Source organism: Dermacentor andersoni, chromosome 5 (assembly GCF_023375885.2).
Source record: "Dermacentor andersoni chromosome 5, qqDerAnde1_hic_scaffold, whole genome shotgun sequence".
NCBI classification, from domain to species: domain Eukaryota; kingdom Metazoa; phylum Arthropoda; class Arachnida; order Ixodida; family Ixodidae; genus Dermacentor; species Dermacentor andersoni.
Genome location: NC_092818.1, coordinates 106,437,955 through 106,582,133, shown reverse-complemented (window position 1 = coordinate 106,582,133; position 144,179 = coordinate 106,437,955). Strand labels below are relative to the sequence as shown.

The 144,179-nt window shown below is 44.5% G+C and overlaps 1 pseudogene; it reads right to left on the bottom strand.

Moving 5' to 3' along the window:
• Positions 1 to 142,466: 142,466 nt before the first annotated feature.
• Positions 142,467 to 142,645, bottom strand: LOC126532586 (U2 spliceosomal RNA; annotated as a pseudogene).
• Positions 142,646 to 144,179: the final 1,534 nt, after the last annotated feature.

Here is a 144,179-nt window from a genome sequence, read left to right as displayed (position 1 = left end):
CGGCAAGCACACTCCTCTTTTTATGTTTTGGATCTACAAATGAGGCTTCTCTTTCTTGACGGTATAAGAACGGCATTCAAAACCAGCTTCGTGCTTGAAACGTTACATTACTCTTGGGTCAGGGAAAGGCATCCGAGGGTCAGCAATTGAACAGTTCTTAAAGTACCTGCTTACATTTGCATACAATGTGTTTTTAAACTCGTATAATAACCAAACGTGGCAAAATAATTGCATAGTAGTAACATTTTTGCTATAGTTCATTTCTGTGAAGTTATAACACTGCATTAGGTATTTTCAAGATGACAAGGCTTGCCTTTTTAAATAAAAAATTTTGGTTCTCACGTAAGTGTCATAATACATTATGAAAGGCTGGACTGCAGCCAAATCTACCTGAAAACTATGACATTTGAGTACACGGACAACAAGCTGGCAAATACACTGCTGCAGTTCTTACAGAATGCAGAGTTGCAAGCTTTTATTTAACTTTCTTTTATTTTTGTGCCTCGGGGCGAGTCCTGGGGAATAAAAAGAATGTAGCTATCTCTGAAGCGTGGCAGTGCAAACACGTCAGTGCTTTCTTTTGACCTGGCTTGATGTTGAGTATCTTGCTTTTCTTTGCCTTTTAGCAAACGAAATTACATCGTTTGGCTTTTCACACGCAGGAAACTTGAAAACTCTAATGAGGATAACACATATCGTGTGCTTTAAATATCGGGGCAACCAATGCCCGATGTCAGGGTTATGGTTACTGCACGTCACTACACAAATGTAGCAGCGAGTCAACGTTTCACATATAGAAGCAGCAATACGAACATTTATAAAGTTGCATGCAGCAGCTACACAGGGAATAAAAGTGTTATAATGAAAGGTCACTTCCTTTTTGCTTTTAGAGGTTTCCAACTTTTGTACGCTATTCCGGAGTATCGCAATTTCGTATGGTGTTTAAAAACAGTGGGCAAGTAAGTGAACAATGTACAAACAGCCAGTCCTCGTTGCCGCCCTTTAAGACGATAACACAAAGCAAACGCTGAAGTTATACACACTTCGGAGTTTGCTCAAGGTCACCATCACACAAACTGCCACTTATATTTTTGTAGACCCGTATACCTAGTGCACACTTAGGTTAAAATGTAATAATATCAGAGAAAAACATAACACAACGGTTTGCAAAAAAGTAATGAATGACACATTCAGTACTTCGTGTGACCATAGTTATTAATACATTTCGTTGAAGTATCACTGCGTGGGCGCACATAAATGAGGCATATCGAAGTCAACCATAATTGCTTGCTAGAAGAGGAGCCGAAAGAAAGGTTTTAGTAACTCATAAAAGATGTCCTGCGTATTATTTCGAAATGATTGCAGCAATGACACTTTAGCCGCGAACAGCATTTATAAGCAAAGAAATGGGCCGATCTTGTTAGTTTGTTCTTCGACCGTCGGTTCAAGCACGGCAAGTAAAAAATATTGCTTGGCCTTCGGGCTTCGAAACAGCACAGTGAAAAACACTGAATGAATTTGAACATTTCTTTGAAGAGGCATACTACGCGTGTAGTAATTGGCGCATTGGGTAGACTTATTTCAGCGCAGCCAACTTCCAGTGGTTACTGTATTTGAGCATTCGGTGTCTATAGTGTATGTCGTATTCATCCCTGGGAATTTCGTAGGATGAATCCGCTTTGTGCCGCTCCGCTTGTAATGTCTAATATTTTTATTTTCCTTGTTTGCCAGTCCGTTGATGTTCAACCGCATCGCATATAGATGTACGTGTTCGGGGCTCAGTATACACCCGAGCTGGTTGCTGGAGGAGGAAAACATAATGGAGCAAATATTTACAACGAAATAAGGCATGTGTCTGATGCAGCAAAAGTTCGACACAACTGAGCCCATTCTAATGGAATGCTCAGGCGAAAATTATTTGCTTTTGTGTGCCAAATCAACGATTTGATTATGAGGCATGCCGTAATGAGGTAGTCCAGATTAAGTTTAAATTACTTAGTTACTCAGCGATACCCTTATGTAACTTGCACCTTCCAGAAGCGTTTGGATTCAAATTGGATGGAAGCATTAACTGATCAGCATTCGAGAGAAGGAACAGACCTTTAGAGTGGTAGTGGGGAGGAAAGCAGAAACGGGGTGGAGCGGGATCCAATACACGCATAGTATTAGAGCATTAACAGATTTGTTTCGTTATGAAAGTATATAACACAAAGAAAGGCAAATCAATAGTAACATCTGACAACCTCGACCAGGATTTTTGACTCTCAGGAATGTCATTAGAAATCATCCTTATTGTCAAAAAGCAGTCATAATAAATCGCAACGATATAAGCTATAAAGCTGTAAGCGTTGTAAGCTTTAAAGATTGCTCAATATGTGACTCTAATGTGAACGCATATAAGGTGCACTGATCAGGTATCATTGTGCGCACGCATTTACGCAGATTTTATACAACACTAGACACCTCAGCTCTTTTATATGCACGAGCCCAGTAGACTTCATTTCTTTTTTTATTATTTCAGTTTCGTGTTAGGGCTACAAGATCTCCGGTTTTGTGCCCCCGTTAAAGCAGTTACTGAAGTTATACAACACCGCTGAGAACTTCCTAGCAACAAATTTTATGAGTTCTTTAAGGAATTATACAGAAACCCGCCCACTCAAAAAGGGAAGGCGGGTAGAGATCTCCAAGCCATAGCAGTTGGCACATGCCACCCGCGAGTGACAGCTTGTATATAAGGATGCATGACAGGTGCTCCAGCCGGCTAACCGAATGTCGCCAAAAGATACGTTGCTTACAGCTAACATGTTGTCAACGCCTCCAGCGAACTGTTGCAGCGCTTCTAGCAATCGCGTATATGTGAAAGCCAGCGCTGCCCTTTAGAATGCGCGGGAAAGTTCTGTGCGAGGATGCCCGTTTCTCAACATGCAAAAAATTGAAGCAATGGCGCAGGAAAGTTTTGGACGAGAGACGCAGGTGGCTTTGACTTGGTGTCGGCACGAATCCGTTGTGCAGAGCCGAAGGCACTGCCTCGAGATTAGAAAGCGACACACGAGAGCGGAAGTTCTCAAATAAATCTTTTCTTCACCAATCGAACTGTTTATCTTTTCCAGAGAGAATTGTCGGCGACTTCCAGCTTAGCCGGTTTCCGAACCTTGTAGGCATTCTATAAGGCGATATGTGCACTAAAGGATTCCAAGTGGCTTCACAAACGGTAACAGATTTTCAAACTTTACACCGTACCAAACAATGTAACAATGATTCCGTGACATGTCGACATAGGTGTAGTGCTAGACAACGCTTCCAAATGATGCAATGCCAATGTGAGAGAAATAGGTATTTCGTTCACACGTATGAAAAAACAATATTATTTTTCTTAAAATAAAAGTTGTAATTACGCCCGAAATGCGAACCGTGGATTGCGATAGCAAATTAGCGGACAGTTAAACCTATATTAGGGATAGCTTTATCGGCCACATAAACTTGTAAACATAGTCGTACTATACTCGTGGACGGCCTTATGTGGCTGTGAAATGAAAGCTACGGGCGCGTGGCTGCTGCACATGTGTTAAAGCGCCAAGTAGTCCCACAGCGTTTGACAGTGCTTTTGGCTGCTGGGAGCCAAGTTTTAAAGCCTCTATGCTCGGAACAGGCGCTGAATCGACGCAGCTTTCACATGCGACGGTTTTCGCGTTTCCCCAGACGTGGAAGAGAAAAAGACATAAAATAATTAAGCCGTTACACTGAGTGGTACCTTCTGTTTTATTTAACTGTAGCTAATAAGGTGTTTATATTTTCTCTTAGCCAGCCTAAACTAACGCGGATTAAAATGCAAAACTGCTTTCACAAGCACTCTCGCTTTTGCGCGCTTTGCCTCCGTAGCTTTCCCTTCACAGTCACAGAAAGTTGTACATGATTTCCTCGAGTCAAAACTCTTTCTGTTTGTGTTGTGGAGCAGCATGCTTGAGTAGGCGCAGATCGGCGTGCTCATCACTGCTGCACTAACGGCAGCATCTGATTTCACAATATTTACGAGTGTTTTCGGAGAGCAAAAAAAAAAACGCGCATTCTATTCAGTGCCCTTCGATGACAACGTGTGCGTTTTGCGAACAGACCAGTGATGTAATTGCGCTCTGCTACCGAACCACTTAAGTGATTGGTGGAATTGAGTCCGAGTTATAGCATTTCGCCATGGAGACATACAAACTGAGATCCACAACTTAAGATAAAATCTCAGTGCCTTTCCCCTCTGTGAAGAAGGATGACCATTGAAGCCGTGTATGTGGGCCCCTCCTTAATGATGAACTGCACCTCTGCCGCGAGTCGGCCCGGCATTTCACTATCTTCGATATCGGCCCACGTATGGGGAGTGCTTAATGCCTGCTTCACCTCCGCCGCGGGTCGTCCCGGCATTGCACTATCTCCGGGATAGGGCCACGTATGTGGAGTTTCTTGCTTACAGCGACACGAAAATTTCCTTGGATGGTAGAGGTATACAGCTTCACTGTAAAATTTGGAGAGTGGAACGCGATGCGGTTATTGGGCCCCGTTGATGCCTATACTGCATATTCTGTGACAGGAGGCCCGATAGAAAACAATGGCGGGCCGATCCCGGCGGCAGTGCGGTGCAGATCAGTGGCTCATACCTCCACAAGACCGCGGCTACAAGCAGTGACTCATCAATGACTCCTACCCCGTAAGCAAATAAAAATAAGTTTGCGTTTCAGTTTCCGCCCAACAGTAGTATGTTTTCGTGTATATTAAAAATTATTTTCTCGTATATTCAAATTACAATCCGACGCTATCTTGTCTGTAGTTTCTGTGTAAGTCGGACCATACGAATTTTCTTAGGCATACTTTTTTGGAGAAATGAGTTCAGTAACGCCTCTGAGCCACGCGGAGGGCCTACGTAGTTGTGGTTCGGGATGATTTTTGCTGGCGGACAATGCCGCCGACGCAGACATCGGGTTTTCTGCGACATGGGTCCTTTAACGCTATGGCGTTGAAAACGTTAACTAACCAAAACCGCAACTGTTCTCCGAAGAGTTATGGCTCCACTGACGGCTCTTCGAGTTGCCTTTAGCTTTTGTTCACGATCAGGCGCTAGTGATCCTTGTAATGTATGCTTGCTTCGTCACTCACAAGCAGTTGCTTCTTGACGCTTCTTCGGGAGACTGCTTTAATTGTCCGCAATGCAGACCCCTAATAAATACTTTGAAACCGGCAATGCGTGTTACGGTGTCGTATCAGATATTTTGATGCTGCATACGAATTTCCGGTCGTTTCCGTATACACGTACACTTTGAAACCGTTTCATCTATTTAAAATACTAAATGCTGCATATGTGTGCTTCTGCTCAAACGTGAGGGAGAATATACGTTCAGCAGCGAACTTGGATGACAATGAAAGGCAAGCGATGCTGGTGGCTCATTTGTATAACACAAGTGACGTCAGAAAGGGGCTCTACGTGTTCAATGCGTTTATAGATGAGAATGTTAGAGGAGCTATGAGCTTAGCGTTTAGCTAATCCCATAGTCTCATAATAAAGTAGCAGCTTTAAAAGCATGAAATTTTTACCTACTAATCGGCTGTAGTTTCTTACAAGCATATAAGAGTGCGGGAATAAGCTTTCTTAGATGAAATAATAGCGAAATAAGCTTTCTTAGATGACACTGCCTTCAAAAGCATCACCGCTTCAAGGCCCCACTTGAAGCATACGAAACTGCTTCTGTGGAAAGAAAATGTTGACAGTGTTATTGGTGTTGCCCAGTAGGCGCTTGTGATATTTCAGCAGTGAATAAACATTTCTATATGTAGTAAAAAAAATAATCTTTATGTTATTCTTAGAGATTCTGAAAAAAAAAACAATTAATTTCGTTAAACAAGCGAAATGCCAAGACTTTAGTTCTATCTTTTTTTTCTGAGCCCGAAAGTTGAACTTGCCTAAGGCTGTCTGTGCGTTTTTCTCGGCGCTGTTTTCTGAGATAAACAATGCGGCTGCATCCGCTTACTAAGAAACAGTTCCTGCTTGGCCCTCATATATTTGAGAAAGCAACCCCGGAGCTGTTCGCACGAAGTTTTGGCATAAAAAGATCGCGCTGAGTAAACGTTAGCTCAGGGATATGGAATTCATTGGACGAGCAAAAAGAATTTCGAAGTCGATCAAAGTCTGCAAAGAATTTTCCTACTATACTCACTACACAGCCAGAGGGGTTTGCTAACTATAAACCTTCTGACCTCTTCAAGAACACAGTGAAGGAGGCTGTCTTTCAAACTAACGTAAGTGTTTTCTGTCAACTCTCTATACTGAAATAGTGGACTGGACTTGTGCTGAATTTTCGTATCAATGATCGTGAAGACAAAGATAATGATTCTATGCAAGATTGAGAACCCCGTGTGCCTGACCTATGTTGTCCAATGTAAAGCTAACAAGATTTTTTGCAAATATCTGCTATGGGCGCACTTTGTGATATAAGATGACCTCACGCTGCGTAAAAAGTTCGGCAGCATGTTACACTCCTGTAACACGCGAAGGCCAAAGTCTGATGCACACTTGGTCATGGATGAATTTATATGATCGGAGGGGTCAGACTTCTTGCAAGACATAAGCAGTCGCATTGTGAAGTAAATGGGATGCAAGCCGTTGTCTGCGAGCTTCGGCCTCCTCTCTACGTTGCCGTCTCCCATCGTCGCGTTGCTGCTTTCGCAGTTCGGCTTCTTCGGCTCGTTTTCGACGCTAAGCTGTGGCTTACCACGCTCGTATAGCGGGCTCAGACTCGTGCCAGCGACGTTTCTCTTCGACTTTATGTTGCAGTCTCTCAGTAGGGGAAAGTAGCACTAGCGGTTGAACGCCCTGCCGCCGCCATTTTCTGTGTATTTGATGCCAAAATAGACCGCCAAGATTAAGTGCCTACTAAGTAGGAATTTTATACCTTAGTTAGATTATACCTAACTAAGGTATAATCTAACTAACACACTGGGGAAATGGCTCAAGTTACCAGATTAGACCCGAAGGTGCAGAAGTCTGTTCCGGGTCACGTTCAGCTGGAGGCAGAAGCCAGGGACCTGGACTAGGGACCCCACCCATCACGCTCCTAATCCCCTACCCTCACTTTGCCCAATTCAATAAAGTTATTCTCTCTCTCTCTCTCTCTCTCTGTGTGCGTGCATGAGCCATTTCTGATGATGATATTTTTTGTACCACTCGACCAAGCGTCGCATTTTTTAGGTATGAACTGTTACAACGAGCCACTTAACGCTTTTACCTTAAAAGAGAAATTGGTGGGAACACTTCACTCAGTGTCTCCTTTTGGGCCTTTATGCTTCATGGTATGAAGGTGAATATTGCTTTTCGACTGCGTTTCCTTCCTCTAAAATCAGAGAATCGGCGTACCGCAATACATGGTAACCTATGTATCGTGTTTCAAATTAACTAATTTTTTCAACTACAGTTACGCCTAAGAGACAGACTGCTATTACTGTGAAAATGAATTGTCCCTCGTGAAATGAAATTGATTGCTATCAACCGTGAACAAATGCGGAGCTCAAAAGCATCTTATGAGTTCGGAGAGGAGCTGAACGGCATGGTTTAATTACATCTAATCTTACCAATATGAACATACATTCGTCTCCTGTAAGTGCGTTATTAACAATCGCAATACAACTAAGTTTTACTTAAGAGCATCTGAAGTTTTGCGTGATGACAGGACAATCGTTAAAATTTAACATTTCCTTTGTTATCACTGTATGGTAATGAATTATATTCACGAGCTCTAAAGAGGTATAAGTCTATAGGTGCAGATGACAAAATACCTGTATAAACTACGTGTGTGACGTATTTCAGGAAATAATTAAGACTTTATCAACAGCGTCGGTATTTCTGACAAGAATATGTAGTTGGTTCGAACTTCTTTGCATTGCTTTTGTTACAGCGGTTTCCTAAAACTGGTCAAAAAAAAAAACAACAGCCTTCAGTTTCATTACTTGACTGAATTCGGAATCAATAATGATTTTATGCTCATATGGTTAAGTTCTTTCTCTTGGCCAATCATTTCACGATATAGGCATTTGACAAGTTTGGAGTACTATGTGACTGTTGGTCTCCTTCTCAGTAAAAGGCTTCATACACATTAGCGCAGTAAGTTTTTACAGTAGCAATTACAGCACTATACTCAGGATTGCCTGGCCGAAAAAGTTCACAGCCAATCACTCTCGGGTCGCGCAGGCCTTCTGGGAGAAAGAAAATGTATTAATTATATGTGGGGTCAAATGTCCGTGTGAACAGAAAGCTCGGCCTTCCCGACTCTATCACTTTACAGAACTTGAATGGAGTGAAGTTAACTCTACCAACTGAAGCTACTCGGCAATGGTTATTATTGAATTTAAGGTTTCTCGCACTTGATAGTTTCTACTTTCCAAATAAACTTAATCCCACAAATGGCGCCTCATCACTGCCCACGCCAACTTATCATTCTCGCAGATAAGATTAGGCCAATAACGTTTGTTTCCCACCGAAGGCAAGCAACAGTTTCCAGATTCAAGGACGTGACAACCTCCAAGTCGCAGTGACCAGCGCGTAACGCCACAAAGACTGAATACGGATGCATCTCGTGTACCAGACTGGAATTGCTACTTTGAAATAAATGTAACAGATTGGCGACTGAGTGGTTGACGAAGGCGCTGGTAACGCCGAGGTCGATATAATGAGTATGTAACTCTTTGTGATGTGGAAGCGACGCGGTCCCTCAGTCCACGCCAGCAGGCCCACGTCCAAGCCGGCCACAACCCAGAGCGTCTAGCCGAGCCTCGAACCACCATTCGAACTGACGTGTCACTTTGTCCTCCACTTCGACTGCTAGCTCCGATGCCGGAGTTCCCGTAATTGTCACCCCAAGTAGTGTCCGCAAATACCTTGCACATAATTTAATTTACGGCTATGATGACACTCTTAGTTTTGTCTTTTAATATAGTGATATGAATGTTAATTTGGTCCTAACAAAACACGATTATTCTATCTCATTTGCGTTCTGAATTTCTGGGCTCTCTTCCTTCCATCATTTCGTCGTGGTAATCTCATCACGACAATTTTGCTGACGTATCTTGCTTGCGGCCTCCTTGCTCCCGAGAAATATATATCTTGACGGTGCCGCTCTTCTGACGGCGTCGTCTCCCCTTGGTGATTATATTGTTGCCCTCCCGCACGAGTCGACCAGGACTTGTTAGGCATTACATCGAACTCGAACTTCGCAATGTAAGAACTTGCGAGGCGCATACTGTGCTAAATAATGGTCACGCCTTCTACTAATGATATTGTCAAGATAACAGAGGTTGCGGGATAGAATGCTGACACGCATTGAAAAAGGAGAGTCTATAAATGAATTCAGCAGCAATAATGAGACAGCAGTGGTGGTAATAGAGCTAATACGCATAACGTAAAGGCAGCGCTGTTGTAATGACGAATGACCACTCGGGACGACGTTACAGAAGAAGAAAAAAGGACGCTGTGATAAACGAAACCTAGCAGGAATTTCTGTGGTAAACTCTTCCGGCTGTGTGGTACGCAAATAAATTTGCACATTTACAGTGCGCCACGTTCTCTAGCAGCTACATTTGAATGGAACACAAGCATGGCCAGGACAAGAATGCAAATACAACAGCAGCAGTACCGTTTGCTTAGCAACCTTCCTCAGATATCCAGCTTGCGAAAATACTGTCTCATGGAAAGAACGCTGCATTTATACGAAATATGGGACGAATTCTGGAATTTCTGACGGAAGCAGTTTGGCACTTGGTATTACTGGATGCGAGCTGTTATTGTAATTGTTCGACTTTCATTGGCACCTGTGTCCCTACGATCTCGACATTTTTCTTTGCTGATCTTGTCTAGACGCTTTATTTTATACTGGTTGTTGCGCAGATATACTCGTGTGCTATATTGTCTACAGCTCACGCCGCTGCTCAACGACACCCAAGAGAATGCATAGCAATATCAAATAGTTCACTGTAGTGCCTTGCGGTTTTGAGGAGGACGGGCGGCTCAATATTATCTTCTTCCGCCCAACGGAAGCAACCTGCTTTCTTAGCAAGCATAAGCCGAAATAGGCAGCCATATTTTGGCACATCATTTCATGATGGAGACGTTTTTTGTTTCGTAAAAGATTGATATCTGACACTTGCTTATCTCAATCATCATCATAATGACATCAATGCCAATTGAAACCGCTTCCCCTAATTGTGCACGGCAGTTCGAAGAATATTTAACTTCATTCAGTGCATTTCTGCGAGTTTTGGCTTTTGTGAAAATTGCCAATCTTTTTTTTCCTGCAGAAAGGGGACATATCAGAAAAGCAGGGTAGAGAAAGAACGTGAACACTTATTTCGTTTCAGAATGGTTCGTCGCGAACGATCAATCTGTAACTCGATACACTGGACTTGTGTACACACATATTTCAGTCTGCCTTTCCGCAATTTCATGGCATTTCTCTGTAACACCAACTTATAATTTCTTCTAAACGATTGCGAACAGAAGAAACGGCAAGTGTGTACCACGTAGGTTTCTCTTCACAGCAGCTGAAACTTGAGAAGAATAATTGGAAGCGCGGTAGCCTAAGAAGGCTTTGCGAAGCACTTGGACCGTCTAGCTGGTAGTTGAAGGCGCAGGGCCATCGGGTGCGGACATCACTAAGCACTTGCTATTTGGCCACTCTGTTCAGAGCAGCCACCGGAGGTCACGAGAGAAGAAGAGCTTTCTGATAATAAAAAGAAGATTGCGAACGCATTCTCTAGTTCATGGAATGTATCGACTGAAGGAGACCTTTGTTCCGTCGCCCCTCACTGCAGGGAGCTATTGTATATGTCACAACAAGAAACAAAAAAAAATAAGTTTTGAAATGCAGTGACAGACTTTGCACCGCTTTAAAGAAAAACAGCGGGTTGTGTAATGTTCATCCCCCTTTTTATTTTGTGAAACAATGTGCCATGTTTACTTACGACAAGAAAACACATTTTATTTGTTCTTCCTTAGGCAAGTTTGTAGAAAGTGTTGTTCACACGAAAAGACTCGAGGCAACGTGAGAGGGACATAGTCCAGAGAAATATAATCAAAAGAAACCTGCCTGAAAAATATTCTCAACACACTGCGCTGTAAAGACTAAATTTTTGTGTGAAACGTTCTTCTCATTCGAATTCAGCTGCTACTAACAAGTTACTCTGCCGTCGTAGAACACTGCAGCACTTTAACCTTGCCGCGCTCAATCGCTCGAGATAAGGCGACACTGCCTCGCTTCGGATCCTCATATGACATTTGACATTCAACTTGCAGCTGTGCTAGTTGCGTCCATTTATCTCCTTCATCGTCTTCACATTTCTTGTGTTTTTGATGCTGTTGTAGCAAGAACCAGCTTCTTTCGTGTTGTTTTATTGGCCCTCATTCCACTTCTGGGATCCAAGATTTCAAAACACCATGTGACACGACGCTGGAAGAGAATGTGGCTCCTATTATCATTTGTTTTGTATAACGAAAGTTCTGCTCTTTTCTTTTCCTTCAACATTGTGCTGGTTTTTTCTATATTGCAGAAATATTACCGGAAAAGCACGTGCGGTCGTTTCTTAAACAGCACGTTTTATATTTGTATAAGTCAGTTACTGTCAAATTATATGCGCAATAATTATGCTTGAGATAGCAATTCTCGGGAAGTTTCACTCTGCGTATGTGACTCCTACATATCTAATCGTTAACATAACTATTGCTGTAGCAAGTTATACCATTTACGTTCGTTCGCCATCTCATATGAAGCCTTCCAATAGTCTTCTGAAGCAAAAAAAAAAACCAAAACCAAAAACTTGCAGACCTAAAGTAATGTTGTGAAGAGGATCCCGGAAAGCTTATTTTCGTTAGCGAGAGAAAGAGAGACATAAAGAGAGAGAGCGAAATAATGCATACAAAGGCTTGGAGGTTAAGGAGAAGTAGTTCCGGTTGGCTACTCTGCAGAGGGGAAAGGGTTAAGAGTTAGCGAGGTATCAGCAGCGGTTAACAACACGAGCGACTACAGCCTAGTCGACTGTAGCAGCCAGCGTCACGGGAATGAAGGCGAGGTATTATACTTGTCGACGGAAGAACGTTGATGAAAGTTGTATTTATAGAAGTATGGCATATATAAAATCTATTTAAGGCTTCACGCCTCTTGGGTAAGAGTGCCGTACCCATATTGTGGGATTGGGCACAAATTCACACATACACAGCTGAGCATACCCAGTGACCCAAGTTTTGCGCTATAGGCCAGACAGCAGCCAGCAGCACGTTCTCTATTCTGGCATGTACACGGTACCCCAATTTGTCTGTTCAGCAAGAAAATAGCGAGAACACGCCCAGTGGTCTAAGTTGTCAATCTACGATATATCCACAAATATATCCGGTGAGAAAACGACGACGAAAGCCAACCCACTGGGAAGCGGCGAGGAAAGTATTGGTATAAAAATGCAAGAAGCGACGCAAAGGCGCGTACCAAATTCTAATTATCCACCGTCATTTTCTGAGTTTAGACTTCATGGGGCGCCACAATACCGCTCAGAAGTAGATACGGAGACATCGTCGCCAAGGGCCCTTGTAGCAGCACTTTGCTAGCGCAAATTCATAATGTGCCCCGGAAGCCATCTTTTCTCTCCAAGAACACGTACGTCTAAGAGACGGTGTACAATATTAGCAAGCACTAGATATTGCCATTCCTTTAACACATTGCTTTATGCAAAGACCGCCTGCATTCTTGGGAATGCAAAATGTTTTAAGTGTTTCTTGCTTTTTGTGTCAGAAGCGTCAAGGCGTGGAAGAGTGTGTACCTCCAACTTGAAGGCGTTCACACCAAATAGATGCTTCGGGAGGCCAGATGGGAAAAGTTACCGCCACGGGAGCGGCAAAGACCCCCTCTAACAGGGTTCTGCTGTGCGGGCAGGTTTCGACATGATTTGCATGGCGCGGGCTCCATTCCCAGGGCAGTTCCCCCTAAAAAATGCTACAGAAGTTCTTATAATTGTCAAGTAATGCGTAATAATCTTGGGCTCGGCTGTTACTTCGTTTCGCTTACTTGCTTTTACTAGCGTACACATGCCTACCCATCGCTTTCCCGGTGCCAAAGAAATAAAACCCGTGTACTGAACGGTGTGGAGATTAATTAACAGGAAGCTGCATGGCTCCTTCAAAGCGACGCTATCAACTGAGCTGGAAACGCCGTCACAACCGGTTTCACCATAGCAGTTTTCCCTTTTCTTTATTATTTTTTTCTTTCTGTTTTGTTTACGACCTTCACGCTGTTACTGTGACGTCACCAGTTTGTTTTAACACCACCAGTCATTTATAATTGTTTTAGACTACTGTAACAAATTATTATTATTATTATTATTATTATTATTATTATTATTATTATTATTATTATTATTATTATTATTATTATTATTATTCAATCAGCCCTATTTTGATACTCAGCATCCTCACAGCAGGCTTCTCTGCCGAGAGAACAAGAAATGTGAAAAAGCAAGCTTTCAAGGCGACCTGACGTAAACGGTTTTCTTTCTGACCAGTTTTATTTACCTTTTTGGGGTTTCCATTTTTTCATATCGCTTATAAAGCTATCCACAACCTACATTTACGCTATTATGACGACTAAACGTCTTAACTTCGCAAATTACGCATTTTTGCGCAGATACAAGGCATTACACTGTTTGTGTGACAGACAGATTTTGTGGGGTGCTTACGCATTAAAAAGCCGACTGTTGGATCGTGGGACGCCTTTGCACATTTGTATAGCCAGTGGGTAAATGGTCACAGCGTGGTTTTCAACGCACGTCTTGTCGCAGCTGAGGCAGACTCTGAACCACGCTGCCACAGCTGCGCTAATGCGAATGATGCAGATTCGGCTCCCATCGACACAAGTTGGTTATTCCGTCTAATTTCATTTCTATTCACCTTAATATTCCTGCGATAAAACAAAACATTTTGCTTACGCTTTCCATGGCTTCACGTGGTTATGATTGTAATAAAAATGCGGTTCCTTAGTTTCATCTCAGCTGGTTCATTGCATTGTGATATATATATATATATATATATATATATATATATATATATATATATATATATTATATATATATATACTACGCAGCACTCGCGTTTAGTGCACACCAAGCACGCGACGATCAATGGCTCGTGGGCACAGGATCCACAAAAAGCGATATGCACTACGGGCAATGCTTCACGAAATCCTGGCCACAGCATATCTCCGAGTATAAGCCCCGAGAAGTTTGAGTTGCGCCCTGTCTCATGTGGCGTCAGCGGGGGGACGCCGTGGCCACGGAGCCGTCACCTTCGGTGGTAAGCTACACTCGTGGACAACTTTCCTTCGCTATGACGCGAAGGCTACGGCACCAAATCACGCATCTTGCACCGCAACTGCAAGTAGCCCCTCAGTTCACGTTTTCTTAGGCGCCACACAGATAGCAATATTGTGACGTTCGCTTACAATTCCTCACGCCACGACACACCGGCCTAGTCACCATTCTATCTCCTACTGGGCCGTGAGCCGACTTTGCCTTTCGAGACTCTCCTTTCCACCACACTCGTTTCACCGACAGAGTACACTGGTAATGTCATAGCCACAGCGACTCAAGCAAGCCAGATTGCCCGCATTCGTCTTTCTGCTTCATAGACACACCAGAAGTGCCATTACGACCAGTGCCACCACGACATGGAGTAGGAACCAGGTGTTCTTGTGTTAGTTTGGTAGTTTGGTATATAACCCGGCTTACTGGTCTTTCGGAGAAATTCCTCTCGCGATACTACGGTCCTTACCGCCTCCTCCACCAGGTGACCCCTGTCACATACGAAGTGTCTCCACTGGATGCCACCATGCCTTCACCTCTCTCTGAGGTCATCCATGTCAGCCGCCTCAAATCGTACCTTTCTCGGAAGAATGAGCCGCACCAATAAGGTGCTTTTTCCGCCGGAGGTGATCTCACAGTTTGTTGTGGGAAGAAGAGGCCACTGAATGTGGCCTTGGAGATGACGAAGAAGATTTTGGGTTTTTTTGCTGTTCTAGCATGTTGGCTCCGCCATTGAAATATATTTGTGAATAGACGTACGCTTCTTCCTTGCCGTAACCACATTGTTTAATTTTTTTACTGTACATCTGCTATATTAAACGATATGTAACGTTCCGCGGTCAGCTGCTGATATTTTATTGTATATTTAGTAGACCATTTTCAGTTTACGCAGACGCGAGATCATTGCCCGTTTTAGACTTCCCTCAAAAGCAAAGTGGCTTGCGGGATGAGCATTCGTCGCTGGGTGTCCCGCCTGACCGTTTCCCCGAGAGACCAATGACCAACTTTAGCAAAATAAAGAAAAGAAAACTGCCTAAGCACACAAAGCAAGTGTTTGCAGCGTTTACGCAGGAACTGAGCGAACGCATCTGGACATTACAAACGTCGGCATGCAAAAGCGACTGAGCCAGCCAACTTATGCTGCCCGGACACTACTGCCGCCGGCGTCGTTGACGCATCCTAGTCCCAACTGACGCTGAGGCGATACGGCCGCTTCGGGGCTTCGACGCAGGCCGCCGCCCAATGCTTGCGCTCTTCAAAACTCTATAAATGTTTAAATGTATCAATGTGTAAACATCGAGTAAATCCCCAATATAATGCTGACTTAATTATTTATGTTTTTACTCATGTAAAGGAGATATGCAAGGTCGGAGAAATCGAAATCGAGAGCGGCCCCAAACTTGGCCGAACTACATTGCGTACGAATATATGTGCAGAAGCTCCAACCCCTTAGCTTTCGCTCCATAGCCAAGGAAAGTTGTCCACGAACATAGCTATCAGTGTGTACACGCACGTGTAGAGCGTGGGTTTCTTATCCGATGGCCATGTGGCTCTAACGAACTCATAACGGCTTGTCAGCCATTTCTTTAACAATGAAATGCAGCAGAACTTAGCCTTCGGCTGCCGTGACTGCGCTGTAATACATTGTTTGTCTGCGTGCAGCATGCGCTGCGCGATCGGTCGCACTCTCTGTTGGCGATAGAAATTTCATTTGTGCTGCCATTCAGCGCCAAAGCGTATTACGTAAGAAATTTGATGCTGTTCCCAAAATATAAGGTGTTCGCTGGTTTGGGTTAAGCACCCAGTGCTTTAGCTGCAAAATCCCCTATCTCTCTACAGTCTTGCACTGGGTAATTAAATGACAAATCGTCAGCTTTAAGTGGTTCAGCATGACACAAGGCAAGCCGGCTCAGAAAAGTGAACACAACTGTGAGAGCAAAAATGGCGTGGCTGATTGTCAGATACAAAATTTGCCTGACGCTTCGTGCATGTCTCATTTGCAACAGAAATCCACTTTTCATCAAAGAGAGAGAAAGAGAGAGACAGAGAGAGAAAGAAACGTGTATTATATGAAACAGTGTCCCGAGCGAGGCCCGGTATCACCCTAAGGTGGGAAGGCACCTTAGTCCAGGGACCCTCTGGCTTCGACTGCCCTCTTTGCCCTGGCGACGAGTTGTTGTTGGTCTTCCAGGTCCCCGAGGGTGAGCTTTGCCTCCCACGTTTCGAATAGGTGGTTTGCTTCTTGTGCTAGTTTCGCGTACGTTTCTGGTTGCATTTCGCTGCCTTCCTGCCACGGGCATTCCAAGCGCAAGTGTGTCAGAGTGTCGGGTACGTTGCAGAGTAGAAAAAAAAAACTTCTACGAGTAAAGCATATTATTATTTCATTCAAATGAACGACTTCGCTTCAATAACAAAAGCTAAACCAAAATGGTACCAAAGCGCTGTTATCATTTCAATGCATACCGCTGAGTTCCAATGCATACCGGTTATGAATTGCCTAGACTGTCTGGTAGAAGGGTAGTAAAAATAAGTGGGCGAAGTAGAAAAGTTACGTGGGCTTGTGAAGCAGTGGTTATGTGCACAATATGACAATTCTTTATTACTTTTGTCAAGACTCAGCTCGGATTTCGCGTTAGTATACTCAGCGTTATCCAGTTGTTTTATTTGTCCTGCCATGGGCAAGGAGCACCACTCGGAGGCTAGATTGGTCCCACGGTGCCAATTTGAGCTATTATGATACGACGACAGGTGATAAATTTTGTTAAACATACTGAGATCAACGTTTTCAATCTATTTTGCTATGGAAGCGCGTCATATATACGTGTTTGAAACTAGGGCAGAAAAACTGTGAAGTGCATTTTCTCTTACACGACCGAATAAACAGCTGGAGGGCTAAACAGACGAGAATTTCTCTGGTAAGGAGGCGCATAGAAACGCATTAAAATGTTCATCCCATCATGACTGCTTTAAGTGCATGGTTTTGTAGTTTTCATAACAGATTATTTTTATTCTTACACTGAAGAAGTGTTGCTTTCCGAATAATTTCAGGTAGCGCAAAAGCGCGTTGATGTGAAAAGCGCGTTGATGTGTTGATGTGAACACGAAGGCGAAACGTGTCTCCACGGGAGCTGTTGCGTGCTTGCTTGGTGAATTGACGGTCCGCTGCAGCGAAGGGTGCGCGATTTGCGTGCTGGCAATCGTGTTGCAGTTCTGCTTCGCGCGTGGCGTCCTATTGGCGAACGGCGCCCTCTTGCTTAGCCGCTTCGGCGTAGGTACGAGCATTTTGGCCCGGCCCCGTGGTGTTTTGGGTAGCCAGCTGAGTTGCCGTACGCTCAGCTTGAAGAACGCGAGCGGCAGAGTTCGTAGCCTGCGTCGCGAACGCGCGAAGGCATTCTGCTTCACGCTGGCATGTCTCTCGCCAGACCAAAGGGAGGCTCGCCCGTCGATGTTGTTGCCCTTCTGCGCCGCTTAGTGCAGAAGTTTTCTTAGTCGATGCCATCTCAAGCGAAGCAGTAGGCGGCGTGAGAGAACTGATGATGCATGTTGAAGCGGTCCGCCGTAGGCGACGAGGTGTCACAGGCTAAACGGGTGCGAAAGACAAGCCATGTGCGGAAACTTCGCCGTCACCTCAACAGAAGGCCTACACCACCTAGACCAGGCTACACCGCATTGGAGCCTCCTCTGCGATTAGACTACCGAGACCACAGATCACTGTCGGTGCTCGTTGGTGTCATGATGCAGTACTTCGCTTCACCTCTCCTGGACGGCGGTGCCATTCCTGTCAAGAGCTCATATTCAACGCGTTTGCGCTGCCGTCAGATCCTTTACAGGAAGCTGATGGTAGAGCCCGGCATTAAACACTTTTGTGTTAATATACTGTAATCATGCTAAACCAAATAAACAAGATTTTCCCATTGAAGAGTGCTAATAAGGTGTATTTGCAAGCGAGAGAGAGAGAGAGACAAGAATATAGAAAGGCAGGGATGTTAACCAGGCAAGAATCTGGTTGGCTACCGTAGGCTGGTGAAAGGGCAAGAGTGAGACGGGAGAGAGAAAAGGAGTAGAGATGTGCACGGATAGTACTTGAGTTAAAGCCGTTCGCGCAAACCAGACGTACTGAGTTTAATTGCAAGGAAATAGTGCAAAGCATGCTCGACGATTGCGAGCATAGTGCAGTGATGTTGAAAATTGAAAACGGTGTTTGGAAAATTATGTAATTTTTCTTATCAGCAACGCCATTAGATGTGCAACAGAAACGATTACAATACAATATTGCAACACACACACATACACATACAACACACACACACACATATATGTATACATACATTATACCATATTTACTCGCGTAATCCTCGCACTTTTTTTCCCTGAAAATCAACGCGAAGTCTGGGGGTGCGATAATTATGCGGGGAAAATTTTCAAGCAAATGTTTCGGAGTGTTAAATGCAAAGATGAATGGGTGCAAGATCAGGATTGTCAGGTCCACAATTGTAAATATAACGAAAACATTACTTTCAAGCGTAACTTACCTTCGTTATGAAAGTACAGGGTGAACGTAAGCTCAAGCTGCTAAAGCACTTTACTTGCCGCGCGCAACCTCCCCGTCACTACTCGCGTTGCGTACGTCCTGCAGGCAATTGTACTCTCCGCTCGTCGGCAATTGTATCCGCTCGTCGAGCCTTGATATATTCCAGTAAAGAGGATTCGACGGCAGGAAATTTCCGTCTTCGGTTCACGGAAGGCCCGGCGCGTCTTACCAGTCGTCTTGAGTTCGTCGTGCTGCCGTCTCCAATACCGGACGCAAAACTCGCTGACGCCGAAGTGTCTGCTGGCGGCGCGGTTGCCATGTTCTAACGCATACTCATTAGCTTTTAGCTTAAAAACAGCTGTGTAGCTTGCGTAGCGTCCCATGGCGAAGTGGCACAAAGAGCACGGTGCAACACGCGAACAAGGCAAACGAGACCTACGAGACACCGGAGAGCTGGAGACACCTTCGCAAAATGGCGTAGCGGTGGTGAGTGGATGAGCGGTAGCGGCGGTGGCAGCGGATGATACCACAGTACCGCCGCCTAGTAGCACGCGCGCCCAACCATGGCGATCGCTAGGACAAGCAGACGGCTCGCGGCAGTAATTTTGGGGGTGCGATGATTATGCGGGGAAAAAAAAAATTCCAATTTTTGATAGCCAATGGGGGGGGGGGGGGGTGCGAGCATTACGTGAGTGCGAGCATTATGCGAGTAAATACGGTATATATATAGTACAGAGCACCGTGCGGCAGGGTCGGGAATTCAGAACTCATGCAAACGAATGAAGATGCAGCGCTTCTAGCCACAATATACCACACCACAAAGACAAGTATCCGAGCTGAGGTCACCGGAGTGCCGTTCGCAGCGCCTGTAATCACTCACGAGGCCTATAATAATGGGTGCTGGGTAAATGTATGGGCCAGTCTTTCGTTTCGTCACACGGTGAGCCTGAATACTAGATATAGCTTGCACTCCGCAAGGTCTATACGTTGCAGCACCCACAAGCCTCATAAAATTATTCAATAAACATAAGCACTCAGTGTCCCCAAGCATATTAGCAGGTTTGTTGTGCAGGTCTCAGCAGAATTATTGAGTTCGTGTTTTCTGTCATCTTAAGTTTCCCTTACCAACTTACCCCAGCCTAAGGTATAGTCAGCTGGTCTACCACCAAGGAGATCATAACCTCTCCGTCTGTCCTTCTCTCCCTTCCTCAGCTCTCCCTAAGCAGATATATCGGGCAGCGCACGTTCTCATCGAAGCGGACTCCTGTAAACACGGATAACTGAATCACACCTTCTAAATCTATCAACAGTAATGCTTGCGTTGTATATTACGCTTTATTGAAATCAAATTCACTGACAATTCTATGCATATAAACTATCAAAATGTTGGGTTAGCACGACTGCTGGGCGGATCGATACATGTGCAAATAAAGTGCATCGAGCACCCCCCCCCCCCCCCCGAAAAAAAAAAAGAACATTAGGAGAAATCACCATAGAAGAAAGGTGAAAATGAATGTAAACATGTTAGGGAGTCTCAGCTTGATTGTTTGGCAGGACGGACAAAAGCTGCACTGTGTAACGGATCAATATCTCAAAGTATCGGATCTTAACTGCACTGAGAGACGAGAGATTTTGTAAATTCATTTGACAATGTGTAATATGTTCCATTGGTATATCATGAAGGACAACTACTACTACATTAGATTGTATAGAGTGAAGATTGTGGGGCGCAATGCCGCCCCTGCAATCATGTAGTCGCACTCCTCTACTATCATCAACCTTACATTTTGATTATATTAAGGCAATCCTCTTCAAACGGGAATGATTTTTTCTTCAATTGCGAAGCTTTCTTTCTTTATGAATGCCTTCAACTATTCGTAAGCAGTATAGTTATAATTTTTCCACCAATAAGTACCCCAACTGTGCAACCCATATAGATATTTTCTCACATACTTATATATCTTCCATTGACATCTTGTCTGTGAAACACCTTCATGACTGCTGGCACCTGTACTAAATCGGACGCTTTCTGGCAATGAAATGCAATGAGCGGTGTAATAATGGAATTGGAGGCTTTTTTCAGCCCTGTGAGTTAGAAATATATTGTTTACAATATCTTTGTAGGTAAGCTTTCATTTTAAAAACAGAAGCACGAAGCCGCACTTCGAGGTTTTCGCTAATACAAAAAAGACTTCATGAGCCTGTTTACTAGTGTTTGCGCTCCGAGAATCCTCGGGCGATGTTCTTCTTTTTCAACAGTTGCGGTTATAGCGGTTTAAACCCTCAAACAGGTGGACACGTTTGTAAGGCGTTTATCAGCGAGGATCGGTTTGTGCTCTCAAAGCGAATGTAAACCCTCGATGGGTAGAAGAAACTGAAACCACAATTTCTGCAGCGCAGCCGTCTGTATCATAGCCGCGCCTTATAAATTTACTTTACGCACGTTTCAAAGCAGGCTCTGTAGCTACAAAACGATACTCCGTCTCACGAACTCCGCGTGGTGCAGCGCAGGCAAGCGCTCTTGTCAGCCGATCAGTAGAGCTTTAGGTTAGGGGACGCAAGCGGCTTGCTTAAGTAAGCATTAGGGGCGACGGTTCTGCGCATGCGCACACCAGGACGTGGGTGTCCGCGCATGCGCAGTACCTGGGCCCCTAGTTCTTGCGTACGCAAGCCGCTTGCGTCCCCTAACCTAAAACTCTCTAATAACGGAAAAGGACCGCGCTTTCCAGAGAAAGGGAACATGGCTCCCACATTGGGAGGCACTGACCCTTCCGTGAAACTTCTTTTCACTCGGCACGCCGGAAAGGGCCACCAGACGGAAAACGGAGTAGGGCTTCTAAGTGTTTATACCGTCTGGCTGGCCGACGCGACAGGTATACTTTTCACTTTAGTCTGTGTAGGCGGTAAGTGGGAGTTTATGTCCAGGGTGTAAAGTGCTCCAGCAGATGAACGGCGGATATAGCGGACGTCTAAAAAACCAGTAAAACATAAAAAAGTTCATACACGAGGAAACCAACATTTTACCACCATAACAAGTCGTGAAACATGTCAGCACACGTGTGTTTGTAGAGATACAAGAGTGTACCACTCAGCAGATCTCAGCTGATTGTCGAAAAAGAAGGAAAGTTAAGAAAAATTTGTGCGTCGTGACAGTTGTGTGCCTGCAGGCGGAAAGATGTCAACAGTGGTGCGATCTTGTACGCGTTCGAAAATCGAACGGAAGCAGTCCATTCTTTACGTCACGAAATAGGCTGTCCGTTCTGTTGCGTTCGTCTGATAGCAGATGACACGGACTGATTGACAGCAGATATCACGTCACAATTGACGTCATGGTTTTCGTCACGGTTCAAACTGACCAATCGTGTGCGGCTCCATGGAACGGACCGCCTCCGTTCTATTTTGGAACGCGTACAAAATAGCCCCCCAGAGCACTGCACGCTCACAACTAGCTGGCAGCGCGAAGTATCCGGACGTTTACAGCAATGACTTTAATTAGGTTTTACACGACATCTCAACGTACTTGTTCTTTAGTGAGCAGTGGGCTTCCAAAGCCGTCGTTTCTTGGGAACTTAGGCATTGCGCAGATAGTACTGTGAAACAGAAGTATTTCTTTTTCCTTCACGGCCAGAGGCATTCCTGAGATGATAGAAGAACATTTCGCATTAAGAGGTTTTGCCGGTGGAAAATTTACGCGTTACTCATTGTCACAATGTGCCTCGGCTATGAAAGCAAGTCCGTATTTTGTCTGCTGCGTGAATCCAGGTTTAGTTAATAAGTAGTAGCCTGAATCTATTAGCTAGTGAATAAAAATAAGCAAAAAGGCTCCTGTTCACCTCTAGAAAAAAAACTACTCTAGCTGACCTGATAAGGCGCACTGATAGTGACGCCATCGATGGAAGAGCACGCGGCTATGGGAGTACATAAGCTTGTGTATGCCTTCGAATAAAGTTAGTTGTGAGTTCAGCGCTGTCCTGTGTGTTCCTGCTTTCTGTATTCGTCGTCTTGCGCTGCCCCTTCAAGGTGTTCGACCTTCAGTGCTTTCATCTGATGCAACACAGCAATTGTTTAAGGTGTTGCCAAAACACCCGTGTACTTAGATTTAGGTACACGTTAAAGAACCTCAGGTGGTCCAAATTTCCAGAGTCCCCCACTACGGCGGGGGACTCAGATCGTACCTTTGGCACGTAAAACTTCAAAATTTAATTTAATTTTTTGACAGAAATTGTGTGTACTACGTTTTGATGCCTAAAAGCGGTGTAGACAAGACCGACGTAATTTTAAATTGTTAAAAGAATATCAGCACGTATTTTCCATTCACCATCATTTATCAAATTTGTTTGATCCTCAGAAATAGAGCCCAGCTAGGAACGAAGTCGGAACTTTACAATGCACCTATGCGTAAGTTTTTAGGGTTAAAATTTAGTATTAACATACTTTGCAACTATAGCAGACACTTGTGGTCAGCAATATTTATTCCCTAATACAATATTGGACGGCACTTTATGGTATAAAATAAATTCAATAATGCATTTTGGGTTCTTTTGGATATAAGTGACAATGCTATGCACGCTATACATCCGCATACATGCAATTCATTTTTAACGCAGTGTACGTTGACATGCTGACGTTAATAAAAGAGCATACAAAGCGATAGCTAGCAGCTTGCAACCTTCCTCTTTCTTTATTGAGTTCAGCATAGCAAGAAGGGACTCGCGGTGGTTTTTATTCCCAGAATGATAAGCCCAAGAACCTGAAAAAACAACATAATGTTGTTACAAGCTCGTTCTCCTTGTGAGAAAAACTGCCAAAGCGCACCATATTTTCGTGTCATCGCAAGCGATCACTCACAAATAGTACAAACAAAGAGAAGCAGATATTGCAGGCCCCTAGCCGTGACCATTCAACCGGGTAATTGAGAACTCCGTGGCCAGAAACTCAGTGTCAATCCCCTGTGGTTACTCCTGGACAGAGTAAATAAAGTTCGCAGTCTCAGGTGCATCGGTAATGGCAGCCAATCTCGCATCTTTGCTTTGCTGTGTCAGGTCATTCCTTGCGCAGCCCAGAATTACAAAAAAAACAATGATAGAGTAGTCTGCCGCTGCCTGAAGCGAGCAACGGCGGTTAATTGTAAAAAGCAAATTATCTATATAAGCATGCCTGCCTGAACTATGACACTCCCTTACATCTAAGTACTGCCCTCTCTTTAAGGTCTGATGCAGTTTGTTTTGATCGTAGTACAGTCTTCCCTAATGCTGGGGTGCAAGTGCCTATGGGCCACCGAAACAACAACTAGTGTCGGGGAATTACGAAGTCCCTCCTCCATTGGTTTATAGACAGTACTTAAGAAAGGGCACACAACTTTTGAAATACAATGTCGCTGAATACTCAAAATGAAACAAAAAAAACGAAATATGCTCAAGAAATTCTGAGAATTGTCTACTAATGCCTAAGGACTCTTTGGCTTGGTTGTTATTTTTGCATTTCCTTATTTGCTTTACCTTGCTTGTGCATGTCGGCCCATCGCTTTTCCGGTACCAAAGAAATGAAATACGTGTACTGAACGCTGTAGAGATGAGTTGCCAGTAAGCTGCAGGGCTCCTACAAAGCGATCGTATCAACTATGCCGTAACGCTGCCACAAACGGTTTAACGACAGCTATTTTGTCTTTTTTTTATTTTATTTTCTCTTTGTTCTTGTTTTGTTACGACCTGGACGCGGTGACTGTGACATCAATAGTTTTCGTTTTCTTTTAATGCCACCAATCATTTATTGTTATTATTATTATTATCATCATCATCATCATCATCGGCAACTCCACAGCAGGCTTCTCTGCACACCATCAGGAATGCGGGAACGTAAGCTTTCAAGGCAGCCTCACGGGAGCGGTTTTCTATCGGATATATTTTTATAGAGCGCGGGTTTTAGGCGCCCGTTCCTGCGGCGATCGTCGGCGTCGGCACCCTGTTTCGTAACCGAACGAACGAGCACAGCGAAAGATGAGAGCGAACCTGGAGCGCAGCGGGAGATGAAAAAAGTGGTGACAGGGAAGAGAGCGCGAGGAGGAAAGCGGAGGAGGAGGGTATGGCGAAAGCGTGAGAAGGAAAACGTAGTGCCGCGTACATGGGACTTTGCGGTGGTGATGGCTACGAGATGGCTCCAAAGTAGCATGCATCGTTTGTATGGAAACGACAACGCTGCATAAAAAATTAGATTATGGGGTTTTACGTGCCAAAACCACTTTCTGATTATGAGGCACGCCGTAGTGGAGGACACCGGAAATTTTGACCACCTGGGTTTCTTTAACGAGCCCCTAAATTTAAGTACACGGGTGTTTTCGCATTTCGCCCCCATCGAAATGCGGCCGCCGTGGCCGGGATTCGATCCCGCGACCTCGTGCTCAGCAGCCTAACACCAAAGGAAAGCGCTGCATGAGCAGAGGTTGTCTGCGGCAGCTGCTGTGAGTCGCGCCCACGCGTGACCCACGTGATTCCCGTCGCGATCTCCCTATTAGCGAGGCAGTCGCGCCACACTTCGCTCCGTTTGCAACGTGCCACACGAGACAGATTGTCCGCGCCAGTCAATGGATCGCAAAACGAAAACATATATACAACTGCGCTAAAATTTCGCATTAGGAAATATCGCAGTCGTCGAGGAATTATGTTCTTTTTTTCGAAAGGGGGGGGGGGGAGGCAATTGCTCCTTATAGCTTATAAAGCTACTAAACATCTACATTTGCACTATTATAACAAATAAAAGCCGTAACTTTGGACATTGCACATTTTTGTACAGATACAAGATACTTTTCGCGTGACACAGATTTTTCTAAAGTACTCGCCAAGGAATGTTGACGCGTTAAGAGCAACAAAGATTTCTTAGAGTTCCCGAAACGTTTCTGTTTCTCTACAGAGGTATTGAGTCTGTTCAACGTTGTCGCAGTGTTCCAGACACTACGGTATCACTGTCAGACAAATAGGAGCGTCACAACAGGCTGTATTTTACTGAACGATGACGCAGGTGTCCATTATTATATGCGTCATTGATCGCGCGGTGTGGAAAGCGCTTACCCTGCTCTGAATTGATTTCTTTTATGACAGTTGGTGCTCGTGTGGTCATGTGGCTCAACACGATTCTATGCGAAGTTATTGTGGCTGTGCAGATCAAGTGGACCACTCTATGTTAAGTACAGGTTTTCCACAGCAGCGTGATTTCTTTCATTTTTACAGTTGTAGGGTGTATATAGCAAAATCTAGGCTCCCGTGAGCAAGAAATAACAGGGATGGGAACATCCTATGAATCGGTTTTTAACTAGTTCGAGTACGTACACCAACCTGTCAAACTAACGAGCATTATCTGTAGCTCGAAATTTGCTAACACTTCTTTGGAGCGCGCCAGTTATATGCATTAAATGAGTGTAAATGGTTCTTATTTTCGCAGCGTACAAAGGCCTGACCTGAGAAAACGTTCAGCGTACAACTAGACGAGGACTGTGAAAGAAGGCAGGAGACACACGAGCGCTCGTGTGTGCTTATGTATCCCCTGTCGTCTTTCACTGCCCTCGTCTGGTAGTGCGCTTAAAGTTTTTGTCATGTCTTACTAACACGCCCAAAGAACAACATTGTTGGATGACCCCTATTGAACAGCTCAATCAAAATTTCTGTTACTATTGTATGGTCATTATTGCAGCTCTTCTGGGATTTTTGTTTGGAGTATTTCAGTGCACTTGTATTCAATCTGTTCCTTTCATATTTCACTGACGCCGATTGAAAGAATCTGATATTGCATGGGAAAGAATAGGTACACGTTACAGACATTGGTTACGAGCGCAGAAATGAAGTGCTTCTTAAGCATTCGTGAAGTTTAATAGCCCTTTCGAAGGATGATGACTACCACGGGGAGAATCATAGTTGGTATCACAGAGTGCAGACCATATACATCTTAATTCTATTCTGTAGAAGTACAATGGTTGAGCGTTTTAAACAGCATACAAATAGAAAGTGATGTTATATGAGTAATATAAGGAGGATAATTGAGCAGGAGCTCCCTCAGGAGGAGCAAACAAACAATGGTGCTCACTAAAGGCACTAACCGCAAAACCTGCCAATATGGGTAAAAGTGCTAAACTTTACATAAAATGTACCATTAAGAAAGCATAGAGCAATGGCATAACGCACCCAGTACAAGACAGCAAAGAAAGCGGAAAGTCAGGCAACCAAGGTCATTAGACGAGTAAATATTTTGTGCCAGTAACAAGAGAGAGATTGCATGGATGGACGAAGACTTAATAAATCCTGATCCTTGTTCATATCCCGCACCCTCTTCTTTTCATCCAGTGGGAGTGAGTGAGTGAGAGTGAAAAATGTGACTCAGTACGAATTATCCCGCACGAACGTACAAACTAAATTAAACTTTTAAGGCTTTTGAGGCGTGATACCATGTGTTGACAAGCAGAAAATTGTCCAGCATTTATTAAAAGGGCAAGATCTTGGTACCTAAATTTCGGGCTTGAGTTAGGGTGAGAAAGAAAAGAAAAGCACTGCTGCCTACCAAGCCCTTTTTTTATCGATCACATCCCGTCTAGCTCTCCTCCAATCCTGCAGCTTTCCTCCAGCAAGACCAGATAAATGAGGACAGCGAGAGAAACAGGCGCTCGGGGACGAAGCCTGATAAATGCACTCTCTATCTACGTTCACAGCCAATGTCTACGGAGCTTCGGTTCTTGCGTAGCCATGGCATTTCTCAGGAGGCTGTCGCACCCGACTCCCGAAGTAACGAAGTGATGCCCTGATGCTGTGCAACGACGTAAGGTCTATGCATGCACAAAATTCGAAGGGCGCCATAGCTTCCGAGTTACGGTGCACGTTTTTTTTTTTGCATGTGCGGGTAGCAAACGCAGCCTATGTCAGCAAGCGAGCTGGCGCGTGGATGGACGATCACTTACATCTATCACTAAAGCATTCCCGAGGGCGTCGTACTACTTGTTACTTTATTTGGTCTCTTTCACTGGCTTCTTTATGCTACGATGTGGCTTCTCGACCTTCCCCTTCCGTTATGTTTTGAGGGTGTCTCCGTTTCTCGAGCAACACTGAAACTTTACTCGACCGAAAAATGTTAATTTTTTTATGTCTTGAAGGCATTCAAGTAAGGTTCCTCTAACAAGCTCTTGTGCATTAAGCTTGATTGAATTGTCGATCGCAAACACCCTTTTATGGAGCCACGTAACTATAGACCATGGAAGACTACCTAGAATGCAAGCGTGGGCGCAACCTTTGTTCAAACTATTCGGAAACACAGTGGAAAGCTGAAAAGCAGAACGTTGTTTATGGCGCACTAACGCCGCTTTTAGGGGAGGACAACTGCTGTTCCTCTAATAGATGTAGGAAACAAGCGTGAAGAAGGGTTTCGTAATTCGGCTACTACCCAAAAGAAACAATGAGCACACCATTCCAATGACCATCCAAATTCCTGGTGAATTCAATGAGTGAGGGTGGTAATTTTATTTGGTTATTTTTTCTTGTTTGAAAGCAGATAATCAATCAATCAATCAATCAATCAATCAATCAATCAATCAATCAATCAATCAATCAATCAATCAATCAATCAATCAATCAATCAATCAATCAATCAATGAATCAATCAATCAATCAATCAATCAATCAATTAGAAGAATGTTTATTACTATAGAAAGATGGTAGATATAAAGAAGCAAGTCCCAGAGCTTAAAACTACAAGGAGACATCCTGTTTTGAAGTGCATGAAGAGAAGTGAGTGAGCAGCAATCAATATATATTATAGCAACACCTAGTAGGTAACAAATATTATAGATAATTTGCATACAACAAAACGGCACGAGGATGATCAACAAAACACGAGAATGATCAACTCAACTTACTATTTGAAACAGGATTAGCTTTTATCTTAAATTTAAGAATGGACGCACATTAGGCAAGTTATCTGCAAAATGCTGAAGCTGCAAATTGGGCCATGTCTTTTTTATGCTTACTGCGTACTTTGGTTGCTAAAAAGTTGTTATTCAAGGCCAACCTGGTGTTATTGGAATTAAAAAGGCTTCAAAACAATTAATTGTAATCAGGTTGTATATAGTCTAGAATAGCTTGATATGTAAGTGATAGTTAACCATGAGCGTTAACAGAAAGATTTTATTTATATTTGTTAAGGGGTGCAAGGGCGTTGGCGCGGAAACGTCTGAATGTGTGTAACCGGATGACCTGGTCCTGTAAATGCTGTTAATGGGAGTAAATGTGCGGTATGCTATTATCCCAAGATGATCTACAGCAAGTAAAATGGTCGTGAATCAAGCCGTAGTAAACTCATTTTAATGTTAGACGGACGGCTAAAGTATCGTCGAACTTTTATTATTCGTCTTATTCCACACACCATTGTTTTGTTTTCCACACACCATTGTTTTGTTTTATGTGCGAAATGTGTTTAGAATACTTTAGTTTAGAGTCAGAAATAACGGTTAGGGAAGATCGTTGCTTAACAGTATATAATTTAGGAGATATAAAAGCAATTTATGGAGAGAAGCTTGAAGATTGAGAAGGAGATGAAGATCATAATGGTAGTTTTAGACAGAATAATCTGGGGAGAGTTGAGTTCGCACCATTGTTTTAAGTTCTTATTGGTCATTGCTAAGCTTTGTATAGTTAAACAATGAATTATGAATCTATTGCTACTACTGTCATGCAGTCTGCGTAGAGCTATACAGAGAGTTAGCGGTATCGTTAATCCATATAAGAAATTCAAGCGGCCAACTTATAGATCTTTGTGGAATGCCTTCTGTCGTAACTTTGAAGTTATCAATTCGATGAGTAACCTTTTATTTCCTAAAGCGATTAGTTTAGTTTCAAGGATTTCATGACTAATTATGATTATGACTAAAAGCATAATCCTGTCCTGATTATGCTTCGAGATGCGTCTGGAGTGCCGTCTGCGAAAACAATTTCGGCCACATTCAGACATCGGATGTCTACAACAGCGGTGGAGCTTCCTGCAATTCGTGCAGTTTTCTGCTAGATTACGAACCAGCCGGTGCTTTCGACCGCCTATCGGACAGCAGTTTTCTCATTGAAGTCACAACAAGGAAAAAAGAAGCAGCGAAAATAATACTCGTTCAGAACATCACTTCTGGAACACCCCAAGGGATGTTGTCTGAACACCCAAGATGTGTCTCAGAAGGTGCAGGTCCGCGCTACTAGAGCAGAGGGCGGCGACGCGTTTCAGCTCGTGGTACCCTTTTCTATGTGGACGGGTCTACTGTCATGAGTTCCATCCTTTAACGCTCTGAGTGTGCGATTTGTACTGACGCGGAGCGACAACGTCCGCCTATTGGCTAGATCCTCTCCAAATGACGCTGTAACGTGTTTGAATACCTTACAATACGTGGCCTTAAGCGTTTAAACCACATTCGGTGAAACAACGTTTACTCAAACTACTTCTTCCGCAAACTGCAATTCGCGCACTTGCCGCACTGCAATGTTCCCCATTACTGAAATCGTGTTTTATGCATTTGCACGCTCTATGTGGCTTCAAAGCCTGTTATATTACATACTTTAAGTTTACATGGCAGCTTCTTGCTGCTGAACGATGTAAGTAGGTTGATGTTATGATCATGGTACTGATTTGCGTGCAAAGAAGGTGCTTTTAGCTTTGAAGATACTGGCCGGAACCAGACAATGCAGTTACTTGTTACTGTATGCTAGTTGACGCTGTGTAGGTACGAGAATAAAACTACACCATTTCATATGTCAGCTAGATTATATTCAGTAGGATGCTAGGTGTATCACGAGGTAAACGTCTTCAGGATCCATTAAATTGTGGAGTTCAGCTTCCCCAAAGTCCACAGTGCATTATGAACGACACCGCACTATGCAGGGTTGTAGATTAATTTTTATCACTAGCCTGAGGCTCTGTAATATTCACCAAAATATAAGTACACAAACAACCTTGCATTCTGGACAAACTCTGCATTCCTTAGAGGATGCTGCTCTTTCGCCTCTCGCCTTCCTAACTTTGTCTTTTCTAACGGCTGGTAAAAGCTAGCGGGATTTGAATAATTGAAATCAGCTTTTCCTAGCTCATTTTAAAGGCTCTGTGCTCGAGCATCCCATGAAGATTGCCAGACGTGAAAGAGTTTTGTTGCAGGGCCTAGTAACATGAATTTTATGGCGGACTAGCCGTCGCCAAGTCAAGAGCGTTCATTAAGCTGGAGGCTTTCTAAAACGAGGTCTTGAAACAGAAGTTCAAGAATTCACTGAGGTAAGGGATAAGATTTTATTACAGGTGAGGCTCGGCGACAAGTGAGGCAGATGTCGCAATGAGGTGGAAAAAGGCACTGTCGAAATTACTTTCCGGGCTGAAAGGAGCGAAATTTGCGGCCGAAAGAACGTTTCGAAACGTGCCCTCGGTGGTTTTGCGACACTTCACAAGTGCCGTTCTCACTGTCGTTCTCAACGTACCGGCGTCCATTCCGCTTTAAAATTTATGAACTCGCTAACGCCCGCCCACGTTTACTGTTATACCTTCTTTAACGACGTCAATAGAAATCTTTGGAAATATGATTTCATCACCACTGTCATCCTTGCAAGCTTTTTATGGGGGATGAGCGCAAAGCTTTCAGAATGTGCAATTTCATTATCACCACATTGATCAGTTTTGTGCCTTCATTGATGCCTATTTACTAGCGCTTTTACCTGGAGGGTTTAGTGAGTCGGCTCAACAAATTTGTCTAAAGAGGTGAATGATGATGGACATGAATTTCGAATTTTGCCCTGGTAACCCTCTTCGTGTGCACGGCCCACCATTTGTAATAAAATTACCGTAAAGGGCGTGCGCCATGCGTGCAAGAATGGACGCAAATGTCTCGGTAGTATTCCGTAGTATCTCACGACCCAATCTACCTGTAACGTCATTACCATCATGTGAGTAAAATAATTTGGTTAATTAAGTCACTGAGGTCGCCAATCGTCAGATTTTTTTTTTTTTTTTTTGCTGTTTGCAGGAATGTGTTTTGAAACGTGCCACGCGCGAGCACTACAACTGCTTCGAGAATAATTATTTGCGCAGGAGATAGCGATAAGTTGCAGTGGAGCTTCGTAAGTGCTTTCGCTGCTAAGCCGTCGCTGAGGAAGCAGCATGGCCTTTAATGAAGGATGACTGCGCATGCGCCGCTTTATGATAATTTGTGACGACATCAGTGCTTCTACATTACATTGCGCCGGAAGCAGAGATTAAGTGTTTACCATCTTGACTGCAGATACATTTTCACTAGGTTAGTGACGGGCTTAACAGTCAATGGTGAAGCAATGAATTTACCCAGCTCTATTCACTCTTATGTAGCAAATATCGAATTACTTGCAGCGATCATTTCTTACGGATATATGTACCCTTGTACAAAAAACGTCGCGCAAGCACTTGTACACTGCTACGCAATAAGTTGTCGCAAATTTTACTACCTTGCCTTCGGCAAATCAGTTCTACTTGCGCAAAGATTTTCAGCATTAGGACAAAAGGTACAGTGCTAAGCCGACGAGGACGAAGTGAGGCACAAACGACAGATACGACCTCCAGCACAAGAAAGTCATCCACATATCCATAAATCCAAACTCCATTACAATTTCTGATTTTGGCACTGATTCGCTTGTCAACAGATAAAAGAAAAATGTCGCACAAAACCAGAGCTACAGAAGATCCAATGCATATACCGTCTTCTTGAACGTAATAAGAACCACTAAACACATGATTGTGGGCTGTAAGTAGAATTGTAAAATCTCTAGAAACTGATCAAAACTGGTGACACCATTGTTAGGGAAGTCGACTACCCCCAATGCTTCGACTGTTTCCCGAACTGCGTTAAAGAAGCCACGATGGGGTACCTAATAAAACGTTAAATGCACACTCATTTGCTCGCGCGTCGACGCTTGCTGGAATGAACACATATCAGCGATACCATTTCTGAGAGGTTCAGAATGCGCTAGAATTGCGTTGCACGATGCCTATGTGTGCATTATGAGCAAAGCCCATTGTCTCAACTGAATTCGTCAGGATTGCTTGATGAACTTTGGGTTTTGTATAGATATCTGGTAGCTCACTAACATATTTTCACTTATTCCCTGTTCTATTAATAACCATCGCAGGAAGCGCAACAGCGTAAAAGGCAACACTTGAGGTTTTGTGCCGGAAGCCTTTTGCGTTCAACGCGGCCCTGACTACCGAATACTGTTATATCACCTACGTCCATAACCTGCTAGCTGAGGCAGCTGTCTTTCAGAGTAGTACTCTTCAAGGAGCGAAGGTCTCCTCTTCAAACTCCACTGATGAGCACTCTTCTACGAAGTTATTACAGCCAGTCACGCGGAGTTTATCGTGTTTCCTTTGTCTGGTATTGCGTTCGGCTCAAGTAAAGTTCTCGCGTCCGGTTCAAAGGCATTCTTAGAAGCTTGGAGCCAAAATACATGCGCTGGATGTAAAATTGATACTTATTGATCGAATATGTCGGGGTCTGTGTCAAGATGTCGTTTTACCATGCCTTCGCGCAATCAAATAAGCCATACAAAGGCGTAGACGACGCTATATTTTTTTGTATCGTTTCCGTGCGATCTTCTTTACATAAGCGTGCGATAACATAGGCCAGTCTAATGAGAACGTTGTCCGCATATTATCAATCATCGAGTGGAGATATCTCTTTGGAATGAGAGACGCCAAATAGATAAGCGCAGATCCTTGCAAAGTTTTGAACTCACAGCCCGAAAATGAACCCATGAAAATTCTATCCATGGGAACACTCAGAGGTACAATGATAACGGTAATGTAGGTTACAGCAAATGAGACAGAGTGTGTTAAATAAACAAAAACTCCACATTGCAGCTCTTCGGATGCTCGAGATTCGAATATTTGATTTGCTTAATGAATGGTTCTCTCGCATTGCAAGTCGCATATTTCTCCAGTAGCCCTTTTTAAAACTTTTTAGCCTCATCAAGCCTATAAGTAAAACTTCATAAAACCACCTCAAGAATAACAAGGAACAACCGGTGCATTTTGATTATTATACTATACCAAATATTACACAAACATACGTAACAGCACATAAACGGTCGCGTCTAATTAAAATAAAGAAAATTGTAAAGGATTTTGTGGGAGCGATGCATTAAAGGGGCCCTCGAATACCTTCCAAACCACCATGTAGATGATTGAGTATATAGAGTTTCAAGCGGGAATGAAAACGGAACGACAAGAAACGCAGACAAGCGCTTGCGTGCATTTCTTGTTAATAGTTTTCAGCGCAAAGAAACGCACGACGCTAGAGGAGGCACACAGGACACAGCCCTACTAAGAACTTAGCTGATGCTTTATTGCACTTGGGCGCAGTATATATAGCACCGCACAATAAAAGACAGAAATGTAGTGTAAAGTTACCGCAGCACTACAGATCACCTAACCGCGTAACAATCAACCGCTACCGTGACAAGAACAGTATCTCCTTTCCTGAAAACACGACAGATGGGCAGCTTACGCAATCTTTGTTCCTGTTTATTTAAAACGCCTCTACGATTTCCCTGGTCAGTTGATCAGAATGCCTGCCCATAACTCTACTTTTTTTAAAGAAAAGTTTTCAGCCACAGCGCATGCAGTGTGCAGCAAGTTGACCGTTTGCAGCCCGTTTATCAACAGTGAGTGCTCTCATAAGGGATCCTTGAGACATCTGCCAGCCTGTCCCAAATATTCTTTCCCGCATGACAATGTAATGCAGTAAACTACACCTTCCACACATGGAACAACAAACGGTTCACGATGATTTGTTACACAAGCGTTGCGTATCTGCTTGGGATTATTAACTTTCATGCACAAGCTATAAAGTTTAAGTGGGGCAGAAAAAACAACGTCCACTCCAACTCTTGCTGCAATCTTCTTGAGATTGTGGCCGACTTTATGTAGATACGGCACCACGACCACAGTTTTACTTTGCGTGGTTGCAAGGCGGTGCCAGGACTATTAGTTTTGTTTTTTCTTAACATGCTGCCATCCAGTGCAATCAGCAACTGCAAAGGGCATCCAGCTGCGCAGAGTCACGAAATCTGGTTATCGAAACTCTTTCGCGTAAGATGCTGGCAGGATTTCAGAAATGAATATATAAAACATGGACCTAAGCTTTCTAGCTTGTGCGCGAAAGTTAACAATCCAAAGCAGATACTGCTGTAAAAAATCACTACAACCACAAAACTAGGCAGGGGCGTTGGCTATTTCGCCTCTTGTGTGGTGGCATACGTCTGCCCTCTGAGCACAAAACTTCCCTGTTCCTTCGTATACGCTCGTGAGAAGCCTTGTCGCCTCTCTGCCTCGTCGTAACATGCGCATCATCATCATGATCATGATCATAAGCGTCATCATCTCTGCCTAGTTTTACAAGTTGTTCTCGCGGTGCCGGTTTGTCGACTGGGAACATCGTTACTGTGGCACCCTTTTTTGTTGTTCGCGGTGCTGCGTTGGACAGAAGCTTAACTGAAGACACGTTGCGCTGTCTAGGTTGCTCGACCAGCGTTATCAGCACAACGGGGTGACTGGAATCAGAGAAAAATAATATTTAGGCAACTATGGAATTCGAACTTTAACAACGTAGGCACTTCGGGTTCTTATTATCAGCTTTCTTGCCTGTCTGCCAGAACGACGACCACAGGCATCCTTCTCCAACGAGGTCAGCAAGCATCGTGCCTCCCTACCATCGGGCTTCACACCATCAGCACGTTCAACCTCAGCTTTGTGGTGTTTAAAACAACCTCAAGTGCGTCTTACGGTTCCAGGGATAAGAAAGAAGACCGACCTGCCTACCTTGGCCTTGAAGCAAGCAGCTCTGGATTGTTTGCACACTTTCTACTTTGACCGCGTCCACATATATACGGATGGCTCTTCCACCCAGACCAGCTCCACCGGGGCAGTGGTTATACCATCACGATCACTAAGCATCCGATACAAGATTTCTCACTTGACAACATCGACCGGTTCGGAGCTTGTTGCCCTCCGAGGTGCCGTAGATTATATTAACAACCAACCGGCTAATCGGTGGGCAATATTCTGTGATTCAAAGGCGGCCTTACAATGTCTTCTGTCATCTCTTCGTCGCGGGTCCTGTGAACAACTAGTGTCGGAGATACGAGAAATGCACCATGGTATCATAGCGAAAGGACACGACGTCGTGTTTCAGTGGCTGCCTGGCCATTGCGGTATCTCCGGCAACGACGTCGCTGACGAAGCTGCTAAGAAAGCACATGAAGGAGCAACCCTTGTTTCTATACCTTTATCGCGGACTGACGCAGCCCAACACTTAGGCAAGCTAGCGCACCGTATGACATTGGAGAAGTGGCACACACCTGATTTCACTCAACATCGATTGCATTCCCTCGATCCATCTATGCAACTGCGGCTGTTACCAGGGCTTCCGCGTAATGAGGAAACAATGCTGTGCCGCTTACGCTTGGGCGTCGCATTCACGAATGCATATACGTTTTTAATTGGAATGGCTGATAGCGCCGAGTGCAATGCCTGCGGTGTCGAAGAAACTATAGACCATCTACTGTGCTACTGCCCATCATTTGAAAATGAAAGACAAGGACTCTGCACAGCTCTCAACCAGTTAGATAGAAAACCGTTCACCTTGAACAAGATCTTGGGACCATGGCCTCGCATATCGCAGCTACAAAAGGCCACAAAAGCGCTGCTGCGATATTTGAAAGATACAGGGTTGAGTCAGCGTCTGTGATCCGGACTGAGTGACTGAACGATATCCCCGGTGGACTTTCTCTTCTTTCTTTAATCTTTCCGTCCCCGTTTCCCTTTCCCCAGTGTAGGGTAGCCAACCGGGCTCAGTCCTGGTTAACCTCCCTACCTTTCATTTATCATTTGCTCTCTCTCTCTCTCTCTATTATTGGCAGCGAGGGATTACGTCAGTGGGGGAGAGGAATGGGGGCAGAAGACCACGCAAAATTTCATTTCAAGGCACGCATTTTTTTCTTGTATTTGGAAATTTCACTGCTGAATAACTTCGGACTGGGTATGCCTGTCGCTGCCATTTGTGTTGCCTTTATCTCCCCAACCCTCAAATTACGCAACCCGCGACCAAGAAATGGTGACTTGAAAGATGTTCGAGGGCCCTTTAAATGGCGGTTTGGTTAGGATCACGCTTCATTTTAACGCGACAGCGTTAAGGGCCCCGTGTCGGAAAAAAAAATTTTGCCGACCGTCTTGTGAGCGAAAAATCATTCTGCGCCACGCATACCGAACCACGCAAGCCCTCCACGTGGCGCATAGGTGTTACTGAGCTAATTGAATTTTTCAAACAAGAAATGCGTCAGAAGAATTGTAAAGTAGGACTTACAACCAACCTACAGACATGAGAGCGCCGGATGGTAAATTGAATATATGAGAAAACATACGCCTGTAACGCGGAAACTCAAACACAAAATCCTTTTACGGAGTTTCTACCATTCATAGAGCGGCGCGCCCCGCTCTGTTCCTTGCAACAACACCATCCAGATGGCGCTCGCCTTCCCGCATCCACGGCAGCGGCCCACGGAGTCGAAAGTGGAGACAAAAAAAAAAAAAAAGAGAGATACAGTTGCGAGGAAGCGTGACAAGCAGCCAGTGATCTTTGAATGCTGTCGAATTCCACTCTTAAAGGCGAAGCTTAAGCGTTCTCCAAATTTTCTCTTGTATAACCCATGCCTTAAATGTGCTCTTTCCGCCTATTGCGGTTCCACCTGGATCCAACTACAGAGGCCTTTCGGTAGAGTATTTCAATGGAAAACACTCTTGAGGCAGCATTGGTATCTGAACGCTATCAGAAAAAAAATGGATATCTGAACCCTTGACTCTAGCCAAAGCAGCTCAAGACAGCGGTTGAAAAAGCTGGTATGTCACGAATCCAAAAGTATTCTGTAATAATTTTGTTTTCCAATTATGAGAAATCTAGTCCATCAGTGGACACTGTCAAGTCATGTGACAGTTCTACGCGGATACATGTCCATTTAAAACAACACAGCGCAAATACTCTCCCTTGCCGCTAAAGAAACGTAATGCGAAATTAAAGCCCGTTATTGAAGCGCAGATGAATAAACGATCTCGTAAAGCCTAGCGCTTCTGCTGTCGTAATTTCTTTTTCAGCACGGAGTTTTGCTATTCGGCTCTGATGGCGTCATCATTCTCACACCTTGACGCCCTATTTGTCGTAGTGAACAGGTAAACTTCATTGCATTACCGCACAATTATTCAATTCAGTTCACATCTACGTAAGGCAATTTTACGGCTGCTTTCAATCATTCAATTTACGAGTCTGCAAAGCGTGCTGTGCAGCTGCGTGCAAAAGTTCGGTATGTCGCTTTGATTCTCCTCCACAATTCCACAGCAAGGAAGTATATATAACACACTTCCTGGAATCTGTGTGTAGCACGATTTCGGTGAAGCGGTTAACTAGAAGCTATATGTCATAATATTGGGCTCACAATTGTATCTTCATCTTAGGCAACTTGTAGATTGGATTGCAAAAACTTTAATAAAAGTCCGGGAGGACGCACGTCAGCGCGCAGCGGCCGCTGCGCGAGCCTGCTGGGCGGCCCATTGCTCGTCTTGTAGGAGCAGTCAAGCAATATTTATGATTATGGGCCGCACAGGTGTCTTTTATGTCACTCAGTGTTAGGGCTTATGCACTACACCGTTTCCAAGCTACAACGAAAACACCGCATCTGGTGGGTGCACACTGTGAGGCGCGAATGCCGTAATCTTATGGAGGAGGTTGAGTGAACTCTCACCATTGCTACTTTAACTTGAAACTTTAATTCTAATGTACACAACCGTAAAAAGAAGCATATGAACCGTGGCACATATATACTTTAACAGCAACAGTTTTTACATTGGCACGCAAGCTGCATTTACTGTCTTGTAGCAATAGAGTGGCTCTGAACATCTCCCACCTCATTCTCTATGTTGAGCAAATATAAAAAGGAACGAAAAAGAAATATCTTTGTATTAGGCCAAAATTCCATCAGCCGCGAAAATCGATCTGGACTTCTTGTTTTACGCAGCGCTTCCCATTTTTCTTAGATAATTACTTTAAATAGAACTACCATGGAAGCTTATCAGCGATGGTAATTTCCATGATAGTATGCACGAATCAGACTGATCAATATAGCTCATGTTTTTTTTCTGTTCTGATTTCGGATGCATGTAGAACGTGTTGGAAACCTGCTGATAGCTTTTTAACCGGTCAGGATAAAGCTTATTTGGTTTTGGTAAATAATCTTGGTTTTGCTAAGTAATGTTCCTGAAAGAAGATTTGTGGCTAACTCGAACCTTCATCCAATGGTTAGTCGTATCGGTGAAAAACCAAGATAAACCCTGGCTAAATAAACAACTTTGAGCAAAACTCAATAGGAAGAGGCATTTATACCGGAAGCGCTGTCATTTGCCAGATGCTGACAGGTAACAGAAAAGGAAGGAACTGATAAAAAGAACAAGCATAAAATATGCATAAAGTGCGAGATGCGTAATTGCGCAACCGAAATAAAGAAGTCAAAAGAAGCCCAAAGATTATGTGGAGATAGGTCAAGAAAAATAAGAAAACATTAGTTTCCATTCAAGACGTCATCAATGGTATGAGTTATTCCGCAGATAACACAGGCAAAACTGAATATTTAAACTAATACTTCGAATCAGATTCCGCACCATCACCGAATGACGGGCATAGAACCTACATCAATAGCGGATTCACAGAGGTGGCCAACATAACAATTTCTGAGCGAACTGTGGCGTCCCCTTTAAAATCAATTAATGTCAGTTCAGCTTCTGCGCCTGCCAATACTTCCAAGTTCACTTTAATATACAGTGCTTTTCTATGATGATGTGTGGTGTTTTATGGAGCAAGGGCCAGGTTTGACTAAAGAGCGCCATGACAAGTGGTAATGTTGACGATGTATTATGAATGGCGTGCACAATGAATTCCGCATGGTAGATGTCACATGCCTGTAAAAGGGCCTAAAATCTCTAGCTGTAAGTGGCGTAGAATATATAGTTGCTAAAATAATGACGGCGACTAGGCAGTGACGTGGGCTGTGGCAATGGGCTGTCGTTAAAAACATTATGCAATAAAACAACACGGACACCCGAGTTTCAAGAAAGCCCTTGAATGCAGGGCTGTTAGTCACGTGCTAAAAAGTGCCTGGCCAAATGAGTTTCAGAATGTCGGTTTCGGCTAAAAAATCTAAGACTATTGGCGGTTTAAAAAGCGGTTCATCACTAAGAAAAAATGCAGGATGGAGAGGTATATTTTCCCGATATGCAGAAGGGAAATACTTTTTCCTCCGTTTCTACTGCAGGGCACTGTATAAGAACATGGAGGACTGTCAGGCTATCGCCGCACCTACTACAAGTAGGAGGATCCCCGCCAGTCAAGAGGTAGTAGTGAGTACTATAAGTGTGTCCTATTCTTAATCGACAAAGAAGTACTTCTTTCTACCGTGCTGTTTTGTCACTTATCCAATTCCGCAATCTTGGTTTTATAATATGTGACTTATTCAATGTTTGTGTATCCCACTCTGCTTGCCAATTTTTCCTCAATTTACGGCGCAGAAAGGGTTTTAGGTCTGTGGCAGGAATGGGGATATTTCCATCTGTGTCTCTAAAACTCACTGACGTAGCGTTTTCGTCAGCAGCTATGTTGCCTTTTATACCTTTATGGCCAGGTACCCAGCATAGTATAATCGCTTGAATGCAGATAAATGCGGAGCACAACAAACTATACAGCTCATTCAAAACGGGATTCTTATGCTTTCGTAAGCTAATCAGGGCTCGCACGAGACTTAATGAGTCTGTAAAGACAACAGCCTTAGCGACATTTATGCGCCTTATGTGTTTAATAGCCGAAAGTATACCGTATGCTTCTGCCGTAAAGATACTGGTGTATGGGCTTAGTGGCCCTGACGTTGAAAATGAGGGTCCGAGAGCTGCGTAAGCAACACCAGCAGGAGACTTCGAAGCATCTGTGTAATATTCGTCACAGGAATACTTCTCTTTAAGTTCAATAAAATGTGACTGTATGCGAGCCTCAGGTGCTTGCTTCGATAATTCTAAGAAAGAGATGTCACATTGGATAGTTTGCCACTCCCAAGGCGGTGGAAGCCGAAAGGGGGCCATTAAGACATTCTGTAAAAGAGAGACCAGTGTTTTTTCTGAGAGTGCTTCCAACCGGAGGGACAGAGGAGGCCGGACACCTGGGCGGTTACGGAATAGCCTGGCCGTGGAGGAGTCTTGAATAATTGAATGGCATGGATGATCCACAGCTGATTTTACCTTCAAGGCATACGAAAGACACAAATATGTTCTTTGGTAGTATAGGGACCATTCATTAGATTCGACGTAAAGGCTTTGCACAGGACTAGTTCTAAAGGCGCCTGTTGCAAGGCGGATGCCTAAGTGGTGGACAGGATCTAGCATTTTTAGAGTACTAGGTCCAGCAGAATTATAGACTATGGCCCCATAGTCAAGGCGTGTTAATATTAGACTTTTGTACAACTTTATTAGGCATCTCCTGTCGCTTCCCCAAGCTGTGCGTGACAACAGCTTCAGCAGATTCATAGTGTTGAGGCACTTTGCCTTTAGATACTTCAGGTGTGGCACAAAAGTTAGCTTACTGTCTAGAAGGATCCCTAAGAATTTGTGTTCACAGCTCACAGATAACCGTTCTCCATTGAGATTGATTACGGGGTCCGCCAGTATCCCTCTTTTATTGATGAACAGGACGCACGTACTTTTTTCGGATTTAGCCTAAAACCATTTTCGTCCGCCCACTTAGACAATTTATTTATGCAAAGCTGTACATGTCGCTCACAGATACTTAGATTACATGATTTAAAACCTATCTGGATGTCATCTACATATAAAGAATAAAACATACTACGTGGTATGGCAGTCTGGATCGAGTTCATTTTGACAATAAAAAGAGTGCAGCTGAGCACTCCTGCTTGTGGAACACCAGCCTCTTGCGTAAATGGACGAGACAGAACGTTACCAACTCTAACACGGAACGTGCGATTGGAGAGGTAACTCTGAATGATGTAGAGAAAGTTGCCTCGAACTCCCATTTCAGACAGATCACGGAGGATTCCAAAGCGCCAGGTTGTGTCGTATGCCTTCTCCATATTTAAATATACGGACAGGAAAAACTGTGGACAACGGATATTTGTCTCGGTGCGGACAAGGTGATCTGTTGTGGACCTACCCTCTCTAAAACCGCACTGTACGGGATCGAGTATCTTGTTGCTTTCAAGAAAATGGATGAGGCGACGGTTAATCATTTTCTCAAATAATTTGCATATACAACTTGTCAGAGCTATAGGCCTATAAATGTTGGGTGAGGAAGGGTCCTTGACCTCTTTGAGAATAGGGATTACGATTGCTTCTTTCCAAACAGAAGGAATGTAGCCTGCAGAGAACATGGAATTAAATAGTGACAGTAGTGTTTTTTGGCTTTCGGGGTGTAAGTGTCTGATCATCTCATACATTATCCTGTCACTTCCTGGAGCGGACTTGTTGCAACAGTTCAGTGAGGCCTGGAACTCAGCGATTCCAAATGGGCGATTGTATGCTTCGTTGGATGTGCCTTTCCGACCCAAATTCATCTGTTCTGCTAGTCGCTGGTATTTTAGGAATGTATCTGTGTAATGAGATGCACTGGAAATGTGCTCGATACGTGCTCCTAGACAATCTGCCTGATCGTCCAGGGTGTCTCCTTGTGTATTTAATAAAGGTAAGGGATGAGTTTCGCGGTCCTTTATTTTGTTAACCCTGTTCCATGCTTTTCGTTCGTCTGTATACGAATTGATGCTGCTTATGTAGTTTTCCCAACTTTCCCGTTTAGCGCGGCGGCGCGTTCTTCTACCTTGCGACTTGATCACCTTGAAATTAATTAGATTCTCTGTGGTTGGTGAGTTACGGAGGAGATTCCAAGCCTTGTTTTGCTTTTTGCTGGCTTTCCTGCACTCCTCATTCCACCATGGAATACGTCGTTTCGAGGGCGACCCTTTTGTTTGGGGGATACATACCGATGCCGCATCAATAATGAACGCTGTTATGTATGCTACTGCGTCGTCTAGGCTAAGTTCACAGATATCATTCCAGGGCAGCTGCGTTAGTTCGCGAAACTTCGTCCAATCGGCTGAATCAACTTTCCATCGAGGAAAGTTGATTTTGTTTTTTAAGGTTTAGGACGATGGGGAAGTGATCACTGTCATAAGGGTTATTAATGACATCCCACTGGAGATATGGCACAATTGTACTAGACGCTATGCTTAGGTCTATCGAAGAAAACGTTTTATGTGTAGAGCTGTAAAATGTTGGCTCTTTCTTGTTAAGCAAGCAGGAACTTGAAGTGAATAGGATGTTTTCTATAAGCCGTCCTCTGGCATCACAGCGTGAGTCGCCCCAAAGTGTGCTATGCGCGTTTAGATCACCGACGACTATGTAAGGGTGACGCAGCTCATAAATAAAGCTTTGAAATGTTATGCTAGGGAGTTGATAACTTGGGGGCATGTATACAGACGTGATGGTAACTAGTTTATTGAATAGAGCTGCTTCGATAGCAGCTGCCTCAAGAGGAGTTTGGAATTGCAGTTGCCGACAAGCAACGCCTCTGTCGACTATTATTGCTACCCCGCCGGACGATGAAACAGCATCATCTCGGTCTTTCCAGAAAATAGCGTATTGTCTAAGAAAGTTTGTTTGCGTAGATTTAAGATGTGTCTTCTAAACCCACAGCACTTTTGGATTGTATTTGTGTAAGAGTTCTTTGACATCGTCGAGGTTGTGGATCAAACCTCTCACGTTCCAGTGTAATATTTGTGTATCCATATTGTTTGTGTTTATGTGCTGTGTGTCAAGAGATATCACTTAGGTTGGCTCAAGGGACCTTTCCAGGCCCCTTGATGCGGGGTATTTCTTTTTTGTGGGCGCGCTCCAGAGAGCAACGCCATTCCTTCGGCGTCTGAGACGCCGGAGAAGTTCTTGTTACATCCATCGCCTCGTCAGAGGCGCTGGATGACGCCCGCTCAGCGGGCACGCGCGGGGGTTTTCCGGGCCTGTCTGCACGAGCAGTGGCCCTGGGACCGGCAGGCTCGGAGGTCTGCTGGCCCTTCGTGGTAGGGGGCGGAAGAGCCGTGGCTGCTCCCGCCAGGGGGGCTGATGGCGTAACCGCCGTCACACTCCGTGTGACTTGCGCGGCCGCCTGAAGATGTAGCGCTGCCCCCCGGCGCGCCACATTGGTGTAGGAAAGACTGGACTGATTTTGGAGAGTGAAACGTTTACGTTCCTCGTGAAAAGATAGGTTTAGTTTAACTTTCAGTTCTATGATTTGTTTCTCTTTCTTCCACGAGTGGCACGATCGCGAGTAGGATGGGTGATCTCCTTTACAGTTGGCACAGCACATTGCTGAAGTGCAGATATCTGAAGCGTGTTCTGTTGAGCTACATTTAGCGCAAGTATCACGCCATCTACAGGTTTGCGACCCATGCCCAAAACGCTGACACTTGAAGCATCGACGCGGATTTGGGATGTATGGTCTATCTAACACGTAGCTTGCAGTAGCCGGTCTCTATTGTTTCAGGCAGGTTGCTGGTTCCGAAAGTAATAATTATATGTTAGGTCGGTATTCGTTTGTCATCTCACCTTAATATTATTCTTTGCACTTTTACTACGTTCTGGTCTTGCCATCCTTCTAGTAGTTCGCTTTCACTCAGTTCGAGAAAGTCATCTTCTGAGACGACCCCGCGCACTGTGTTCATGGATCTGTGTGGGCCCACTGAGACTGGAATTTCCCCAAATGCTACAAGTTTCGAGAGCTTGTCATATTGCGCTTTGTCACGAAGTTCGAGAAGATCACCACTTCCCATCTTCGTTACCTTATAGCCTGGGTCAACTGCTTCCGTGAGGCATTTCGCTACAACAAATGATGAGATCATTCTGATTGTTTTGCTATCGTTCTGGCTGTGTACAACGTGGTACTTAGGAAAAGATTGCTTTGTTTGCATGAAAAACGTGAAAGTTTCATCGGTACCTGATCGCCCCTCTTGAGGGAGCGATCAGGTAATGGTGGAAAGTTATTTGCCATATAGAGCAGGAAAATTCGGCGGCGATGGTGGCCACCCATCATCGAGCCCAACAAGGGGACGCTACAAGCTTGGACGAATACCTGCAGACGCCAGCCATGTATCGCCGCTATAACCTAATATATATATATATATATACCCAAGGCAGGATATATTACACACGGTTAACCCTTGCCGCCAGGAAATACGGAAGTAATAAGAAGTGAAGAGAAGACAGGAAAGATGGAAAAGTGGGAGAGAAAGACGAAGATTGGAGAGGAAGACAGGAAAAGGCGACTGCCGATTTCCTCCAGGTGGGTCAGTCTGAAGGTGCCGTCTATGTGAAGCCGAGGCCGAAGAGGTGTGTTGCCTCCGCCGGGGGGCCTTAAAGGTCCAAACAACCAGCATCGACTCAACCCCCAGGATCCCCTTTTCCCCATACACGACTAAGCTGCGGGAGGGTCCAACCCTCGTGTGCTCGGGTACGTGGTGTCGCAACACACCAAACACCTGCTGACGCAGACGCCCCTGCGGGGACAGTGCTTTTCTATAACACCGTTCCTAACAGTTGCATTTCAAAAATCTATATCTCAAATTTATTTACCTCTTCATCTTTAGATAGCAAACGTAGGTCACAAAAGTGGCAAAAACAAGCTCCTTAAATTGTCGACCGGTCCCTTACATGTAGGTGCTTCAAAATTTTCGAACATGTTATTCATACAAATCTAACAAAACGCCTTCTGGCTAACAACTTTTTCGGCCGGGCAGAACATTGTTTTCGAAAGGGTTTTATGTGTGCAACGCAATAATAGAATTTACTCACGACATTGCGACTGCACTTAGTTATATTAGACAAACTGATTGTATTTTTTTCAGATTTCGACTAATGTCTTTAAGTATGTATCACATACTCTAATTTTACTAAGTCTATCTAATCATAACATTCCTGCTGACATACTTGTTTTGCTTGAAGTCTATCTTACTAATTGAAACAAATGCGTTTTTCCAGATGGTGATATCATTAGAAGCCAACAAACACTCACACCAAGGACAACATACGGGAAAGTACTTGTGCTAAATAAATGAAATAAGAAACGATAAATTAATGGAAATGAAAGTGGATGAAAAAACAAGTTGCCGCAGGTTCCCAATCCACTTTCTTGGGTATTCATGTTTCCTTGTGGAACCCTGGGAGTGTTAGCCAGTGCCACCACTCACAGACCTTGGCGGCGGATGTGAAACGTCCTTTCTGCCGCAGGCGTCAAGAGAACGTCATCTTTTTGGTGAAGGCAACTGGTCAATATACCCCCACAGGCTACCTGAAGGCATCAGTGTTGCCGCATTCGAGACCCTTGTTATGTAACAAACAAGAAGAAATGAGGTTAACTGAGGGCCCGATTTTTATTAGTTGTGGGATCGTTCCCCACCTGCGGCAAGTTGTTTCTTCATCCACTTTTATTTCCATTAATTTATCGTTTCTTAATTTCATTTATTAAGCACAAGTAATTTCCCGTACATTGTCCTTGGTGTCTGTGTTTGTTGGCTTCTTATGATATGACTAATAAAAATCGGGCCCCTCGGTTAACGCCCTTTCTTCTCGTTTCTTCCAGATGTTGGGTTTTTATCACACATTACAGGTCTATCTGGAGTCCCACAACGCTCTGTCATGGAACCACTTCTCTTTTCAGTTTTTATAAGTGACCTTGTTGACCATATTTCCCGCCACGTCCCATATACGCCGAATATTGCCGGATTTATCAAGAAATGGGTGCTACGACTGATTCTGAACTGTTACAAAGAGATCTCAACACTGTACGTACGTGGTTTGTGCCGTGGAACATGACGTGTAAAGTTTATAAATCCAACGCCATTAGACCTACTAATTAAAGTATATTTTTGGTTACTGACTATTATATCAATGACTTGAGTATCTCTGCTGTAAGTGAATACAAATATTTTGGAGTGGTTCTTACACTTTATTTTGGAATACCCATGCCGTGAATTTCATAGAGAAGGTGAGTCGAGTACTAAGCGTTCTCCGAGGAAGCTTCTGTAAGGCACCCTTAGTACTAAAACGAAGTGATGTTATCAAACGTCCACCCAGTCCTAAGATACGCTTGCACAGTTCAGTTTGGGACTCTAACTCAATAAAACACAGAAGAATTAGAATGCTTGCAGAAATTCGCAGCACGTTTTGTGTGCAATAATTATGACTTCAGATAAGATCCAGTGTTCTTGTCAAAGAGCTTACTAACCCCAATGACAAAGGCACTTTAGGTTGTGCCGGCTCTTCAGAATCTTACGGGAACTAGCTTGTATTAACAAAAACGCGTAAATGCTTCATTTCACCTCGTTTTGTCGCCGTCTTGAAAGTTAAGTAACATAAATGCCATACCAGCGCTTTTAAATGGTCTTTTTTTTTTCAAGAACAATGTATGAGCGGTACCGCTTGCCACATGATATTTTTACTGCACAACATCCGCTGTTCTCCGGGCTTCTGCAGGGGTTCATATTGTACCACTTATGAAAGCATTCTCATTACCGATCCTGTTTACAATCGTATGTTGTTTTGCGATACTTTGAGTCTTTTATTTGGGTTTCTTTTCTTATTTGTTCTAATAAATTAGGACCTATAGGCGTGATATTAAACTGCCCTGTTTCGCCGCGCTTATAGCTATAGTGAAAAATATGATGTCCTTACATACCTCTGTATGACCTATGAGAAATTACGCCTAGTACTTTGTATGAATACTCCCTCATACAATAATCCCTGTAAGGGCGATGTAGGATACCAGTATAAATAAATTAAATAAATAAAGAAATTGCATATTCAATTCGTACTAAAAGTAGTGCCAATATTTGCGTTTAGCGCTTTTGCAAGCGCTTAATAGACGGCTTTTCCGAGCTATCTGGACGTACCAAAACTTCAAGGTTCATGGTCTCAGTAGCGTGGATCTATAAAAATAAGTATAAACATCGTCGCGAAACTGACTGATCTCGTTTACTGCGCAAGGATAACAAGTTGCTGCAACGCGGCAAGAAATGTTCGCCGAAGCGTACGGGATTTTCTCGTTTACGAAAAACCCACGAGTTCTGGCGGACTGTCTTAAGTCAGAGGAAAAAAGCATCGTGCCTGTTCTCTGTCATTGACGGTTGCTGCATCCGGGCGTCGGTATCAACTTTCCAGCGGATCCTCTCCAAGGCGTTAATCCAAGCCTCCTAGCCAGCTTCACGTCTATAGAGGGACTGCGCGAATTGCGTCACCGTGGAGGCCCGTGCGTATAAGCCGCTTAGCCCAGTCCCTTCAGATGACAATAAAAGACGTCAATCCAAGAATTGTTTTCTACGAAGGCTGGGAACTTGGAAACTGGAGCTCACTATTGCACAAAAGGATTCCTATTGAACGAGCAAACGGTGCAGGGCTCGGGAAAGTGTGCGCGTTCCTTCTCTAAGTGTTGTTAGAAAGGCAGCAGAGAGAACAAAATGAACTAGCAAACAATAAAAGTGCAATGATTCTGACTGTCGCTGTTGGAGGCTTCTCGTGTCAGTCGGAAGGATGGCGAGAAATGCCAGCTCATTAAGCCTTTGCGCTAATACCACGAAAGCCTAGTACCGCGGACGTCGTCGGAGCTTGCAAGCGAACAGTTCAGCGAACGCAATCGTTAGTAAGTAAGGTGAAAGGATCCGATGCAGAAAACTACGGCAGGAGTCTCCGCACTCTGTCAGAAGCGCGAAGCGTTATCTAATAAGAGATACCTATTTTGTGTTGCGCAGGAGCTTTATATTAATGGAAGGAGTATCTACGTTGCCTTTCAGGGACACGACGGTGCTGCTAACGAAATTATGTCCCCCGTTGAATTTAATTTCATTCAGACGCCACATTGAAGCAAGGTAAGCTTCCAACTATAGCCGCCCATCACCAGAGTGAGGACAGCAAAGGAAGTAGTGGTGCGTGCTTTCTACGTGTGCCGGCCATAATGAAAAAAAAAAAGATCGTTTGCAAAGCTTTTATTTACCAACCGCGTGGTAGTATGAATCATTTCAGCACTACGCGTGCTTCGGAGCACAAGAAAGCTTTACGAAATTCAAAATGCTCAATATTTGAAAATTCGTAACAAATGCATTTTTTTTTTCAGAGTAATCTATGCGTGGTATACGATGCTTTGCACAAGGGGCACCTGTTCTTGCCTCCATAAAATGCATGAATTAGTAGCGTTTTTGTGCCGGTATTAAAAACAAGAGCTATTTGTGCATGCATTTTGCATGGTATACAGTTCATAAAAGCATGGACTTAGCCTCCAAACAATAGGCCGAAGCGGCGATCCTTTTCTTCGCTGAAGTAGCATCTGCATGATTGCGTCAAAGGTTGTCATATGGTAAAGATGAGCGTTTATGAAAACCAATAGATTTTGATGACTTGAGTGCAATTGCGCACCGGCACTACAATGAGCTGCTATTTGCGAAATTTGCTAACATGCAAATTTGCAAATAAATTTGCACGCAGTAGGCGCCCATGCTAGGAATCCGCTTGCTTGTGGCGCGTTCGAGTACGTGCGCCACTTTCGGCAACACCACTACCACCACGTCAAAACGAAAAAAAAACTTACAGAAGGGTTACGAGAGTGCAAAACGAATGTTGAAGAACGTTCAAGTGTTAGCTGCGGTGCGGGCTTGGTGATTTCCTTCCCGACCTCCAACCCACCGAATCATTTGGAGTGTGAAAGTCACGCATGACAATTGAGTAGAAAGGGTGATTTATGGCGTTCTGGTTTAAACTACTACGCTCGCATCCGGAGTTCCCGCCGGTTTTCTAAGCGCACACTGGTGCAGCCGGGCACGCCGTAGTGTGCCGTGCATGAACACCATCTTCCGTATCCGTCAACCGGTTACAGCGACGTGGCGGTAAACGCCTGCGCCGGCACTGACTTTTGAAGTGAAAGGCGAGCCGTGACTGCGTCGCCGCAGAACTTCCACGATACTGCGGGCGAAATCGGTGGGTAGTGCCGGCTGGTGCCTCGATGCCGAATAGGTTTACAGCGTGGAGACACCGCTCCCAACGTCGCCATTTTGGGGCACTGTTTACGGCGCGGTGCCACGTCGCCCTTACGCGAATTTGGAGACTTTCAGGGTAAAAACGAAAGAAGAGCAGATCCCACGGACTCTAGGAGTCGACGATGTGCGAAAGGCTTTGCAGGCAGCTTACTATCGAGCATCGGGCTTCGAAAGGAAGCATCAAAAACCATTACTAGTTGCACGCTAATATAGAAAGCGTGTATTCGCTTTATGGCAGAGCAGGAGAAGTCTATTTTGTAAGGGGACGCATTCAACAGTTCAGCTGGTAGCGTCAAGCATAACTGAGCAGTCAGGCGACGCAGATCAGGAACAGCTGGATGGCCGAGTGGCTCTCACTCGTGCCAAGCACTGGCGATCCGGCTGGCTCAGTGGCTTCACTGCAGGCATCGAATAGACGATCTGGCTGGCCTTGTCCGTGTACTTTTCTTCATTACAGTGTATACAATATTCACTTTATTTTGTTACATCACCCTTCAATTTATTCTAGTTTCCTTTTAGACACAACAACTAAATGTAATAAAATGCAGCTTATAATTAGTAATGAACAGTCCTAAGAGTTGGTAATTATTTGTTGCTGGAGAAACGGTAGGCGACAGACTTTCGAAGTTAGCTAGAGGGGCTCGAAATACGCTTCGAGACTAAGACACTGAGCACCAAAGCACATCTGACTTCTTACGATTCTGGAAGTGTGCGTAAAGAAAACTAACAAGAGGGGGGGGGGGGTTGTGCGGGGTGATAAATATAACCAAAACATTGAACAACATCCCAAGCAGACATGACAGGCAGATGTTGTTTGGCATAGAAAAAAAAAACATAAGAAAGAAGGTGCTCGCGGGAATAAATTTAGTTTTTGTTTGTGTATTTTTCTTTTCATTTTTGATCTTAAATTAACGACATTTACCGCTGGACTCTGGTTCTTCGAGCATATTCAATTCTCAAGTATTTTCATAATTGACTCGCATGGCGAAGGAGCATAGAAAAAGGGGGATCATAAGCACACTAGCGTGGAGGATGAATGTTCGGTATGCAAATTCACAAGTTAAATTTTCGTGTATTTCCATCTCCTTTTACTTTATTATTTCAATATTCCAATTAAACATAACATACGACTACCCCTTTGCTTCCGGCAGTGCAGGACACTTAAGTCATCGCCTGTATTTGAGTGGTTGTGCTTCTCAACGCGAACGGGCTCATCGTACCCTGATTATTTTTTCACAATAAACTCGTTTGGTTTCCTGTTTTGTGACTGACTTTGGGAGAAACGAAATTTTGTTTGCTAATATTGTATTTGTTGTTTTTATAATCTTTTGTCATTCGTGCGACGTATATTCTGTTCCTACATTTACACTCGGTTTCTTGTCGTTGCTCTAATATAGACTCTATGGCCTGTCATCGTTCTTCAGAAGAGTAGAATTTTCAGCCAGTCGATGATGCATAATGAAGCACGGTGAAGCGTGATAGACGAGACAAAGTAAGGCAATGCCGGCGGTACAAGCGCTGCTAACTGTGCTACTCACAAAGAGCTGGGGAGAGAAAAAAGCGTGTCGCCTGCCTACCCTTCATATTTGTTTTCAACAAAAAGGGAGCGACCTAGAGTGTTTTAGTGCAATAAAAATATGACCTACCAAAACCAGGATTCCATTCTAAGAGCTGGAGATTAAACGGCTAGTACTCAACAACCAGGCCATGTCAAATTGTTTTTGACAGTGAAGCATACTGTATATGGGTAGCAAATTCGGCCGCCCTTCGCCTCTACACAAAAGCTTTCCGGCACATCCCCCCGCGTATGCTCGAAAAAAAGAATAGAAAAAGAGGCGTGCGATTGGCTACGCCAGTAGTGACGTCGTTGCTCTCCGTCAAAGCCGAGCGCGCGCGCAGCAGTTTCTCTCCGGCTCCGAAATGGGTAGGTCACGCGTCATACGTACTCCTGAGGAAAAGGGAGCTTTCCACCAGCAACGCCGCGAGCAGAACCGGGAACAAGTTCGTCTACGCCGTGCCGATGCTGCAGCCCGAGCAGAAGAACAGGCTCGTGCAGCGGAGCGCAAGCAGCAACTGCATATAGAGGATCCGGCAGCTAACCAAGCCGTCGTTTAATGAACCGTCGGGATTAACTCAATGATACCGGAGCCGCATGTTTCAGCTTCGTTGGTTAACCATCTCTACGGACTGCTTGGGCAGCGACCTTTTCAGTACATGCAAACAAATCGCGAATAATTTCTAATGTCAAGACGCGGACGCAGTTTGAATTGGGGCTTGCGCGTAGTGCACAGACTGAAAGTAACGCTTACGCCTGTATCAGCCAGAAAAACTTGTCGTGTCTAATTGTACGCCCTCAAGTGGTACAGCACTTGCTTTCTTTATTAATACGACAAAAAAAAAAGAAATCTTAAATGAACCGGTGACACGGCGGGACGGCATGGCTATTATTACCGATTTCGACAGCGGCTACTCGTTCATTGCGCCAGAGAAATGGAAAGTCATCTTGGTTCGACAATGCTTTCCAGTCAACACTGCGTAGTCCCATATCTCAGCCAGGCAGGCATCGCTAAGTGCGGCTGGCAGCCTTCGGCAACAGCACATATACGTATATGATTCCAACGCGTCGCATTCGCGATCACCGCTTATATTTTCGGTGAGCGTAGATAAGAAAAAAAATGGTATATTTAATAACACTTATTGCCAAAGATGAATTATAGCAATCTTTTCTCGTGAGACTCGTTTATTTCCAAGCGCAGACGGGCCGATCGCGTGTTGACGGACTCAACCGGTTCGCTATTGGCCTAACCTTCGGTAGAATGCAATTATCTCGGTTCGGGCGCCTGGTAAATGCTAAATAGTCAGCTCGCAAGGAGCTGACTATTAGACGCTATTACGTGTATTTCAGCTAAAAGAGCTTTTTACTAGTGTTTTGTTACTGCGCTAAGACAAGTGGACGCGCAGAACTTTCCGCAGCTTTGTTATTTGTACGGTAGCATCAATCGGTGGCAGGCTATCTGTGGCCTCATGGAACTCGTTCAAACGACTGCTGAATTTGTTTGTTTCGCGTCGACTGCAGAACTGTGCGAGATCATGCATTCGTCGGTTGCGTAATCGATTCCGAACACCAAGATAATACCGTTAATGCAACACGTCACGGATGCGAGACCGACACAAGTAATGCGCTTAATTTGCACGAAATGTAAACATGCATGCACAGCTGCTGAGCAAAAAGCCCTCGTTGACGCCGACTGCATGAATAAATAAATAAAAGAAAGTCATACGAACATATAGAAATGCGCCGTTATCAGTGTTTACGTATTTTTTGTTCAATAACATAGGCATCCCCACCGTCTAAAGGAAATGCGAGCAAAAAAAGTGATCTTCAGTGTCACTTATGCATGCATAAACGGAGCAGCTCACGTACCTTTATGCCAAACTGCGACACGAAATGCACATTTGTGACCTTGGTATATGGTGTTATTTAGGAGAGAGGACTAGTACCTTCCTATAAAATTGTATCGTGTATGTAAAATTAAGCAGCGCCGGCTCCTGACGCACGGCAACCCGTGAGGCAGCAATGCAACCAGCTCTGTTTCCAGTTGAGACCGGCGAACTGCAGCGAGAAACAGCGCGTTTACAGCATTTAGCAGTGGGCCCCAACGACATAGCAGTGCCACCAGCGATTAGTCCAAAGTGACCGAGCTCTTTTCCAGCGATCTCATTGGTGTCCTAGTGACTCCTAGCGAGCGCCAGTGCCTCATATTTCACGCAGTGTCAAAAAACGCGCTGGTTTCACACTGGAAGGCACTGTAAGATGTTACATATCGCAATTGGGACTCCTGGAACGAAGTCTACTATTCTGTACTGCTATCAAATGATTACAGGTTTTATGCGCTGTGAGCTCGTATGTTAAATTCTCTGTCCAAAGAAATTAGCAAAATAGTTCTTGCTAAAGCATGTTCCGTATTTATCTTGTAATTAGTAGGGTGGTAATGAAGTTGTGTACTGGGATCAACATTCAGTGAAATCGATCACCGTCATCAAAGGCAAAGAAAAACGACACTGCTTGCCTCCTTCCCAACAACAACAACAACAACAACAACAACAACAAGAACTGAATGGAAAAAAAAAAGATAAGAAAAGAAGGCTCTCCCCTCAGGTCCAAAATAAATATTAACCAAAACAGCGCCGTTATGACATACAACCTGACTATAAACTGCATTCTGTTTCATTTGTTCAAGGTGAATTCATAAGCAAAAAAAAATGAATTTGTTATTATCGAGCGAATATGAATATGCTGTGGCAAACGTTTTTTTCTAAAATTAAATACAAATTTTGCGCCAACATAATATTTGTCTGCATTAGACTTTCTCTCGTATTCAGTAACAACTTTTGTCGATACGTAGGTATATCTGAATATTGTGTTTCCTGCACAGGTCACACATACTTTTTAGCTCGCCTACAGGCAGTTCTTTTTCGTTTTTCCTCCTGCATTCACCTGAGGAGCACAAAATCTATTTCGCGTTGTGCAAGGCATCTCCCCTTAGTTTTTCTAGCAGAAGAAATAAGAATGGAAAATGAAAAGAGTTCATGCATTTATGGAGGATTCTCCAAGCTACACCTGCGTCTAGCTCGGGGACATAATAAAGCTATCTTAGTTCTAGTTTCTGCATCTTAACTATATTGAGAGCCTTTTTCTTTATAGTCGCTCATAAGTTAAAGATATATTTTCCTTTCGTCTTTTTTAAGCTTCAGGCCAGCAAGAAAAAAAAGGAGATTCGTTGCTTGTATTGCTACGACCCTCATGTCCCATAGTTTGAATTTGTTCACTTCAATAATGTTTCCACGTGTACAATTGGCCCCGAGGAATCAACTTTCATTCCTTGCAAAGCATGAAGAAGTATAGAACAAAATAAATATTCATTTCTTTTTACAATAAAGTTCTGCATCGTAGGTATCACCTAAACAGGGTCCCTGTTTAAAGTATGTTCGTTCTGCCAACTTCTTCAGAACGTGTTCTAGTTAAAGTGCTCGCAAACCATTCTTCCCTCTGGACTGCATAACTAAACTATACCTGACTTGACAGATTAAATCGCCTCGAGCATATTTTTTTAGTGGGACGCATAGTTCTACTTTTCATGTATCTCGTTTGACATCTGTCTTTTGCAGGCCGTCGTCGACGGCAACGGCGGCCTAGGGCGGAGGGGGAGGCAGCAGCAGCAGCAGGCCTCTGCCAGCGGTCTCCAATTACCCCTGTCTTGCGCTAGCCCTCGCATGCAAATGTGCTATTTTATCACTGTACCTAATTTTCTGCCGTCCTCGGCGGCGTTTCCCTTCCCTCGGCACCCGCTCTGAAACTCTAATGCTACACAACTTATATGCACTACGCATTAGATGGCCTGCCCAACTCCATGTTTTCTCTTAAAGTGAACTAGAATATCGGCTATCTCGTTTGCTATCTGTTCTGCACCGCTGTCTTCCTATCTCTTAACGTTGTTCCTAACATATGTTGCTCAAAGCGGTAAACACATATTTTGTTAGCACATACTGGTAAACAAAACAGAGAATTTACATAGCTTTAAAAATAAGAGCCATAAGGAGTGATGCTAAAAAGCTAAACATTACCTCACCCGGTCAATGCAATATGGTTAAATGTTAAAAATTAGGCTTTGTATGACTCCATGCTGGGAGAATGGATAATGGTAGCGTTATTGTTTAAAAAGGTCAGTGCAATGAATTGTACGGCGAGAAGTATATAGAGGAGATACGGGTACCTAAAGCTATAGAATGTCATTGTAAAGAAAAAAAAAACGAAAGAAAACATAGAACAGTAAACGGCGAATGGATTAGAAAATGTCAAGCACGAAGGTATGGCCCAAAGAGGGAATCCCTGCTTATAAGCCAGGGTGCGTTCGCATCTCTTACTAATGAGCAGAGGAAGAACCAACATTGCTCCCATTATACAGGTAAATAAATCTAGCACACGACAGGCACATATGGCTCACTTTGGTCCTTACCTAACGAACAGATCATACACTGGGTAAGTTGATGAGAGCACCTCGGAGTACCGATACTTTCATAACTCACAATTCAAGGCGAGGATGCTAAAAATAAAATAAAGGGAGCGACAAGAAAAAAAAGTAAGAAACCATAATCAAGGGGACACATACGAGCTTTAAAGACTGTATTGTATCACTGACTCACAGCAATAACAGGACGTACTTAAATGGCTCCTAAAACGTCACGCCTGATAATCGTCTTTCTTGTAATACTATTTTGCAACAGCTGTTCGCGAATGAGTATGCCAAGATTATGTTTTTCCGCTACCAATTGGCGAGGGGGCATAGGTCTGACATACCGCGAATCTACGTTCCACTCGTATACTTCAGACCTACACGAACGGAATGGTTACGTTAATTGATCGATCGCGTGCACAAAACTGCCGAGCGCGGGCTACAAAAAGTCGCAGGTGGCAAATGCTCACTTCGCATTTGTAGTCAAGACAGAATGCGTAACTCATAATTCTGAACAGTGACATACAAGGGAACAAACTGACGAAAAATGGACACTGCGCATGTGAGGACGCGTAATCACATTACTCCTCCCTGAAAGGAAGTTAGCGTAATTGTTGCTAATTCACTACCCGCCTTTCATCTTCCTTTGTGCTTGACTACAAGTGCCATTCTTTAGGGCCACTCAATCGGCGAAAGTTGGTATGACGTATTCGCTGAGCGTCTGTGTCAGCGCAGTGATTAAGCGCAGGTCAAACGGTCGACGCCACAGTTTCAGGCGCCGGCTCCCGCAGCACTCCCGCAGCGTATATTCTGGGTTCTGCCAGCGGCTCTGGCTCTTTTATATGCCATGGCGATTACACGGACGCTCGAGGTGTGTTCACGTTGTCGGCGCCACCGCGGCCGTGCTGTCTAGGCATATACGGCACATGTAGGAGAACTTATGTTTGAGGTTCTTTAAACGAATGTATCTCTCCATGGGTGACGTTGCAGATCCTAGAACGCAAAAGTATTGAGATCGAAAGAATAGCGGTACCACAAATAGAGACGTAATGGGAGTAATAATTACTACTTGGGGCAACATAACTTATTCCGTACTAAATCGGTGTACATGATGAGGGTACTAAAAGATGCTTTCACTCACAACGGACCAACCAAGCCGCCGGTGATTCTAAACAAGTCTGGCGAAGAGTACAAAAACGTCGCAGTTTCGCCCAAAAGGCGAAGTATCAATTGCGATATCAAATCAGACAGCTTTACGAAGTAATGATTGTAGTATTACCGGCCGTATAAACTTGCAAACATTCGCTTACTAACTAACCTGACAAGCAAGGTGGCAGCGCGCACGGGCAAACATGAACATATCAAAATCGATGACTGCGGACACTCGCTGTCAAAATTCCGGCGTGAGGAAGCGCGGCAGAAGCATCGCGAAGCATTAAAGCAAACTTAGCGGCGAGAACGCAGCACGCAAGAAGTTGTGAGCCGCAATATGCAGTTGCTGCCGGAGTACAACGTCGCCGACCCCTGATTCTCCTTTGCCCAGTAACTTGCGCGGGACGGAAGACGGCGCGCTTCTTTCGCACTTTCCCCCCTTGCGCGCGGGAGATTAAGCCGCGACCTGTCGGCTCCCCTCACTCCCTTTCACTCGCACATACAGTATACGGCGCGCGGCGACGGTGTTATCAGCCTTGGACTTCGCGCGAGACATCACGCGACGGCAACGGCGACGGCAAAAACGCGCCTGGAGTGTCCATATATTTGCTATCGCAATATTAAGTGGTGGTATAACATGTATATTCTTCCTTCCATCATTACCGACGACACTGTTGAATACTTAAACACCTATTTTACTACCGTAGGTCTAGACCCAGCAGCCCAGCTTCCTAAAGTTCATACTGAACTTCCTCTTCCTCCAAATTCAATAGTAAACTCATTTTTTCTTGGAGAGATAGATACTGACATAGCTTCGACTGTTTCAGATATACAAATTCATACAGTTACAGGGATCGATGGTAGTTCTGTGAGATTCCTTATGGATAACATTGGTATCCTAGGACCAGTATTATGTCGGATATTCAACCATTCCTTTGAATAAGCAAAGTGTCCAACTTTAAAAATCACTAATGTAGTTCCTATTCACAAGGAATGTGATTCTTGTGACACTTCAAACCACAGGCGAATATCTATTTTAATTATCATCAACAATATTTTCGAGAAAATTATATCAGTGCGGATAAACATATCTCTAGATAAGTACAACGTCCTTTGCCACAAGCAGCATGGTTTCAGTCCTCCGTTTTCAACGGCTACTGCAGTTATGATTTTATAGCAGAAGATAAGCGTGGGCATTGCAACTCACTAAGCTAGTTGTTATCTTTCTTGATTAAAAAACATTCGAAACTGTGGATTACTTAATTTTAAATTTTTTGGGCATTTATGTGTTTCACGGAAAAATATTTGATTCTCTTTCAAGCTACACGAAAGATCATTGTCATGTAGTGACAATCAACAATATTACATCCACTAAACAAAATATTCGGGCTGGTGTTCCCCAAGGTTCCGTGCAAGGTCCCCTTTTTTTCTTTATGTATAAATAACATTGAGTAAATAACGGCCTGTGCAGAAGTACTCATGTTTGACAACGACACATGTTTTGTTGTGATAGCGGATGATCACGAACTAGTCAAAAGGCAAACATGAAGTTAAGCAGAATTTTGGACTGGTTTTTAGGAAACATTTCAGTACGGTGAAGCGATAGAAACAACTTAACAATTAACATAAAGATAGGAATACATGTGGTATTTCACTCTCGCTTCAAAATGGCAGATACTGCAACATTAATCCCAAAGATAAACATCGCATTACTGGAACAGGCTCGTTTCTACAAGTACGAGTACCTTTGTTTGATTTTCGATCAGCACTTAAAAATGGGAAAATCACATAAACAGGATTTGGTTGCTACAGCTTAACTAGAGCTCAAGAGTATACTTTCAAGCCCGAGTCTTACGCCTTATGTATTTTGCTTTTATAGAAAGTCATTTAAGGTACCGCGTCGATTCTTGGGCCTGATCATATAAAACAATATTAAATACGATTAGGAAATTTCAAAAACGAGTGATTAGAATTATATCTCACTCAACAATCTGATCACACGGCCCCATTGATCAACCGGTATCAAATAATACTACTTGATCTTCTACGTGAGCATAGCATATCAATGTGCGTTTATGGGGTCGTGAGATACAACTACCCATTACACGCTTCCATCTTTTATTTTTCCCCATGCGAAACCAGAAGTGCTACTGCAGGATATTTTAATCTTGCACCATGTAGTAATGTATAAGGAGAACGTCTTCTAGCGTTTACACGTATCGAAATGTGGAATAAGCCACCAACGGGATCATTAATTCATGAAATTTCCATAATGCTCTCAAACAATACTACTTAAACATGTTAAAATCACAATAAAACACGTACCATAATCAACTTTCAATACACAGAGCCAATCATCAAATTTTTAAGTTACAGTTGTGGTTGACATAGTCAATTGAAGATACATTGGTGTATTGTGCTAATTTAGTAATAATGAATTTTGTACTATGGTATGCTCTTTAGGAACATTCATTGCTCAAACTATAAATATTTAATCTAGTGTGCACAGCATAATAACTTGTATCACTAATCTCACATGATATATATTTAATATAACAGCTCTTGCTCTTTGTTATTTAATGCAATAACTACTATTCTGTATAACATTCTTTTCTTATTCGTGTTATCATGACATACGTTACCTTGAACCTGGTTGGTTCTGATATTTTTTTTAATTGACTACTTGTTGTGTCATCGATTATCTTGCTGCTATGACAGATTCTGCCGGTATTTTCTTTATCGGACCTTCAACTAGCCTTTTCCTAACGGGCCGACAAGTGTTTGTTTGACTGTAGTTTGTGATATGGAAATAAATGTCGCATATATCATGCCTCTGTTATTCGTAGACACGCTAACAAACTGAGACTAGCTCAATGGGGGCTCTTTTGTTGCAGCCTATCTGTATTCACGTCTTTGTCACGAGTATGGGGAGCTATCAGCAAGTTTTTTACGGGAAGGGGCGACCACGTAGACCCTTTGGCACCCTGACGCTAAGCCAAGGCAAGACGCTGGAGGCCCTAGCGGGAAGCTTTGCGAATATTTACTATTTTGGCTGGGCAATTCGCACCGCGAGCAATGCGCAAGATCGTCTCAAATGAATACGCCATTTACTTTCCAACAGCTGAAGGTAGCACTGAGCAGCTTACGACGATGTTGTGCAGTGAGTCTTGGTCTTATCAGCAACAGAATGCTCACATATTTGCCAACTAAACGAAAACAGGACCTACTGCAACATTTCAGCGAGATCTGGCGCTCGGGAAATGTTGCACACATGTGGTATATGGCGCGGGTTGTACCAGTATTAAAGCCCGGAAAAAGCACAGCGGGACTTGATTCGTACCGCCCAGTGTTGCGGATACCTTGCGTGGCAAAAGTGATGAAGAAAATAGTGGGCCCAAGGTTAACTTCGTACGTTGCACGCAAACGAAAACTTCTATATCATGTATGACTAGCTTCCGGCGGGGTCTCTGCGCGCAAGAATGCATTTCTTGGATCTATTGAGCCATATTGAATATAAGAGAGAGGAGGGCCTGTCGACGCTTGTAGTCTTAATGAATATTTCGAAAGCGTACGATAGCGATAACCAAGCTTTCCCCCACGACCGCATCAATCAAGTCTGACTAGCAAATATTCTGAGCGAAGAAAGTCATTTCCGGGGGTGTCGCGGGGATGCATTCTACCCTCTACACTTCAACATCGCCTTGGCCGCCCTCACACAAGTGCAAGTTTGCCGAACACCAGTCAAAATGTTGGTATACACTGATGAAATCTGTGTTTGGGTTACGGGATTGCAGCACAAGCGTCTAACACGGATAGGCTACGGGGCTATTTTATCACTTGAGGCCTGCAATTCAAACGGTGGTTTCTCCTTATGAGCCACACTCATATTTTGTGCTTCTTTCCTGGACTGGGTCGACGATCAACGCAAATGAATGTTAATATCACACGTATTCGTATATGACAAGTTAAAAGTCTTCGTTTTGGGCGTCGTTTCGAACAGGAAAACAGAATGGCTGCAGGCTTTGGGCTACCTTGCAGCGTCTTCATTAGAAAGACTGAATGCGCCTAAACGCATTGCACACATAGAGGTGGGTAATGAACCCACTTCTATGTTGAAACTGCACTCTGCACTCGTTTTAGGCAGGGTTTTAGCCAAGTGCCAATAATGGCGGCTTCGGAAAACCAATAGGAACGCATGGAAATTACCCACAGGAGAGATCTTCGTTTACTACTACTCTGTGTTACTAAATCAGCATCAAACTGAGAAGCTGAGTGCCTACCTCTGCACCTTTAAGCCTCTCAGACTCCACTGATACAATTCCGTCGGCTGAATGAGCCTACCAAGTGCAAGCCTTGCTTCGAAGAATCCGTGCTCAAACTTGCTTCCATTTCTATAGGGCACTGAATACCCTTGGCTTTTAACAACTTAAATGAAGCCAAACTCGACACATCATGGGTGCTTGAAGGTGTTATAGGTAACCTCACCGTTGCTCTGTTACTTTCCAGATGACCATTTCCTAGTGCGGGGGCTCGGCTACTGGTACTGAAACATTTGGAATTAACATGCGAGATTCATCTGCCAGTTTACTTAGATGAGTTGGTCAGTACAAGTATAGCTAATGACACTGCTGAATTTTGGATTTCTTCTGTCGGCTTCCGCTACGTTGGAATACATAAGTTTGTTTCACCGACGGTCGGGGTGCAGCTGCTAAACTGCTGCACGGAAAGAACTGAAGAGATGTACTAGCAATAAACTCGCAATTATAGTCGAATCAAAGCGCGCACTCCTTCAGCTGTCCTCTTCTCTGCCGTCAAACAAATTGCGTCGATGATCTCAAGAACGTAGAAGAGACCTCAAAAAAGAAGGAATTTACTGTCAAAATTTAACGGAAAGCTCCATATCTTGGCCTTTCAGGAAAGGAAAAACTTGACTATTGCATGTGCAGCGTTATCAAGCCCCCAAAAGTGAAAGTGCTTAAAATTTCCCAACTAACAGAGGAAGCCATTCGCCGCCATTTGCGAACAGTTTGGGTGCCGGCGCATGAGCCCTGCGTGATGAAGAGGCTTATGTGTTCGAAGGCCACGCTACTTTTTCGAATCAGAACGGGTTCGGCGTGCACCGAAATTTGGGCATTTAACACTAATTAATGCATTTAATTCCCTGCTCCGTGGAGACTGCGGAGAAATGGGCGACGCGGAACACTTCACGTGGTCTGGCCGGCTTTACACTGCATAGCGAAACATTCTACTTTACGCCACGAAAAGAAGAGGATTCCCAAACAGAACGAGTAAGGTACTAGGCAAATACATCAATAAGGGTGGAAAGATAGACAACTAGTTCCCAACAAAGTACTATATACTGGGATTCCCACACGGCTGCGCGTAATGCCTGGTGCTTCCATAAGATCATCCGCGGCTACATATTACTCATTTTTCTTGCGTTTCTTAGAGACAGTGCACTTTCAAACATGCGGGGACAAACTGTATATTCAGGAAGCTGTGCTACAGGTGGAGCGATCGCCGGCCTGGTCTGTCATGCTAAACCACATCAAGATGTCACACCTGGATACACTTTGGACATGATTCGAAGAGTTCAAGCGAAACCAGGGTACTGCTATAAATTTTTTGACCCTGGCTGAACCTTGTTGTTGCTGTCAATGCATGGGCCTTCGGGCGAAACCGACACTTTTTTTCTTTTCGTCTCTACGGTAGCGCCTCTAAAGCTCGATAAAGGCATTCTGCGCAAATGGTATTCACCACAACCTTCGAAAGCATCCGCGGCCTGCATAACAAAATTAGCACTTTAGTTACTCTACATCAAACGAAGTTTTAGCTAAATATATCAAATAATGATACCATTGCTTCTTCAAAAAACTTCTAACTGAAACGCGAATTTAGAGTCTAGTCACCTAACATCGTACAAGGTATTCTTATATTCTCAAAAGGCATGTTGAAATGGCCCACTTGCCACTATTTATGCTTTACAGCTTTTAAATAATTCATTCAAGTAGCACCTGTTTCAATGGGAAACAAAATTTTGAAGGCCATAAAGGTATACATAGCTGCATATTACGCCCTGCGCAAATACAGATAGAATTCGCTATTATGTCTTCTTCGAAATAAAGTCCCACAAAAAGGTGAAAGATTTAAAAATAGATGAACTAGTTGTATTTGGGCCCCAGTGCTTCTACTTATACTACGCTGCTAAAGGCGATATTGGAACGTCAAGCAAAAAAAAAATTTAGTTAATTCTATTTTTATTCTCCTGATTGGGGTGGGCATGCGGTTATCGATATTCAAGTGCAACACTATTTACGATCACTGCTAGTTTGCGGAATGAGGATAACGGTGCTTCTACAAAAAAAAAAAAAAGAGAGAGAGAGAGAAGGCGTTAGGTCCATGGTGCATGACGCGAGGAGCATGGTTGTTTTATTATGTGGGACTCCTCCAGGAAAGCGTAGAAAATGTCGAGGGAATGAAAGCAAAACATCGGTTAATCAGAGGAGCGGAAAGGTCAGTGCTCTGCTCCTTTCATCCCAGCCCAGTAATAAGAAGGAGTGTTCACGACGTGAACGGATTTCCGATGGACCGCAGAATACGTGGTAGGTTTGTTGCCGCAACTCCAGCTTTATTTATCTTTCCTTAGTTTTTTTCCCTGCGCGCACTAGTTGCTGTTGATTAGTAAACAAACATTCACATTTTGCCACACACTTTGATACTGAAGGCACATTCAGTGCCGATGAAGACTTTTGTTTATTATAACTTATGCATTCGATTTTAACGTAATAGCGTTAAGCACCCCGTGTCGCAAAATATCCAGTGTCGGCGTTCCGAACTACATTGACGCAGGCCCTCCGCGTGGCGCAGAGGCGTTACTGAACTAAATGAACTCATAGAAGGAAAATACGTTACAAAAATGGTAATCTACGACCTAAGCACAACATACAGAAGTGATAACGATGGATTGAAATTTCACTATACCAGAAAACATAATTCTGTTACGCGGAAACTCAAAACACCAACCCATTTTCCAGCGTTTGTATCCCTTATAGAGAAGCAACATCATACTCATTCTTTTTTATTCTTTGCAGCATCATACTCATAGCGCTCACCTCCGCGCATCCGCAGGAAAGCTGCGGTTGCCGGGGAGCGTGACAAGCAGTCAGGGATATTTGAATGCTATCACGCGCCACTCTTAAAGGCAAAGCTTAACCGTCCTCCAAATTTTTTCAATGTCCTCAGAATATGGGTTTTCTTACATGTTGGCCCTTCTACCCTTGCCTATTAAATCACTCTGTGAAAATTTTTCTTGCCGCAAAGCAGAGAACTGGGACTACAGCTTTATTTCTTTTTTGCTAGAACAGCTGTAAGGAATGACGACTCCATTCTCAAGTTATACTGGTCAATAGCGAAGTGAAACTGACCCCTCGTACTTGCGCGCGACCAAGGCACTTAGGGAAAGTATTTTTCGCCGATGAACTACAGAATCATCGGTAGTCCAGCAAAGTAAGGTTGCTTTCTTTTTCTAATTCCAAGAGATATTTAAAAAGCACTGACCGAGGGTAGGTTGTGCTTTTAAATCAGCTAATTTGCCACAACGCTTTTTAGTCCTAACACCTAGAAGGTTATTATTCCAGAAGTGCCACCTACGTGCTACATAAGTGGCCAACTCTGGCTTTTGAGATCGCAGCTCCCAGACGCCCGTTCCTGAGTTTCTCGTCGGCGCTGGCCCTCGGCGTCCTCCCTCGGCGTAAACGAGCGAACGAGCCCCGCGAAGGATGAAAGAGCAAAGCCAGAGCGCCGCGGGACATGAAACACAGCGATATCGAAGAGAGCGCGAGGCGGAAAGCGGAGGAGGAGGATGCAGCGGAACCATGAGGCGGAAAGCAAAGGCTCTGCATGAGCGGAGGTCCGTCAGCGGCGGCTGCTGTGAATCAAGCCCGCCCGTCACACAGGCGGTGCCTCCCGCACTCTCTCGATTAGCGAGGCAGCTTCAGCAGACTTTGCTCCGTTTGCTGTGTGCCGCACGAGACAGATTTTCCGTGCCAGTCAATATATCGCGAAGTGAAAACACATACAAAGCCGCGCTAAAATGTTGCATTAGGGAGTATGGTAATCTTCGGTGAATCTTGTAAATGCTATTCACAGTGTTCTCAAACGTACAAGTCGGCGTAAGTTAAAAAAAATCGCATGCTTTACGGTTGGCTGCTGTGAAACCACCAGCCTTAGTGGAGTGGATCACGCATATATGCAGAATGTGCTAACACCAGGCTTCGTAATTGGCAGAACATTCTACATATAGGTCATTTGTCCAGTACAGATTCTGGAACTCCCATCACAGGCACGACGTGTGGACGCGTGGTCAGTCTTGTATACTTTGAGCATATTTAGGCCTTTATACTCACTTAATTAAGGCTTCGTAGTCCGGATATTGTGAGAAAAACATGCATGCGTTCCCCACTGGCGTTGGAGGTGAACCCCACATTCTCTTCATTGTTTACATTAATTATTTAGACAGTGCGAGGAAAGACGTTAGTTCCATAATATTCGCTTTACGTTGTTATTTTGAATCTTTCCTTTTGGCGAGTTGATTAGCATAATCTGATCCAGCGATCCTCATATGTTTATTCTGCAAGTTAAAACCCGATGCCAGGGCCCTAAACTTATTTGACGTGCTCGTTGGAAATTCGATTTCTTTTTGTGTGTAAAACGCATCAATCATATCAGAAATTGGTGGCCATGAATGGGGTCTTGCACGCATGTCGACGTTGCCTCCTCTCACTGCATTTATTCAACCGAGGATGGTGTACGTCTACGACAAAAGCTACCAATATAATTGTTTTCTTATATTTCACATCTAAACAGCCTGGGTATAAATAAACTATAGCGCACATTGGTAACATTTTTAATACAGTCTCTATTTATTATCGAAATATGTTGCCATTAAGCAATTACCAGAACTATGACGCGAAAGAAGGTTGCTTTATACTATGAAGGATCTACTGTTACCGCTTTAAAGAAAGTAATAATAAAAGAGACACTAGCATGCGTTTGTTTACCAAACGGAAAAACCACGTCGAGCCCTGCAGGCTGAAATCATTTGCTAGAGGAAAGCGCATTGAATCCCCTAACACAAAGGAAGAATACGAACAGAGCGCTAATTGCAACTGACGATTTATTTCTCCGTCAATGGACAAACTACAAGAATGCAAAGGTGATAAAAACCAATATTGCCCCTCGGTTAATAAACCGATCGAGACTTGTCACATGACACTTCAGCTGCACGTGACAAACAAGCTTTAACGGGAGCAGAAAACATGTTAGCACAAAATTTCCTTTTCTTTGCGATCAGGGCGTAATGAAATGGATTTGTTTTTGCTTGAGGAAAACAAACGGAATGCTCACGTACATGTTCAATAACCTTCGCAGACAGGCTCAAAATTTTTTCTGGGGCAGAAAACGCAATCTGCACGTTGCAAGGTTTATCAATTTTCTTTCACCTGGGCGTGAAGACACCACCGCTATATTCTGTACCCGTTTTATTCGGTGTGTCTCGCGTAGCTGAAGGGTCATGTGACAAGGTTCGTTTTTGTAAGAGACGGACAATTGTTTTTATCACCTTTACCTTGTTGTACTTAGTCCACTGGCATAGGAATAAATCGTTAGTGTCAAGTATATCATTGTATACCCTTATGTAACCCCCCCTTGTGGGGTCTTTAAGGAAATAAAGTGAAGTGAAGTGAAGTGAAGTGAAGTGAAGTGTGCGTTCCTCTTCTTTTGTGCTACGTGAATCAATGCGCTTTCCACTAGTGTCTTGCCCAGTGTTCAAGATTAGGTGAAATTAAGGGACCGAAGTTCCGGTATTTTGATTTTCTTGAAGTAAAATGACAAAAAAAAAGCCAGAAACACTTCTTGCAGAAACCAAGTCGACGTGGTTTTCCTTCAGGTTGGCGCCAAAACTTAGAGATGATACACGAAGGCCAATCATCACAAATACAACGTTGTCTTTTTTGTTTCTCCTCGCATTTGCTGACTCTAGAATACTTAGGAAGTCTCTTATGATGAAATGTTGCTCTAGCTATCGGCTGTCCTACTATTTCAATTTTTTTTAACGACATAACTGCTCCCTAAGGGAATAATAACTGGCTTCATACTTATGCGTTGCAGACTTACCCTGACTATTACGAAAAAATACTTGGATGGTTTATTTTTAAATAATAAATTACTAGTCACCTAGCTACGGCGCTTACTATATTCGTCTACATGAACTTGTTCAAATAATGACATAGGAATTTACCGGTTCACGTCCCTCATCAGCGTACGATGCAAGATCAATGGAAATTTGCAGTGTGTGGATTACCTCCACTTCGTCAATCTCTTAAATGAGAAATCTGTGGAGTACAATCAACTTCTCCATGTGGCTTTCAGAGATTATGAAATGCATTAGATTCAGTAGAGAGACCAGCAGTCATAGAGCCATTGAGTAATCAAGGGGTACAGGAGGCATATGTGAATATCGTGGGAAATATCTACAAAGATTCCACACCTACCTTGGCTCTCAACAAGTAGAGTAGAACGTTACATTTCAAGAAAAGCGTCAGGCAAGGCGACACAATGTCTGCAATGTTATACACAGCGCATTTAGAAAAAGTATCCATGCTATCAGCGTGCGAAGGCTTAAGAGTAAGGATCAACGGTGAATATCTCATGAACCTTCGCATTGCGGATGACATTGTCGAGTTCAGCAACACCGGGAATGAACTACCCGAAATGCTTTAGGACGTCAACCGAGAATGTGTAACAACGGGGTTAACGATTAATATGCAGAAGACAAAGATATTGTTCAGCAGCCTGGCAAGGGAAGAATTCAGGGTAGCCAGTCAGCCTCTAGAGTCTGTACAGGAGCACGTTTATCCAGGTCAATTACTCACCGGCGATCATATCATGATAGGGAAATTTAAAGAAGAATAAATATAGGTTGGAATGCATACGGCAGACATTCACAAATCCTGAGCGCGAGCTTACCACTGTCGTTGAAAAGAAAGCTGCACAATCGTTGCATTCTAGCGGTGCTAAGCAATGGGGCAGAACCTTGGATGTTAAAGCGACTGACAACCCATTTTCATGGCATACATATGTTTAGTGAAATGGAAAGCTTACCATTTAAAGTGTCTAATCATGAGGTGGTAACGGTGGAAATGCAGCAGTACATTTTTATCAAAATTATTGGATGTGACAGGTGATCGTGATAGCGATTTTACTCCAGCGTTGATGGAAGGAAGGCGACAATTACGGCCGCAGATGGGAGCAAGCATTATTTTATACATTACGCCGATATTCTTGCGATTAGTTTGTCCCTAGTCTTAAAATATTTCTACGATAATAGCTACATGTTTTCATGGTTTCATGTCCAACTGCTTTGGTCATTACCCAGCCAAGAGTGTTTTTTAGCAAGCCAAGCTGAAGTTCTCGAAAGCGAAACGACATCTTTTTACACGTGCTACGGAGTCCATCATGTCGCCATCGCCACGCGTGTGCTAATATTACCGTGCTCGCGTCCACTTATGGTACACTAAGTCGGTATCACTTTGTATGTCACAGGGAAACCGCACAACTGGGTGCTTACTCGCAAGCTCGCGCGCGTATGCAACACCATGTGCGCCAGCCATGCACTGTGGAACATGCGTGCTGCTCGTTAGCGTGGACTTTCTTTACTCCGTTATACGCACAGAACAAGTCGCAAACGTCTAATAATATACGAATTGCGGCTTTCGGCAATAAGTATGCTGTGCCTAATAGCAGCCAAGTTACGTACAGAAATCTAATACATCCGAGGTAACAGGATTTCACCTTCAGCTCACGCGACTTAAAGGGTTTCGAGATTTTCATTGCTAATTTAATAATATAATTCCTACCTAAATCACGAACAGCGTGCTGGATTCTGCCATTATAAATTATGGCCATTTCCTTTCCAACAAAGTTCCATAACAAATGTGGCCAGTTGTCGGTCCCTTCAAAAAAGAAGCTCGAGAACAAGGTAAGGACCGCGCAACGAGCCATGGAACGAAATGTGTTAGGTGTAACGTTAAAGACATGAAGAGAGCGGTGTGTATCAGAGAGAAAACGGGGATAGCCGATATTCCAGTTGGCATTTAACAGGGAAAAAATGGGGCATGTAAGGGCATGTAATACGTAGTGTAGATAATCAGCGGACCATTAGATTTATAGAATGGGTGCCAAAGGAAAGGAAGCGCAGTCGAGGACGGCAGAAAACTAGGGAAGGGGGCGATGAAATTAGAAAAATTGCAGGGGCAAGTTGGAATCAGCTATCGCAAGACAGGTGTATAGGCTGCTGTTGCTGATGATTGATGATGATGATGTAGTGTATAGCGCCGTAACAAGCCACAGAGAAACCTGAAATACATGTCCCAAGCAGTCTAACATCTTTTTTTCGAGCTGTTGTTTCTTGCGCTACCCAAGTGATTCAACTCACCTACATGGTATGATCTTTCTCAAGGTTTTGTTAATGACTAATTAGTGGAACGGGTTTCCTGTGATTTTCAATCAACATTTGATACAGTTAGACATTTGGTTGCCTTGACAATTTATACTCCATTGGTATGATTGTCTGATTGCATCAGGAGTTATCTGACTAAAAGATAGACATCTTCGTATGATAACCAGTAACAAAACAGAAGTCTTATCTAAGCAAACAAAACAAGACATGTTTTCGCGTTAAGCAGCAACATATCATTTTTAAAACAAATCTTAACGAACACCTAATTGCAAAACGCTGCTTATGCTAAGAAATCTCCCTCAGCACATATACTATCCACAGGAACCTACCACTCAATTATGTCAACATAGTAGCGATCTGCTGTCAAAAATGTCGGCCTGAGGGTTTCAACCTTTATAAGCAAGGATAGCTCCGGAGACATTTTTACCACCGTTCTTGCCTTCTGGAATGAGCCAGTTTATCTACAGAGATAAAAAAGAATATCCTAAACAAAGATATTTCTATAAGCTAGAAAACAATAAATGCCAAGCAGAAAAGATTCTTTTGAGTTCTTCCTGTAGTCTGAAAAGGTAATTTTTTTATGGTGCTTCATTGTGTCTTGTCTTTCACTGCACACTATTTCCTTACTGCCAGTCTACACGGGATCCCGGAAGGAGCTGACTGTTTTCTGCTTCTGCGAAAAATTAAAAGTTGAAACCGGCCTAAACAGAGTTTAAGATTGCACGTGGCGGCCATACATTTCTCCCAATTTCAAGATGTAGTTGCCGGTAGAGGGCATTGCGCCTACCTGCCTGGTTCCATCCTATACGATCCTACGTCGCTTCTTGCCCGCTGCCGATTCGGGCTGGGGTTTTTCTCGGGCATTTCCCATCACTATACACCAAGCCATTCCTGAAATGGCATGGACGTGTTCATGCCCTTTTCAGTTGACGTCCCGCTAGATTCCCGCTACCTCAACACTTTCAAAGCGCAGGAAATTTGTTTTCTCCAGCCCTTTCTCGCGTGTTTTGACAAGTGAAGGTCTTTTGTCAGGGTGGGAAAATGACTGCATATGACAGAAAGGCAAGGATAGTACAAATGCAAAAATTTTCATATGGAATGATACGGTAATTGTTTTCATAAAATATATTGTGTATCAATGGCACCGGGCAACCTTTCCACTAAAAAAAAATAAATATATCTTGCGTACTAGCGTGAAACACGGGACTTACACAGAAGTATAGATCCTGAAGCGTCAGGCTGGTCAAGTGGGTTCTACTCCTTCTTCAGTGTAAACATTTTACACTACCCGTCTCGCTGCTTCCATTCTACATAGATATAAGAATACGTACATACACAGGTGAGAACGCGCGTCCTTCCGATGTCACCTTCAGCACAGTCATGTATAAAGCTCGAAGTATGGCATTCATAATCATTCATCAAGTACCAGTTTAGTAGTAACTAACAATTGCACATTGTTATATTTAACTGAATCAGTAACAACGACATGCTCATATCTTTGTGGCTCAAACAAACGAAACAAACAGAAAGAGGTTAACAGTGCTTACAAACACTTAAACAAGCAGAATAAATAATTTACACGTTTCATTAATTTCCCATAACATAAAAAGTGATAGAATTTCCGATATAATTACGCATTCGAGTTTTCTTTCAATTATTACAAAACAAGCTATGAGCCGCAGTAGATATGAATTGATTTAAGAAATATCGCACAACTGGAAAATGTAATGCAACAAAAGAGCTGTTACTTTCGCAGACAACTAGGCAGCCTATGCGACGAAATATATCAATGAAAACAGGCTGCAATCACGAAGTAAAATGTCATGCCAAACCACGTCGCAAACGGAAGACATACCCATGCAGCGGCATCACACGGAAGTACCGCCGAAGCTTCTTCTCCTAGACTGGGACCCTATCGGCATTCTGTCTCGGTACTCGATTCGACAACCACAAAAACGTCGATGCCGGAACAGAGAATGTCTATGGTAGCGAGTTCCGTGTCCACATAATACACGGTATAAGAACGACAAACACACGGGCTTTGGGCAGTTTTGCTATACAGAGCATACTATCGCGAAGGAATTGCATTGTTCGGGAAGCAGCGTATTGACCACGTTGGGAAAAAGGGAAGGGGAGAAACTACCGCGCACGCAGACCGCCAGTCGTGTTTGGGCTAAGCCACCTTTCGGTGACCCGTACCACGAATCCGATAAAAGGACGTTTGAACTTGGACTATATTTGGTCGATAACGCAGCGCCGTTATTTTTCTTTATGGTGTGTGCATCCCTAGTAGGAAGCTTTCGCCCTTGAAGGATGCGAAAGAAGACAAAGGTCGTGGAAAGGAAGCTGAGCCTTGTACTTTTTCTAGATGCTTGCATTACTTTTTGTCCTCTAACTAACTTGTTTTTCATCTTCTACACGGAAGGAAGATTTATTACCGTACACGTGACGCACTTGCGCTTCCCATTGTTTTCTAGAATAGACCAACTGTTCTGGCTGGGAATGCTGGCTCGGTTTGTACGTAGCAAGTCTGCAGCGTCTGTGCGGTTCTTCCATGCATCATTACAAGACGAAAACACGATACGACTGGGCACACGGTTTGAATTCGCACTAGTTGTAATGACGACTGGACCCAACAATTGAACAAGAAATCGTCATCGATACAAACTAATATATATATATATATATATATATATATATATATATATATATATATATATATATATATATATATATATATATATATATATATATATATATATATTATGGGGTTTTCCGTGCCGAAACCACTTTATGATTATGAGGCAAGCCGTAGTGGAGGACTCCGGAAATTTGGATCACCTAGGGTTCTTTAACGTGCACCTCAATCTAAGTACACGGGTGTTTTCGCATTTCGCCGTCATCGAAATGCGGCCGCCGTGGTCGGGTTCGATCCCGCAACCTCGTGCTCAGCAGCCCAACACCATAGCCACTGAGCAACCACGGCGGGTCGATACAAACTATTATTGTCTCTTGTGCGCAGAGCAGCCTTTTTTACTGACTCAGGCAAACGGAAACCTTATGCTTGCGTACACTGAAAAGTATCTAAGCAGCTATTTTTTCAACACGCTGGAAGTCTTAATAAATAGCACATCGTGGACTGCGCCTGCTGATTTCTCCTGTACCTCAAGCGAGCCAGTTTTGCCGCAGATATTTAGTATGCTAAAAACCACACCATGATTTCAGTGAAGAAATCACAATGCACGTATATGATAAGGAAACCATCGTATTGCCGGATATGGTGTCTCTTGGTAAGAAATCAATGTGAAAAGAATAGTTTGCAGAAAAGATTTCAACGTTGAAACGGAGTACTTAAGAAGTACTCTGTTTTGTACTCTGAGTACGAAGTACTTCAACAAGTGCTGCGTACTCTTTAACGAGGACTGAGCAAAGAGGGGTGGAACGAAAAATTTGAGGCCTAACGAAAAGAGACATGAAGAGAGTGGTGTGAATCAGGGAACAAACGAGGGAGAGCCGATATTCCAGTTGGCATTAATAGAAAGGAACTGAGCTGCTCGGGCCATGTAATGCATAGGGCAGATAACCAGTGGACCATTAGAGCTACAGAATGGATTCCAAAGAGAAGGAGTCATAGACGAGGACTTAAGACAATTAAGTCGGGTCATGAAATTACAAAATTTGCAGGTGGAAGTTGCTGTCTGCTAGCAAAAAGGGTTAATTTGAGATCACTGGGAGAGTTCTTCGTCCTGCTGCGGACATAAAAACAGGCTGATGATGATGATGACGACAATGATGACTTGTTTATTTGAACTATATGCAAAAAATACATGTCTGCCTGACTCCGACACTAAACCTGCAGAATTGTTGAAACAACATCATTCTTTAAAACAAGCTGGTGTGCAGATCGTATACAATGTAATGGCTCTTTAGCTCTTTTGTAATTTTTGCGACTACACATAATTTAAGAGTTCAGTTTTCATTGTGGCTGCACAATGTCCTACCCTTAAATAAAGCACGTATTTTTTTCTGCCTTAGCCAGCATATACAAAACGAAACATTGCTGATGTATGTTAACAAGTGCACAAAGGTCAGTAAATGGGGCTACCATGTCGAAACTAGCGCTTCCCAAGATTTCGTAACCCTGCAACCTAACAAAACACATCCCGCCATGGACGCCGTTTTTTATGTACCTCAGTGAATGAGTAACGCACGAACGCGGGGCTGTTCATGTTTCCTTTGATAAAATCACAATTACGTCGCTGTTCTTTGTAGAAAGTTGGATGCTCTTGAGACTAACTAGTGTTTCCAGAACAATGACGCTGCTGGACGCATGCCCTGTTCTTTTTTTTTTCATAGGATATGCAGTTTTCACCTGCATTCGCCTACTGTTCTCTGTGATAGTAATAAGGTCACGGCAATTGCTGGAGAAAATGCATTTTACTGGGAAAGATTTTTGCCGACCTTAAAAGCATTTTATTTCTTTTGCCAAAAAGTTTAAGATGCAGAATTTTTTTTTTTTTTTTGCAGCAGACCTTCGGGCTGAAACGAGTTAAACTTAAATTCACTGCTTGCTTTTATGTAAAATGAAGCACGCTTATGTAATATATAGCAAAGAAGAAACCACGTACCTTCCAATGTAATAGCGAAATCGAAAGTAAGATCTTTATAGCTCCTATAACCTAATCAATTATAAAACAATTCCTAGCAAAACTATTATATTCACAGCAAAGCGGGCAAAATTTTTAGTGGGCTTATTTTATTACTTCACATCCACTGCATCCAGTTAGTTCTCATGCTGTGTGACCATGGAAGCCCAGTGCACCGCTTTTCTTTCTTGCACACATCATACTGTGCTGCTGAAGCATAGTAATGCTCTCTCGAGCGTGCAGCTTATCTATATCACGAAGTAAGTGAAGGAAAGCCAGAGAATTCAGGCCTCTATGCTCTCACGTTAGGACTCACCTTAGGAAGTGGTTGCTAAGCGAGCGGCGAGCGTGACGCATTCGTCCCCGTTCCCATCTTTGTTGTTTTCTATGCGTGTTTTACTTGTTTTACACGCACCGACTTAAGCTCTGCAGCCGAATTACGTTTCGGGAAGTCAAATGTATGCGCTAATCCGAGAGCTCTTGTGAGAAATTTATAAAATTTGATTGTATGGTAACGTCGGTATAAAGACACTGACGCGTGTTTTTTTCTGTTTTTGACGAAGCGAAAACATGTCGCCGTTCATAAGTGTTGGTTCAATTTGCTACGCGTTCTTTCCTTGCAGCAGACTCTGCTCTATCCAGTCTGCATCACTATATTATGCTCGCTACGTAATGTGGTTTCCCCTAGAATTTGGTCTCCTAAAAGCTTGAACCTTACATTAAGAGGAGTCGAGATTACTCTACGCTCGCAGTTCTTATGTGCGTGTCTTTTAGAGTTCCTGCTTTTGGAATGCACCTCGCCCATGCGCATGCTTACTTACTCGCTAAGAGAATTTCGCGTTTGTTTCCTTATGCAATTACTTCTAGCATTGAGGAGCATGGGATTGAAATCGTTAGGTGAAAGTCGATCATCCGTAAAATACTATTATCATTTTCATGCCTATATATTATTATTTCGCATCTTTTTCTCGCAAGTTCATGTTGATTGACTTGGGGGGACCTTACAGGATCTTGATTATTCGGGACCTATATACCCAATTTGAGGTTTGCCTGCATCTAATCTTCCACCCAGCGACGCAAAGTTGTTTGCTAGGTTGAGACACTAGTCACGTGCTAGCTGCTGTCTTGCCGAGCAGACCACATGTGAATAGACATTTCGCTGCTAGCTGCCGTCTGGCGTAGTAGACGTCTTGGGTCATTGGATATACGGCAGTGGTTGGGTGGCCCAACAGAGAGCTTCGGCACTGCGTATGCGACGTTTCTTTCTGTCCATTCTTGGTCAGTGCCCTAGAATGAATGTGACAAGGCGACACTAGGGGCACGTAGCCTTAAATATGTTGAACGAAAGCGCACCATGCACAATAGACACCTTCGCGTAGAGCACGACCACTTGATGGAGAGGCATTTTTCATTTGGACATGGAGCCAGGATACAAGGCACGCCAGGGTGACGATGATGACGACGACGACGACGGTGGCGATACTCTGTCGTCGAACCAATTCACGATGTGGTTGGTCGTGATATGGCCGCTTTGTGTGTCTGCGGTGACAATAACCTCTGTCGCTACATTGGCTCAGTGCTAATCGCATTATAGCCAACATTCATGGTGAGATGGGTTTGGCCCAACGTTACTTGGTTTGGCCGTAGTATTTCTTTTTAAGCAAGGAATACCTTTGAATATCCGACAGTCTTCATAAATGCTTCTTGTTAAACAGCGCGTTAGCCTAATAAAACGGGTACAGTGAGCAGCATGAATGATCATTTAAGAGAGTTTGGACGCGAGCTCATTGGTAGGCATCCATGAGTGAAAACAACGCTAAAAACACCGACGAGAAAGGAATCGTCGTGCCTTCTTTCTTTATGGTCCGTGCTTTTAGAGCATTTTTATCTATGGACAAACGATCAGCACTCTTAGTACTTCGTATTCACCCTCACGTATTCTCTTTATACTTACAGCTTTGATATTTACGCTTCGGTTTGCATGTCAATCTAACTCACAGACTATAAGACTATAAGACGGGGGGATGACGTGTAGTTATTCTTCTGATAAAATCACACTATCGCAAAATCCTATAGAAAAGGTGATGAAATTCAATGAATGTCGACTGTAGGGCTCTCCCGCGTGTATTGCTGACGCATGGAAATTTTGTGCTAGGTATGGAAATTTACCAACGCTTATTTTTATGCAGAAAAACAGCCATTCATATATACTGTACGCAGAAATGTACATGGCTAAGAAAGCGCATTTCCTTTTCTTGCACAACCCTGCAACATCATTGGCCTCCACTTTACTGTCTATCCCGTTACTAAAGCCACACCACGCTTTCACGTAGGCCATCTTTTTTTTCTGGTGTCCTTTCGAGGGTACATTAGCGACTCTAGCACTTGGCGCATGCCCTTTTTGGCATCTTCACACTGGCGCATGCCTAATGCTGTCAGATAAGGCTAGGCCGTAAGAAGCATCAGGCAACAGCCTATATTACGCATAAGTCAATGCCACGCATCGTTATTACTGTTTCTTCTCGCTGCACGCTTTTTTGCAGCTTGACATAGGAAGCATGCCCTTAGAGAGAAGCCGTTCTGTCCTGATCTCTAAGTGCATCCGTCTCTCGTGGCACGTTGTGTTTCTAGTACTTTCAGCGATGTTTCTAAAAGGGGTGAATGACTGGAACCTAGCTTCAACGCTAGCTCCAAGTGGTGTGTTCATCGGCAGGCAAGTTATATTAATATACGTATTTTTCATTAAAAAAACAGTCGCGTTTACGTGCGTTTGGTCTTTATTAACACACACTTGAGACATTCCCGGGAAACGGTCACATTCGGTCACTTTATGCTCAACAATTGTTTTTTTTTTGTTCCTACAATGCAGCCACAAAGATCAATATTTTTTTTCTGGTCACAAAAGGGCTACATTAGTCATTTGAATATGTATTCGTGGAAGGTAGCTCCATATTTTCGGGTCATTACTTACTTTCAAAACGGATTGCAATCTTTGGGTTTACTACGCTTTAATATCACACACGGGACAATGAAAATGACCCTAGCTAGCACGCCTGCACGTGTTCCTCCATGTGTCCTTTTTATTGTCCCTTGTGTGAAAGTCCAACGCAGTGAGCCGAACGATCTCGTCCCAACTAATCCCAGTTGAAGGCTTATTGAACCAATTGTCATTTGAAGATGGCATATTATAGAATTGAAAAAACGAAGCAAATGCTCAAAGAGGACGCTGCAGAAGCACAGATATGAGGCTGTGGATGCGTTTCTCAAAAAAAAAAGAAAACATTCTGGAGTCAGTGACCGAGTTCTGAATAAGCTAATTTAATCTGCCCATGTCTTATTTTCATCGCATTGTCCCGCAACATTACAGATTAGGCAGCCATATACGCCAGTATTCGTAATCTGCTTGCAATCAATTCAGAGGCCATCTGCATGAGAAATCAATAAAGAAACGAGTGCCATAAAAAATGTCATAGGGTTGCCCAAAAGACGAAGCACCCGTTGCGATAGGAAACTAGCAGGGAGCCATACAAGGCAAGGATAATACTTTTATCGGCCGTATAAACTTGTAAAAGATTCGCTTCCTAGCTAAATTAACAAGCATGGTCGCAGCGCGCACAGCAAACATGAACACGTCACATGACCGCGGACACTTGCTGTCAAAACGCTGGCGGGAGGAAAGCCTGTAGCATCAGCGAGCGAAGTGACCTTCATGCTGTCTATCGCTTCAACGTCAACTAAGCCCCGAGAACACACAGCTCGTACAAATATACGAGACACCGACGCGCCAAGACTTTGCCCTCAACGCAGATCACTCTCAAGATAAGGCCTCACGACCGCGCGCAATTGCAGCCGGAGTAAAACGGCGCAACCCTCGCTCCCCTACCTCCAGTGCCTTGCAACGTTCGGTGTCTCGCGTGCGACGGAAAACGGTGCGCTTCCTACTCGCTTGCCTCCCTTTCGCGTGGTTGAGATTGAGCCTCGATCGCCGGCTCCCTTCGCACGCTTTCAGAGAGAGAGCGAGAGAGGAGGGTAGAAGGAAAGGCAGGGAGGTTAACCAGACTGAGTCCAGTTTGCTACCCTCGACGTGGGGAGGGGAATGGGGAGTATCGAACATACAGCGCCGGGCGTGCTGCGAGGACTTCATTGGCGTTTCAATTTATGCGGGACCTCACGGCAACAGTGACGGCAACGACGACGGTGACAGCAGAAATGCGTCTGGAGTGTCCATATAATTGCTATCGCAATCAAAAGAGCTGCCTGTACGCATATGAGTTTGTGCAGAAAACGAGAAAATTTGTTGTGAAGAAATCGTAATAGTTACATTGGCCACCTAAGCGAGCCGCTGATGCCATAGTGCAAAAATGAAAATAAAATAGCGTAACGGACATCGCCTACAGCAAGCCGGCCAGTGCATACGCAGACCTGAAGCCTATCAGAGAAGTCAACTTCTAGCCCAAGGCACGAATAGTTCAGCCAGTTGTCAGCAACAGACTGCTGAGCTAGACGCCCACACGCAGTAGCCTAGTCGAAAGCTCAAGCCCACTAAACTAACACAATACTAAAATACAGAGACACCTTCATGTACTTTTCATTTCCACCTCCGCGAATGTGCAATAGAGGCTTAAAATCTTCGACAACGTTTTCTGCATTCTAGGGTATTTCAGCGTACTGTAAAAGCGACATGCCTGTCAAAGCACACCAAAATACCTGACGGAAAACTCAAAGCACTGCGTTGCGTATTCGGCCACTGACGGCTAAGCTCTGGCGTCGCTGTCATTAACATACGAGTACCTTAAAATTACTAGAATCATACTTGGTAATCACCGAATCTCAACAGGGAGTCAATTGGCGGCAACAATACGCTGATATAGACGTACCATATTTTCCATGTTGGTACTTGTAAGGGTAGAAAAAATTCTCACATTTCAGCCATTCCAATGCGAAATGAATAAGATGTGAATACCACCCCTTGCCACAAACAATAAAGCAGAATGGCCTCTCTGCGGCGGAGTCCAATTCGCATACAGAGATCCATCACAGAGGGCAGGTGGTACTGACGATTGCTCCGGTTGGTCTGGCTGCTTGGTGTGCACCATAGAGAGAGCATGATCTCTTGTTCAAGCACTCGAAGTCTGCTGGCTGCGTCGGACCGTGAAAGTGCTATGGCCTCTTCCTGTGCGCCTTCAAGAGCTGCCCGAGTGGTATTATCGAACTCTTCGTTTCCTATGACGCCGCAGTGACTTGGCAGCCACTGGAACGTCACGTGGTGACCTTTCTCATGTGATGTATGGAGTAGGCATCTAATATGGAATGTCTGTCTTTGCAAGGAGACGCTAGAACACATTCTGTGCGACTGTCCTGAATGTAATGTTCAGAGACAGTGCCTGGCGTCCGTTCTAGCGCACGTTGAAAATAGACCATTGTCAATTGAAACGATTTTCACATGTCGCCGACAGAAGACATCGCAGCTGAAGGCGACGAAGGGACTACTTCGGTGTTTGAAAGAGACGGGCTTGGACAAGCGGCTGTGACAGTGATGTCACGTACCACGCAAGAGTGACGAACTGTAACTTGACGATGTGTGCGCTGTGCTATGTGCTCTCTCTCTCTCCTCCCCATCCCACTTCCATGTGTAGGGTAGCAAACCGGTTGAGCTAAACTGGTTAACCTCCCTTCCTTTCCTTCTCCACTTTTTCCTTCCTTCCTCCTCACATTTCAAGATCTATGTAATTTTCAGCATATAACACCATCTAAAGCTTTGCGCAACCTTACTGTACTATTAATTTATTGACACTGACACATAAATTAGGAAAATACACAAATCTTTTGTTTGTGCCTAGCGCCAGTGTCTTGGCAGCGAAGCTTGGGCAGCGAAACTTGGGCATTAGAGTCGTGACATACTAACTAGCCTCAGCCACTTCTCAACATATTATGTCTCATCTGAGGCACCGAAAGACATAACCTTCTTTTCACTTCGTGTTGTCAGAGCAGTGTCATAAAAGCATTATTCGGCTCTCATAACCTAGTTTTGGTGCTACTGCGCGAATTCTCGCTCAAATCGGTAAACGTTAAACTTTTTCAATTGAACTTCACGCAATACGCAACACTTCCGCTCATTGACTCACTTTGTTTGTTCTAGTTACGAAAATTATTCCACATGCGATGAAAGCGGAAAAAAAATGACGTCGCCGAGCGATTCTTGTAAACGTAAGCGCAATACTTTAAATAAAATTATGGGGTGTGACACGCCAAAGTCAAGATATATGTAATGGGAGCTCGGTTTAGCGGAGGCAAGGAATACACGTTTTGACAGCTTGAGAACGGAGAGTCAACTGGCTGTAATAAAAAAGTAAAAGCAGGTTTACGAGTGGCAATGGTGGCGCCCCAGTCGGGCGACCGCTTCGGTTCTATGAAAGAGCAGGGGGCAATGACCCCCTCGGTGAGGCAAACTGGATTTACGGACCAAGGGGCAATGAGCCCCGCGGTGGGGACAACGAAGTGACGGACGGTCGCCTCGCATGTTTAAGGGGCACCCCGTATACTGGAGGGCGCCGGGATAATTTTGACCACCTGAAGTTCTTTAACGTGCACCTCAATCTAAGTGCAAGCGTGTTTCTCATTTCGCCCACAACGAAATAAGGCCGCCGGAGCCGGGATCGCGACCTCGATCTCGAGGTCAGCATTGTACTGCTGCAGCAACTGGGCTATCGCCGCGGGATGTGGCCTTCACTAGAAAGTCGAGCGCACCAAAGACAGTGTAAAACGACCCATATGACACGCGACTAGCGAGATTAAGAAGGAACGGGGTAACCGCAGTTAGCCGTAATAGCCAGTGTGGCGCTCGAGCGAATAATGGAGTGCGCAGCGGTAGGAAAACCGCACGAGTGATTCATGGCTGGCCCCAGGGAAAGTAATTAAGCTTCACTGACTACAACACCGCACGTATAGAAGGGAACTTCCGCTGGTCACTTTTTGCTTACTTACGCAACGTACGTACACTACAGTAGCTGCCCTGATTTAGAAAGACTAATCAGGGCAACTACTGTGGTCTACGTACGTTGCGTAAGTAAGCAAAAAGTGACCTGATTTAGAAAGAGTAAAGGTCACTTCAGCTCTGTAATTTTTACATAGGTTTTGCTATTCATTAAGTGAGTTATTTATATCCTTGGAAGACGGCCGCATCTTTAAGGCGCTACTGTCCCTATGGGAAGACTACGGCTGCTCCGGCGCCGGCATCTTTAAAGGGACAGCGCCATCCGAAGGAAGCCAGCGTGGCGGAGGCGGCCATGGCCTCGCGAGTTGTGGAGCTGCCAGACATCAGGGACGATAAGCAGTCCAGTGCGTCATCATCGCTCAGTGGGGACGACAGAACTATCGTCGAGCCTGACGAGGAAGTGGCTGATATGGCGGAAGTGGACAGCGACGGCTTCAAGGTGGTGAGTCATCGGAAGCAAAGAACGGTCGGAATCCCAGTGGTAGTTTTGCCAACAGAGAAAGGTGTTGATTTGAGAGAGCGGAACCCTATCAGGCTCTTCGAAGCCATTAAAGTACTGCTGGGGTCTGCCCCGATTCGCAGCCGCTTCACAACGCAAGGTGCTCTTTATTCAGATATCGCAACGGAAGAGCAAGTTGACATTCTTCTCCGGTGCTCTCAGATTGGTGACATAAGAGTTAAAGCCCGGCTGCCCCACTCCTACATGACTAACACATGTGTTATTAGGGCAGTAGCAGTGTGGTATTCGGAAAGCGCCCTTCTTGACTACTTGAAACCGCAAGGTGTTTTGCACGTGAAACGTCTGATGCGCCGGGTGGAGACTCAAGAAAGAGAATGGGCAGTGAAACCTACTAACTCTGTTGTGATAACATTTGCTCCCAACACTGAGCGCCCCGAAAAAATTGACCTCGGTTTTACCAAGCATTCAGTCAAAGAATTCGTTGAACCTCCTTGCCGATGCTTTAGGTGCCAACGCTTTGGACATGTAGCCAAAGTTTGCATCAAAGATCAACGTTGCAAACGATGCGGTGGCGCCCGCGATTACAAAGCCTGCAAGGCAGATTTTGCTTGCGCTAATTGTGGTGGTGACCATCCAGCGAGTTTCGGTGGCTGCCCCTTCGGTGAAGGCGCCTTACACCGCCGAGTGTCCTTCATTAGCGGTCCCAAACCACAACTTACTGAGAAGCGGATACCTGGAAGTGACGAGTTCCCGGCGTTAGCGGAAGTTGAGTTCCCTGCGTTAGAGTCGGAAGTTCGTAGCGTGGCAACAAGCAACGTCAGTGAGCGACCTGAGCCTACCAAGACGGCAAAGTCCTCTGTGGGTGAGTCGGTTGTTCGATCTGCTGCAGCAAGAAGTGTCCAAGTTTCTCAGCGACCAGATCACAGCCAGACTCGACAACATGGAGGACATTCCCTCGCCTCAAAAGAGATGAACAAACCAGCTGCAGTGGCCAAGAGTGGGTCCCAATCCACAACTTTTGTTGAAGTTGTGAGGCAGTGCGTACAACAATATAAGGAGCTCAAAAATCAGGACCTGTCTGACCTTCTGCGAGTTTTGTTTGAAGTCCTACGTTCATATGTTTAAGCGATGCAGACTGGAACCCTGAAGAACTTTCTACAGCTCGTTCTTTCCTTTGAGTCCATGATTACCACCTTCGCAGCGACCTTTATTATAATATGGCTACTCTTCTTCAGCCTCGTGCAAGTAAAAATAACCAAAAAGTGCCGTTTATTATGCAATGGAACTGCGCTGGGTTTATAAGTCGATTAGCAGAACTTAAATTATTTCTGAAAGATACGTGTGTTCCAGTATTGGCCCTCTCGGAGGCTGGCCTACCAAGCGGGAGATCTTTGACTGAATATGTCGCCCATAAGAATTGCAGCATAAAGTCATTTCCCGCGGGGAGTGCCGCCCTTTACATACGAAGAGATTCCTCATGTGGCTTTGAACGTCACCGATCTTTGCACCGATAGTATTGAGGTAGCGGCTGTGAGGATACGACTCGGCGTCCGAACTCTTTCTGTTGCATCCGTATACGTGTCTCCGCGGAAGAAGGTAGCAATGGACTTGTTTCTCCAGCAGCTTTGTGACCGTTGCCCAGCGCCCCGAATTATCTGCGGGGACTTCAACGCCCATCACTCTGTCTGGGGTGACAGGAACAGAGATTCCCACGGACGCAAACTTGTAGAAGTTATCGAAAGTTTGGACTTGTGATTGGCCAATGACGGAAGTCCCACTTTCTTCCGCCCTCCAGCCTCAGCCACAACTATAGACCTAATCTTGCATTCATCTGACGTCCGCGTGAAGTGGTCAACTGCAACTGACCGCATGGGAAGTGATCACTATCCAATTTTAGTGTTTACTACCGACTTCCATGTGTGCGGCTCTAAAATAGGCCATGTTGTTCATTGGAACAAATACAGGGAGCAGCTTGCATGTGTTTCTGGTGTTGTGATAGACAAGATGATTTCTGGTAAGATGTCTGCTACCACAGCGGTCAAGTTGCCTAATCATTTTCCGACTCCGGATTTAAAACTCAGGAACCTTTGCGCAGCGCGCAGAAGGGCGGAGCGGCAACTGATGCGGAAGAAGGATGACAGATCCTTGAAGACGACCTTTAATAGGCTTAACTCTGCCATTCGACGCCATACGAACAAGCTCTGTAGGTCGCAGTGGGCGTCCTTCTGCGCTAGCTTGACGGTTTTCTCACCATGACGAGAATTTGGCGAGTCATTGGCAGTCTTGCTGGTGATTCTCATCCTAGTCCTAGTAAACCTTTCGAAGCGCTTGCACTGCGCAAGAAGAAACCTCTCGTGTGCTTGGCAGAGGAATTTGCAGATGCATTTGTAAGTGCAAGTTCAGAAATTCATCCCTGCGCTCTGCCTGCAACATCTACGTCTGTGATGGACGCCCCGTTTACAGTTCGAGAGCTACAGACAGCACTCAGCAACCTGCGGCGTCGATGTGCACCAGGTCCTGATGGCATCACCGACCAGATGATGCTGAACCTACCTCTTGAACACCGGAAGATGCTCCTAAGCTATCTCAACCGAGTGTGGGAGACTGGCGACGTTCCTCCTTCATGGAAGGTGGCTTGTGTTGTACCAGTGCTGAAGCCCGGCAAAGAAATGACTGACTTGGCCTCGTATCGTCCTGTATCACTGACGTCATGCGTGGCTAAGCTCATGGAGAAGCTGGCAAGTAAGCGTTTATCTTGGTGGCTCGAAGATAGAAGGGCTCTGCCAACATGCATGAGTGGATTCCGAACAGGTTAAAGCGCGCAAGATAGCGTCTTGGACTTGATAAGCCATATTGAACGTCAGAGCTTTCGGCCTTTCAACACTAGTTATTTTCCTAGACGTATCAAAGGCTTATGATAGCGTCCTTCAGAGCCCAATACTAAATAGTTTGCAGGCCATGGGCGTACAGGGCTATCTTCTGCGATTCATTCACTCATTTATCAGTGATCGTAAAATTCAAGTGCGGTTAGGAAGTACCACAAGCACAGAAAGGGCGGTATCGCGAGGTGTACCTCAGGGAAGTGTTCTTTCCCCGACGCTTTTTAATGTTGTAATGGCTGGTCTTCCCGCTGAAGTGCAAAAACATTGCAGGCATGTCCATATGTCGATATACGCGGACGACATTTGTCTTTGGTTAACCGGATATCAACACAAGCGTTTAGCTCTGATAGCTCGACAGGCATTACTTTCAGTTCAAAATTACCTTCAAGGTGTTGGGTTGACTCTCTCGGTGGAGAAATCTGGCTTCATCATGTCTCCAGGTACAGGAAGAAGGTATGCGCGGCTGAAGATAGACCTTGATCAATCTTGCCTTCGACAATTGAAACACAAGCGCTTTTTGGGCGTCGTTATTGACTACCGCCTACAGTGGCGACGAGCTGTGGACTCGGTTGTGACATCGATATCTTCGTGTCTCAATGTGATCCGTAGAGTTGCAAGTGAGCAATGCGGAAATCACCCTTCTTCAATGATCAGGTTACACGATGCACTAGTGACGAGTCGAATAGTGTATCAGCTCCCTTTAATTTCCCCCTCGATATCACAGCTGGAACGACTTGAGGTTCTGCACAGAAAGGGCCTAAGAAGGGCTCTTGGCGTTCCGCAGACTGCTCCTTACAATGCAGTACTTTATGAATCTCTATCGAGACCTCTTAGCCTAGTCGCTTCACAAAGGTTATTGATGCAAATTGGCCGCCTCAAACAGACGGCAGCCGGCCGAGCCCTTCTACAGCGCGTTCGAAAGAGATCTGAGTCCCGAGCGTACTTGGCACTAAATACTCTTGGTTACCTGGGTCTTGACGCTAGAGGTCGAACTAAGAGGTTTAAACCACCTTGGTCATTCGCGAGCCTCGATTGTTCGTTGACGATTCCTCACGTACGCGCTAAGCGGAGTTCTCCTCTGGCGGCAACGCGTTCGCTGGTACTGGAACATCTTGAGACTGAATATGCACGTCATCTTCAAATCTTTACTGATGGCTCTGTGGACAAGGTCAACGGTTCTAGTGCAGCTGCTTTTCGCATTCCCTCTTTGAAGTATGATTGGTCTGTTCGCTTCACTGCAGTCGTGTCCTCCACAACGGCTGAAAGCTTGCAATTGAGGCAGCTTTAAAGAAACTACGGTTTTGTACGCCTCAACCTGTTGTCATTCTCACAGATTCAAAATCTGCCCTTCAAAGGTTAGAGCACGGGTTCCCTACTGATGCCTTATGTCTTAGCTCCCTACGCTCGGTGCACAATCTCCATATCAAAGGCTTCTCCATACGTTTCCAATGGGTGCCCTCGCACATAGGTATCATAGGCAACGAGATGGCGGACAGCCTCGCCCATAGAGCGCTGTCTGGGAATCCATTGAGAAGAGTGCCTCAAGAGGACAACAGACTCTTCAGAGAAGCGGTGTTGTGCCACTTCAGTTCTTTGTGGAGCTCACCTCACAAGCCATGTGTGATCAACGGTCTCAAAAGAAACCAAGCCACCTTACTGCTACGCATTCGCACGGGCTCTGCTCGTACCCCTGCGTGGATGTATAAAACTGGCCTGGCGTTATCACCATTATGTTCAACGTGTGGTGTGTGCGGTGACATAGAACATTGCATAATGTGCTGTACTCTGTTTAACGCGGAAAGGAGGGTGTTATTCGGGCCCCTCAAGAAGACAGGAGTTCGTCACAGTTCTCTTCAAAACATTGTTTTCCCGCGCGGGAAACGGTTGTGTAGGAAAGAGGTCTCTCGCCTTCTTTTAAATTACCTACAGCACACGGATTTGGCCTCCACATGGTGAACTGAGGAGTGACCATTTGTAATTGTGAGGTCTGTGTCTGATTATGTGATTCATTTATTTTAAGTGTCACTATGGTGGAGCAATTGCCGGCAGCAACTGCAAGGCGAATCCCACCAGTAGCCTACAACAACTCAACTCAACTCAACTCAACTTAGAAAGAATAAAGGAATGGCATGCGAGGAAGCCCGCACGATCGCAATACCAAAACGCACACCAGAGAACAGATTGCTGGGCACTTCCGTGGTCTGGAGCACGTTGTTCACTATAGACTAGCACTTCATGTTTTTGTTCGTCAAGCTTGTTTCCTCGTTTGGCCGTGATTCACCATCATGCTGCAGCCTTCGCCCCACGCGGGTGAAGAACGTTGCCACAAAGGGAAGTGACTAACTGAGATATGCAATCATTGTCATTCGTCCGTTGAAAGACTCCTTGCCCATTTGAGCAATTTGCGCGACCTGTAAATTCCACCAGCATGCGCTTCGCAACTCTTTCAGTTTTGCCTATTTATTCAACTAATATTGATATAAATGACACAGAGCCACGTGAGTGACTGCTCAGTGTTGCTGAGAATGTTGGTTGCGGAATTTGGGCGTGCTAATCTTAGGAACAGTGACATGTCTCCCGAAGAAAAAAATTGCGGATTGTTTCTACTACCCGAGAAAAAAAGAATAAGATTCTTGGGGGCTTTACGTGCAAAAACCCCATGGCCCCCCGTTATAGAGGACTCCGGATATTATTGGACCATCTGGATTCTTCAACGTGCACCTAAACCTAAGTGCACGAGCATTTTTGTATTCTGGCCCCATGGGAATGCATCCGCCATTGCCGGGATCAAACCCACCACCCCGAGCCTAATAGCGCAACGCCTCAGCCACGAAGCTGGCACGTGGGTATTGGGCAAGGAAACAGCGTTTTGCAGGGATTACGGCCAGCGCACACAGTATCTTTTCTGTAGAATTGGACGTTTAGTACATCGCAATCTATTTAATTGTTGCTTTTCGATACGGCGTCCCGTAGGTCTCTCGCTGGAGCTGCTGAAACCGATTTAGTCAAACTTACGATTAGTGAACAAGAATATACGATGTTTATGCTGGCAACTTGGTGCCACGCCTTTTCTGCGTGTCTTGCTCTCCTACTTTAGGCAGTGCGCTACAACAGCTAACTATAGCCTAATTGGGAAACGATCCAACATGCGTAGGGTCTAACTAGATTCCAACTATGGATTACGATTACTACGATGCGGAATACCACACGTCGTCGCGACAACTAGATGGTGTCACCAAGAAAACAGAAAGCTTTTTCACTGTAGCTATTCAATTTGACAGTACCTTATACGAACCAGGAGGACTAATTAACGCTAGAATACATTTAGCACGGGAGGAGCATTTATGATTCTTGTACGTATAGAAAATTTCTGGCAGGAATATTTTGTGCTCTCGTTCCTCGAAACGCCCCTTGCAGACCCGGTAGAAAGTCTGCATACTGAAAGTTTTAGAACGCCATCCCGGAAACGTCTTACTGCGAACATTTCATTCTTTTTTCTAATAACAGAGACACAAGCAACTTAAACTGCGACTGACTGTGAATGGTGGCCACCAATCGAGACGTCTTATTTAACCCCTTCTCCTTCTAATGCTTTGTTTCACATTGAACTGCAGGCACTTCCCTTATGACATTTACGTCACTAACACCTTTTCTTTTTATTTCTCCTCACATCCTTTCATTGTACGTAACGCTTATTCATTGGTGAGAGTACCTGTGTTTTCGGTACTGCTGGTTCGGCCTTCACTGCAATCGAGAAGCGTGAAGTGGTAGGCGACCGCTACATGACACCGCATTTGCCGATGACGAGACTAGATGCACTGAAAAAAAGTGCTTGTCCTTTTCTAAGTTCTTTGTTTTGTTTTGTTTTCGTCCTCGTTGAAGATGTCGCATAGTTTTACATTTAATCACGTAACTAACCCAATTGTTGACGTTATTAAACGCATAGGCATCGTACACCGTTTGGTAGCGTACATCGGTAGATTTTATTCCGTGAATAATATTGTCAAGGACGATATCAGGATAACATTCTCAGAAACGATCGTCAGCGCCTGATACACGTTGCGCACTTGTTTGTTTGCAATGTCAAAATTTTTCAGGGGACACATTACAGCGCTTTCGCATTACATAGAAAAAAGAAACGATAAGATGCGGCATGATTTGAATCAAAGCCACGAGACATTGGACGGAAAGAGAGGCGCACCGCGGCAAATTATCCCTGCTTTCATATTTAACGCGTGATACCAAGTGTTACATGGAAAATTTCAGCCAGAAAAAGCAATGACTCTGGTAACACTGACAAGTTTGCTTTGTTTACAGGTGAACGTTAAAACCCTATCGCTTAACCTACTGGGAGAAATAATGAAATACATTGTCAATTGAGCATTTTCTTTTTCGCGCAGTCTCCTCCATAACGGCCCGGCTTTCAAACTAGACGAAAGCTACTAATGTCACGCACATTAGCTGCTTTAAAAATACGTACAAACTCAAAATGCGAAAAGCGCAACATCAGCGCGGGAAGGTAAACACGACGGGAAGAGCGCTGACCACGAACTACGAGCGCGTAACACAGAATATCCCAGTAATTAATAATGTGCGCGAAGTCCATCTCTCAGGCTGTCACGCTAAGTAGGTAGCCACGCAGATAATGCTGGGAGCCGAATCCTTTGGGCAAAATGCGATCAACTTCGCCTGTAGAAATGAACCACTGATCGATCCACGCTTAACGAACTGAAATGGCGTAACATAGAAGTTGTGTTTCTTTTTTCTTACAGTGACGATGAACTTAAGTGAGCTTATAGGCACTGCTAATATTTTCCCTTCCCACAGTGTAGGGTAGCAAACCGGACGCTCCTCTGGTTCACCTCCCTGCCTTTCCTCTCTCTGCTATCTCTCTCTCTTCTCCATATCGCTGTATGTTATAAGCCACGCAGTTTACAGTTTACCGTACCTCGAAAAATAGTAATCTTTTTAAAGGCTCACACATTATATTACTTTGAAAATAAAATGCAAGGCCTAACTTGAACTTGACGGCATCGTCACTGGTGGAAGGTTCTGCTATCTAGTAAATTTACACCTGCACTCGTGCGGCAGCCCAAAGGAAAGACAAAAAATAAGCAAATGCTATTTACATGGCGGCGGTGTCAGTAAAATGTAATTAACGAGGCCTCATCAATACGCTGCCAACGTCTGAAGTCTTTCACCACTTTTACGCGTTTATTCAAAAACTGCCTCAACAGCCTTGGGTATGCGGGAACCTCTGTAACCAACTTGAACCTCGTGCGACTAGGTAACGTCCTTGCCGAAACAGACGCCGCCGCATAGCGCATGCTGCTGAGGTGCGGAGCTAAGTATAACACCAGGATAATAATTGCGTCCTGCGTCGGCATGGGACCGATGCTGCGGACAGCAGATCAATTACACTGAACCCTACACGTATAACCAGGTTATTTATCCGACGCGTTGTAGAAAGAGGAAGCAACAATGAACTTTCAACCTCTTGTAAATAACTTTTCCTGTTTCTTCGCGCATGCGTGCGAAATAATGGTCGCTTCTATAAGACCCACGCCAAACCTAGGCGCAACAAGGCTTAGACGGATTTCCCGCTATTCATCTTTGTCCCTTCTTTCTTCCACTTATCTTTTGCTTCAAAAAAGACGTTGGCAGAAGGCACGCATGCTTTCTGCCGCTTCCGACAAGTTGCCACAAAACAGCACTGTGAAACTTTTTGTTGTGAACATCACAGGCCTATTTTACACACCCACTGAGGGACGCAGCCTTTTTGGCTTCGGTCGCCAGCTGCTTGTTTTGCTACGAAGTAGTTCGCGCTGTGTCAGCTAAATTATGAACCACAGGTGATTAACACCCCACACTGGCTGACCTGTGCAACTGTACTCATTTCTCCTAATCTCAAGTAGACCATCATCATGAGGGTTCGTACAGACCATTGGACTCCAAATTCAAGCACAATTCAAGGATACTATAGGATGCCAAAGGCCAGAAGTAATGGAGAGGGAAACAAACATTATTCATCCACACACACTTCGGAAATTCCGAAATGTCCTTTTTAGCTGCAATTTCTTGCAGCTAAGCAACTCTTGAACCCACGCTTCGAGGTCTTCAAGTGACTTTCGAAGGTTCACTTATTTTAATACAACTATGTCACTCGAATTCTAGCATGGTAATGGTGTCCGGCTTCAGCCGAATATATACAGGCGAAGTTCAAGCCAAATGACTGAATCTTACTTTCCGCTAGGCATTTATCAAACATAGGGCTTTGAAATCGAGCCATGATGGTGGCGGTATGAACAAACACCCAAAAGAAAAATAGGGGTACAGCTTGATTGCTGCATCTGGTTTCGTCTAGCTCCATGAAAGCAATGGCAACTTAAACAAGCCTGTCATTGGTGGCTATGTATACACCACGTTGCATTGCTGAGCCACACTCTCAAAATAAAATATCAGGGATCTTTGCCGAGCTACTGAGGCTCTTCGATTCGTCTTCCCGCACTGCTGAGGACTGCCCGAGGCGGTGCTTTCAGCCAAAAGGCATTGCGTACGTTGCATCCCCGGCAGCCTTCTGCAGATTTTCTTACTTTAAATGTTGAAAAGTCGCCCGCAAACACAGTTTTCGAGGATTTGAAGGAGAACGTTTAGATTATACGAGTTTTAAGGGCCCTTGATTTCCTTTTTCCAAATAGAAGGGCATTAAAGGAACTCAAGGAGGTTTACTAACCCTGCATCAACCCTTGCTTGCTTTCTATTCCCCATATTGCCTTCTGTGCGCCTCTCAACGTTGAAAGACTTGCCTCAATCCCGGATGCCGCAAACTTCAAGACAGCGTTACACAAGATGATTTTGTAAAGAAAGTCAACACATCTATATGTTGTTAGTTCAACCTATTTCTTTCTGTGATGCCTTCGAGCGCAAAAATGAATTAAACTTAATGGAAGATATTATATAAATATACGTTACCCAATTTCCCCTACTTTGTTTCCTCGTAGCGCATACAGCTTTCTGTAAACTTTATATTATAACCTTTTTTTATTGGTACGCTTACATGTAGATAACTATCGAAGGTGTCCCTTCATGTCTACATTTCTACAGAAGAAGTCAATGGCGCAATGACACCCGAAGAAGTCGACCAAAAGGAAAAATCTCTAGAGAGCCTAGTGGCGCGAGCGATGAAAGTGGGAGCTTAACTTGAGGTAAAGCGCAAAACAGCACATGGGACAACAGAGGGGAACGAAGACACTGCGCTACTAGCAACTGAATTTTGCTGCGCATAGTTAACCCTCATATATATATATATATATATATATATATACATACCACAAAGCAAAAGGCAAAAAAGGACACCATCGCAACATAGATTTCTTTTCGACAAAATCATCCACCATAGGCGACTACCGCGATAGGAATAAGATTTCTTTTTTTTTAGAGTGAGACAGATGGGAAACTTAGAGTTATCGCTACTAATGATTTTAGAATGCCTCGATGATCCCCCTGGTCACTTGATCTGGGTCTCTAAACATCGGATGTGATATATGGGGTTACCATGTGCAATAAAAATTTTGTTTTTAGTAGCGCTGCGTCTTTGTTCGCTTCTGTTATCCCACGTGCTATTTCGCACTTTGCCTCCTCAACTTATGCAGTACGAACAAGCGCAGAAAGCAGTTCGAGCGCTTTTTCGCTACCTGAAGGCAAGAGACTTGAGTGCCCGACTATAACATTCTACACCTAACTTTTCTCTCTCTCTCTTTTTCACTCCCCATTCCCCTTCCCACGTATAGGGTAGCAAACTGCACTCAGTCTAGTTAACCTCTCTGCCTTTCCTTCTCCCCCCTCACTCTCTCTTTCTCTCTCTCTCACACACACACCACACACGCGCACACACACACACACACACACACACACACACACACACACACACACACCTATCTGTTCTCTTGAACGTGGGAGCGGCGCCATTGTAAGAGAGGAAGCCGAAAAAAATAAGCAGCGACGAAAGAAGCATCCTGTCGGACGATGGGTCCGGGCTCCTGCCTGTGCCTGGTGATCACATACGACTCGTCGTATAAAGCAGGTATACGTCTGCGGGGCGTCCAGTGGGCCACAGACGACAGCTTCTTCCCTTGCGGTCCACGTTCCTGCTCCGTCTTGCCATGTCGTCTCGCGGCCTAGGGCATTTCAGCAGCAGTCCACTAGACGCCTGTACCATTCCGGCGATGAACTGCTCCGACGCATCAGACCGAAGCATATGGGGATATGTGAGCTTCGATTATTTAGGTAGCAACGGTGGTGGTGTTGCAGCAAGCGGGCTTAGACTCGCATACATAACCGGCAGTTGTGCCGCCGTTCGATGATTTCCTTACATAGTTTTGCAGACTAATTATTGATTCTGTGCCTAGAGGGGCGTTTGTAATTCATATTTTGTTCAAGTTATACAGCGTGTTTCAACGAACACTTTCAATTTCCTAAAAAAATTGCCTGTGGCTGACAGCAGGATTCTCGTCCGTGAGCTGGTCTGCTCGATGAGGCGGACAGTACTTGCACACAAAAAATTGAAATGCATATCCACTTGTTAAGAAAAATTCACTAATTTTCCTTTCACTAATTACAGCACGACACACATTGCAATTTGCACACTATAGCGGGTGAGACTGCAAGGCATATACCCTTGAATATAACTGTATGGATGACACCATTTCCGAGATATACACCATCAAACTTGCTGTAAAAATGCACTGTCGTTCAACTTAATTTCTTAACAAAACGTCGTTTTCTGCATCGAAGCATAAAAGTAGCTGGAGTCAATCTATTTAACCACTAAATTTGCGAGTTAATACCTAGCAAGTTGTGGCATCCTCAAAATTTCTTCCAAGTGGATCTGCCTTGCGAAGTCCCCGGCTGGAATTTGTAAATTGAAACGTGTGGCATTAGGTAATTAGCTGAAACCTAATTAGTGAGTTTTGTTAATTATACGCCTATGCATCTCAAGTTTTTGTGTAAGTAATGTCCCGCGTCTTTGAGTAGGCTATTTCATGGACTAGAATTGTGCTATCTTCTACAGGCAATCTTAAAACACTTTAGAAAGTGTTTGCCGAAAAACCGGGTATGTTCTTGAAGTCGTATAAAGCATGTTTGCGTGTCTGTGACAGTGACCGTACGCGTCGTATTTTATTTCCTAAATCTGCTCGCATTTAACAAGAACAGCAAACTAATACTTTGAAAGTATCTACGCTGTGACACTCCCCTATCACATGAAAATTCTGTTGTTGATGACAGGAAGAGCGGCGATTATAGTTACGGTTTATGATGTCCTATAGTACAAAATAAAGCACAAACGTAGGCGCGAGTGTTTATGTGTTAGTTTCAGAACCGTAACTGTAGAATGGAAATGTAAGCACACTATAAGAAACACTTGTGCAACGTGCTCCGAGGATCCACACGAAGTAGCTTCCTCTAACAGCCTTAGACATGTGCTATTGAGTTATCTGAAAAAAAAAGAAATAAAGGAAAATATCGGCGATAGCGAGCTGTGATTCTTTCGGTGTTCACATATTTGTGCTTTTAATTTGAATTTATAAGAAAAAAATATATCGCTCTCCGTTCGCCCTGCATCCACCTTTCTGGCACGTCATGCATAGCATGGGTGTAGTGCATCAGAGTTCTTGAAAAAGTAATTCTTAAATAGCAAGAATCTTGCCAATTGCCGTTCGATTAGAGGAACGAAGACGGCAATACTTTTGATGAGCACGCGCGCACCCACGCACCCACCCAGCCAAGCATACTCGCACACGGTATTTCGCAAGCTTCGTTCTTCAACTGAGGCCAGCGTGCCCTTCTGGCGAGGAGCGCCCGCATCCGCGAAATACTTCCGCAATCGAACTCATCCGCGTGCAAACGTCGCTCGCACTTGTTTTCCACTTTGTTGAACGTTGCTCCCACGGCAGAATAAGCTCGCTCCAGCAAACCTGCTTATGCACCGCGGTGTTTTGGCCCTCAGACTAGAGTCAATGAGCACCTGTCTCTTATAAATCATCACTCCATAGATGTCTGGAGATGATCACGACGATAATGACAATGACGATTTATTGCGATCGCTTTCAAACGGGGTAGTGAAAAATATTCACCTAGCGGCCTGCTCGAACTAATCATGTAATCTATACTTGGTTATCAATCTAGAAATTCGCCTCTCTCTCTTTTTAATCTTTTCTCTCTTTATTACTACTTCCATATCTACCTTGTACAGTTACCTACGCCTTTAACTTCAGGTCCGATGAATCTGCTCTTACTTTTTTTACAGCTATGCCCTAAATGTTTCTTGCTTATCTTGACTGCTGACTAAAGCTCCCATCCCCTTTGTACGCCAGCACTTCTGCAAACTGAAGAATATCGACGTGTTTCGCTGGATGAATAGCTTCGCACTACATTAGGATGGGCCGAGTTGTCAGAGTTCTTATGCAGCAAAAATATGCCTCATGCTGTTTCCAATATTTGTTCCGCTATATTTTGTTCCTTAAGCAGGCACATCGGGCCTCATACAGAAAGGCAGTGCCCTTTGTGTTGTCGTGCAGATTTTCCGTTCTGATTTCTTTTCTGCCATACTTATAAATCTCCATGATCTATTTCCTTTTCGACATCTGCACAAAATTTACTGCCTTTGTCTTTCTTGTTTTCTTTTTGATGACATGTGGTTGTCTATCCAAATTTCAATTTCCGTGCACTTTGTTGCAAACTTTTCTAGACCTCTTCTTCCATTCCGTGTCCACGCTTTTGACGTACAGATATTTGTGCGCTTCAGTCACCCATTTATTTGTCATCCATGTTTTCTTGTCTTTCTCCAAAACTAATTTTGCTCGGCGCTTTTTTGACTTCAAGAGAGGTCCCAACCCATGACACTCTGCCCTGCCTCATTTATGGTTTTATCGTCAGCCCCCACACTCATTACGCCTATCAATTTTTGGCTGATTTCCAACCCCGTCAACCTGTTTCATTTTAGCCACATACTCCCATTTGCTAAGTTTAGCGCTTGCAGTCTTACTCCTACTCGAAATCGTCGTACCACCCCATAATTATCGTAACGCCAAAGTATTGCATGTTTCATTAATGTTGTCTTCCGCTTCTCTTCATATTTAAATTACCTTGGCAGTTGCTTGAGTAGGTCTCTTCTTCGTTTATCTATACACTCTCCTATTTGTATTGCTTGACAATGAATATGACTTGGTGTTGTATTCATACCACATCATTGTGACGTGCTAAATTTTAGACCTAGATTTGTCGCTGCCTTGCCACACATATTTGCCAGTGTCCGAAAATTCCTCACATTGTCCGCTAGTAGCACCATGTCGTCCACATACATCAACCTAGGGACCTTCTGCGGCAGTCGGGGCGCATTACCAATGTAAAATAAATGAAAACCTAAATAGCTGTCTTCCAGTCACCTTTCTATGCCTGAACAACAATGGAGGCCGAGGACAGCCTTGCTTCAGTCCTCGGTGAAATTACACTAGTTCAGGGATTGTGATGATTATGATGTCTTGTTGGCCTACCATTTGAAATGGGTGGTGAGAAATTGTCACCTAGCCCGCTTGAGCTAATCCCACAATGATATGCGTGCTTTTCGTTCCAACACTTTGCCAACATTTTCTTAATCTCATCTCTCTTCTCTAAAACATTTATATCTACATGGTACACTTACCTATACCTTTTGCGGATTCAGTCCTATCAATCACTTCCCTATGTTTTGGGGGGAAAAACTTCTCAACAACGCGTTGTAGTGGCAAGGATCTCAGCCGCCGCGTCAAAAGACGCTATTCTGGCCAGATGAAACGCTTTCAGCCGCACAAGAACCTGTTCATATGCAAGGTGTCCCACGTAACTTGAGCCAAACATTAAAAAATATGCAAATGCCACGTAGCTGGATAAAACCAAGGTAAAGTTGGTTGCCGTCGCTTGGAGATACTCAGGTTATATTTCTCTCTATGCCTAATGAGGTAACTAGTGGTAACTTCCGATACAGCTTTCTATTGTTCGATACATGCGACATGAAAGTGTTTTTCCGAGCGTGAAAGAAGCCCGCGAATACACGCAAGGTACCTCGAGTGGCTCGTCACGCGGCAATTTTGCGTGCATTTGTAGGCTGCTTTCACGCTCAGAAAAACACTTATGTAGTGTGTATTGAGCAACGTAAAGCTGTAGCGGGAGCTTTTAATGTTGCTCTACAATTTTCTCATTGACACTTTTAATGTAACTGTAATATTTGAGAAGTTGATGAATTAATTCGACTAATTATCTAATTAGGTGGAAGGAAAAAATAATCTGAAAATCTCCAGGCGACGGCAAGCAAAATTAACTTGTTTCTGTCTAGCTACGGGGCATTTTCATATTTTTAATATTTCGGTCACATTACGTGGGACACCCTTTATGGTCGGCTTTTGGGTATATATGAAACACACACAGTTCCAATGAAAGAACGCAATATATTTAATGATTTTATTACAGAGGTTGAAAACCTATGACCTAAGGTATTGTAACATCGTAGGTGTTACATAAGAACGGGGTAAACTCGCTGAAGGTAATAAAAAGCGCTTATGCACTTAAAGTGAGACAACGCCAAGACACCTGGGAAAGAACATTGGCAGTTTCACTCGAAAGGGAAGCATTGAAAACGATAGCAAGGCTTAGCATTGCGCTGAAGGTGTCTCAGTTCACTTGAGTGATGAGAAGAAAGAGAGAGAGAAAAAGAAAGCAGCAGATCCAACGAGTTGGAATCTACATAAAGCGAATCTTTGTGCGAGTGAATAAAGCGTCGAAACACGAGTGTGTTTATTGAATGTCCGCACAAACTGGCTCGGAAGGCTTTATTGAGGCTTTGTTGATAGGCTAATGCAATGTCTTGTAAAGGAAACGCACACGTGTCATAGATTGCGGGGCGTGCTGGCGTCTTTATGGCTCTTTTGTTTTCTTCTCCCCGCAGGGCCACAGCCGCCACTGCCGCAGACGCACGGAGGCGAGCGCCGTCTATTGGTGGTCCAAGGCACCGAGTGGCGCTGACGTCACGCGCATACTCCGCTGTTTCACAGCGAAGCTGTATATTATTAGGGTTGTGTACATTTTCTTCTCCGCCAACAAATACAATCATCATCATTGGCTCATACCCCCGTAAACACTCATGCCTCCATAAGCAGCAAGCAAAAATGGAATCACTCATTGCCCCGTAAGGCAGAGGCTACAGGCACTGAGCAAAGTGAAGGGAACAGTTCTGGCATTCTTTCTAATTAGGCATACAACATACAGAACGGCATATCCAAAACTGTCATCATCAGTGGCTCATACTCCATAAGCAAGCAGGCATAGCAATGGCTCATAGCCCTGTAAGATTCATGGCTACTCACTTTGCGTGGGTTACATGGGATTGCACTACCCCTGTGGTCGTTGTCGGTGACTTCATTGTGGATGTGTCGGCGCTGAAAAGGTGGTGGTTTAGGCATTTCGTGTTGCAGACATGTCGCTTGCGACGTCACACCAATCCGACCCGACCTACAACCCATGGGCGTACGGGCATCGATTTGACATTATCAAAGGTTGCGCTTGCCGTGGCCAGTATGCCAATCAATGTACATCATAGTGATCCCTAGGCATTGTGACCGTCGTTACTAAGTGACAATGAAGTCCAAAAACAAGAAAGGGGCTGACAGATGGAATAGCACACTGTGGTATAAAGTTTGTAAACAGGGATGAAGTGCCTCAGACAGGCTGGCCAACGTTTCGATAGGAGGACCTATCTTCGTGAAAGGCGGCCTCGTCATCCTCGGCGTGTTAGTTTTAAAGGGTTAGTGCAGTGACGTCACGTGCGGGTGTTGTCGCTGGCGGCTGGTTTTAAAGAGAGAGATTACAAGAGGAAACAAGCGCTGTCGTTCGACGTCTGTGAGCTTCATTCTCAAGACGAGGGGACAAGAGCGTGAGAGTGGGCACGCGGGAGAAAAGAAAAGAAATAGAAGCAGAAAAAAAGGAAAGAAAAAAAAAAAAGCGGGGGGGGGGGGGAAACCAGGGCCGCACCAAGATAGACAAAAAAGGGGGGAGTGAAAGAAAAAGAAAGGCTTGGGGGCGTGTTGGGGATGCGAAAGGTTAGGAGGTATTCAGGGGGAGTCGTTGGCGGCATGTTTTTGAGGCATTAAAACGGCCGGTCAAGCGGTCAGCGCACGAGTAACACAAAAGACAAAAAAAAAAGAGAAAGGAGAAAACCCAGACAAAAAAAAAAATGCATGAGTTGAAAGTGACTTGAGTAGCATAGTAGTCTTACGTCGAGTAATTTTGAAATAGTTAAGGTGGCGACGAGGAGTCTGCGGTGCAATGTATGGGGTGACTGAAAGGCAGCGGCATGGTCTTTCAAGGGGCACTGCCCCACGCGCTTAACGTAGGTGTCGTTACGGCGGCATCCAGAGATGGCGATACTCTGGGTTGAGGCGCCGAAAAAGGCATATTGACTTCGGAATGTGTTGTCGAGGGGATTTCAAGAAAAAAAAAGATTAAAAAAAAGGGGGGGGGGGAGGGAAGGGAGAGGGGGAGGGGGCCGAAACCGGTATAACAAATAGGAGGGTGACAAGTGTACATGGAAGGGGGCAAGTGGGCAAGTGTACATGGAAGAAGGGGATCGTACAGTTGGTATAGACGTAAAAACCTGAAAGAGTACATTAAATTGAGTAGTAGGCAGGAAAAAAATTTTTTTCGAAATGGAAGAGTAGGTGAGGGTAAGAATTAAAGTTGGCTGGTGGCCTAATGTGTTTTGTGTATTGGTTGATGATATGAGAGTTTCAGATTTAAGTTACAGCTTTTAAAGATTCTAAGTTGCCGCGTGCCAAATTAATTCCTGTCGGGTGTAGGCAATTAAACTTGTGTATGAGGTATGATTCCGTATACTTCCTTTCGCGAGGGGAACGGAAATTTGTTTGTAGTATATAGAGCCTTGCTTTGTCAAACATATGTCCATGTTCATTAAAGTGGCTGGCTACTGCTTTGGGTAAATTGTGTTTTGTGTCCGCGCGGTGACCATTGAGTCTTGTATTAATTTGTTGTCCAGTCTCACCTATGTATTGTTTGCTACAAGCGGCGCATTCTAGACAGTAGACTACGTTGCTTGATGTGCAGGTGAAAGCCGAAGTTACCTTGTGTGTGTAATTCGACGCTGTACTTTTTACTGTAGTAGTAGATTGAATGTGTTTGCATGTAGAGCACCTGGGGCGGCCACAGGGATCGGTTCCCAACTTCTTCTTTTTCTGTAGTTTGGCGTGCACAAGAACATCTTTAAAATTAGTGTTGCGTCTGTAGGCCACTCTGAGAGGGTCGGGAAAAATCTTCTTAAGTTTCTGGTTGCTGGTGGGAATCGGGTAGTATCTACTTAGGATGTTATTCACGTTTGGGAGTGCGTTTGAGAATTTAGTAGTAAGAAGAGGCGTTGTTGTTCTTGTGATCCTCGGGCGGGGGGCTTAAGGACCTCGGCTCGATCAAGTTTGGTTGCAGCGATGTAAGCTGTTTGAAGGTCACTGTTTGGGTGGTTCCTGTTTGATAGCGTTTCTTTAAGGTGATCGAGTCTATCTATATAGTCTTGGTTTTCAACGCAAATGCGACGTAGTCGTGTGGCTTGGCCTTTAAAGATGCCTTGTTTGCAATGTCTGGGATGGTGGCTGGTATATTCTAGGTACTGTTGTTTGTCGAAAGGTTTCCTATACAGCGTTGTCTTTAGTTCACCATTGTCAATGTATATTGTTGTGTCCAGAAAGTTTATGCGCTCAGTTGAGGATTCTGATGTGAATTTTATTGTTGGGTTAACAGAATTTAGAAAGGCTACATATTTATCTAGACTGTCTTGACCATGTCCCCAGATTATGAGTATGTCGTCTATGTATCGTAGGTATGTGTGGGGCTTGGTAGTGCAGCGCGATAGGAAATCTGTTTCTAGAGTCCCTATAAATATGTTCGCGTAGGTTGGTGCAAAAGGCGTACCCATGCTTGTACCATGTATCTGTAGGTAGTAACTCTCTCCAAATTCGAAGTAGTTATGTGTGAGAACTAATTCAAGGAGAGACAGGTAGACTTCAGTAGAGTGTTGTGCACTGTGTTTAGACAGCGTTTGTTTTATCGAAGATAAACCATCAGGGATTGGAATGTTGGTGTACAGCGCCGTGACGTCTAGTGTTGCGAGAATTGTGTTGTGGGGTAGTGTGCCTTTAGTATTATTGTCTTCTATAATTCTCAGCAGGTGGGACGTATCTTGTACAAATGACGGTCTCTCCTTGAATTAGTTCTCACACATAACTACTTCGAATTTGAAGAAAGTTGCTACCTTGAAATCCCCTCGACAACACATTCCGAAGTCAATATGCCTTTTTCGGCGCCTCAACCCAGAGTATCGCCATCTCTGGATGCCGCCGTAACGACACCTACGTTAAGCGCGTGGGGCAGTGCCCCTTGAAAGACCATGCCGCTGCCTTTCAGTCACCCCATACATTGCACCGCAGACTCCTCGTCGCCACCTTAACTATTTCAAAATTACTCGACGTATGACTACTATGCTACTCAAGTCACTTTCAACTCATGCATTTTTTTTTTGGCTGGGTTATCTCCTTTCTCTTCTTTTTGTCTTTTGTTTTACTCGCGTGCTGACCGCTTGACCGGCCGTTTTAATGCCTCAAAAACATGCCGCCAACGACTCCCCCTGAATACCTCCTAACCTTTCGCATCCCCAACACGCTCCCAAGCCCCTGTATTTCTTAAAGATTTCACTTTTCTCTTTCTTTTTCTTTCACTCCCCCCTTTTTTGTCTGTCTTGGTGCCGCCCTGGTTTCCCCCCCCCCCCCCGCTTTTTTTTTCTTTTTTTTCCTTTTTTTTCTGCTTCTATTTCTTTTCTTTTCTCCCCGCGTGCCCACTCTCACGCTCTTGTCCCCTCGTCTTGAGAATGAAGCTCACAGACGTCGGACGACAGCGCTTGTTTCCTCTTGTAATCTCTCTCTTTAAAACCAGCCGCCAGCGACAACACCCGCACGTGACGTCACTGCACTAACCCTTTAAAACTAACACGCCGAGGATGACGAGGCCGCCTTTGACGAAGATAGGTCCTCCTATCGAAACGTTGGCCAGCCTGTCTGAGGCACTTCATCCCTGTTTACAAACTTTATACCTAAGTGACAATGAGTGATGCAATAGTCTTTACCAGAAGTTTTCTCACCACGATGTTTACAGCTGCGCTGGTCATTCACCTTCACAGAGTCGCATGGCTCATGATTTTTCTACAGCGAAGCTATCTATGGCTAGAATCTGGGAAAAAATGTTTCCGATAGTTGACAAAAACAAATCGTGTGGGCCGATCCAGATGATATTGCAGAAAAGGTCCAAGCTCAATGGCCCATACCCCCGTGAGCTCGAGGACCTGCAACGCGTCCTTGAATTACCCTTGTTAGACGTGGCACCCAACGAGGTCCCAGGCACAAGAATAAGAACAGATGTTTTGTACAATTTTTTTCAAAAAGGACTGTTAAAAAATTATTGGCGCCAACCACGCTAACGCGCTAGTGCCACTGCTCACGCCTTCGTCGTCGTCGTCTTCTTCCACAGCTGGCTCCGTTCTACAAAAAATTGCCAGCGGCTTAGCTCAGCTAACCCTGGATATGCAACGCGAAAATTTGATTTAGCCTGGTTAAGTCTTGGTTTCACTTGTTAACCTTTGATTTAGCTGTAATTATTAGACTTAGGTATACAATCATCGTTAAGCTAGGCATGACGGTCTGCCTAGGTCGGTAGCTAGACATGACTGTGATTAGGCTTGGGTAGACACGCATCGTTCAACGGTGCGACGGCTGTTGTGCCACAGGGAAAGCGCATCTGCTAGACATGCAAAGACACGCCGCGAACATGCGCAGCATTGAAGCGCAGAGAGGGCGCGAACGCGGTCGCTACATTGGTCTCGACGGTGCGACGCCTGTTGCATTCCGGACCCTCGGCGGGCGATATGGGCGGGGTTGTCAGATGCCGCTTGGCGACGACGGCTCGAAGCCTCCCACTTTCGCGCAACGCTCAGAAAACACGGCCCGGCCTCCCTCTCATCCATAGCCAACTCGCACTGACTAGGCGAGCGTGGAACTCTTGTCCAGGCGCGCGTGGAGTGACGTGGTGAGGCGGTGACCCAGCCAAGGTAAATATACCTGGTAGCGAAGCTTCCATAGGAGCCCATACGTTCAAAACATGGTGGTTCATCGGTGGTTCATGGGGCTTAGCCCCATCTGTATGTGGAGGGAACATTTCCGGCGGATGAAAAAATAATGACACCATATCCGTTAAAAACAGAAGTGACGTCATTTTGTTTTCGAAGGCGCGAAATTTGTTTTGTTGGCCTGATTTTAGAGCGATATATTCAAGTGTCCCGCCATTCGACTTGATGGGCATTTTCAGCTTTCAGCGCGGAAAGCGATGCAGGAAAAGGCCAGCCTTGCGGCTGTCGAAATCGCACCCCTGCACAGAACATACTTTCTTTGGACGACAATGAGAGCTTTAGGCGTAGAGTGCTGATACTATCGCCGAAGCCAAACCCGTCAGCCAGCGCGGTCGCACGAAAACAACTACACAATTATCTGGTGGTCGTAACTCACTACTTTTGACTGAACAGGTTAAGAAGTCATGAAGCTACAGGCGTCACCAAATTCAGACCAACTTCGACAAGAAAAAAAGCACAACGTGTGAGGGGGGGGGGGGGGTATTTCACAGGTGAACTTTACGAGCGCGCCTTTCTGCCCGTTTGAAGAGCTGCATTGCATTTCGAGTGATATCGGCGTCAACGCCCCCTATACCGATGGGCGCTGAATAGTTATGTATTTATTATTAATAATAAACGTAAATAAATGTGTATTTTCTTAAGTCCTCATGAACATATAAAATTGACCAGGAATTTTATTTCCGTTCAATTAATCTTACTGTGTGTCGCTTGAATGAAAAAAAAAGCACTTTTTTTCTTACCCAATGTTTGTTCCCTCCAAACATAGTTGCGCTTCAGTCGCTGCTCCCATATAACTATCCTCGCTGATGTCGGTGACAGTTTGTACTGAACCGCCTTTCGCCCGAAGCTTCGCGACCTATTTGGATCGACTTTGACCCACCTGCGCAGAGCGTATGCGTCAAGCCGGTAGCGGCAGCGTTCCTCGGCGCGGCGCGTTGCCAAGGCTACGGCGCGGCTGTGGTCAAATGAAGGTCAAATTGCAGGCGACGGCGAAACTCGGCTCGACGTGGTTAGTAAAGCTTTCGATTTGAAACTGTCATCCTCATCAATGACTCAAGCTTCGTGTTCTTCCACAGCTGGCGGCGTTGCCGCTCATCATTCCAGCGTAGAATTTTACTTCTCTTCTGCAGTCTTAATTGGGAGGCCGCGTTTACGGGGTTGTGGGCCATTGCTTCAGGGGACATAAGCCAGTCATTGTCTTACGTGACGGACACATCTAATAACAGAGGTGATGGAAAAATGTTTGTGGATACCTATGTCACCACGATGCATGCACAGACTAGGACAATAAAAAGGTTCGTACCTTTGTTCAATATTCTGGGTCACCTCTATGCTGTGCGCTAAAGAGCTTCGCTGGTCATCCACCTTCACAGAGTGAAATGGCTCATGGATCTTCTGGTTTATTTTTCTGTCCCCCGCACGGCCTCCGCCACCACTGCCGCGGATGCGTGGAGGGGAGTGCCACCTGGTGGTGGTGCAAGGAACCCCGCGGCAGTGGCATGGCGCGCGTCATTCGGTGTGACTGGTTGGCCTATTTGGAAAGAGAACAGCCACGCAGCACCCATGGTCACGAAAACCCGGAGAGGTGTGCAAAGAAAAAGCTTCGCTTTTAAACCATTCATCTTCAAAAGCTACGTCGTGATTAGCGTTCTAAGACTAAATGTCTTCCCTCATGCTGGTGTGTATACGGTGGAGAAGAGTTGTCGACCAAGCGGTCGTTTGGCCCAAGTCGGCAACTCAGGCCCTTCATTTCAGTATTCTAGGAAAAAGTGGGTGACATTGCAGCGTGTTGGCTCTTGGACAGTACCAGTATAGACGTGGGCTAGTGTGGGTACTAGCCGCTCACCTAGCAGTGAAGCGTATTTGGAGCTTATGAAGTAGAACCGCCATTGACAATGCGGACGTGGCATCTCGATAATGTACAAATTTAGACCGTAGGGTGACCGTTGGCCTTCGTCAGCGCCCAAACAAAGAATTAGGTAGATTTAGCTTGACGGCTAGCATCCAATCCACTCCGACTAGTGGATGCCCTACGGTGTGGTATTTACACCGCTGCTTATCGGGTACCATAATCTGTGTGGACACCAGGTTACCAGTTGCCATGTGTCTGGCAGAGCTGACTGAGTGGAGTGTGATGGTGTGTCCATTTGGATTCATTGCTTTTGCAGCCAAATGCACTGGGTGTCTCTGGAGATTTTTCAACGCTCTACGCATGGGCCGTGCGTGTGCGCGAGTACCATTAGAACACGGCGGTGATTGTGGCAGCGACATAAAATAATAACACCACTATATACGCTTGGTTCGAAAGAAGACAAGTGTGTTAAGCGAAAGTGGGCTTCTAAATCTTCTGTGTAGGTCAGATCCATTCGGCGCTCAACTCGCAGCATGCGCGTCAAGGTACAAACAAAGCATGAATCTCCACTCTTAGCGGCGATAATTCTCTAAAAGTTGTAAGCAACATGCATTTTGCTAGACGTAGACGAAATAGATGAACGAGCTCGATGTCGGCCACCTAGAAAAAGGGAACAACCCCGGAAGCAAAAACTTAGTTTTTTTTAAAAGAGGCAGCCAAAACAATGGGCCAAATTCCTCCTTCGATAAGGCTCAAGTTCTATCCTCTTCTCGCGTTCTTTCTAATGCAAACATAAGTTAGCACTTCTGTGTGTAAACACGTATCGACCTTGCACCGGAGCTCCAAAACATCCACGATATATACGGATGACGCATACAAACAATGAAGTGGCAATGCTGCTGAAAATCCGAGGCACAAACGCCGATTCTGCAGAACATCACCATGTTCTCTACTATGTTTTTTTAAAACGTTCAATTTTCTTTCCTTGTTAGTCCACTTACAATCTGTGGCCTCGATGCTACTTTGGAAGCCGAATTCCTAAACTGGATGACTTGAAAAGCGGTTTCGACCAAATCCCTGTTCACTGTCTTCTTTTTTTAACTTTCACACTTCAGTGAGACGTAATAAAATTCTCCCGTTTCATAACTTTCTTTTTGCATACGTTTACGCCTTTCTCAATTATTATTCTTTATGTTTATATGTATAAATGGCGTTTATTACCAAACACTACCTGCCCCGCTATTTCAGTGCCTATGAAATTCTTCTGCTGTGTCTGAGGTCTCGGCTTCAATTTCTAACCACATTGATCGCATTTAGATGGGGGTGCTATATGAAAACACTGGAGTACATAGACTTGGGTACAAATTAAAGAACCCCTCGTGGTCAAAATTATTCTGGAGTCCTTTACTAACACTTCTTACACGGTTCTCTGTGGAATAGGGGATGGTCAACCTGGTTATGTAATAAGGTGGCAGGCCACACTCACACACATATACAAAGTTTTGTAAATAAGGATCTAGCATTTAAATACTCTTTGTTTCCTGAATAAGCATGTCTTATTTAGCTTACTCAAGTATTTAGGTGCAGAAAATGGTTCATGTTATTTTTGGCAGGTCATTTTTCTCATAAAATGTGGTAAAAGTGCAATCGTGCCACCAGTGACAGGTAACTAATGAATCTAAATTGAGTAAAGATTTGGTATTGATGTAGCTAAGCGGGAGATCTGTGCAACGAACAAGGTTAAATACAATTTCATAAATATTAAGAAACAAATGATCAAAAAACTGAGCACAGCGAAAAAAAAAATTGTCAATTTTGACAGAATTTATTTCCAAATGTGCGCTAAATCCAAAATTTCTATCAATATTTTGTTATAATTCGTTGCACACATCTCTATACGAGAAATGAGTGTGCGAAATTTCATGTCAATATGTTCATTTAAAAAAAGAAGTTATTGAAGTTTGCATAACACGAGGTGGAGCAAAATCTTGTTTTGAGGAAATCGTAAGCAAATCTTGAAACCATGTGAATAATGTGAAAAAGAAGAACTATACAGAGGGCTAAAACACGCCAGCTTCATAGCTGCAACCCCACTGAGATGCAAAATAATTTCCCTTTGTTTGTGAGGCTGCTCAGCGACACATATATATAGCAGCTGAAATTTTATAGCTACAGGATCTGATGACAGCAGGCCAAGGTAAACAGAACTGCGCCTTACAAAATATTAGTGGTAGCGCACAATTCTAGAGGAATGTGAAATACATCATGATTGTGGATAGAGGTGAGCACTGCTGAGCGTGACACAGAAAGATTGCGTACGTGTAGTTCTTACCTATCGAACAGCCCGTGGTGTTAGACGGCCTCTGAATGACGGGTTAGGGTATTAGTTTACTTTCTTCTTATTTTTAGATTTTATTTTAGACCGCGGTTAGAGCACACCTTTACGAAGAATATATTGTATAGTCACTGTTTCTTCTGTAGCGTAAAATTTCGTGCGTCAGAAAATGACAACCGCGCAATAAAATCCGCCTTTCCTACAGAAGCCGACAGGGCACCAACACAGCGCTTCTTGTCTCATAAATATCCACCATGTGGTCATTTCTCCTTCAACCCTACGTAGGCGTGCCTGCAGTCAAGAAAACCAGAGCCGCAGATCAATTTCGGTTCAGCCCTAAATCTTCCGACAGCCATGGGCGCCGTCCCTGGAGCTCAAGTCAGGTCCATTTTTCAGTGGGCCTCCGAAGAGGCGTCATGGAACGATGCGACGACGATGACGCATCTGTTTTATTTACGATTTGCCTATCCTTTGCTAACCTTTCAAGTATACTTCTCTGTGATGTCGGGTTCCACGCTTTGATATCGATGCCGAGCTTCCTACACTTTTTTTTTCTTCACTTTCACTCTCATACACCTTCAGCTATATCAGGCTGCGCATGTCTTGACACGAGATTCTCGCTTTCCCTATAGGATGTTCGCCGTCGCGGTATACATCAGAATAGCATTTCACATTCGAGTAATATCAATGTAACCGTGTTGGTGGCCCGATTGTCTGGAATTCTATAGTGGCCGTCTTTTAATGTTCGTGTTCATTGCCTATTCAATATCTACCTGGCGGTTCAATTGTCAACAGGTATTGTTACTTGTGGAATACTTCTGTGCGGATAGGCACCCTTTGGAGCGAGTTTAATGTTTGCAGTGGTACAACGAAACATACGCCACCTTACTCCTCTACACTCCTTCGGCCTCCACTCTAAAATTCCGCAAAAGAATAAGACAATCCTTTTCCATAAGCAGACGTAATAGTATTTAGCGCTTCTTCAGAAACAAACAATAAATTTAGTAAAGAGATCTGAGCACATCTAAGCACTTCTTTCCAGGTGTGTAGGCGAAAGCATTAATATTTAGTCCAAGGCCACTGACAGATCGTTCGAGTTATATACTCCTCGCGGGCGAGTGAGCCCGTTGAGACGCTTGGCGGAGGCGCTGGTTTAGGCCAGTTGGTAAGACACTCTGCTTCTGAGCGCGGTGTTGTAAATTCGAAACTCGCTCTCGCCGACGTGTTTCCTTGGGAATTTATTATGTTTTTTTATAAATTTCCCTATTGCGATTACCGAGGAGAAGTAGAACGCAGGCGAGCAGGCAAGGAATCCGAAGGATAACAAAGGCCTTCGAGAGCGAGGGCGACGTGACGTCACGGGGATGCCCTCTCCCCTGACGCAACACCTGGCGCTCTAGTGCGGCAGTAGCTGCCCCCTTTCAGAAGCTCTGCTCGGCCGAGGCGCGCACTCGTCGTGGCGTCGCAGCCGGTGGGAATTTAGGTGCCGTTTCGCTGTTACTGACGGCTGCTTTTTCGATCAATGGGCTATTTGATGCTTTCGCATCAATCATAAAGCGCTCATTTGTGTCCCAGAATGAAGACTTCGATACGCTCACTCTGTTTTTATAAAGAAAATGACTGGGCAGATTGAAGACCATAGACAAAAGCAATTAAGTGACAAAAGAGAAGAACAAGCACTAGATGATAGATTACGATGGAATTTTATTTGTTGCTTTACTGTTCTTACCTGCTCATCTTTTATTTCACTGTATAAGAGTGTTTTGTTTTTCTATCAATGCGCTATTTTATTTACCCTCCAATAATATCTGTTTCATAATTGTGTTTTGTTTAATCTGATCACACAGTCACGTAATATTATCGTTCTTTTTCCCGTCTTTTGTTTTGTTTTTGTATGTGCGTTTCTGTTCCTGTATTAAGAAATTCTGTAAAACTATATATTTGCCTGATATTTGACCTATTGCTCACGAGGGTACGTGCCATAACCTCGGATCATCATTATCACGATCACAACAGTCCGAAAGGCGAAATAACTAGTCGACCCAAAGAACAGCATGGCGGCATGTGTGTTCTGACCAAGATAACCAGTTCCCGGGCCTCGTTGTCTTATCGTCCTTGATACAGTGTTCGAAAGCTAGAGCACCGTCAACAGAGAGGAGCCATTCATCTTACCAGTGACGACCCTCACAACATCCATCTACCTGCACGCGAACGCAATCGTATACTGGCGTTGATGTGCCCCTGGGTAAAGGAAATGAGCTTTCCTTGCATTTGAGGCTCGCACGTTGCACAATAAAAGATGCTGCATGTGGCCCGTGTGCAGAATGTACGTGAACGTAGGTGGAGGGACATAGAAGGTGTGGTAATGGGGGTATTTCGCCATAGCACTGCGGCAAGTACATTGTGTCCCAACGTTGATGACATCATGACTATCGCGTTATTAGTAACGCAGCTTACGTCTCAACAAGACTTCCATACGATTAGTAGCATGTGGTAGTATGGTAGGCTATAGCCGTATATGAAAAGCTATTGAAATAACGGTATTGCATATGAAGGAACAACCTGCAAGCAACAAATATGAAATATGTATAGTAAAATTAGTGAGGGGGGTTGAAGCTTGACCGATGATTGGATCCCGAGGAATATTATTGCTGCGAAGCAGATGGTACAAAGGGCGCCGTAAAATAACATTTGTGCTACGGGTGGCGCATTTATATGTTACGGACACAACGATTAACACACAAAGCTAGACAGATAAACAACTCACGATGCTCCGCAACGATTCCGTGTCGACAGCAGACAAAATTTTTCGAAAGGTACCCTTTTGACATTAACTGCAATTCCCTATCTCCATAGTATCTGCATTGTACGTTTTATTCGACAAAAAAGAAACGAAGGACGTATGCCAAGACAGCTATCAAAGGCGAGAAGCATTCTTATATTTCATTCTTAGACGAAAGTAATTTGAGTAAATTCCAATGCTCCGGTGGCTCCTTTTCTGTTTCACTGTGTTGCCTACATTGGGGTCAGCTTTAATGCAATTTCTTACAAAAGGGGTATGGGAAGGATAATGCCAAGCCTTCTTAGTCAGTCATATGCGACCCACCCTCGAGAGCAAGCTTAAGCAACAAAAGTGACAGGGCAAAGTTGCGGTGATTCTGGTGTACTTCATACAAAGGTACACAGGAAAATAGGAACGCAATAATCTGACTTCACCCCCGCACGCCTCCTAGAAATTGCGTTTGCACCCGGCCATGCCGGTGCATTGTCATGGGTGAGCACTCGGCATTTGCACTGCTATGATGAATAATTTCTTGGGAAGACATATTTATACCTCGTCGCACTGCCGGCACTGCCGCTCGACATGTCTACATTCAGGGACAAGTTTTCTCTGCTCCCAGACAAGTCGCTTTGGTTCAGATACTATCTGAAGCATCGGATTCCGGCCTAAACCTTTTCCCGCAGTCAGTTTCATTAGCTTGTAAAAAAATTACGAAGCAAATATTCAAGATGGTTATTAAAGCAAGCTTACAGTGGTGATTATGCCATAAACTTAAAATAAGCTACCGCGCTGTAAAGTGCCCTTGACAGTGCTCTACGCAGCGCTCAGTATACAGGGGTCTGCGTTGTGGTTCCTTTGCTGTGTCCCGCTGTTTCAAGCTGTTGCTTTAACAATAATCATATGGCCGCAGCGCATAACATTCATTGCGCCTGTAGAACTCTCCTTCCGCAATTGAAAAAAAAAATTGCCAATTGCAACTTGCCGAGCGTGTACAGCTTCTCATTCAGGTCCAGATTAAATTGTTCTCTAGTAATGGTATAATCTCCATCAAACATTTCATTGGTGATTTAGCGCTAAATGTGAGATAAATGCGTTAGCATTACGTCTCGCCTCTTTGAGGTCCCGGATTCACGATTTAAACCGCTTTCACCGCAGTGCAAATCGCTGTGCAGGAGCTCACCCGACACGTGTCCTGCCGCTTCCACGAGCGTGAAGTAACTGATGCTGGCCTGGAGCAGACCACCGTTTTCTGTGACCGACAATTTGTTTTGCTTGTCTTTGTGCTCTTAAACATCCACTAAGACATACACAGAGTAGTGAAGGCACAATGCAGTGGACGTCGCAAAATTCTGAGTGAGCACCTTTTTCCACACATATAACCCGCTTATCTTATTCACCATGGAGTTTAAAGTGCCAGTGTCGGTGCGATGCAAAACAGCCTGTTCTCTATACGGAGAGTACGTCAGCCGCCATTCACCATCTGTCATCTATCAAGTCTGACAATCATTAATTGGCTTACTTTACCATACGTTTTAGTTTGGAGCACAACTTGTTCTCAACAATTTGCAACATGATCAGAAATTAATTAAAAGTCGGGAAAACCTTAGCACATGAAACAATACGTTGCTCCATGAAAAAAAAAAAAAAAACATTGGATATGTCTGGCGCTCACTTTACAAACGCTGCCCATGCATTCTTCGGTAAATCAAGCATTAAATTTTTTTTTCTGGGTGGGCTGCTTACACGAAATAAACAAACGAGCTTAGAGAATCCAGTGCTTACATGGTCATTAATCACTGGTTGCACCGGAATCAGAGGACGGGTTCCTGAAAAATTTGAATAACTTACCAAAACAAGCTGTAAAGTTTTAAGAAGTGCTTCGCTATGGGACGCTAATTTGAACACTGAGCGGACAATCGCCTACCATAATCACCTGAGAAGCGACAGCGATTAATCTCACTTTCTAAGGTTTTCTTCGTCATGAGATATTACCTCGCGGGAGCTCCGACACCTGCGGAGATATAATAAATCACTTGGAGTAGTAAAAAAAGCTATTGCCTGTTTATGCATGCGTCCATCATTTGTCTTTGCTCTTAAGCTGTTGCTCCCAAAATTGTGAAGCAATGAGTTTGCCGTGCACCTAGTGATATCATTGATAGTGCATATTTAGAATGATTATGTAATGCATTAAAGAGGTATCTTGAGCAAAAACCAGGACGGAATCAGTAAAACAGGGGAGCGAAGTAATTTATTTATTATGTTCTCCGACGAGGTAAAAAATCAAGATAATCACTCTATGAAATGTGATATAATTTCCGCTGGAATATCTAGCTACGCAGAAGCACAACGGAATTTTACATGTCTAAATGGCAATATCGAACATGTATATATGTGTTATATAAGTTAATTGTTTGGGTATCGTAGACCATAGTTTCCATTATTCTGCTTCATAGCCTTACGTAAAATAAAGGTTACTACTACAATATATGTACATGAAGAAATGTTACGGCTGTGAGAATATATTAGTGAGGAGGGCTGACGCCAAGCGGCAGATAGCGAAAGACCACGAAAGGGGCATTGGTCTGTTATTCTCTCCGCTGGATGTTACTACCGCTGCTTCATCCCCATCGACGCACAGAGACATAGCTCGTCTCGCAAACAAAACATTCGGGGCAAGGAGTCAGTCAGGGTGCTGGTTGGCTATAGAAACGCAATTAGGCAAGCTACATATGCGTGACCTCGGTCATCGATGAGTGTCTGCCTCTTGCAGCCGCGCAAACTATCTCGTGGTTCTCCTCATTGATATGATAGAGGTCAACGAGCGCTCCCATATAGCAAGTGAGCAGCTTTCAACACAATTGCGTTCAAAAGTCTATACAACCATGGGAGGTCGCCAGAAGCCAAAATGACGCGTCTGCGTCCACAATAAATAGGCCGAATTTATGCTCCTCTTAGAAAGCCAGAGTTCGTAAGCGAGCAACCCGCCTTGGCCCTTTCGCGTGACAAGGTTTCCCGCGATTTAAGGTTCGTCATATGCACAATAAGAAAGGATAGTGTTCGATATATAACGTGGCGGGTGAGCTTCAAGAATAAACGTAGACTGTAGACAGCAGTTTCCTGTTGAAAAGCGTAGGCATCAAAAAGTAATCTTCTGGCTCAGTCCTTGCTGTCGTCGCCACCAAACGTAGAAATCGTGTTGATAACTGTTTGCGCTCTCGTTCACGACATTGTTTTGAGAATGACAAGGCGTTCAATGTCCAAACACGGAGGAACACAAGCGGAGGTCTAAGCGCAAATTCTTGTTTCACTTGTGGGCAAAGGCATCTTGTCTTGGCCTTTCCATAATGATAGAGCTAACGATAGCCATGTACAGGTGTTCGTTACATTCCGCCAATCTTTCTGTTACATGAGCCACAGAACACAGATATGATTCCTTGTTAAACATCCCTTATTAAAGCAGCACTGTTTACATGTTTTACGGAAGTTAAATGTTATCCAGATGACAATCCAAATCCTGTTGCAAATGTTGTCACGAAGGTAACAAGCGAAGTCTTGGCAAAACGGCGTTCTCTTAATAACGGCTGACACTTGTAGCACGCGTGTGCTACTACGCACTTCGTCGTTGTCGTTCAAGTGGCCGGCGGCCACGCGTAACAGCCTATCTCGCGCCATTTGTCCCCTCTCAAAAGCGACCATCCCAGTCGGCTGATGCAGATAATTAGGCTAAAGTGATGGGACAGCTCTAATGGCAAAGTTCGTCACAGAAAGCCTAGAATTACCGCAACACTGCGCAGGAAATCGAAGGGCTCGAAGGGCGCACTTCTCTCGCGGGCGTAGTACGTCTTTATCCGTACTACATGCGCAACTTCGGGACGGCGACGTCGTCGGCTCAAACGAGAATCAACACCTTGGCGCACGACCTCGTAATTTGCATTGCTACGGTGGCGCGCCACCTCGTATGCGTCGACGTATCGTCGCAATTATTGCCCCGGGAACCCAGGGTGGTGGACAGCTGCCAACACTCACGCCTATTAACCAGCTTATCTCGCGTCAATATTTCGTACAATACTTAAAGCAGTCTAATGGGGCAATAATTTTCGCTCTATAACGACTGCTTTCTCATTGCGTAATATTATTTTGCGAATATCAAAAGTACTTAGTGCGCTTGAAGTCATGAGGTGTTGCCTCTAAAGGGCAGCAATCTTTTGGAGTAGACTATCTTTACTATCTTTTATTATATCGAGCGTTGTTCCATCCGCTCCTGCAACCTTTCCTCCTTATGTATATTTCAAAGCTCTTCTAACTTAATGGAGAGTTAAACGCATGAATACCGTTTCCTCTCTGACACTACCAGTAAAAATGATTGCAAGGCTGTTCAAGGTCCTGCATATGTTAGGTATAAAATGTTTCTGCTGCCTGTATTATATTATCGATATCATTCACAACAGCTCTTTCTTATTCACTGAATGCGATTTATTTTCTACTAATACCAAGCTTCTTCCTTGCTCATTTCGTGCTTTCCTATTCTCTGATGCTTCCTCAATCTTTACAGTGCTACAGCTTCGGATATCATCTAATTTTGACATATTTTCTATCTGATAATCGAACCAGTTTCTCCGGTCTCTTGGCTTTCAAGAGTTGGTGTATTTTACTGTTTTCAGAGCACAGATCTTAGGCGCCCGTTCTTGCGGCGAGCATCGGCGTCGGTGTAACCGAGCGAGCAAGCACAGCGAAATATAAAAGCCAACGCGGATCGCAGCGGGCGATAAGAGACACGAGGAGGAAAGCGGAGGAGGAAGTTGCAGCGGAACCATGAGGCGGAAAGCGGTGGAGGAAGGTACGGCGAAATGGTGAGAAGAAAAGTGTATTGCAGCGATGGCGGCTAGGAGATGGCGCCAGAGTAGCGTGCTTCGCTGGGAAGTCTGTTGGTGACGGCTGCGGTGAATTGCGCACACGCGTCAACCACTCGCCGGCTGTGTCGATCTTCAGATTGGCGAGGCAGTCACACCACACTTCGCTCCGTTTGCAACGTGCTGCAGGAGGCAGATTGTCCGTGCCAGCCAATATATCGAGAAACGTATGCACGTAGAGGGCTGCACTCAAACTTCTCCTTGGGCAGCATCGTAATCGCCGGTGAATTTTTTTTTATAAGATCTATTGGTGCTAGGGAGAGGCTACTGGTTTCTTGCCTTAGTGCCTCACGTTCGATTTAAACTGCAACCTGTGTAATTAGTTACAACGAAGTTTTATGTTATGCTTATATACTGTCCTTAGCCTTCTATTTTTAAAGCCCGATAATAGTTCGCCAGCCCAAGACACGATTTCTCCAATTTTCTCTCCATTGTTACCCGGTTGGTTTCGTTCTAAATGAAGCTTTCCCCTTGGCTTAATTACATTGGAAACAAGCCTAGTCATGTCTAACATGTGGTCACTGCCCTTTGCCTTTCCTTATACCTCTATACCCTGTACAATAATGGGCCAGCACAACGTATGAAATTTGTGTTGTTGCATGTTTCCCAGTGTGACTCTTTGTCATACAACTGCTTTTCCAGAGAAAGGTATTCACTATTCACTATCGTGCCCTTTCTCCCAGCTTACTTCGTTTGCTCTTTCTAGAGTTAATGAGGTAAATTTACAAGCCTTATACAATAATTTCTGGACTATAAATCACCCCTTTGTATAGGTCGCATCCCCACTATTGGCAGGTTCCGAATAAGGAGGAGAAGGTGATTTTAATGAATGCAAAGGAGGAGAGGTCGGCTTGGAGAGCGTGTCTCTAGCCTGCTACTCCTCATTGGGGTAAGGGGAAATGGGAGATACAAGAAGAAGTAGGTGGCACGGGATAATCATATGGTAAAATGAGCTACTATATACACGTTGTCCAATACGCGGATGTGCGCTTTAGACACACTACGTGCACGATTAATCTTTTCCTTTCAGAACGTTATAACGCAAGCGAATTTCACACTGCCTTCATGTCTCAAAAGACCTGCTTTCACCTGTCCCGGAGACGGCCGTCTAAAGCCAGTCTCACACAGAAAGTTGAAGAGTGATATTATGGTGTGTTGGGCATGGTCAACTCGTCTCCACGCGCCGAGAATATGTTCTTCCGAAAAGGAGCGAAATTCCAAACAGTCAACACTAAACTCATGTGTCCTTCGCTCGGCCGCATATTGAAGGAACACGCAAAGTATTTGATCTATTATCGTCAGGGTGCAGCTGACTCTACAGTCAGGTCCCGTGCTCGTCCAGTCTAATGAAGGTATCGGCGAGTGTATGCTACAACCCAGTCGTAATTGACGGATGAGTGTTTCCTGGGCTATTCACGTCCGATGTGCAAGCCGGAATCGCAAACCAGCGTCAAGTCTATGAAGGCGCTCTTGCCGATGTTCGGGGTTGTTCCCTCATTACGGCATAGACGTTTTGATGCAGTTATGAAGCAAGACGTTGATGTCATACAGGGAAAAATGAAGTTTTATAGTCTTCTATTTAGTGTGTGCCATTTTTGCAGCCACGTGAGCCTACGCATTTCCAGCTATTCCACAATGGCTAGGAACCCACTGCAGCATGATGGCACGCTCGCATTGAGGCGCCTCAGCAAGCAGAGCCACGCTGTCGTAAAGCAGGGACTATATGCGTTTCTGTGATTCATGTAGTTGCTTATATGAGTTGCAGCGCCGGTTTCCGGTCATAGAACAGTGTCCATTTCTCGAGGCTTTATTGCAGTATGCAGCCGACTGCTTCTCGAACGCCGGTCAACTCAGCTGCTGTTGACGATGTTCTGTGTCCTGTCTTGAACCGTTGAGTGATCCCCATTCCGGGTACTGTGAAAGGTGCCGCAGAGGAGGTCTGTGTTTCAGAACCATCTGCAAAAACATGTTCGGTATATACGTACATGTAAGTATTATGTACGATAACGCAAAATCCTTGAGTCCAGGAAGCGGCATTTTCGACTTCTTCGTTATTCCGGGGATTAAGAGTCTGAACCTTGGCTTCGCCACCATCCAGAGTAGAGCTTCCGGCATGTCATGCGGCGCGAAGTCCGACGGCAGCAGATCTTACTGCGACAACAAGGCTTCTGAGTAGGTGGCGTCAGGTCGTATGCTTGTGAAAATTGTCGGTGGATGATTCACGTGCATTGTCAGTAGTAGCCTCAGACGCACTCGCACTGGCTAATATTGCAGATAAACTCGAGCTGGGCACACATGTGCCGCTGCATTGGTGCCCCATGTCGAAGTATATCTTGGTAGTCCTAGACAAACTCTTATTGCGCCAGCCTGAACACTTTGAAGTGTGTGGACTGCAGACGTACTAATCCGAGAATGTACAGGCACACTGTAGCGGACGTATTCAACAAAAAAGTGCCTGCTTAGAGCTGCATGAGAGATGATTTATATGGCCCATGATTTTCCAGACATACGGCGAATGACTTGAGAGAAGTTGTCCAGCTTTTTTCTTGAAGCAGAGATGTGCTTCGAGCAAGATAAGTCACGGTCGATGGTGACTGAGAAACTTGTAGTAGGTTATCGAAGGTACATACTTCCCATCAATCATAACGAAGTAACATGCCATTAACTTCCGTGTAAATTACATGGCTACGCTCTTTGTCGGTGGGAGCTGTAGTCCACAATTATACAGGTATGTTGACATTATTGACGCTGCACGCTGTAGTTTCAGTTGTATTGCAAACGCGTTAAGCTCGCGGTCCATATGCAGGTGTCATCTGCGTACACAGAGACCGAGACAGTGCTTACGAGTTCTTTGACGAGTCCAACCAGAACAAAATTAAGTGAGCTTGGGCGAAGTAGACTTCCCCGCGGCACCTCAGGATCGATGGGATGGTTCCTTGTATCACCGTCTGGAGTTTTCAAAAATATCATTCTGTCTTGGAGATAGGTATCCACTGATCCAGACGGCCACCAATGCCGTATTCTTCAAGGGCATTTAAAGCTGCATCATGTGGGAAATTGTCAAGTGCACCCTTGATATTGTTACGGAGAGAAGATAGGTTTGAATATATTTCCAGGGTATTTCCAAAGCACTCACTTACATAAAAGATGCAAGACAGTCCGAGTGACATCAGCCAGCGTTGTCGTCTCCTGTACTGTCGTCCTCAACTTCGTCTCTGGCTGTGCTTGGTAACAAAATCAAGGAAGACACCAGCCGTCAATCGATGGCGACATTTCTGATGTTCAACAGTCATAACTAGATAAATAACTGTCGAATGAGGACCTACCCTTTCAGAAACCTGTCATCGCGTCTGGATGTAAATTAGGTTTCTCCAAAAACCATTCTAGGGGTAAAAGAAACATGCGTTCTGTGGTTTGCTCTATAAAACTGCCAAGCGCCACCAGTCTGCAGGAAAGCATATCCTTGGGTGACTTGCCTTGTTTCAATAATGCCGCGATCTTACTTGTTTTCCATTGTGCAGGCGCAGGTCTCAAGGCCCAAGAGAGATTATATAAAGCCAGAAGCTCTTCAGTCGGTCGAAGGTGCAAGAGTGTCTTGAACGAGATATCGCTGCACGTAGCTCTTGCAGCGTGAATAGAAGGTCAAGACGATAGTCCGTTGTTGGAGGAGCGCACCTGAGCTGTGAAGGTACCGCTGTTGTAGAGCCGGAGAAATACAAGCAATAATCACTGCAAGCAGTGAGAAGTAGATCGCGGGTTCTGAAGAAAAGAAATGTATAGATGCTTCACCGGTGTAGAACACACGCCTAGTTTAACTCCGTCTGCATCATGAAACGCGATTATGTACGCTTGTACACAAGTCGCATAATTCCGTACTTACCTAATTCCGAAATTTTCCGCAGCGTAGCGTTACCCATTCCGCAAATTTCCGCAGCGTAGCTCTATGGCCTTGTTGGTGCGTGATTTGAATAGCAACGAATAGTGCAGAGGACTAGACAGTAAAAACCAGACACACACGAACAGTGCGAATGAATTTCCCTAAACAAAAGATTCACGAGCCCCAATTTCTTGGCGAAACTAACTTGAAGTAACACTCTTATTAGGCACAAAAAGTCAACATTTATGGCACTTCACTCGAATCCATCGAAGGCCTCGCCCTCCGACACAGACCAAAGGTTCAACTACTTCGACCAGCCGCGTCGCAGGGTCACCACTGTCGGCCTTTGAATCACATGTAGAGACGTTGTAGGTACGTCGCGTGCATTGCTTCTGTACCATGATGAGCTAGGAAAAACAAAGGCTCATATCGGTCGGGCCAGCGTGCATGGAGTTTTGCGCATATAAGTCACCATTGTAGAAAACGCGACGAAGAAAATGTTAGAAAAATATCGGCGACTTGTAGTAAGAAAAATACGGTAATAAAGGATATGAAGACGAGAACAGTCCAGGTGCAAGCAGTATCGCCCACGCAGTGCGCTAAATAGCACTATAAACCTCAAGTAGTGCACTTCACTGTAAAACCCTTAAACATAGAGCCCTCGCAGTGTAAACCTTCTCTCAGCTTGTTTTGTGGTCTGCACTCTTCCAAACTTTCTCACTTAAATCGCCCACGACTACAGTACACTTACTTCTGACGTTTCTCATAGTCAATTCAAAGTTGACATAAAAATACCCAATTCGTAATCGTGAATGGACGTTGTTCCACGTACTTATTCAACGTATTGCTCTCATATGCCTTCATTATACCAGCTGCAGCCTTTTACTTAATCCTTCAAAATTCATTAGTGTTATCCCCTATGTTCCTATAGCTTTAGAATCTGCCCCATAATCTCTTTTGTTGGGAAGCCACTGCCACATAAGACTTGCAGCCCTGTATACATGGTTCACCAGCTGTCCCAACCTCGCTAAGCCCAGTTACATTCCAAATAACCCTGATAATTTCTTGACTCTTCTATATCCTGAATGAAGTCAAAACACAACGCTAACATAACGAGCATTATGCAAGAGCACTGACAACAAGCAAGTGGACACAAATAAGCACTTGGTTTGGTCCACTTCTTTTTCTCCGTCTGTGAATGTACTAACACAAGCCTAAGCGTGTCTCGCGAACACGGCCGACCGTCATCGCTTGGCAAGCAACAACAGCCGCCAATATTATGTCAGGCGAGAGCACCATCAGCAGAAATTGCGCTAACGCGACGATGCGGTTCTATGGTACGCTCAAACCGGCACGCAGGAAAGCAAGAAGGCACGCATAAACGTGCGTTAATAGTCTTCCACACATAGATGCTCCCTAACAATGAAACTCCCATGAAAGCGCCATTATGTACAGGCACTCCATGTAAGCCGGCTATTGGAAGCGTGCCGCACGGAGATTCCGGTGCATTTTCTAGCGCTGTCGAACCGATGTTCGAGCCTAATGGAGCGGCCGTCCTCTTGAGTAGAGTCGCGTCAAAGCAGGTGAACGAAAGGTTCACGCTTTTTAATGAGTCCTTGTACGAAAGCGTTCTGTAATTGCGACAAATGACGAGTAATTAGGGTAATGGCGGCGCCTTCATTAATGAGGCGCAGGCCGAACATTGCCTGGCAATGGTGCCGATAAGCGATTACTGGCAACTAGTGCCCCCGGCCGTTCGTTGCGCGTGCATAAATTGTACAAAAGGGGAATTCACTTCCGACATTCCATGAACGCCATTATTGCTCTTATACATGCTTCACAGCAGGGTCTCTTTTAATCAGATGTTGCACGTAGTTACAAGACAGCATCTGCAACTGTTGTGAAACTATTCAACACACATCACTGAGGGTGTGGATCAGCTGCCAGATAACAACGCACGTAGGACACCTTTAACATTTGGAACAGGACAAGCACGGCATAGTTGTAATGCACAGCGCAACGTCTGACCCCAACGTTACGCTTCAGTTGCCGATTGTTTCCTCGACCCTATGGCTATATTTTCCGCATTTAAGTTCGCAGCTTTGCACCTTTGTCTACGTACAAAGTTACAGCGTTTATGCAAAGGGAACATAATGCGTTATCCATAAAGGCACAAGCATCGCACATCTAAGCGTGAGTACTGCCGATCAATAAGCTTCGCAGTAACGCCTAATGTGTCAGCCTACATCAAGAGTTAATATACACAACATATCACTTTACGGAAGCGTGTATTAAAGGCACTACAAGAAAGCATGAGAGGTTGTATAGCGATAAAAATTTACGCACAACAAAAGAGAAAAACAAACAAAAAGCCCGTTTCATAGCGTGTGAAAGGACGCCAATCATTACACCCTTCAATAGGTTGCGTGTTGGACCCCCTTACGCCGCGATTGCTTAGTATGGTATTATTAATTATTATTAAATTAGTAACTATTATTATGTAATTCATTAATAATTATCGATGGTGAGCTTCTTATGACTTGTTTGCAAGCTACACCACGCGCCAACCTTTCACATGTGTCCCTTCGAACCGCTGCATGTGCCTCTAAAGCTGTAAAAAATCGTGCTTTAAGAAGGTGACTATTAAATAAAATTATGGCATTATGAAATAAACAGACATACTTTTGTTTAACCAAATTTCACGATGACCGTACTCCTTCTACCAACATAACAGACTACATGGCAGCGGAGTGACTTTTCTTCAACGTGATATACATATCACCCTAGCGTACAGTCTCAGTATTTCTGCTAGGTTGTTGCCGTTCTTAATTAAGATATCGTCCATTAAAAGGAAGCAAACAACTTGAACTGCATCTTCTGCTTCATGTTGCTCTCCTGCCTACCTACGTCAACCATTCATTCTTTTCGTAGAGGCAGCGCACTTCTGTACGTTCGTACGAACACTAAATCTTACGAACACCAGTACTGATTCTACGCTGCCTTCGCGTCATTTTAAGGGTGGCAAAGAAACCTTCCCTTTATCAATATTACAAACGTTTAGAGGTGTACATGATGATGATGATTTAGTGGCATCCCCTTTGAAAGAGGGCAGGGACAAATAATCACCTAGCTTGCTTGAGTTACTCATGTATGGTATATCAATGCTTTTCCTTCTAGCATTCACGATGAGAGACCACCGAACGTGTCAATTCGGTTGTTGACAAAACATCTACAGCGTTCCTTGCGCCACATGCCTAAGTTCTGACACCAATTTCGGTAATTAGTGGTGACGCGAAATTCATATAAATTGTGCACCTCGAGTCCCCGAAGCACGCAATAATGGAGGAAGAACAATTACTGCTGCTCAAGGTACAATTATTTTTTGCCTGACATTCCAGGGGTCTCCCTAAAAATGCTCGCGTATGCTCAGTCACCGTTATATCTACCTTGTCAAGCAATAATTAAGACTTCATCTTACCATGTGCTGCGAAAGTTTTATCTTGTCAAGGTATTTATGGTGGCACACTACCAATACCTGACCTCAGTGCGGCAATTCAGCTACCTTAGAACATATGCTCTGGCGATGCCCCTCGTTACGAGGCACAGATCAAGCAGACCAGTCAAAATGGAATATCTCACTGCGAAGCTCGGACTACAGGGACCAAGTTTGGGCCGTCCAGAGAGCCCACGATGCGGCGGCCAGGCCCGTCCGTCCGTCCGTCCGTCCGTCCATTCATCCATTCATCCATTCATCCGTCCGTCCGTCCGTCCGTCCGTCCGTCCGTCCGTCCATCCGTCCATCCGTCCATCCGTCCGTCCATCCGTCCATCCGTCCATCCGTCCATCCATCCATCCATCCATCCATCCATCCATCCATCCATCCATCCATCCATCCATCCATCCATCCATCCATCCATCCATCCATCCATCCATCCATCCAAAGTGGTCAGGAAAAGCAAGTGGACTACGCATTTAGGTCTTTCCACATTAGGCCCTCGTTCGATCCAACGGCGTCTCAATAAGTGCTGCCACATTAAGTGCTAGCTGAGCTTCGACTGCGATATTTTCCGCGCGTTGAGCATCTGTGGTGGCCTTTACGTCATGTTAGAGAACTGAAATTGCGGTGGATCAATGTTTACCTTTGCTCTAAGCACAATGTACGTAGTAGTCGAGGCAAAAAAAAAGTTATATAAAAGATGCCATGAGAAGCAGTTCTTTCGCTGCCAAAGACAAACTTTGTCGAAATAATGACTCTACTGACATTGCTTGATGGACCGCTGTTGATTAGTACTTAATACTCGGTCGCACACAGTTATTTTCCCTGATCATGATTATTACAGTGTTGACAGCCTTAAATTCTAACTCACTTTCCCATCAGATATCTGAATACTTTCGAGGCGTTTTCAGTGACACCAAAGGTGAATAATAATAATAATAATAATAATAATAATAATAATAATAATAAATAAGAAATGAAAACTAAGAAAGAAGGAAACGGGAATGAAGAAAAGAATCGGTAAGTGCAATCGGCCTGCGCTCAGTTTGTGCCTGCTTTGTTCGTTGCACAACGTTCATGTTTTCTTTCTGCCTATGATGTTGGTTTCAGAAATCTAGACATGCGCACGAAATGGGAAGTGCTAACTAACTACAGCACACGTTTATTCACAGTTAAATTTTTTGCACCGTATCCGTCTGAGAAACATTTGAAGGCCTTGCAAAACAATATGTTGTTGCTGCGGTTGCGTCCAGCAATTATTGTTCTTTTTCGTAAGCATGACGCTTACGTATTATGAGAGATTGACCATTTGAAATTGTTTAAGGCGTCTCATTGCACTCATACAAAGACAACTTGAGTGCTGTCTAGCCGCCATCACGCCATGTAAAAAACACGGATGGCTTACTTATGAATACAGACCTGTATTCTAAGCGTATATCTGCGAGGGATCAAACCTCTGAAAAGTACCTAAATCCGGATGATGCCTAATCGTTCTTGTGCAGCGTGATACCTTTTTAAGGCAATGCAGCCCTCATGGTTTCGACTTCGTCGATGTTATGGCGGCACAGTTGGTCGGAGCGTCAATATTTCAAGTCTACGTACGGATTTCAGTATCGTTTTCATTATTCTTAATATTCACTTCTATTTTTGTTTTATTTCCTCCATGACATGATAATCGTATACAGGAAAGCTAATATGAAGGAGGCTAACAGAGAAAGAGAGAGAGAGAGAGAAAAATAACTTTTATTCTGAGGAAGGGCAGTCTGCACCCTAGGTGGGCGGCCTGCTTATTCCAGGTAGCCGTGGGCCATGGCCACCTCCCGTGCCGTTCTTCCACGTCACCCCACCGCAGCAGCTAGCGCGCTGCGACAGCGAAGAGTGCAAAGCCTCAGCGCGCTCACTGCCCGCTGCTGGGTGACGTCAGCAGAACGTCGCCTCGAGGGGCACGGCTTTGCGCTCGCTGCAGCCTCCTAGTTTCGGTTTCGCGCGCTCTGATACCCGAAATTCGTCGTGACACAGTTCCGCAGGCACTCACATTGCTTCCAGATTAAAAAATTGATACGACTTGCACGAACAGCTGGATTCAGTTTCCCAATTACAATAGGCCCGCTGAAACAATGTTTAGACGTGAATTGTTTTTTTTTTGTTAATTAGTGACTAATTACCGCGTACCACTCGTTACCCAGTGGTCGCCACCACTGATGGCACGTCTCCGAAAAAACCACCATTTTATTTCGAAACGGCTGTCTTGAAATATAACTTAACATATTCAAGAAACACCCTGTGTACTAAGTTTTATTTCGTCCTTTTGCAAAATGAAGATTTAAGGACGTTCAGCACCTCCTCTCTCGAACTTGGTTCGAGTCATTCCTTTAGGACATGTATAAAAGTTTGTATCGGCTTCTGTTGTAGCGGCACCTCCTCACTTAGTTCCCTTTTCCACTTAGGAACATCATTTTGTACTTTCTCCTCCTCATGCAGCAGTTTCACTTAAAGCAGAGTTCGCTAGAATCGGCAAGAGACCGCTCAGCGCATTTCAATTTCACTTTTTCTCACCGCCGACGTTGCACGATCCGAAAGCAAGCAATAAGCGGACGCCTGCCCAAAATGCGGTGGAGAACGTGACCTCAGTGGTGCTTGTCAGGACAACCGTTCGAGCGAGCGTTTTCCGAAAAAAAAATATACAGAACTGAATAAAGCGCAAAAGTGAAGCGCGCGAAAATCGGAGTGATAACAAAGCGTCAACTGAGAACCAGACCTAGCTGTCTGGGAGATTTTTTTTTTTTTTCTTGAAAGTGCGAAACACCGATTTTGATTCAGAGCGACCGAGTCGTTGAAAAGGGACTGTATAAACGAGCGCGTCCATCTACAGAAGCACATAAGCGCAAGAAATTTAGTAGAGGGGTGGGTTCTACCAGACGTGGGCGACCAGTAAGGGGCCTGTCATCGGGCTGCTGACCATAAAGTGTCCGGCGCACCTCTAACGAGGGGAACCTTTAACGCTGCCGGAAGCAAGGGCCGTGAGGGTTGCACATTCTTTCTTTGCATTGTTTTCGTGTTCTTGGCCTCTTTTTTATTCAGACAAAAGGCCGGTACATTTTTACGGAAGCCATTTGTGTAAAGAAAAAGGAAATCAAGAAAAAAAGGAGGACGGATAACAAAATGTACAAGGCGCACCCCGCTCTTCTGTTTTGACTGGATTCACACAGAAAGCTCGGCGTATGGAACGCTTTTAAATATCTTCGACTGTAACCGCCACCTACACATGTTGAGAGATATTTGAATTGTATTGCCCTTAGCTACGCCCCATCCATCTCACAGTTAAATGTTTCTATTCTTCTTGTATTTCTTTTCGAACTTGGAACATTATAAACAGCATAAGGGTACTGATCAGCCTTCGGCAACCCATCATATTGCATATAACCATGTTTTAGGGACCTAATATACTGCCTACGATGCACCACATTGGCCGCCATGCTTTCTTTCGGAATACAAATCATAACTAACACGAAATAGTGCAGCGCTTGGTTACAAGCATTGATTATCGTGCAAATGCATTGCACGTACAGCAGTCGCTTCGAAACCCATTAAATAGGAACAATCACAACTAAACAGACATTAAATGAGCGGATTTTCCTGGAGCGGTAATATACAATACAATGTGCATAATAATAAGGAAGGATCGTCCTGCATTCAGTGCAAATAGCGTCTTGAAGGCAAACGTTATATATATATATATATATATATATATATATATATATATATATATATATATAGTACACACATTGAAAGGGCCAAAAACGTGGTTTGTTCAAAAACCGTAAACATATCCCTATTCATTTTCTAGCTTTCTGCACTTTGATCGCCCCGAAATTCCTCCTCGATGGGACGACTTCAGTGATTATTTCTATCAAATATTGCAGCTGTTATGTGCGGCGTTCACGAATATATAAGTGACTAAAAATATTTACAAATAATTCCATTCAGTTCGATTCTCTTTGTTTCAACACCAAAGTGTTCAGGACTATTAACAAAATGACTTTGTATGGCTTGACGCTATAAGTCCGCAAGCAGATGATTACAAACCTCCTCCCAACACTGCCCCTAAATATAATCAAAACTTCACATAATGTTTACTCTACACATGAAATTATTTTAGTGGTCAGGTATGGGACACTAAAGCGAAAAGATATTTATGTTGAGCCTGATTTTATATATATATATATATATATATATATATATATATATATATATATATATATATATATATGTATACATAACCTTCATCAGTCTTACTTACATCGTACTTATTTCGCGGTAATCGCTTAAATATTATAAAAGAAAAGAAGGTCAAAATTCTACGTTTTCATTTCACGCCGGAATCCCAGAATCGGTAGGTCAATGTGGCGTCGAGGATTTCACGGTATGTTTTATTATTTCGGCTGTTGTCGTAGAATAACAATATCCGAAACATGCTGAGTAGATCGTGAAAGAAGGTAAGGCGTGCAGCGACGGACACAAGAGAAGAGAACGAGACAAAAACGACGACTACGAACTGAAGGGCGCACTCTGGCGGAAAAGAAAGCAGTCGCAAAACCTATCTGCGCATGCTCAGCTATATATGGTAGCGCCACCTGCGCGCAGGCCTACGCGAGAGTTAGCTGTCTAGGTAATGCATTGATTCTTTATGTAAGTTAATGGAAGGATGACTAACGCATGCGCTTCTACTACTAGTGGTATGCCAAGCATCGACCATTAGACGCGTTCCTTCGTTATAAAACAGCGCATTCATCATACACCTTTCGGAAGCCCAAAGGGTACGTTGTGCCGCTACGCAATATTTAGGAGTTTTTATGCGCTTCCCCATATTGTATCTTTCTATGGAGACTTGCGCTTTTCCTTATATAAAATGTACCGCACAATTGTGCCCATAAGAACAGATACTAAGAGAATTTTTATTCTCACCAGTTACAAACATAGTCTCAGGATACGAAGTTGCCAAATGTTCAACACAAGACGAGTGTACAGAGTTTCGGAATATTATGTGCAAAATTAATCTTAGCCAAAAGGCCCGGGCGCCATACCAACGAAATGTCTGTAGATTTGCGCCCCTCCTAGCTCACCTCTAACGTAGAGCCTAGGAAGCGCGACGACAGAAAGAAATATTGCGACTTAATGGCTAATATTACCTGCGAAAAGGAGTTGTCCATTCCATGGAGATACCCGCAACGTCAGCTTCATATGATAATCATTGACAATTACGTTTCAAAGAAAACTTATCCCTCCGGCGCAGGCTGCGTTGTCAGCATTGATTAACAATTGATACCAACTCATTAGAGCCCACCGCACATCACAAGTTCACCGTCTACAAAGCAGCAAGTGGCGCCGGTCCTGTCGTTTGTGTTCTTCTTGAGTCCTGGTCTTCTGCGCCTTGCCTTTACTAATTCAAGCATGAACCAACTAGCCGAAGCAAGAGTTTTACTTAAAGCAGCAGGACCGGCCACTGGATCCTAGCTCGAATGGGCCTCAGAGCGTCCCCAACGGGCAGTGATCCCGCTAACCATCCCACCACACACGAAGGAAATGTCCATCAAACCGCTGCCCAAAATCACACTTGCCGGCCACCATGACGGCAGAAGAGCGAGGGCCATGGCCTTACACAAGACGTACGGGACCAACCCGACCGTGGCGTACGTCGACGCAGCCCAGTACTCTGACTGATCCCACACCTACGCCATTTGCACCATTCGAGGCCCAGGACTCAAAGCATCAACAGCTTCGAGCTCTCTACGCGCTGCTACCCCCCCCCCCCCCCCCCCCCCCCCGAAGCAGACGAAGCCGCCATTTCGTTGGCCGTGGCGTCAACAGACGCTTCTGTAGTTATGAGCGACTCCAAAACCGCCATAACAAACTTTGCGCGAGAAATAGTAGCACAGACCACACTAAAGCTCCTACAGTCGCCATACAACAGAGAAGGAAAACGGTCAATAGAGGTGATATGGATCCCCGCTCACGCGGGGAATCCAGGGAACAAAGCGGCCCACCAACATGCTCGAGGATTTGTGAGCCGAGAGGAGGGCCTGCCGGAACCGGCGACCTCAAACGATGTCCTGTACTCATATCATGACATAACCCAATATTACCGCCTTACACGACACACCGGGCCCGCACCACACAGTAAGCTAAACAAGTGTCAGGAGATCACCTGGTGCAGGTTACAGACACACTCATGCCCGAACCCTTAGGTATACTCGCACATTTACCCGTACATAAAAAGTGCGTACTGTCACCTGTGCGGCGAGCTACCTACGCTCAGTCACATTCTCTGGGATTGTGAGGAGGGCCTCCCTCCCTGCGATCATCTGGCCTCTTCCTCACCTCCATCTGGGGAGGAAGTGCTGCTTAGATCCAGCCCGGACGTGCAACTTCGAGCCGTGGAGAGAGCCGAAGAGGTCGCCGTCACGCATCGCGTGGCGGCCATCTGGCCTTCCTGACGAGCCCATGAATTAGCTCCCCACTCTGAAGAATATAGTTCTCTCTCTCTCTCCGCAGCCGCATGCAGACCTTCATCGGCTTTCATCGTTGCCGTGCAAAACCGTCCAAGAGCTCCTTTTAACAGCTTCGCGGTTCAACGGCCGGGAACACATGCACAGGATGCAAAGTGAAAAAATTTTATCACTGTGAACTTCAGGCTGATATTATTTATTCGCAACCATTTACACTTCAGGATGCACTACTAGCTTTGGCTGTCTATATATATTATACATTGCAAAAATAGATGATGAAGAAAATTCACTCATGTTCTCATTTTTTTTTGTAAAGAAGCAGAGTGCATCAGCATGGCATGAGTGAGAATGTGTGACTGTGAATTAGACTTTCTGAAGACGCGACATAGAACATCTTGTTGTTGTTGCCTCCTTCAACAGTGGCCATTTGACAGAAACATGTGACAGTAGCCACGAGTGGACCTCTCATAAGTTTTTTTGTGCTGTACTTTGTTGTTTTCGCCACAGTTATTGTTGCAAATAATATGCTGCCTTTCTTACGCATGCGTGTACACTTGCTTGGACATATATTTTTTGAATCTTTTCAGATAAAATGCAGTTTCGAGCCCAGAGGTTTGCTGCTATGGTTCGCCCTGCTTTAAATGGCGCAAAGTTCAACAATGCAATTCAAATAATTTGCCCAAGTCTCGATCCCCTAATCCTCGTCAATGTCAGCCTCTCAGCTTCACGGCATGCTTTACTTATGCTAATATTTATAAACGAGTATCATAGTCCCAGGTCACTAAAGAAACTAACATAACGACTTGAAACATTTAGAAATAAATTGTACAGACATTGGGGCCACATTATGGAGCATGAAGTTTGTAACGTATCTGTACACGTGCACTCCTGTAACGCAACGTGTATGCTTCATCGCTTTCACATGGTCGATATGACCAAGAGCCATACCTGTTTATACGCGCCTGCAGTAATTCCGGTGCGATCACCACCTTCCTCTAATCTTCCGTCTGCAACTATATTGTTTTTTAGCAGCTAGGTTGCTGCAACATGAAATAAACCATGATTGAACATCGTCTGCCCCTGTTCTTGCGAAAAGCCACAAGCAAGACAAAGTTTTATGCAGCCGGTTAAGTAAGACGATGACGCATATAAGAACTGCAAGATGTGGTAAAGCACGTTCTTATGTTGAATGTTAACGAATTCAACGTCCTATACTCCAGGTCAGCGCATGCATAATTCCGCAGGAGTGCGCTCAATGTCTAACACTGGCGCGAAACTTTTTTTTTTTTTATCGGAGAAATACCAATGGCATGACTCGTAATAGGCCTTCGGCGGAGCATTTTATGACTGACTGTGAACAACACGACTAAATTAAAGCTTAGCATAATATTTTTTGAATGTTTGAAAAATGTTGAGATTCCTTTCGTATGCCTTTTACTCTGCACATTTACTTACTACAAGCACAACATAGGCAATCAAGGCGACATAAACTACCAAAGCTAGACACCATAGAGAGCTTCAATACAAGAAGAAAAACTGTTACCAGGCAATAAACTAAGTACATCATAACTTAACAGAAAACTTCTAAAGGCCCTCAACAATTTGGAAATGAAAACTTCAAATCCTCAACGAGGACACTCGAAGCTGCGGATGTTTACATGAACCTCGTTATGAAGCGCGTAAGCCTTCTTGCGGTAGTCATGGAACCCGGCTGCTGTAGCAAGGCACCTACAACATATATAAGTAAGTTCATAATGATGTCATGCCACAGGGCAACCTAAGAAAAAAAAAGTATGCAAATACAAGCTTCAGCAATTGATCATGCTTTCCTCAAGGCTGTCGCACTGAAGTATACTTAGTTTCTGGAAAGATTGACTACTGTGCTTCTTTTCGTGTGGCACGTGCTGCTTGCTTAAAGATCGTCTCATGTAGCAGGCCACCGTAGCACGAGCGGACGAACTTGAGAACAAATTTGACAGATTCGGATGCTATATAACGCTCGGCATTTAAAGCGTAACATAACGGCTGCATTGTGTTGCCAGGATGGCACGTCTGACAAACGCGCTTTATGGTAATAATTGTCAGTCATACACGTGGCACATGATATAGTAATAATTCCATCGAATGAACAAGAGGTCGCCTACGTTTATGACTCCTGCTAAACAGCAGTAATTGCTGCAACGTATTGTGGCGTCAGATGGGAGTTGGTGGGGAAGTAAGGATCCAATGACATTTGTTTTGCATGCTGCATACAATTCTTAAACATCAATGCTTAACATTTCAATCTGCAGCCTGACACTATTTCATGTACTCAAAACGATCTGCTGGCCACTCTCGTTTTGAATCAAGGGTGCCAACCATCGAAACCGAGAGCTTACTCTAGTCTTCTCGCAGCAAAAATACGGACTATTCTTAGCAAAATGAGGAGCCGCATAGTCGACATTAATGTATCCGAATTGTTATAAATATGATAAAATAAAAATGAAAAATAACTAACTCGCTATTTCTTTATATTTTTCTTTTCTGTTTTTCTATACATAAAAAAATCTGTGAAATAACGGTAGTTAAGTGAATGTGCGCAGGCGTATTTCAGGAAAACAACGTTATTCTTCTAGATAATTAGTTAACCAGCAAAGTTTAAGCAAGATGCTTTGGTTCTCTTCCAATTTTTTTTCGTAATGCTCAAGAGCTACATTACAAGTAGTGTGTACGACACGAAATGAATAAAACAATGCATTCATTCTTAACTACTCACACCGCTCGGTATGATAGAAATATTTATTTTGAAGTGAAGACAAAGAAGAAAAAGAAAGCTCCATTATCATAAATCACCGCTTCTTTAGGAATTCGAGTCCCCTTTGCCACAGTGACATCATTAGAGAAACAATGCAAAACAATACAAAGGACGGGAGACCGCTGCGGTCTCAACTTTCACACTTGCTGTACAAAACCCGATAAGGCTTTCGGGTGTGCTTAGTGAGGAGTGAAAAAACAAAGAAACAAAGCCCCGCAGGAAGGCCAAAGTTGAATTCAATCCAGCACTCCACGATCTGCTTCGTTGCTTCCTCCAGCGTCCCCGTGTCTGCACAGCTCCCCGTCGTTGGGAACTTTGTGTACAACAAACTCCTCAACGTAGCGATTGCGTTTTCATTACATCTTATATTTCGTTCGTTCTGGCTCTATTCCCTTTTTTTTTTTTCTTCTGCGAGGACAAGATTGAAATTCAATACGTGCATCCATAAAGCTTTCGGAAGCCGTGCTCGAAGAGGCTTTCCTTCGATTTCTTTTGTGAATATTTGTGCCTGTATTTCGGCAAGTCTTCTCCACGCAGTTGCTTTCAACGCAAAATAAGCGTCATTTCCTTTCTTGACATAGTTTGCCTCTTTTTTCCCATTTCAAGAGCTAATGTTTTTTTTTATTTTCTTCTATTCAAGCGCCTACGTTCAACCTATGCGATTACTTCAGCGGCAACGTTTCCCGAATGCCAACTGAAAGAGATCCCTAGAATGCCATTTTCTTGTTTTCAACTTTCTACGGCAGAATATACGAAACTGTCAAGCGCGAACGTCAACTCAAGTGACAACGACAAGGTGAAATATTACTAGTGAATTAAATATCATGTTTGACAGGAAACACAGCCAGCCAAGACGTGGAATAAGGCAGAAAATTCTTCGGCATGTATGCCAAAATTATTTTCATGTCCTGGGAATTTTCACTGCCCGTCAGTCTACACAATAACTATATTCACAGTAGCTGTCATGCACGAGTGTGAGGCCACGCAGAGCTATATAAAGTGCTTGAAAGGCCTGGCACAAGAACAAATTGAAGCTTTTTAATATGTGGGAGGGCTCCAACTTTAGAATAGAAAAAAAAAATATTGGGTCATTTGTTTGAAACATCAAACTCACAAGTACCTCATTGGTTTCAAACGACCGGAAGGCTGGCACGATCCCGGGCGAACTTACAAGACAACAAAGCAAGAAACACAAAAGACAAGAGGTAGGTTTACCGATTTAGCCCAATTTCCAACGAACCTGCCCATTTACTTAAGTTAAAAACAAGGAACCAAAGTACACGTGCGCTTTAGCCACATTTATTATGTTTTGAGTTCACCTCGGCCGTAGCCCCCGGATAAAAAGAAATATAAATTCTGAACAAGCCTCGTGCCACGCGCCAGGTGCCAGAGATGGAGAGTATCCCGAATCCCGTGCCACACAAATTGGAATTTCTTCATTTTCCTGGCACTTTAATTCAACATACATGAATAAACAGGCTTTTGCTTGTTATCTCCTATGAAGCAGCAGGTCTTAGTGACTATGCACTTTCTTTAGCGCTGAATCGGGATTCTTGGTTTATCTGGCCTACCACAGCGCGCACGTGGCGCAGGAAATGCACCTTTCGAATGTAATGTTCTACCTCGAACTATAACAGCTTTCATCACATTGTTATTGCCCATAATCTTGCGGTGCGTGGGCTCGCGCACAAGCCCCTGCGGCAACATCTCTACGACGTAAACGCATTCGCTGCGTAACAACGTGTTCGCCGAACAAAGAGTTCCTCGTGTTATTTTTACTGACGCCAAAAGAAAAGTGCGTAGAAAAGAAACGGCAATCAAACAGCGTTTGCGTTTGTTTAACAGTTTAGACCCATTTTTGGTAACTGCAATAGATGCCATATAAAAGAAAAAAAAAACATTTCAACGTTGTCTTCATTCAACTTGAGCAAGGGTTACCACACACTACTATCTGTCAAGACGGGTGTTCCCCCTCCCGCACACTGCCTTATGCAGGGCGCGGGCGGTGACCCTTCGACTTTTTCAAGCCCGTGGGTATCCTAACCTTGCGGTTCTTCATGCGATATACCCTGAAAAGTATTCGAGTGCGGATTGCCCTGCCTAAAGACAACATTGAACCATGTATTGTGGGAGTGCGAAGCCATCGGCCCCTCCTTCAGCGAGGATGGGTGAGCTGCGCTCTTGAGCAGCCCCGAACTCAACGACCAAATTCTGGCCGTCCAGAGTGCTCGCGACCGGGCCATTAAGCTCCGCTTGGCGGTCCCTACGTGGGACTAGCCGGGTGGCGTGGTGTCTCCCCTGCGTCTTCTCTGGACCGAAATAAAGTTATCTCACTCACTCACTCACTCACTCACTCACTCACTCACTCACTCACTCAGCGTTGTCTTCAGCTCTACTCATTCACTGTGATAGCAGCATTCTCTCACATTGAATATTGATATTTTATTGTGTTTTATTTGACTGTTGTGGTCGCCAGCTTCTTCCTCATATAACTGTGTTCACCCGCTGCGGTTAATTGGACAGCAAGAAAGTCGTTAGCGTGCGATTTCTTATGCAGGAACGGTGCGGTGTAATTTTTCAATTTAATGCAAAGAAATAATAATATTGTTACGTTGCAGAAGTCACATATCAAGATATATTTAAAATATTTACAAGCGAGACAATGATTCGTAAACAAGATGGCTGTTAAGACCAATTCTACCTCTACACGTCAAATCGTCTTCTTCTGACCGGCGCCACTCTTAGTTGCACCGTAACATCGCCCCCGCCTTTAAGGACACCGTCTCGGCGCTAACTATAAGGAAAGTGATCTCCCAGCAAAGCAAAGGCTCCAGCCGGGACACATACACAACGTCTCGAGAGACACGCGAGTCCAGCGGAGCAATCTCGTAGTTGATAACGCCAAGCCGACGCAATATCGTGTAGGGCACTGTGTAGCTCGGCAGAAGATTTTCAGACAAGCCGACGCGGCGACATGGAGTCCATAGGAGGGCAACGGATCTAGGAAGACATCAAACGTCCGCATGTCGGCTTTCGTAACGGATCTTCTGCACCGCCTGAGACTCAGTGAGCCGCGAACCGGCAATCTGGTCTGCCGTGCGGGCCCGGGCGAAGACTTCTTGAGCGTATTCAGTGGGAGTGTTCGTCGAGGAAGGAAACAGTGTGTCAAAAGGCGAAGAAGGGTGGCGGCCGAATAGGAGGTAAACAGGTGAAAAGCAAGCTGTTTAGTGACGGGACGAATTATAACTGAAGGTCACGAAGGGTAACGTGCTGTCCCGACCACTGTGGTCGTCGGAAACGTACATATACAGCATTTCTGTCAACGTGCGATTGAGCCACTGTGCCAGTCCGTTTGTCTGCAGTTAGTAAGCGGTGGAAAGCCTGTGCTCGGCAGAACAGGATCGAAGTAGGTTTTCAGCTACTCAGGGCAAGAAGATGCGAGGGTTGCAATGTGGGCTTGTTGGTAATGCATCTTGAAGGTGTTTGTCACGTCTTTTAATCGCGCTACCGTACAGCCCTTCAAGGAGGTGCGGCCACGATCAGTGAGGAGCTGCCTGGGTGCGCTGTCATAGAGTATGGTTTCATGCAAAAGGAAATCTGCCATCTCAGTTGCGCAGCTTGTGCGCAAAGCACGCGTGATCGCGTACCGGGTCGCCCAATGAGTCGCGACAACAACCCACTTCCAGATTTCGACGTCGAAAAAAGGCCGTGAAGATCGAGATTGACGCGAAAGAATGGTTCTGAGGGCACATTGATGGGGTGAAGGTGTCCAGCGGGTAGCACAGCAGGTTTTTTGCTGTGCTGACAGAGCGCACAGGGTGCAACATGGCGGTGCACAGAGCTGTACAAGCCTGGCCACTAGAAGCGGCGCCGTACGTGGTCGTAAGTGCGCGCAATGCCGAGGTGGCCGGCAGTAAGGACGTCATAAAGGTGCGCAAGAACTGATGTCCGGATATGGCATGGTACAACGTGTAAAAATTCTGGCCCTTCTGGGCTGAAGCTGCGACGGTAGAGAACGTCGTCGTGGAGCCCGAACATGTGCAGCGTGGGCTTTGAATGTCCAGAATTGAGACAATCGATGAGAACGCGTAAGCTGTTATCACGCTGTTGTTCGGTGCGGATGTCGTGCAGATTAAAAATGGCCAGGATGCAAGAGTCGGTGTCATGTGCATCATATTCAAGGCGGTCTAGAGGATGACGGGAAAGGCAGTCTGCGTCCTTGTGCAAATAGTCTAACTTGTATAAAACAGCAAATGAATATCCTTGGACCCGAAGCGCCCATCTACCCAATTGCCCAGAGGTGTCTTTAAGCGATGAGAGCCACTACAAGGCCTAGTGATTGGGAATCACGGAAAATGTGCAGCCGTACAAGTAGGGGCGGGATTTCGCAACTACACAAACTAACGCCAGGCACTCCCATTCGGTAATTGAAAAATTCCTCTCGTTGGGTGACAGGAAGCGGCTAGCATATGCTATTACGCGCTCTTAGGCTCTTATATATTGGCCGCTCTTATATATTACAAAGCTTCTTACGTCTGCGGCGGAAGACAGAACAGGAAAGTTCAGGACAGTGCGAATATTGTTAAGGTCGGGTTGAATGCTAGCGGTACTGACGAAATGACCAAGAACGGTAATCTGATGACGCCCAAAGTGGCACTTGGATGAGTTCAATTGTAGGCCGGCGTGTCGGAAAACAGCAAGAATAGCCAGTAGGCGCCTTACATGACTCGCGAAAGTTGGTGAAAAGACTACGACATCGTCTAGATAACAAAGACATGTGTAATATTTATAGCCGTGAAGTAAAGAGTCCATCATTCTTTCGCATGTGCCGGAGCCTTACAAAGGCCAAGCGGCATAACCTTGAATTGCTAGAAGCCGTCCGGTGTTACTAAGGCAGCTTTCTCACGGTGCATGTCATCGACTGAGATTTTCCAATAGAATGATTGGAAGCCTATCGATGAAACCTGCTTGGCTTCGTTCAAGCAGTCCAAGGCGTCATCAATACGCGGCAAGGGGTAGACATCCTTGCGTGCGATCTTGTTGAGGTGTCTAATCCACAAAAAAGCGCCAACTGCCGTCCATCTTCTTGACAAGGACAACAGGGAACGCTCACGGACTGCAACAAGGCTCGATAACACATTTAGTCAACAACTTATCGACTTCTCGTTGTATCACTGGTCGTTCAGCATGTGAAACACGGTGCGGTCGGTGGCGTATCAGATTGGCGTTTCCGATGTAAATACGATGGGTGACCACTGATTTCTGGCCTAAACGGCGGCCACCCAGGTAAAAAAATTGCTCAGGTAAGTTTCCAAGAGACGGCGGAGGAGAGCAGCTTGTGCCCTACGACGATCAGGAACAATCATCTTGCTCGGTTCGTCTGTGAGAGTGGGTGAGCCGGAGGTTCCTATAGAGGGTGACGGAATTGCTCACAGGCGAGATGTCGCCCAAAGACATGCCTCTGAGAAGAACTTGAGTTTGGCAGTCAAAAATAAGGAGAAGGAGCGAAGTATGACTGCCTGTAACAATGAGCACGTTATTGGGAATGGCCAAGTTTCAAACAATATGTCATCGGTGGGACATAGTACATGGACACCCTCATGAACAGATGGAGACGACATTAGAGTGACCTACGTAGTGGCTTGTGGCGACAAGAGGATGTCTTCGGGAGAGCATAACTGTGGTTGTGTGACTGGTGGACTATAGCAGCCATAGCGCAATTCAAGCTGAAAGACACTAGACGCGCAATGAAAGAGGGCTGAATGGGTCGATAAAAAAGACCAGTATAACGTCGTAAGGGCATTGTGCCAAAAACGGCAAACAAAACAGTCGTTAGGCGCCCCGCGACGCCAATGCGAGCGGTGCACATACCAAGCACGGTAGGCGTTCCTCCATCGACGACGCAGAAGGTGCGAGTTGCAGTAGGTGTGAGAACTTTGTTCAGGCATCGACGTAATTGGGCACTCATCACGGATACGTGCGCGCCATTGTGAATGACGAATGTTGAATGTTGGGACACTGACGCCGTTGACTAAAACGCCCATCAAGTTCCGTTTGGTCGGTGACGTGACCAGTGGGTTTTGCGGTCGAGCCGTCAATGCAGTGTCACCTCCGGGAGCTGCATCGCTTATTTTCTGGAGACAGCCGTCGGGGCTGCATCGGGGACGGTGGACGATGGGCCTACGGCGATACTGACGATGGTCCACGAGCTGGTAGCGAACGGGACTGGTGGAGTCGGAATGATGACGAGGGACTGTTCCAGGGAGCACGAGCATCATTGTTTGGCTGTTGCGGTGCAATGGGGGCTGGTAACGACGCCCGCTATGTTCGGGATGGTAATAACCAGCGAATGGCGGTCGGCAAAGGGGAGGAGACAGCACATTTGTTACAATGGCGACCAACGTGGCCAATACGCCGGCTGGCAAAATATATTGGTTGATCGTCTGCAGTTTGCCGCTCGGCTGAATTTGGGTAGCATGCAGGATACCTCGGACTAGTCGATGGACCTGGAGTATGGGACAGCTGTGAAGCGGCAACGGCACATACAGAATGAACTCCAAGATAAGCGAATTTTTCGTGGAGTATTGCCTGCGCAAAATATGCTGGAGGCAAGTTCTGTTCACTGGGGCAAGAAAAAAGGGCTGCAGGAGCCATGGCTTCAAGTTCTTACCGCACTATCCGTGTCAGGTCATTTGATGATGATGATCGCTGCACTCCTGGCTTGTCTTCACACGAAGATATCGCAGCTGTGTTCGGCAGACGTGCGAAGGGCGTTGTAATAAGGCGGCTCTTGGCCTGCTCAAAGCGTTGACACTCTTTTATGATGTCGAGCACTGTCTCACATTTTTTTCACATCAGCAGGTTGAAAGCATCGTCAACGATACCCTTCAGTACATGCCCAACCTTGTCTAATTAAGCCATATTACTGTCGGCCTTACGGCACAGAGCCAGCATGTCCTGGATGTAAAATACGTATGGTTCTGTGGAGGTCTGGGCGCGGGTCGCTAGTTCTTCCTTAGCGGTGCTCTTGCGCCCGGCGGGCAGCCGAATTCGTCCATCAGCTTCTGTTTGCACGTGTCTCAGTCGTTAAGCCCTTTCTGGTGGTTGTCATACCACACCTTCGCTGTACCTTCTAGGTAGAAGGTATCCTTCTCGGTCCCGCGGCTTAGCCGGCACAACCATCGGGGTTGTAGGCGTTGATGTGGGCGGCGCCATGTCTGGTCCTGTTCCGTCCGTCATGTTGCCTAGTCCGAGGTGACGACCACTGCGGAGCTCCGCTGTTGTTTCTCGTGTGTAATCCGCACCTCTCACCAAATTGTTACGTTGCAGAAATCACATATAAAGATGTATTTACAATATTTACAAGAGAGACCACGATGCGTAAACAAGATGGCTGTCGAGACGCATTCTACCTCTACCCGTCAAATTGTCTTCTTACTGGCGCCATTCCTGGTTGCGCCGTAACATTTAAAAGTAATTATAATTATGTGACAGTGCAGAAATGAGAGTTTGGAATAGCTAAGTTCCTACATTTACTTCCTTTGATATGCACGGAATTCGCTTCCTGTATTACCAAGTAGTGCATGTTGTGAAACTCGAACTATATACCTACATGGATAGACTTTAGCACTCTCATACTGCATCCCTGGTGGAGTACGCTATATTTATTTAATAAAGCGGTTACCTTTCCAGAATCCTTAATTTGCAGTATAGGCAGTTTGGCCAAGGGCTGACACTAATATTTTTTGCCGTTGTTCGCGGTGGTTCAACATTTCACTAGTATATATATTTCATTCAAATAATCTTGCTGCATCGCGTTTATTTTTGTTTGTTTTGTGAACACGCCCACTTTTCGTTGCTTCCATTGTTCAGTAGTACAACACCAAAGCACCCAACTGTCTGATAAGAAGGCGGCATGGCACTTGAGATGACTGAAATTTGACGTCTCCATATAACATTTTATTGTCATTTTTTTACGTAAATCAATATCCGCAGGGGAGGAGGCACTAGCTGTGTCAAGTGCTGCATTGTTTTAAGGGTCGATGACTCGTTCTGAAGGTGCCGCCTTGGACGTTCAAACAGACTGGGTCGATGACTCATTTTGGAAGTGCCGCCTGGCATATTGAAACAGACTCTCAGGTCTATTTGAATGACGCAGTGTCATTCCCGCACGTAAGTCGCTTTGGTCGCCTTAGTGAAAGTATTTTTTTTTCTGTGCGTTCCATGTCCACGCAAGCTCTCGCCTGCGCCTTAATTGCGCCTCAGTAGGGCCAAATGAAAGCGCGCCAAGCATCTCAACGCGTATCTTGCTCACGAGGAGTTCATAACTCGAAAGATCGCTTAACGGCATTCAATTGGACATTAATGTTTTTTTTTTATGCACTCATTTTATACAACCATGAAGAGGCGCCACCTCCAACGTAATGACTGCGCCGTCACGCGGCCAACGAAGCACGCACTATAGGCCATACATTTCGTCAGCCAGATTGCTGCGACATGACGTGTTCAAAGACATACGCACTAGGCACACATTTAGTCAACCAGAACCACGGAGACACCATGGCATCGGTAATAAAGAAGAAAAAAAGCCACCGTGGCATCGGGCAAGCGTGCTCGTCTCGCATCCCGGAGGCCCGGGTTCAATTCCACCAAGACCAAAATTTAGCTAATAATAAAAGGTTATAATTTACTTTGTTTACAGGAACCTGCCTGAGAAAGTTGACCTCAATTCAAGTATTTATTTATGTGGTTTCACTCTTTGCCGTGGGCAATTTTTGGTACAATCATTCTGTCACACCGCCATGCCGGATTTTCGCCTAATGGGCCATATAATGCTTTCGCATTAATATAATGCTTGTCAAATACTCCTCGTCACTGCTCGTTCTGGTTTCCGCAAAACATGCATAGATGTCACTCCACTAAGATTCTGTGTGCAGTGCGAAGCCTTGCACTAATTGCCCAGCATTGTTGTATCAAAAGCGTTACGTTTTGGTTGAGTTTGTGGTACATGGTTCTTACTATATGTTGTGTGTCCCTTCTGCGTTCGACGTCCTGTCTTTGTGCGCGCAAAAATCTGATAAGAACCTGTTGTATCAGGATAGTTCAGTGTATATCCCCATAAAGTATATTTCTGGGAAAGATCTTTTAACTTCGCTTAATCAATTATCTACCAAAAATTGCTGTGTCGCCACCTGTCAGAGATGCACCAACAGCCCCTTGGGCATTCTAAAAGGAGATTGTTCAAGGTATTCGCTTTCTAAAGGCTCAGTTTATCGTGTACTACATTTTCGCTGCCGCCCTCAAAAAAATTTCTGCAGAACTTCTAGAGAGATTGTTTGCTGTCCCGTTTATCGTGAACCTTACTGGAAATGCTATTACTTAGATGTATTTAAGTGGGTACATTGAATTATCATTCCTCCAGGGTCAAAACTTTTTAAAGTTATAATCGGCGAACCTTTCTGTATAACCCTGATTGGAGGAAAGGTGCTGTTTCGTGCCGTGGTCGACAAACCATCGTTTGTGTCCGCATGCTTGAACGATTGATCCCTCTTTTGTAGACTGTAGGGAAGCCGTGTTCTTCTCCTGCATACTCCGAAAAAAACACTTAAAAAAGACTTAGAGATCACACCACACACAATTGCTTTCCTGCATTGTAAAAATCCTTGTGACCCACCATATGGCATGTTCATGGCACTTGGCCTACATATCCTTTGGCGCAGTAGAATGTGCGACAGGCACACAGAACTATCGCGAAGCATTCGGTCTTTTTTTACAAGAATCTGCTGCCTACGTCCGTAGTGTGTAAGATGCATGATAAATACCGCCAAACTGGAGGTCTTTATTAGACGCTTGCACGTGCTTGCCTGACGTTTAAATGTGTTTTCAATTATCTGAAATTTCTGCAGCTCTTCATCTTTCTTAATTATCTGCTGCCATGTAATAAAGAAAACAGAAGTGTCAGGAGAGCTCACTGGTTTGCGCTCATGAATACGAAATGTTCAATGCTTCGCTGCACGGTTTTAAAACCCAGTAAAGTTGTTTGTGGAGGCGTGTCATTGTTCTTCACGCTGTGGTAATGCCGCAGCTAGGGTTGACGAGGTGGACAGACAACGGACGAAATTTGTCGTTGTGTTTCGCTGATGACGACAACTGTCGTCGTCAGGGTAACAGAATGACCGGACGGACAGACTGACAGATAAGGCAAATGCAGGTTTGAGTACTAGACTGCTGTCGCAGCAAAATAACATAGGCTTCCACATTGCTTTACTGACAGCACTGTCATAAAGAGACCTCTTCGCTTCAGTCGTGTTTAGCTGAACGCTTTTCTTTTGGCTGGCTTACTGGCTGAGATCCGCTGCCGATGGAAACCTGACACTGAAAAGTGCTCTCCTGAGATATTTCCTCAGCGGAGACGAAAATGCGATGCCCACGACGGTCCCAGACGTCGGCATTCCAGCAGCCGCGAGTGAAAAAACCTTAACCCAATGCACGAGACTCAGCGCGTAGCTGTGTGAAAATAAATACTTTCCCCGGCAAAGCCGTAAATTGTTGGCGGCGTCTGGCAAGCTGCTTCACTTAGTACGATTCGAATCTTGCTTTGGACCAGCCGTAGAAGCACAGTGTTTATTTGCACTGCTGAACTCGAGACCGGGAGTTCAATCCCAGTTTCGTGGCCACATTTTATTGGGAGAGGAAAGCAAAAAACGCTCGTCTGCATATATTTTGGGACACGTTAAATAAGCCCATTTGGTCAAAATTATCGCGGAGTACCCCACTACGTCATGCCTCATAATGAGATCGCGGTTTTGGCCAGCAAAACCATAGAAGCGTTCTTTTTCTTTTACAGCAAAACTGTTTATGGCTCGGGTTCCGTGCATATTTGATCTGCGTGTGCACAAACCGCAGGCCGATCCCGAGGATAGTGCAATACCGAGCGACCCGTGGCGGAGGTGTAGTAGGCTTCAAGCACTCCGCGAACTTGCGGAAATAAGTTTAATATCTTGGCTTCAAATAGAAACCGTGTCAGATATTAGGCTGATAAGAACAGATATCCCACTTTGACCGGCGTGGGCCATGTCTACGTTCACACCACCCTCCCTTTGTCGGTGTTCCAAGAGCTTGTGCATCTACTTTCCGTCCCTTCCGCTCTCCCGTGGTGGCGGTCCCGTCGAAAGCTCACGCAAGTCTAGTTTCCTCCGGTTTCCAGAGGTGGCGATCCCGTCGTCCACACGAATATATATAAAAATTACGGTAAAAGAGTTCGTACCTTTTGTGCAAAATTCTGTGTAACCTCTTTGTCTTGTGCTAAAAAGCTTCACTGGTCATCCACCTTCACAGAGCGGAATGGCTCATAATTTTTCTTTACCCTTGCTTAAAATTAATATAACGGCACCCATTTGCAGTGTAGCACACATTACGCCTTCCTGTCCTGGTATATGATAAAAGCCTAATGTAGTGGCACTATTTCATTCAACTATGCTGTTCTATCATTTTCGTAAGAGAAGGCTTTAGCTCCGGGGTTCCCATCTAAATACGTACATGAGAACGGATGAATCATTTTCCTTAGTAAGCACTTCAGAAAACTTGATAAGGTTTACGGGATTTAAAAGAATAAAAAAATTAGAAAGCTAATCACTGTATGAAGCGAAATCGATACTTACGCCGAGAACGTTTTTTTTTCAGTATCGTTGAAAATAAAGTAAAACCGAAAAAATAACTAAAATATCAAGTTTACAACTTTGTACCTTAGTGCTGAAGGATGATATCCCAATACTGTGTAGTGCTCCTTATAGAATATCAAAGTGGATAAAATTAGTGTAGGGTACATCACTCTCAAATATACCAATAATTCCACAGAAGTACCTTTGTGAAAACCTAGCAAAGATTTGAACAATTTGATAATTCGTAAACATCGTTACAATAAGACGAATTCGTTCGCTTTAAATTCTCTAACAAATGCAGTTTCCAGAACTGCGACACTTGTTTTTGTTGACAGTTACGGATTTCTAAACTTCGTGAACAATTTTATTGAGCTAAACAATTTTCGAAAATGTTTCAAAAAAATTTGGGCCCATAACTTAAATTTTTCCTGACTAGAATCCCTAGAATTTTACTTTGCATTTCGAGCGAAGCACTTCATACAAATTGGTTGCGCGTTTGTCTCATTAAAGCATTTCTGCGTTTTACATATATTTGATTGGAAACCCCATATGGCCCCGAGACAAAAGCTTCCTTTTAACTCTTATACTCTTGCTCACTAATGATGGCCATATTCGCGCATTCGTTTTCGTGCCTGCGATATTCTCATTTAGCCTAGAGGTGATATTATTAGAGAAGCAAAATAATATTGTGAGGGGCTCTGAGACTGCAATCTTTTAACGAAGAAGATGATGAGGAGGCGGATCAGGATGCCCTTTGAAACGGGGTTGTGGAGCATGCGATAAAGGCCGTTCTTTAAGCTTTTCTCGTTTGTGATGAAATATGAGACGACGGTAGCACCACAGCGCGGCCTCAGTTATAGAGCTATATGGTTGGTCACAATGTTTTGCGTTAGCCTTTCCTCTCTTTCCGGTAAGCCTCAATATGGTACGGGAAATGAACTTTGGAGTG